The sequence below is a fragment of the Passer domesticus genome, chromosome 16, assembly GCF_036417665.1.
Source record: "Passer domesticus isolate bPasDom1 chromosome 16, bPasDom1.hap1, whole genome shotgun sequence".
Taxonomy (NCBI): Eukaryota; Metazoa; Chordata; class Aves; order Passeriformes; family Passeridae; genus Passer; species Passer domesticus.
This window is the reverse complement of record NC_087489.1, coordinates 6,492,504-6,602,574: the sequence shown is the minus strand read 5'-3', so window position 1 is coordinate 6,602,574 and position 110,071 is coordinate 6,492,504. Positions and strand designations below refer to the sequence as shown.

General features: G+C 50.4%; 4 protein-coding genes across 4 annotated transcripts; 3 read left to right on the top strand and 1 right to left on the bottom strand.

Moving 5' to 3' along the window:
- Positions 1-19,290: 19,290 nt before the first annotated feature.
- CCN5 (cellular communication network factor 5) lies at positions 19,291-24,229 on the top strand. The gene is made up of 5 exons (XM_064391697.1): positions 19,291-19,468; positions 21,761-21,977; positions 22,578-22,829; positions 23,402-23,568; positions 24,054-24,229. The coding sequence occupies exons 1-5, from the start codon at positions 19,409-19,411 to the stop codon at positions 24,075-24,077; spliced, it is 720 nt and encodes a 239-aa protein (XP_064247767.1). The 5' UTR covers positions 19,291-19,408; the 3' UTR covers positions 24,078-24,229.
- A 4,202-nt stretch (positions 24,230-28,431) lies between these two features.
- LOC135282147 (P2Y purinoceptor 1-like) lies at positions 28,432-31,129 on the top strand. The gene has a single exon (XM_064391671.1). It carries the CDS (start codon positions 29,085-29,087, stop codon positions 30,141-30,143), a length of 1,059 nt encoding a protein of 352 aa, XP_064247741.1. The 5' UTR covers positions 28,432-29,084; the 3' UTR covers positions 30,144-31,129.
- Positions 31,130-42,735: 11,606 nt separating this feature from the next.
- KCNK15 (potassium two pore domain channel subfamily K member 15) lies at positions 42,736-48,737 on the top strand. Its single transcript, XM_064391986.1, has 2 exons — positions 42,736-43,104; positions 46,432-48,737. Exons 1-2 carry the CDS (start codon positions 42,822-42,824, stop codon positions 47,343-47,345), a joined length of 1,197 nt encoding a protein of 398 aa, XP_064248056.1. The 5' UTR covers positions 42,736-42,821; the 3' UTR covers positions 47,346-48,737.
- A 1,806-nt stretch (positions 48,738-50,543) lies between these two features.
- On the bottom strand, positions 50,544-106,139 carry RIMS4 (regulating synaptic membrane exocytosis 4). Its single transcript, XM_064391987.1, has 6 exons — positions 105,797-106,139; positions 74,943-75,084; positions 61,169-61,281; positions 60,441-60,542; positions 60,058-60,197; positions 50,544-58,175 (listed from the first exon to the last, which is right to left on the bottom strand). Exons 1-6 carry the CDS (start codon positions 105,891-105,893, stop codon positions 57,957-57,959), a joined length of 813 nt encoding a protein of 270 aa, XP_064248057.1. The 5' UTR covers positions 105,894-106,139; the 3' UTR covers positions 50,544-57,956.
- Between the last annotated feature and the right edge of the window lie 3,932 nt (positions 106,140-110,071).

Sequence of the window (110,071 nt, the reverse complement as noted above, 5' to 3'; positions counted from 1 at the left end):
AGGCAGCAGTGGTATTTTGGTATTTCCAAAATCACTGCAGAGACAAGGACCACAGTTTAGTTCTTCATGGCAGGAGCTCACCTGCCCAGGTGAGGCCATCCCCAGACCACAGGCCGGGTGTGCAGGGAGCCTTGGAGACAAAAGCCACTACATCAATGAAAAATACTATTGTTACTTGCTCTGCTGCGTAAGCACAGAAAGCACTTGGGGCTGTGGTTGTGAACACTACCACAAATGGTTGCAAAATAAAGTTTCCTCATGTCCTTCCCCAGCTGTGTTTACTCCAGATGGACACTGTTTGTGGGAGCTGGCAGCAGGGGATTAGCGACGCAGAGCTCTGCTTGTGGGGATGGGGAAGGCTGGGTGCTCCTCCAGCCCTGTGCTGTCACAGCCAGGTGACAACGGGCAGCCCTGAAAGCTGCAGGCTGGTGCTGGCACTGCTCAGTGAGTGCAGGACAAGCCACAGGCCCGCTGCTCCACAGGGAAGTGTCACCAGCCTCCCTTGTCACTCCTCCCCAGCTTTGCCATGAGAGCAGTGATGGAATTTCTGCCCCAAAGGCAAGCAGGCATTGAGAAAACAGTATTTTCAGCTCAAATCCCAAGGTTATTTGGGTTGGTGCACTGCACTGGAGCCTGTGGGAGCAGCCCAGGGCTTGGCTGATGTGGAAGGTTCATCACCATGTTCCCTTTTATTAAATACAACCTTTCAGGGATGCCCTGACTGCATCCATGCTGTAAGACAAAGCACATTACTCACAGCTAACAGGCAAAAATGTTCTTTGCAAAACAGTGACTGGCAGGGGAAAGTAATCATTGGCTGCTGCCAAGTGTGGGGCCAGCACCACTCAGGAGCTGTGGGGTGGAGCAGCACTGAACGGGCTTATGGAAAACAAGGAATAAACAGCATATATTTTAAAATTGTTTCAAGCTCCCAAAGCTTTGAACGTGCTGAATTTGGAAAGCACACTCCTCCCCTCTCTGGGTGTGCACAGATGGTTTGGGCACAAACAAAAGGGTCCAGGCAGGGTACAAATTAGGCACTGTGTGTGAACCTGCCTCTGGGCAAGGAGAGCTCTGGCTCACATGGACCATTTCACCTGCATATCATGGGCTTTTTTTATCAGCCACCTGAAAAACATCTATTTTGCCTAGATAATAACTTACAGCATCACATATTTGACGTCTGATTCTGGTTCAAAGCAATTACAGCAATAAATAAATACAATAAATGGCCCTGGTGAGAATAGACAGTGCTTTACAAGGATCTTTTGGGGCACAGCCCTGCTCGCTGTGCCATGTACACTGGGAGGACAGAGGTCAATTAAAGCATTTATTTGAGATTAGAGGAAATTACAAGGTAATAAAAAAATAGCCTGTGGGTAATTTTCTGCTGGGAGGAGAGGTGATAGCAAAGGTCAGAAAGAGGCAAATGGAGCTGAACTGGCCCCATCAACTGGGAATGGTGCAGTAAGGGGTTTTTGATGGGTTTTTTCCTGGGTTTTTTCCTGCTTAGCAAATACACGTGTGCTGCAGACTCAGCTCTTTCCAGGAGTGTCAGCACAGTGCATTCATTGGACACAAGTGTGTTGCAGAGCCTTAGAAACACGGCTTGGGCTGATTTTAATTGACCTGACCCTGATCCACTTTATCCATCTTTACCTCTGGCTTAATTGGGTGGTTGCAGTAGCTGCTGGGCTGTTGGTATTAAATCTGTGTTTCCCTATGAGAGCACACATCTCTCTGCAGACAGAAGGCTCAAGAAGAACAAATCTGTCTTTTAATGGTGAATTCCCACTTTGGAAACCAGAGAGGCACAAAGAGGGCCCTGTCTGGACAAGCACAAGGATGCTCTGGGGCCATCCTGGAGGAAAGCAACTGCTCCTCTGCACATGTGTCTGATCTCTGAGGTTAAATGTTTATATTTTGTATTTTTAGGGAAAAATTCCATGCAGCAAAGTAGGGGCAAAACTGATCTTGGAAGTTATTCCAATGCTTATTTCCCAGGAGCTATATTTAAACCTGCTCCCTTTCTCTTGCCCCCAGAAGTTAATACCAGCTGTGTGTCAGGGCTGCTGACACCTGCAAGCAGCTTTCCAAAAATAATAAGAAGTGTGTTTATGCTGGGCTTGGATCTTAAAAAAGGCACTTTCCTATTTTGGTTTGGGATTTTTTGTTGGTTTGTTGGGTTGGTTTTTGTTTTGGATTTTTGTTGGTTTGGTTTTTTTTTTACCAGATACCAGTATCTCACTAAAGCCCATTCTAAGGGGCTAATGGAAGAAAATGTGTTTAGATTTATTAATTCTATCAGTATAAATGCCAGTGCCATGTATAAATAAGACATAATGTTGTATTGGTCAACTTTTCCAGATAAGGCATTCTCAGCCCAAACATCCATTGCTTCTGCAGAATTTTTATTTTTGAAAACAAAGCCTTAAGTTATCCCAGCAATTCCCATTTAATTTCTGCAGCTTCCCTGCAGGGCAGGGAGAACCTCTGCCCCAGGGTGATCCGTCACTGGAGTCACTGGTGGGAACTCAGCTGTGTCCCATTTGGCTCCTGCTGGGGATCATGGGACTCTGTGGTCAATGGGAAGGGCAAAAACCCCGCTGAGATCCACCCTGCTCCCCAATGGGACTTAATCTCCCCTCTGCTCTCAAAGGAGCTGGAAGCAGACACAACACTGGCCTCCAGAAGCAGAAGCAGGTCCTGCACTACCCCTGGCCTCAGGCAGACGTTCTCCCATCAGCAGGGAGTGGCTGCTGGCCTTTTCCTAAGGATATTGCAACTGCAGGGCCAAGAGTGTCAGAGAAAACAGGGAGGATCACCAAGCAGCTCCTCGGGGGGCTGATGACTCCTCAGAGGCACCATGGGGCAGATCCCTCTGGGGGGCTCCTGTCTGGCACTGCTCACAGGGAAACCACAGCCCTCACACTCCCAAAACAACACCAACCTGAGAACAGAAAGAACCTCTGCAGCAGAGACCCCCTGAGACACACCCAGGGAACAGATGAGGGTTAAACAGGTTGCATTTTCCCATCTTGGGGCATTTTTGAGCAGCACAGAAATTCACACCCAGCTGATGACATGCCCAGCATGGGCACAGCCCAGGATGCAGCCACTGGCAGGGCCACGTGGGCTGCTGCAAGCCTGCTGCCCTGATCCCATAACCAGATTAGGGCTGTCACACAGAGGGTCAGTTTGCACCCAGCATTGTGTATTTCAATGTATTTTGAGCATCTCCTGGACAATAAGGCCTGAAATGAGCTATGGGGGAGCTGGGCTTCTCCAGATCCCACTGGACAAGAATGCACGCCCCAGGGCTGGTATATAGACAGCTTTGAAAGTGAGAAAGCAGAGAGAAGGCAGAGAAACACAGCCAGTGCTTTGGGCTGCGGGAAAGAGCAGTGGTCTAAGTCTGTGTTTCAGATTTGGAAATGCCTCCCAGGCCTAGCCTGGAAGCTGTGGGATGTCTAAAGACAGCCCCACTCTCACACACAGTCCCTGCAGTGCAGAGCTGGGGCACCCTGCCCTCTGCTCTACCTGCTTTGCCAGCCTTTGTCACTGCTCAAATCCAGGGTTCAACTTCGAGAACAAGGCCATTATCACCACAAATGGAAGCAGGGTTCACCTTGCCAGATAGCTCAGCTCCTCCTGGGCTCTTGGGCTCTGGCTGCCCTTGGATTTCTCTTGTGGGTAAAGACAAGGAATCTCAACCCTGTGGGTAAAGACAAGGAGCCACCTCCACCCTGTGGAAAGATGTGGCCCCGTTCCTCCTGTGCCACTGCTGTCAAGAGGAGCTGAGGGAAAGCTGGACCAGCCACAGCAGCTAAGACAGAAACCTCACCAGGATGTGATCTCTGCCAAGGACAGACCAACATAATTTTATGCCAAGATCATCCTGAGGAGACAGGAGATAAGGGGGTGGGTGGGTACAAGGCAGCCCTGGCCAAGTGCACCCATCACCTTCACCACGATGGATGATCCCTCAGGTACTGGGGAAAGGCTTTGCTGCTGGGAATTACTGAACCTGCCTGGTTCCCCCCTGCCTGGGTCAGTGCCCAGAGACCCCACCATGCAGGATGGGGGACCTAGTGGTGCCTGCACACCGTGGGGCTCCAGCCCAGGGGCACAGCAGTCCCTCCCTGTCCTGAGCCCAGGTTTCACAAAGAGAAGCCCAGAGACCAGAGCAGCACGTGAGCCAGGCGTGTTCCAGCATGTCCCAGTGGCTTTCCCCACCACGCTGGGCAGGTCTCAGTGCAGCTCAGTCTGATTTCCAGCAATCAGGACGTGGGGACACCTTCCTCTTTTGTGTTCCTTAAAAGAACAAACACATCCTGATCACAGCTGGGTGTAGCAGAGCCGTGACTCAGCAACGCAGCTCTGCCACCCTGTTTGCTGAGATTGCTGCCCTCCCTGTAAGCACCACACACCGACAGAGACAAGGTTTGCACCCAGATTCACCCCAGTCTGGCACAACAAGCTCCTCCTGAGGGTTTTTAGCACCATCTCTAAAGGTTGAGCTCACCTGCAGATCAAAACCTCCACAGGAGCAGCACTGCTGTGTCCAAGCTGTGGTTGGAACATGACCCCAGTGCCCCACTCTGACCTTCCTGCCCTCTTCCACAGAGCTGGAAGAGCCCTTCTGTGCCCGTCCCTGAGCTCACAGCACAGCCTATTGCTCTGGGACCTGTTGGGGAGGGGTGGAGGGAAGCGTTCCAGGCCCCATCCAGAACACATTCTCCCCACACCCCTTCCTGCAGCACTTCTCCCCAGGGAATTCCAGCGGGAGCAGGACACCCTGCTCCTGCAGAGGGTCACTGAACAGTACAGATGCAGCTCCCAGGCTGAGCACAAGCCCAGCTGTGGCCAGGGAACACACGTCTCTATTCAAGTCCACTTTTTGAATGAGGACCAAGAGACACAGGGGCTGACACCTCTGATTTTATCTCTGCAGGGCAGGCCCAGGGGAGCCAAGGCTCTTGCAGTTTTTCACATATGCAAAGCTCCACAGCCCCAAACCCACAGTTCCCCTGAGCTCTTCCCCACATTGTCCAGAGCTGAACGAGGAGCAGGTCTCCATCCTCACAGGCAACTCACAGCTACATCCAGCGAAGGAGCTAGATCAGATGTCACACCATGTGCCATGCCTAGAAATCGCAGAGTCACTGGGCAGAGTGACAGGGATCCCAAAGGAAACCTCTGGCCAGGGTGCTGTGTGCACTCCCAGCAGCTGTGACCAGCAGGAGAAGCTGCTCTGTCCCCAGAGGAGACTCTGATGCCCGGGTTGAACAGCACGTGTCACACTTGGAGGGCTGAGCTGCTCTCCAGCCCTCAGGGTAAGCAGGTAATTAGATTATCAGCACACGGCCAGACGCTGCCACCCGGGCCACTGAAGGACAGAGAGGAGCTGAGGACAGCGTTGCTCAGGACTGTGGTGCCACGGGTCAGCACCATCCTCTCTGGAACGGCACACGGAAAAAGAAAGGGAAAATGCTTTTTCCAAATGTGACCTTCTTAGAGACAGCTCGGATGGGATGGAGCACCAGGAAACAGAAATGATCAGCATAACATTGCCCCCCTCAGACTCTCTCTAATATCACAGCCTCAGCCCAGGCTGCTGCCGCAGCAGGGAACCCCACCTCTCCCCAGCTAAAAGCACAGCACATCCCCTGCCCAGGGGAATTCGGGAGCTTCCAGCTGAGCCAAATGGCACCTCTCACCTCCCCACAGGGTGCCCAGACAGCACCTTCTGGAGCCTGGTTTGTTGGCTTGTGGATTCCCACACACGCAGGGATCCACAGGATGGGCTTTGTGCTTCCTCATGGATTTCAGCTGAGCTCTCAGCCCTTCACACACTCATTTTGGGTGGGGCTAGGGGAGAGGGCTGGGAGCAGGGCTGCTCAGCTGCTGCCAGGATGCAGGAGATGCAGCTCATACGTGGGGAGGTGCTCTCTGTGGAGTCCCTCAGAGCTGGGGAAAGGAGGGCATTCCATCCCCTCAAAGCCCCAGCACAGCAGGGATTTAACACTGGGTTATTCCACGGACACAGGCTCTGCCAAGGAGCCCTGCTCAGGCTGTACCACAGCAGTGCCAGAGCTGAAGGGAGCCCCTGATCTTCTCAGCAGCACTCACACACCAGGGCTAAAGAGTCCAGCATTGTCCCAGAGCTTCATCTCCAGCCCAGGCTGGTCAGATCTTCGTGGCTGTGCCCAAACCCAGATGTTGGGCCAGAAAAGGGAGCAGCACAGACCCAGAGGTGGCAGCCAGGTCCCACCAAGAGCACAGATAATGAAGCAACATCACAGTGATGGGGCAGGTCCTAGGCCTAGCCAGGAAGTCAGTCTGACCCTCAGGGCTGGGATCAGGTCCAGGAGCACCAGCAGGTGCAGAGCAGTGTGCAGGGAGGACACTGAGCCAGGAAAACAACCAACAGGTGGAAGTCAGGACAAAAGGACCCAAGGTCAGGCACCATGGTGGCTGTACTGGAGCCCAGCATTGCCCCAGCACAGCCAGGAAGAGTCTGAAGCTCTCTAAGCTGAGCTTAAATGCAGCTCCTGGGCCCATGGGCATGGGGCAGGTGAGGCTGGCCAGGGCTACAAGGCCCATGAGTGTTTTCAGAGCTCTAAAATTTACAGGTCACGTCCTGCAAAGCAAAGCAAAGCTGGGGGGTTGTCCCCACTCTTCTATCACCCTGACCCTGCAGAGCCCTTAAACCTGGCAGAGAGCAGGGTTTGGCCCTGGCATTGATCCATCCCTGCTACTGCTCCACCCTGCCTGTGGTGGCTTTGGTACAGGAGCTGTTCTCTTTAGGATTTAGGATATGAAGAGCAGAAATGTAACTTAAATTGTCCTCCCTGATCCCAAGTCAAAGATGCCATCCCAGGATGTCCAGATCACTCATCCTGGAATGCCAGTGAGGGTCTGGCTGATCCCAAACTGAGGATCCCAAACTGAGCACTCATATGAGTTGTTGATTCCTCAGACAGGGCTTGCTGAGCACCACCAGAAACATCAACACCAGGAGCTGCTGCAGGCAGAGAAGGGCAGGGGAAGGGGAGAAGAAGCAGAGGGAGAAGGGGAATAACCAGGTGTTCCCACATATCTGCCCAGAGCTGGCTCCTGGCAGGACTGGTGCTGCTGGGCTGTACTGGAGCTCTGCCTGGCACCTTTCACAGCCTCTGCTTCAGCAAAACATGCTTGAAAAGGAATGAGTCTTCTCTGTTTTGAGCTGGAATTGTCATGATCATGGGGTGTTTTAATTCATCTAATCCAGGGCCCTGACCCAATTAATATTCTATAGGATCCCCTGGACCTCTTGTTTTGTTCAGTTCTTGACTTCAGGGGCAGGAGAACTGAAAACAGATTATTGGGAATAAAATAGCTTCAACTTTTAGGCCGCTGACTCTGGTGAGGTTGGCTTCGTTTCCAACCAGGTGTGATGCAAGACTGCCTAGGAAGAGTTTTTCCCCCACCGGCAGCAGAAAGGATTTGCTTAAAAGCAAGAGGTGAATATCCAGGGGCGGTTCTGGCCCCGCTCACACCTCCAGCACCGCCGGCTCCGGCTGGGATGAGCCCGGCTGGGATGAGCCCGGCTGGGATGAGCCCGGCTGGGATGAGCCCGTGGGATGAGCCCGGCTGGGATGAGCCCGGCTGGGATGAGCCCGGCTGGGATGAGCCCGTGGGATGAGCCCGGCTGGGATGAGCCCGGCTGGGATGAGCCCGGCTGGGATGAGCCCGTGGGATGAGCCCGGCTGGGATGAGCCCGGCTGGGATGAGCCCGTGGGATGAGCCCGGCTGGGACGAGCCCGTGGGATGAGCCCGGCTGGGATGAGTCCGGCTGGGATGAGCCCGGCTGGGATGAGCCCGTGGGATGAGCCCGGCTGGGATGAGCCCAGCGAGGGGCGCGGGGAGCCCGGGGCAAGGCGTGAATTCCCGCAGCTCCCGGAGAGCCGAGCACTGCGGCCGCGAGAGGGAGGCAGAGCCCGTGCGCTGCGGGGACCGGGGACAGGGACCGGGAGAGGGGGATCGGGGATAGGGACCGGGATAAGGGATCGGGATAAGGGACTGGGATAAGGGATCGGGATAAGGGACTGGAATAAGGGGACCGGGGTAAGGGATTGGGGATAAGGAACTGGGATAAGGGACTGGGATAAGGGATCGGGATAAGGGATCGGGATAAGGGATCGGGATAAGGGATCGGGTTAAGGGACTGGGGTAAGGGGACCGGGGTAAGGGATTGGGGATAAGGAACCGGGATAAGGGGTTGGGGTAAGGGACAGGGGGTAAGGGACTGGGGTAAAGGACTGGGATAAGGGACTGGGGATAAAGGATCAGGGTAAAGGACTGGGATAAGGGATCAGGGTAAGGGATTGGGATAAAGGATTGGGATAAGGGATTGGGGATCGGTGCTGCTGGACCAGGGCTGAGGGGTTGGGGCTGAGACACCAGGGATAAGGGATTTGGGATAAGGGATTGGGGCTGCAGGACTGTGAATAAGGCATTGGGGCTGTGGGATCAGGGCTGAGGGATTGGGGCTGAGGGACTGGGGCTGTGGGATCGGGAGTGGGAGATGGGGCTGTGGAACCAGGGCTGTGGTACCACCATCACCTACCTCACCACAGGCAGACCACGGGCCCTGTCCCCTGCCCTCCACGCTGGGAACCCTCAGTTTGTCTGCTCAGCCTGGCCAGGTGAAGAAGCCAAGCACCTGAACACTCAGGTTATGGCTAAATCCTTCCCAAGGGCTGCTTTCTCCTCCTCGGATGCCGAGGCTCTGTGTCATTCCCAGCTCACACCAAAGGTGGGAGGGGGTGGATGGGACATCTTGCAAGCCAGCAGCAGGACCAGAGGAACACCTGGGCAATCCCTGTGGCAGAGATCCCATCTGAAAATCCAGGCAATCACCCCACTGTGCATTACACAGGGACTGCCAGACAGATGCATCAAGCAGGGCAGGAGCTCATGGGGTGGGCTCTCAGTCCCCAGTGTCCACCCTGTGTCCAGCCCCAGTTAACACCACGACAGATTGCACCAGTGGGGTCAGAATCCCAGTCCTACCACAGGTTTGGTGCTCAAGTGGGCCCCAAAAGCACAGTCAGGAAGCCCCCAGTGAAGCCCATCACTGTCACGCTCTGTGAATGAATGGTCCCTTTGGATAGTGCTGACACAACACTGCTGGAAAACCTGAACACTCACTGCCAGCAGAGAGTGGGCACTGGCAGCTTCAGACATGCCTGGTCGGGGAGAGGCAGCTGAAAAACTGCAAACTGTGTGGACTACCAGGGGCCAGAAATGTGCCAGGGGCAGGAAAGCAGCTAGGGGAGGGGAGGGAAACATGGGGAAGCTTCTGGTTGTTTTTAAAATCACAACATGCCAGGTCCAAGCATAGACTTTACAGTGACATGCAAGAGAACTGGCTCCTTGACACAAAAGTGGCCCAGACAGTGACTCACAATAGCCCAGTGACATTTTAAACACCTGATTTCCAGCTAAGAAAGAACAACCTGAGCTCAACCCTGCAAGCTGCCACGTGGTGAATAAAACATTCCTTGCAAAAGTCAGCCTTTGGCTGCACAAGGGGTGGCACCTGGACTTGGTGGAGCCAGTCCTCTGGCACTGTCAGCGTGCTCATGTGGCCAGGACAGTGCCAGCAGCACTCCGAGCCAGTGCTTGGCTGCCTCGTGGATTTCCAAGGCAGACCAAAAGCCCAGTGCTGCCCACCCTCCCCATTCACCAGCTCGAGAAAGAAGCTGGGGATGGCAGAGGAACGTAAACCAGGCCAGAGCACTCATTCATCCTCCCGCTCCCGGCTCTCCGGAGCATTCCAGGCAGCCGTACTACAAGGCAGCATTGTGTGTGCTGCAATCCAGCCCTGCACACGCCTGCCTCTCATCCTCTGCCAGGGCTCACTCTCCTGAGGCACCTCGAGCCGAGTCTGTAATAAATCAGGCAGCAGCCTCCATCCAAGACACGCATTCCCTGCGTTGCTCTGCTGAAAAATGAGTGCTGAGCTTTCCATCTGAACACCTGCAGCCACCAGGCAGCCGTGCTGACCCGGGGTGTGGTATCACCTCCCAGATTAAAGGCACGTTGCTCTTCAGACACTGTGAAATTCTGGCCAGTTTGCTGTGCTCAGGACTGGGATTTGGCTCCCACACCTGATCCTGCAGGTTCTGGGAATCCTGGTCTGGCTCAAAGCTGAATTTGAATCCATCAGCCTCTGAATTCAGTGATGACCATTGCTCTGTAATGAGCTGGTGAGAGACTGGCAGGGAAATCCTCCCAGTTGAAGGAAGCTGGGAGGGAGACCTGGGAATGGGTACATGCAGTGCATGCTGCAGGGATGTGCCACAGGCATGTGGAGAAACATCTCCAGCAGAAGGGGTGGGAACAGGGAGATTTTGCCCAGTTGTGGTAGGAGCACAGCTCTGTCAGCCGTGGGAGGAAGAGCAGCAGTGCCGCTCAGAGCCCACTGGTGCACTTGGGAAAGCCAGGAGAGTGACAGAGCCAGGACACAGGCTGCAGGAGGTGGCCACACTCCAGTGAGAGTGGCCAGTTCCACAGCAGTGGGGTCAGTGCTGGTCCCACCACAGCCAGGCAGAGCCTGCAGGGCCAGTGCCTGGAGGTGGGGAGTGCACAGCCTGAGGCTCCCCACGCTCCACAGAGGAGCATGGCCCCAACTGGGGAAACTGGAGCCAAGGCCAAACTCGTCTGGCTTTGCTTTGCACATTTCTGAGATCTTTCTTGGGTTTATTTTCATGCAGATCCCCAGAATGCAGAGACAGGCAGGAAAGTGAGAGCTGAAAGCAAACAGGAAAAAGGCAGGTTCTCTTCATTTCTATTTTTAGCACTGCAAACAACATTAGTGTCATTATATTTAGGAAAAAAAATATTCCGAGCGTTTCCTGCCTCCCCTTTCAACACCTTCAGCTATTTCCTTGCAGATGTTTCCAGGGGCCAGGGTTCAGAGGCAGGAGGAGCAAGGCTGGGCTGCTCACCCTGCAGACGAGTCCTGGGAGATGACATCTGGCTGAAAGCAGGTGCCTGTGGTCCTGCATGGGGACAAGGAGGACAATCAGGCCGTGGAGGATGTGTCCAGCTCCAAGCAGGAGCTGTGTGACCATGCAGGACCTTCGAGCTGCCTCTCTGGGGGTTGGTGTAAGGCAGGGGAAGGCACAGCAGCACTGCAAGGTCGGGCTTACAGAGGGAGGCTGCAGCAGCCAAGGCTGGAGGCACAGCTCTGTTTCACTGCAGGGACCCTGGGCTGAGCAGAGCACCCCTGCACCCAGCTGCTGGAGAAGGGACTTCCCTGCAGAAGCTGCACCACGAGTCTGGGGTGAGCTGTGGCAGCAGCAAAGCGAGATCTCCGCGCTGGGGCTGCACACAGAGAGTGGCTGGTGTCCCCTGGAGTCAGAACCTGTGGCCACATTTCTCTTCACAGAGAAAGGCAAGGCACACCTTCCCAAGGACATTCTCTGGGAATGGCAGCAAGGAACCTCAGAGAAAGAAAAAACAATTTATAGCTCAATTGCTGCTCCTCTTGTTGTGCACAAGTGAAATGCATTGTGGAAGATTGTTTACCTGAAGGGAATTGGTAATTGGATTCTGGTGTGAGAGTTTTGTTTTCTTGACCAACCTCTGCAAGCTGTGTCCTGTCAGTCAGGAGGCAGTCACGAGATTTGGTTGAGTGCTTGTGCAGTTTTGGTTTAGATGTAGTGTAATATATATAGAATGATATAGCATAATAAAGTAATTAATTAGTCTTCTGGTATCAATGGAGTCAGGTGCATCATTTCTCCCAGATTTGGGGTCACATTGCTTTTCCAATAAGAGCCCCTGCACTTGTCCCTTGTCCACGTCTCTCTTGCACAGCTCGCAGGATTTTCCTTTGCTCTGACAGCCCTGGGCCCTGCCTCGCAGTCAGGACTGTAGCTGCCAAATGTTTGTGTTTGATCCTCCCACGGGTGATCCAGAGCAGCATTTCTGGGTGGCAGGCCAGCAGGGTGCACAGGTGGCAGACCACAGCTCAGCAGGACCACGGAATGCGAGGAAAACCGGGATTTGAATGCGGTCAGCTCCTGACAGTGGGGAGAGAGGGCAGCCAAATGCTGGGGAAAGGGCTCTCCTAACCCCAGCCACGCTGTGCTAATGTGGTTTGCAGCAAAACCACAGACCAGTGTTTCTCCATGTGGCCAAGGGAGCTCTCTGCCCCTGGAACAACATGGAGATAATGCTGGAAAAGTATCATGGACAGCATACACAGCAGCAAAATCCCCTCAAAACATTCTGTGACAGCAGTTCCAGGCTACATTTTCCTTCCTGGAGCTTGGCTCATGAGAGGAGCTGCCTTGTAAGATGCTCCTCTGGGGCTCTGGCTGACTCCAAAGTGGCTGGGAGCAGCTCCTGGGACAAGCCCAGCCACAGCCAGGCTGCCATCACCTGCCTTGGATAGCCAGGTACAGACAGCCACAGAAGTCAAACACTCCCTTTCTCTATTTCTCTCCCCAAGACCCTGCAGCAGGTGGAAACCCACCCCAAAGGGTCTTGATTTGAAAGTACAGGAGGAGTGCCTTGCAATTCCCAGTCCAGCCCAGCCCATCTTCCTGGGGAGCAGCAGGACAAAAATGAAATTGTTACAGCCATTCTTCCCTTTCCCCCCCATGTCAGAGAAGCCACCAGTTCATGGGAGACCCCCTGCCCCAGGGCCCCTTTCCCCCAGCCTCAGCTTGCTTTCAGGGGGGATGTTCCTTCCACCCTATACGGCCACAGCCCATCTATGGAGACCTGCTGTGGGGCACTCTGAGTCACAGGATGGCTTCAGATGAAAGGGATCTCAGAGACCATCCAGTTCCCAGTGTCCTGCCACAGCCAGGGACATCTTTGACCAGGCAAAGTTTCTCAAAGCCCGGTCTAACCCGGCCTTGGTCTCTGGGGATGTCCCAGGCTGCTCCTCCTGCGGGTGCAGCTCCCTCAGGCACAGCCCTCTCCCGTGCAGACTGACACTAAACCTGGCACAGCTCAGGCTCAGGTAGGAGGTCTGAGGACACTGTCCTGTCCAGCTCTGTCCCCACACTCCTGCAGCTCTCCTCAGTGCCCACACAGAGCCCCTGCCTGGGCTGTGCTGGGTGCCAGCCCACCAGAGCCTCCCCACACTGTGGGGGCACCAAAAGCCTCTAAAAGGCCAATCCTGGCTGTTGCTTTGTGGTCAGAGCACAGGAGAAGGCCAGCCAGGCAGGCTGGTTGCTTTTATTTGGGCTCAGGGCCTGGATGGGGCAGTCCCCTCCCCGTTCCTTTGGGGGGATTCTCATTTGGGGGGATTCTCATTTGAGGGGATTCTCATTTGGGGGCCACCAGCTTGCAATTAGCTCCCACCCCTCACAGAACCAGGTCACCCTGCCCTGGGCAGCCCAACAGGCAGGGAGAGAACACCCAGCCAAACACCTTTTCCAAATCATTCTGCATACTTCACATTCTCGGCCGGTTTATGAGCATTTTAGCTCCTCATATTGATCAGGGCTGGAGCCGGAGTAATTACATTAATCAGAAATAATTTCCCATGATTTTGAGTCATATTTGAGCTGCTGCCCGGCCCCTCTGCTCTCCCCTCTGCTCCTTGCTCCCTGGTACATTCTTTCCAGGCGACATCGCTGCTTCCATGACCACAGTGAGACCCGGGGTTTGTTTGTCTCAGCTGGATCCCACACACAGCCTAAAGGTTTCCGTCGTGTCTTTGTTGATTTGGCTGGGGAAGGGGACAGGAGGAGGTGGTTTACGTGAAGCTCATGTTTGGGAAATGTCTCCAGATGTCTCTGGCATCAGGAGGGGGCATGGGGAAGGGCTGGGGGCCTGGGATTCCTTGGCACATGGAGGCATCCCTTGCTTCAGCTTTTCCAGTCTTGCTCAGAAGATGGAGAGCAAGCCCAGCCATTGCTTTGTTCCCTGGGGTGGAATTTGGAAGTGAGATTCACCTGCAAATCCTTTGGCATGAGTCCTGGGAGAAGCAGCAGGTCTCCCTGCCAGCTGGCTTGCGTGGTGACCACTCGTGTGGGGTTTTCAGGTGCTGGGTGTGAAGGGTGAGCTGGCAGCTCCTCATTCCCCCAGCCCAGCTTCCCAATGTGCCCAAGGTCTGTGCTGAAAGCCCCTGCAGGAGCCAGGCTCCTTCCAGTCCTCAAGGACACTGAGGAATGCCCCCTTCCCTGCCTTTGGGAAGGTCCCAGCCACGACCAGGGGTTTGCAGAGCACCCACTGGGGATGTGCCAGATGAAGAGGGCTGTCTTTGCCCCAGGTCACTGCTCCCTCCCCAGCACTGGCCTGTCCCAGCAGCCTGGGTTCACCAGCACCCTGAGCTGCTCTTGCTGCAGCCCTGGGGATGTGAAGGGCTGGGACATTTGGGAACAGACACAGCCTGTGTCACCCAAAGCTGCTCCAGCACCACACACCTCCCAGGCACAGCACCAGCTGCCTCATGCATGCAGTGCTTGCATCCTGAGGCACAGCAAGCAGGGCTGGGAGGGCACACAGCCATCCCCAAACCCCTCCTAAAGCAAGCTGGCACAATTACAAGGTGAGTTTGGGGACACCTGCAAGCATCACTGCCTGCCCATGCCTGGGTGCCTCCATTTGCAGCCCCTCTGATGCTGCAGGGGACATGGCAGCTGCGTGAGAACATGCAGCACCCTCGAACAAGACAAGAACTGAAGAAAAAACAACATCTATTTTAGCCTGAAACCACAAGAAAAATCGAGATAGCCAAAAAGAATGAGCAATTTGATCAGGAAACACGAGCGAGCCATCCAGCTCCATGGAAAACACAGAGGGTCTGTCAGTAACCACACAAGGTCAGGATCTGGGGATTATATCTTGTCTGAAAGATAAAACTTCCAGTGATATTTTTGAAATAAGTTTATGTTTGATTATGTTTGATACTCAATAAAAAAAGTTAAGTCCCAGAGGATCACAATATTGAATATGTGATGATTTCTGACACTGTTTTCCAGATAACAATAGAAAACCTCATCTGGCTGAAGTTTCCAAGCTTTGTTTTACAAAAGTCTTATTCTTTGAGTTATCTGAATGTTTAACTTAGTGGGACAATTATGAATTGTTCTTGTCTGGACTGCAGGAAAAAGAAATCTTACAGAAGTATTGCCCAGGGTTTGATCTTTCTCTGTTGTCCCTCCACAACAGTTGATGCAAGGCTGTGCTGTGCTAATGAGAAGCCCCTCGGTCTGAAGGATGAGCTCTCACTATAGTTTTGGATAAGCCAAGCTTTTCTTGGTTGTGATAGTCCATTTGCTCCTCATGTCATCACTCAGCTCCTTCCTCTTGGCAATGTCAGACTTCGAGAGAAGAACCAGCCCCAAGCCTCATTTATCAGTGCTTCTTTTTACTGAAACCTACCTAAAAACGCCTGGGAAATGGTGAAGGATCCAGTGCTCCCACCACCAGCCAGTTCCTGTCTGTCCCTTGGCAGGGGCAGTGCCCTGCTGGCCTTGCCACCGTGGCTGGGAGCTTGGAGGGCTCAGCTGTCCCAGATGTAGCCAAGGCTCCTGATGCAGTTGCCTGACCATCAGAACCTGGACTGCAGCCCTGAATTCTTTTCTCACAAGTCACTTGGCCAGGCACCAGCTGGTAAATACTTTCAGTCCCTGCATCCCGGGCCCGGGGTGGAAGCAGTGACCTCAAGGTAAAAGACTGCCTGGCCCATCCCTGGTCCTCTCAGCCTGGCTCTGCTGTGCAGTTAAGGTGTGAGAACCAGAGGGAATAAAAATGCCCAGACAGGGGTGGAAATAGCCATCACCACCTCTCTCTCTGCTCTTGCTGTTTGAAACTGGAGCCAGATTCATCCTGGGTAGGAAACAATTCTCCCATCTTGCCAAAAGCAGAGATATTTCAAAATTTCCCAAAGCCATGGTGCTTTCCAGAAGTCTCATGAAAAACATCCAGCAGCCACCCCAAAGTGTCCAACAGCCGAAGGAGTCCTGAGGCATCTCCATTTCAGCTCAGGGCTCTTGGTTTTTCCAAGCTGGATGTCTGTCCAGCTTTCCCCTCCACGGGCAGCCCTGCTCCTCTGCAGAGGGGATTTGGGCCAGGAGTGCCCAGGAGCAAAGGGAATGTTCTCCCCACTAAGCCATGGAGCTGGGCTCACCCACATTTTCACAGCCAGGACCCAGGGCAGCCTCACTGCTCCCTGCCACAGATGGACATGCAGACCCTGCTCTGGCTCCCCAGCTCTAGGGAGGGTGCTTGGCACATGATGTAGAGGAAAGAAAGGGAGTCTCCAGCTAAGGAATGGCATGAAGGGAGAATGTGCTCAATATCCATCCCAGATGGATGCAATTTCAGCTGAGCAGGGTGTGCAAATGAGAGCTTTTCTGTGTTATTCACGATGGCACGTTAGAGCAGCAAACACGTGAAGAGCTCAGCTCTCTAAAATGTAAATTCACTGGGGCAGTTCCTTCATTTCTATAGAAACAGCAAAGCCTGCCAGCGGCTAACTCAAAGGAGATGTAGTCAGATCCCTGTATCAACTATTTTCTTGCACAACCAACCACAAAAAAAAAAAAATTAAAAAATTCTACCCCCCAAAAAACCTGACAATAATACCATGGAAACTGTGGAGTGAGACATATGGACTTAATTACTAGCTCTGAACTCACACGTATGGTACAGAACACTTACAGGTTACGTGCTCCAGAGGGGAAGGGCTATAACAGCATTTATAAAATGAGCTGCTAATGTGCTGTTCTGGTGCAGCTTTGCACATGAAAACATTTGCAGGGGCTGAATTCCTGTGCCAGGCTCTGCCTGCAGCCCCTGCACAGTGACCTGGGTGGGGACGTGGGACCCAGAGCTGGGAGAAGGGAAGGTAAAGCCCAAGTCACCCACGGAGAATCCTCTCTGGGAAGGCAGATCATGGGAGACTTTGTGGGTACCCCTGCAGCCAGCTCCACTGGGCACCTCCAAAACCCAGCCAGGTGCCAGTGAGGATTGCCAATGCCATCAGAAGAGTGGGCAGCTTGCCAGGCACGGGATGCTGGGTTTGGCCCCATCTGACTGCTTGACTTGGGGGTGTTGGTTTGGCTCAGGCTTGGCTCAGGCTCTCTGTCACTGCCTGAGCCCTGACAGCTTCCAGGTGATATCAAACCATCGCAGTGATGTCACCTCACCACATCTAAATCTCAGTGCCATCAGGGGTGGGGGGAAGCAAGGTCCCCTCTTGCTCAGAGCTGAGGAAAGAGAAAGGAGCTGACCCTGTAGCCAGGACACATCAGGTGACAGGGGTTTAATGTCCAGCTGGCTCCCCTGGGCAGCCCTGAGCCTCAGTCTCCCCCAGGGGTGCCCTGCTGCCCCCTGAGACCTCACACACGGCTCTGTTAGCTGCTCCAAGGGTGCCTCATTGTGGAAATGAGAGGTTTTTATTTCTGTTACCAGCACTGTCACTTGATTTCTAACTGGGAAATGAACTCAAGGCCATTCATCAGGAATCCCTAATAAACACAAGGCTGGAATAATGAATTGGGCTGTCCCCATGTGGCAGGGCTGGGTCAGTACTTTGGCTCTCCCAAGCCACTCCCAGGATGTTTGGCTGAGCTGTAGCCAGCGGGAGGGCACCGGCTGTGGAGGAGAAAGTGGAACACGAGAGGTGTCTGCAGCCTCAGGTACCAAACCCTCGGGCTTGTGAGCGCCTGTCAGTGGGTGCTGAGCCACCCCCTGCCAGTGAGCTCAGAGCAATGTGCCCTCCTCGTGCCTCCCCTGCCACGGGCAGGGCTGCCAGAGCAGACCCCTGACCTCCAGGCTGGGCCTGGGTGGTGCTGGGGCTGCGCCATGCAGAGCAGAGGCTGCAGCACTGCATAGGTGACAGCAGCCTTTGGAAAGTGTCCTGGTGTTCCCTCGTTAACAGCCCGGCTGCAGCTAATGAAGCACAGCCACAGCAGAGATTTGGGGTGGCAATGTGGGAGCTCAGCCTGCCCTCCTCCCTGCTGGCCTGTGCCCACCCTGCTCCGTGCCCTGGCTTCCAGGCTCTGGAAAGCATGGAGCTGAGCTCAGGATTGCTGCTCAGGTGACTGAGAACCTGCTTCACGAAAGCAAAACAGTGGGGAAAAGGCCAGAGATGGGGCAGCACCCTTAGCTGTGTGGTTCTGGTGTCTGCTTGCAGCAGCCAGCAGCTCCTGTGTGTTGGCCATCACACACCTGACATCTGGCAGCAGTTCTCGTGCCTGGGTGCTGCAGGCAGTCTGTGCACAGCCACCAGGACCATCCCTTGGACAGCACAGCAGCAGCAGCCCTGGCCCCAGAGCACGTCCTGCAGGAAGGGACAGGGGTGCAGGAGAGGAGCCAGGAGAGCTGCAGGACATCCTGCATCCTTCTGCTCAGGCCTCTCCTCTGAGCTCTGGGCTCACAAATTGTCCTCTCAAATTTTGTGATAAGATCTGGGGAATGGGAATATAGGGAAGTGGCTCTGTCTAGTGCAGGTCTTGAGGAGTTTGGGTTTGTCTTTTCTAAGAGCCAACCTCAGACCCTCAGTCACAGGGGACAAGAGTAAAGCTTGCACAGGGCAGACTGAGGAAGCATTGGGAGGCAATGGCTGAGCACCTGCTTTTCATGCCCAAACTCGGATTTTTAATTCTCACTATTGATTAAGATGATCATAATACTTCAGGGGCTGAATTTGCGTTTTCAGGGCTTGAAATCAGTGGGGTCAGAGTGCAGCCCTCTCTGCATCAGCTACCCAAGACAATGCAACACGATGTGCATCCAACCACCCCACAGCCTCTCCAGTCCCTCTCAGGATGGGGATGATGTGGCAGCAGCACCACCACAGCAAATCCATTTCCAGCTCCTTTGGGTGACCCCTCTTGCACAGCCTGCCCTGCACTGGGTGCAGCATTAAATACAGGGGGGGATGCCCTGTTGCTGCCTGGTCACAGCATTGTCCCACAGCAGCAGCAGGGACACTCCTGCCAATCCCTTCAAATCCCAGGAGGAAGGTACCAGCTCTGCCTGGGCAGACTTTGATCACAGGATAGGGCATGAAGCTTCCCTCCCAGGCTAGGGGAAGGGAGCTGGATCACCTCACAGCCTTGTTCCCCAGCCTCTCTGCCCTGCTCCCCAGGGACAGCACAGCATCCCTTCCCTTCACTCCTTGTCCTGGTGGACAGCACATTCTCACCTTGAGAAGAGTGGAAATGGCAGCTGGAATGTGGGCTGGAAAAAAAAAAGAAAGGAAAAAAAAGAAAATCTTGAGGCTTGTCCAAACCTACTCATGTTTATATTGGAGCCTGTGAGTGACATCAGAGCAGGGAGAGTATAAACACCAGCAGGACCTGCTCTGGGCTTTAAAACCTGCGAACACTGCCTCCAAACTGCCTGGGGGGTGATGTGCTGAAGTGGCACAGGGCAGAGCAGCATGAGGCTCCAGCTGGAGAAGCAGCTCCTCTTCCTCTCCCTGCTCTGCATCCTCTCCAAGGTAAGGCAGACGGGGCACTGGGGCAGCTTCAGCCGTGCAGCAGCCGGGTCTGGCAAAGCGGGGAGCAGGAGGGACTGGCGTGTCACCACGAGCCTGGTGTGATGCAGGAGGCAGAGCTGTGCTCGGAGAGGTGTTGGGGATGAAGGAGCAGGGTCCGAGGAGCGCGCAGCAATGCCGGCAATGCCCGCAATGCCAGCAATGCCCGCAATGCCAGCAATGCCCGCAATGCCAGCAGTGCGCTGCGCGCTCCCGGCGCTGCGCGCTCCGCGCCGGGCTGCGCTCGGCCCCGCCGGCCAGCGAGCGCAGCTGGGCGGCAGCGGCTCCTCCGGGCTCCTCCGGGCTCCTCCGGGCTCCTCCATCCCCGCCCAGGCTCCCGAGGCAGGGGCCAAGCCACGAGCACCAGCCCTGGCGTTACTCAGCTCTCCCCACTCCTTGGAATGCTCATGCCAAGCCACTGCCTCCAGTGGGATTTGGGTTGTTGCAGAGGTTTTATTATTTTTTTTTTCTCTTGGACTCTGTGTGAAAATATTTGCCTGTGCACAGAATAGGAATGTTGAAGAATTTGGGGCATCTCAGCTCCAAGTTCTAATTGCTGCTTGAATCCCCAATGTCGTGGCCACGTTGTGCCTACTTGACTCTCTTCCCAGAGTTCAGATCTCTGACAGAAGCCACATTGTCATCTAAAGACAAGTAAATTACAAGGAGCAGGGAGAAATGGATTTATGGCTCAGCTAATCTTTCTAAAACATCGATTTGTAATAACAACCTCCTGAAAGATGAAAAATGCCCTTGGCTGCCTGGGTGAGCTGTAACAGAGCAATGATTCTTGCCCCAGGTGCTCACGAGTGCCTGGAGAATCACCAAGGACCATCGTGCTGCCAGCCCAAACCTGGCCACCACAGCCAGTCCCTCGGTCCTGCCACATTAATAACGCTGCTCACTGGCAGAACTAGAGCAAGACCCAGATTACCCAATCCATTTTGGATATATTTAACTCCAATTATTGGCACTGACACTCCCATAGCCCCATGAAAAGCATCTGAACTGCTGCAAATGGGGAGCAGATAGAGCACCAGGAGCTACCCTGACTCATGTCAGACCTTATACCACTGGGAGAAACTGAAAGAAAAAGAAAAATGGTATCTAAAACCTACATGGTCTGGCTGAGCCCAGTGCTCTCCTGGCAGACTCAGCAGTCACACGAGGACTGGACCAGGGCAGGGATGAAGGGTTTGGTTGCAGGTTTGCTGTGCTGCACACATTGGCCCTGCATCCAGCAGTGTGTGCATGGTGCTGAGCAGCAGGGCTGCCGGGGGCTCACATCACTCTCAGGCCAGCACTGGCAAAGGATTCTCTTCCAAACTGCAGAGCCAGCTCTCGTGGCTCTGTATGCAACAGCTCTGTCACCTGTGACATGATGGGAGCTCAAGAGCTGCCTGAAAGAGCTGTTGGGGCAAGCAGGGTGAGCCAAGGGTACAAACATCCTCCTGCCCAGGTGAACTCCCATGGGCACCTCCCTGGCAGACAATTGGCTGAGCAGGCAAAGCACTGCAGTGCACAGCCCTGCCAAAGTGATTATTCAGTCTAGCCACGAGGGAAAACAGCTCCCAGTCCTTGAAAACATGCCTGTCTCTGGGCTCCTTGCCCAGTGGGCCAGGCCAGGTGAGGATGCTGCAGCCAGGGACAAGCAGAGGATGCAGCTGGACCAGTGAGGAATGCAGTGAGCTCTGCCTGGCCTCAGAACCCCCTCTGCTGATGCAATGTCCTGTTTCTTGGCATGAATGAGAGCTCTTAAGACTCTAAGGAGTGAGGTGCTGTGCACTCATCATGTGAATTCTGTCCCTGCAAAGCCACCTCTCCTGGGCTGGGCACAGCCTTGGGGGCAGGCATGGGATGGGCTGCTTTGCCTCCCTCCCTTCCTCTCTCCCACTGTGCTGTTTGGGGCTGCTGACCTCATTAAATAACCACCACTGCCTAGGATATTCACCTTGTAGCCCCATCCTGTGTGTTCAGAGTAGTGGCACATTAAAGTCCCTATCTTTCATAGTTCTGAGCCTCTGAGCATCCTTGATTCTCCATGGTTTTCCATAGGTGCCCTCCAAAGGGGACAGTAGCTTTCCAGGATGATTGAGATATTCCCATGGATTTGGAGCCTCCTTCCACCAAAAATCTGCCCCCATGGTTGAGACAAAGTCACCAGGCCGTCCCAGTGACAAAGTCACCTGGCTGTCCCAGTGACAAAGCAGCTGCTAGCCAAAAACCACCTGCATGGATTCAGCTCTGCCTCCACAGGTTTGTGCCCAGCTGTGCCGGAGACCATGCTACTGCCCCTGGGTGCCACCCCGCTGCCCCCGCGGGTCCCCGCTGGTCCTGGATGGGTGTGGCTGCTGCAAGATCTGTGCCCGGCGCCTGGGAGAGCCCTGCGACTTCCTGCACGTCTGTGACCAGAGCCAGGGCCTCGTCTGTGACTACAGCTCAGCGTCTGCAGGGATGGGAGGCACCTGCAACTGTGAGCACAGGGGCTCCCACTTTCCCCGGGGATGCCCCCACACTCCAGCCCAGCTCAGCCATGACCTCGCATGGCTTCAGGCATCCCGCAGCGCCACCAGGGGAGAGGTTGAGGCCAGGAGAGCAGCTTTCCTGAGGATGGTGCACACAGCTTGGCCATGGGGCTGTGCCCCATCTCCTGCCAGCTCTTGTGCTGCCTTCTGACTGAGAATTCAGGGTGGTTTCAGTGAGAATGGATGGGGGGTCCCAGGGGTGCTGCAGTCACCCAGCCAAGGCTGGAGCCTGGGGGTCCTGCAGAGAAATCTCACAGAAAATTTTCCTAGCCTGGAAATCCTGAAGGCAGGGTCAGAGCCAAAGGGCAAGGGGGTTCTCACAGCTTGTGAGCTTTGAAAAAACAGAGAGCTGAGGAGAGAATACAGGGAAGGGGAGGAGACTGAGTGATGAACATGCTGCTGCACACCCATGTCTGCCCTGCACACCACTCGGTCAATTCTGTGGTCCCCTCACCTCAATCCCTTTGTCCAGCCTCACAGTTACCCCCAGCACTGCCCCTGCCATCCCCATCTCTGTCCCTCTGTCCCTAACGGGCTGTCCCTTGCAGTTGAAGACGATGAGGAGGGCTGCGAGGTGAACGGCCGGGTCTACCGAGACGGGGAGGTTTTCCAGCCCAGCTGCAAAATCCAGTGCCATTGCTTGGACGGGGGCTTCACCTGCATCCCGCTGTGCCAGGAGGATGTGCGGCTGCCCACCCCGGACTGCCCCTTCCCCCGGCGCGTGGAGATGCCCGGGAAGTGCTGCCCGGAGTGGATCTGTGACGCCCAGGACCAGCACCTCCCCCGGGATGCCAGGGCAGGTAAGATGCGGAGCAGCTCCAGGGAGAGGGCTCACACAAGTCTGGGATGGCTGTGAAACATCAGCAGGAGACACCTCACACGTTTCTCTGCACGCAGGGCGATGCCTGCAGCACCACAGGGTGCACAGCACCTGCCTCCTGTGGTGTCGCATTTTAGTTAAATGGTTTGCTCTGTCTGACCCCTCGAAAATGTACGGTTTATTCCAAGCTGTGATCCTCCCCTGAAGTCTCATGTGTCTGTAATCCCATTGGCCCAAATCTCATTCCGCGCCCGCTTTGAATGTCCCTCTTAAGCTGTGTGAGGGAGACAAGACTCTCTCTTGGTCTTTTTCTTCCTAGCTCTCCCTCTCTCCCCCTCCCTCCCCCTTTCCCCTTCCCCCTCATTAACCATGCTGCTCCCGGGGGTGGGACCCCCAATAAACCCTCATCTAACCAGCACCCTCAGAGCGGTGTGGAGTCTCCTTGTGTTCCTGCTGCTCCCGGTGAACTCACAGCCTAGAGGACTCCCCGGGGTGCCCCCCATACGAACCGCAACACCTCCAACCATCCTTTCCCCCCGTCCTTTCTTGCAGCCGCCGGGGCAGTGCCGCTGCGCCCGCCCTGCCCGCCGTGGGGCACGGAGTGGAGCCCCTGCTCGGCCACCTGCGGGCTGGGCTTCGCCAGCCGCGTGTCCAACCAGAACCGCCTGTGCCGCCTGGAGACCCAGAGGCGGCTGTGCGCGGCCAGACCCTGCCCGGCGGTGAGTGGGGCCGGGGCGGCCGCTGCCTCCGGGCGCACGGGGGGCTGACAGGGGAAGTAAAGTGCCAGCAACACCTGCCTGTGGTGTTGCCATGAGCTGACCGTGTCTCAGGGACACACGAACCATCTGCCGAAACGTTGCTTGGCAAACAAAGTGCAGACCATCATTTTGGGGTGTCTGGATGTCTGAATCCAAGAGCACTGTGGATCCCACGCAGGTGAGCCCGGCCTGCCCCTATGGCCAGAGATGGATTTGCAGCTCCTGCCTGGCTCCCTGGGCACAGCCGGGAGGAGCTTCTGCCACCCCTTTACTAGCCTGGCACGGCCCCAGTGTGGACACAGTGCTAATCTGCCCTTCTGGCGTGCAGGTGGCACTTTCTGCCCACTTCTTTCCCCCTGCACTGCCATGCTACGTGCTCCCCAGCTGCGGGGGACACACCACCACCCCTCTCCATCTCCCCACTGAGCTGCATTCTGCCTTTCCAGATGGGAAGAGGAGGTCGTTTGTAGCTGTGCCCACCCCGGATTCACCCTGGAGCCAACGCCTCATCCCGGCAAAGAGTCTGGCACAAACCCATGGCACTGTGGTTACGCTGAAGATGGAGGGTGTTTCCACTGGGACAGCAGAGAGGAAATGATGGACTTTGGCTGCAAAGGAGGCTGGAAGCAGAGAACAAGATCCTCGTGTCACCCATCACCTGCCTCCTCTGTACTGCCCCAGGCAGGGTTACTGGGCAGCATTCCGAGTTCCTTAGGCTGAATGAAATGGGAAATGGGGAAATCCTGCTCCAAGCATAAACCCACCCAAGAAACCAGGAATTGGTCCTTTTCTGGACCAGTGGGGCTTCTGAAGAGATGATGCTGCTTCTTTACCACATCATGCAGTTCTGCTTTGCAGGGACTTCAAGAGAGGGCATCTCCAGCACCTGGAAACCAAAATTCTTGGAGGAAACCCTCATGCCCTGGTTCCCCAGGGAGGGAGCAGCTCATCAAGCTGCACCCCACAAGTCACTGCCACGCCAGGCTGAGCTGCTCAACCATGCAGGAGCTCAGCCAGCCCATGGTACCCACCCTGCCTTCCCGGGCACGGGCAGGGTGCTCCTGATGGCAGCTCTAACTCACCTTCCCCTCGTCCCTCCAGAATAAACACGAGCCTTCCCGCTCTGCCGGGCCTCCTCCCCTCCAAAGCGCTGGTGGTTTGGCAGGGCGCCGGCAAGCGAGGAGCTCAGACAGCGGATCCTCCGCCCCGCAGCACCAGACATTCCCCGCCTGCCATCCAAGCACATTCCGGGGCCGAGGGAAAAGCAGGGAAAAGGGAAAACAAATCGCAAAGATGCGTCGGGGCCGTCTCCCGACGGGCTGGAGCTGCTCCAGCCGTGCAGGAGCCGGCGCAGGAGAGCTGCTCGGCTGCTCTGGCTGTGCTTTCTCCCAGTAAAAAGTCCTTGTGGGTGATGGAAAATGAAACCCAAATGCCCTCTAACGGCCTCGCACAAATGTGCAGAGGGAACGCGCGATCCGCCGCGGGAAGGGCAGTGGAAGGAGCAGCGGTTGGGGTGGCGTGTCCAGGTGAGAGATGGACTTCTTAGATGGGTATTTCTGGAACCAAAAATAAAGATGTGCTCATCCAGGTGTGGAGCTTGTCTGTGCAGGGCGAGCCCAGCCCTGCTGCTCAGGGCCAGCTCGGTGGGTGCAGGAAAGTCCTGGCACAGGGTGGGGCAGCTTGGAGGCACCTCAGTTCAGGATGCTTAGAGTAAGAGGAGGAAAAAGTAAAAAAGTGTGAATCAAAGCACTGGACACATTATTACAATTTATCATATCCTGGGTTAAACCTTTCACTCTCACCCAGCCACAAGCTCTGCTGATGGCACCAGCCCTGGCCATAGCAGTGCCCAGGTCTCCAGTGCTGGGCTGCAGGAGAGCAGGGCAGGGCATGGCACTGCTGCTGCATCTGCAGCCACAGGCACAGCCTCTTCTCAGCTCCCAAAAACCAATACCCAAACTCCCCTGTAGCTCATCCCTCCTACTGCCAGGCCCACGCTTCCTCCAGTTCCCCTGGGCTGGGATTTCCCCAGCATGGTGCAGCCACCATCAGCTGCCTGTGCTCCTGACCGGGGCAGGTCTGGGGTGAAGGGGCAAAAGGATGAATGGCACGGGAGCTCCTCTCTCCAGCCCAAGGAAAAGCCTCCCTGCAGCAGCAGAAAGGCAGCAGGGCCAAGGCAACTCACTCACTCCCTCAGGCCCTGCAAGAGCTGAAAAGAAAATGAAAGTCAAGGATGCAGTTCAGCCACCTCTTGGGGGTAAAAAAAAAAAAAAAAAAAAAGAGAGAGAGAAAGAAAAAAAGAAACCTCACTGCTCTTGCAGTAAAACATTGCCTACAAAGAGAATTATTTACTGCACTCATCTGGTGCTCAGCCTGAATACAAATCATTAATTCTGTTTGATATGGGGCACATGGTGAACCTCCAGCAGGCAGCAAATCTCAGAACAAACAGCTTTGGTTGGCTTTTTCAGTTCTCTGGTGGCCATGCCGAACAAGTGGTGGCCTAAAGCTCATGTAGACTTCAAAACTACCACATTCCTCGACTGACATGGATAAAACACATTGTGGGTACTGAAAATCCTGGTTGTAAGCCAGTTCTTGTTCAAGCATGTTTGGACTCGGCCACCAAGGCTGGGTGAGCTGCCAGGGCTGTCACACACTCCCAGATCCTGCCTAGCCACCTCTGGGTGATGGTAAAAATCAGAAGGTCACTTTTTAGGCAGCAACCTGCAATTCTCATCTCAAACAAATGACTCAACACACCTCTGCTATAATTATCTTTTTTTTTTTTTCCACTGCAGAATGTCTCCCTGATTCACTAAGCATCTAAATAATGAATTAATGATTCCAAATAAATCAGAGTCATTTTTCCCTATGAATACAGGGAAATCAACCCTTGCAGTTTGATTGCTAGTCTCACAATATTTCCCTCTGAAGCCCTGCTACCCTGGAAACGTGGTTATTTGAGGCTCTGACGCAGGGTCCTGGCTTTGCCTGCTCATGTGGGGCAACAGAGGAATGTTCCACCCCATCCACAGGTAACGTGGAAAGATAAAAATCCCCAAATTGAAAGAAAATTTACTCCTGTCCTCAAGGCACAAGGCAACATCTGCACACAGCCTGGGATGTGCCAGCCACACTCCCGAGCCAGTGATGAGCAGCAGATCACAGCTCATTTCTGTGCAAGCACACGCAGCAGCTGAAGGAAGACTGTCCTGCTGGATGAGTAAACAACATGCATCAGAATTGCTTTTCCAAGCCATTCTCATGATTGATGATTTTGAAATGCATAGAGCTGGGTGAGAGAGGGCTGGATGAGCCCCTTGTTAAAGTGAAACATTTTCAGAAACTGAGCACAGGAATGCAGTGCTCAATTGGAAAAAAAACATCATCAAGTAGATCAAATGGGTTTTTTACTTTTCCTGGAAATACGTTATTCAGGTTATGTGTTTGCAGGAGCTGTCTTGGCCCTGTGTTCTCATCCTGAGATCAGCACTGCTGTTGCCTGCCAGAGGCAGGGGCAGAGGGGAGCGTCCTCCTGCAGGATGTTTGGGCAGAGCTGGCAGCAGCACCTGTACTGTGAGTGAAACCACGGGTCAAGTGAACACCTAAAACACACAGGAGGCACAAGAGAAAAGCTCTGTGATTGTGCTTCCAAAGGGTCCAGGGAACAGGAGATGTGGAGGGCATGGGGCTCCAGCCATTCATGGGCAGTGCCCTGCCCTGCTCCTCTCTTCCCACTGCAGCAGGCACCAGCTCCAAGCTTTCGTTCTCGGGACAGGGAAAGCTTTGCCTTCATTGCTGAGAGCAGCTCATGACCCTTCCCATGATCACAGAAGTCCTCCCAGCCAGCTGCTTTCTCTGCCTCAGTTTCCCCAAAAGCTGATGCTCTGGGGCAAAGGGAACTGCTCCTCTCCTGTCGCTGCCCTTCCACACCTCCATAAAGTTGCTGTGCAAGTGCCACCCCAAGCCCAGGCTGCAGGAGCAGCTGAAGTGCACAGAGGCAAAGGGGGCAGGAGGAGGGCAGGATGACCCGAGGGGTGAACCCCCATGGCCCCCCCTGTTGCGGTAACTCCAGCGGCACAGACCCACCAGAGCCTCTGCAAACCGCAGAAAAACCATTTCTTCACCGCACGGAAACACCTTCCACACTTCACCTTTTCGGGGGCACACCCATGGTGGTGAGATTTTATTGTACAGGCAGGAAATAACACAATATTTTCCATCGCTTATCTGCTCCAGCGAGCACTTTCTGAAGTCAACAGACACACAGTACCCTCAGCAGGCCGCTGGCCCCCACCCCATCTTGCGCTTGCCCACCGTGTCCCCGAGCTGCCCTGGTGCGGCGGAGATGCTCGGCCGCTCCTGGGAGGGATGGGCGCGCACTCGGGATGGCTGGGCAGGACTCACCCTCCCTCCTCCTCCTCCTCCTCCCCTCTGGCTGATGAGATACCAGCCTCCTCCCACCCCTGCCCGGCTCAATTGCCGGAAAGCAAGCGGACGCGGTCTTTCCAGAGCCTAGCCTTGCGCCTCAAGCCGTTCCCCCAAGGTCGTTTACCTACGGGAAATGGCTTATCAGGGTAAACCCTCTCCCTGCTGATTGTTTCCCCGTTAACTTCCGCGCCTGCAGATCCCAGGGATGACTTCTGGCCCCGTTTATTGCTCAGCATTGCGATCGGGGCTGCCCTTCCTCGGGGTCTGCTTTGGGGTCGCCTCTTTCAGCTCTTGCCCCGGTCTCACGGGATCTGGGTGTCTCCTGCCTCACAGCCCATCTCATCTCCTCCCTGCACGGTCTGCAGCGCTCGAAGGAGGAACCGGGAAAGGGTTTTGTGCTTGCGGAGGGAGATAGAACTAGCAGCAGGAGCAGCTGTAGGGAGGGGGCAGCTCCTGAGCCCGCTCACTCTGCCCGTGCTGGGGGCAGACAGCCTGGTACATCTCTGCCTGTGGCACCGGCCGTGGCAGCATGAGCCCCACGGAGCACTGCCAGTGTCCTCCTTACCTCTGCTCCCGGTATTCCCGAGCGCTGCAGCCAGGAAAAGGGCTGTCAGGAATGGCAGGGAGGGCGGCTCATGGGGGGCAGGCTCCCAGCCCCCGGTGTGGAAAACCGGGAGGTTTCTCCTGACGGCGAGTGGGACAGAACACAAACAGGCTGCAAGCCTTGGCTCCCCTCCTCAGGCATCCCTCTGCCTCCCCTCCGCCTCCTGCCCCCTCCAGGCACTCCCAGCACCCAAACCAGCCGGGGGGCTCCGTGACCCCGCGCCCGGCTCCCAGCGGGCCGGGGGGAGGCGCCGGGGGAGGGACGGAAGCCGCTCCGCTGAGGCTCTGTCGGCACATCCTCCCCGTGTCCCGGGGACAGTCCGGCACCCTCAAGTGCCAGGCCGGGCTCAGCAGGAGCGGGGGAGCCGCAGCCCGTGCCGGAGGACGCGGAGCTGCCGAGCGGGGCTGCCTGGGAGCGGGGCTGCCGCCCCGAGCGCCCGATGGCTGCGGACGCTCTCTCCGCCTGGCCCGGCAATGGCACCTTGCCTCGGGCTCCCTGCCCCGTGGATTCCGCCTTCGCCCAGCGCTTCCTGCCCGCCGTGTACCTGACCGTGATCCCCCTGGGGCTGCTGGGGAACGGGCTGGGGCTCTGGCACCTCTGCACGGGGCCCCGTGAGGGTGCCCGCCAGCCCCTCAGCCTGCTGGTGGGCAACCTGGGGCTGGCTGACCTGCTCTATGTCAGCACACTGCCCTTCCTCGTCAGCTACTACCGCCAAGGCAGAGTGTGGATCTTCGGGCAGCCCTGGTGCCGCCTCACCCGCAGCCTCTTCCACCTCAACCTCTACGCCAGCATCGGCTTCCTCACCTGCATCAGCATCCACCGCTACCTGGGCATCGTGCACCCGCTGAAGGCGCGGGGCAGGTGCCAGGGTGCAGCCTCCTCCGTGTGGCTCAGCGTGGCAGTCTGGGTCTGGGTCGTCGCACAGATAGCTCCCGACCTTGCCTTCAGCAAGGCAGATGGCAACAGGACGCAGTGCCACGACACGACAGGACAGGAGCAGGTGCACGTTTACCTGCCCTACACCTTTGCTGTCACCGTGACTGGGTTTGTCATCCCGTTCCTCATCATCATCGGGTGCTACTGCCACGTGGTGTTCGTGCTGTGCAGGAATGACAGCGTGGACCCCAGCCTCAGGAGGAGAAGCATCGGGCTGGTGATTCTCGTCATGGTTCTCTTTTCTATCTGCTTCCTCCCCTACCACATCTTCAGAAACCTCAACTTGTTTTTTCGCTGGCGGCCACAAAGGTCCTGCACACAGGCTTCAAAGGACATCTATGTTTCCTACCAGGTGACTCGGGGCCTGGCCAGCCTCAACAGTGCCCTCAACCCCCTGCTCTATGTGGTCACCAGCAAAGACTGGAGGGCACGAGTGAGGACCATCCGCCAAAGTGCCAGACAGTGTCTGAGGCCACCCTTCCGGAGCAAAACCTCTTGCCAGGCAGCTGAGAAGAAGAGGAACGACATTATTTGTAAGGGGGAGGCTTCTAATGAGCTCTGAAGTACCTGACACCCCTGCTTCTGCCACATCAGCTTGTGCTTGGCCCCTCCCCGGGGGCAGCCCCCACCTTGACACCCGCTTTGCAGAGATGGTGACAGCAGCTTCACAGGCTTTGTGCACACAAGGGACAGGCAGGACCGTCAGCATCGGAGAGAAAACTGGGACCAGATTCCAAAAGCAAAACTACTGACCCCAACCATTTTGCTGATGGAAAGAGATGATCACGTTTGCTGCAGTCCAAAGCATTTCCCTGCAGCCTCTCCTGCAGCAGGCTGAGCTGGTTAACACCCTTGTGCTTCCCAGCTCCTCTGTGGCTGAGGGATGGCAGGCAGGACACCTTGTCCCTCCACTGCATCCTCTACTCTACTGTACTTGGTTTGAAACAGCATTCCCTCTTTCACCTAAGGAGAGATCCTGCATTGCAGAACAGCTGAGAGGGCAAATTTTTGCAGTGGAGGAAGAGCTTTGGAAATGGAAATATTCATTTAAAAATCAGGTTTTAAGTACATTACTAAGCTGTGCCAGTTCCTTGGTGATTGAGCTGTTTCAGGATCTGTGGGATCCTCTACTACCCACCTCCTTTCCAGAAGAAAAGACATTTTTGGCATTACTCCCTCTCTTTTGGAAAAGCACATAGCAAAACTAAGAAATGGCATTTTAAAGTTTTTGGGGGCTATTGGTTGGGGTTTTCTTTTGGAAGGTGAATGACTGCAGTAGCCTGAACTGCTTTCAGCAGAAAAATACCAAGAGAGTTTGTAAATCTTCAGGTGGGTGCTTGCATCTTGCATCCGGCCTTGCAAGGGCATTAGATATGACTTGTAAAAATCAGATTGCAAATATAAAGAGAAGCAGCACTGATATGAAGGCTTGTGAAGGCAGGATGTGATGGTGAGATCTGTCATCACCAGGGGTGACAGATCTCTGCTTTTAAGCAGAGGCTGCCAAGCAGTATTTTCATTTTTCATCTTGCTGTTACCCACCACAAACAGCTCAAACACTTCAATTCAATAATGTGATTTGCAGCAACAGCAGCTTTGGGAGCCCAGCTGAAGGAAGCAGACTGTGAGTTAAAATCAGCCCTTTCTGGGAAATTACTGGCCCAGGGACGGATGTTGTGCTCCTTTCCTGACATTTATCTCTGTCAGCTGTTCCTCACACAGACCCACCTTAGCTGGGCAGTGGAGGGAGCACAGCTGGCTTTCAGTGCAGTTATATGTCTGCAGTGCAAATAAACACCTCATGCTTTCACTGGTGAGTCGTCTGGCTTCTTTTAAAGCTTTATGGGAGCCTGGGAGCCAGCTGGCCTGTGGGTTGAGCAGGGGCCTGCCTGCTCAGGGAGTGCTGCTGATCTTCCCAGTGCTCTGCAGACAGAAAACTGCTGGGAGACTGCAGGCAGCCAGCAGAGAGTGATCTGTGACAGGCACACACTGAGGAGTCTGCTCAGCACCAGTCAGGGGTGCAGCAGAGCCTCAAGTGTCTAGCTCCCACCTCTTCCAGAGGAAAACCAAAGATAAAGCATAAATTCACCAATGAGATCTTCTCTCTCTGTAGGAGGAAGATTGAGACATTAGGATCAGACCTGGTCCCTGCTCCTTGCATGTGTGCTCCAGATCTGGGCTTCTCCAGAGCTCTGAACTCTTCTCCTTTCCTCAACAAACACCCACGCCTCTGAAAGCTGTCCAGCTCTTCCATCTTCACACATGGATCCTGTCTAAGGTGCTACAGCTCCCCACAGAACCAGCCTTGGCTCCCACAGCCCACAGGAGCTGTGACACCCTGGCACTGCCCCCTTTGGGCAGGATTGGCTGAAGTAAAGCATCACCACATCTGGGGAGGGAGTGCTGCAAACTCTGCAACTCTGCTCTCACCCCTGCATCCTTGTGCCCAGATGTATCTTCTTGTCTTCTCCAGTGCTCTCTCCCTTCCCTTTTAATAATGATTTAAAGATCTCTGTCCTAAGAAGCATCTCTGAGCACCAGGGAGAGTTGCAGGCATAAATCTGCACATTTTTCTGTGTTCTGTATCTGTCAAAGCAGGAAAAGCCAGTAAGGATCTGTGTGTTGGGCCGATGTCTGTGATATGTGGGGTGAGATTTTAATTTTTTAATCTATAACTTCACAGTCCCCTTGAATTTCAGACAGTGCTGCTTCCCAAGTGAACTGGGGAGAATGAGCTCTTTCCCTTTATTAGGTGTGTGTGTAATTAAGGCTTAACCCCTGGCACATGAGCCTCTTCACAGCTGGTGATGGAGCAACAAAACTGCCATCCCTCCAGTGTGTGGTCACTGCAGGGATCCTGCTCAAAACCTGTGGGCACAGCTCCCCACTCCAAACCTCCCAGGGCTCCTTATCCCCTGGAACCAGAGGGTGGGATTGTGCCTGGAGCAACCAGGGCAGCAGCCAGCCTGTCCCAGGTCCCACCTGCGGCATGGGGAGAGTTTTGGGAGTGAGTAAACAGGCAGGGAGCTATCATAATCCTCCTTTCCCTTCTCCCAGCTCTCTGCCAGACATTGGCAAGGCCACGCACAAGCATTTGCTGCTGCAGGAAGGGGCTGGAGTCACTGGAGAAGCTGTGCCATGGTTATCTCCTGAATCATCACCTGCCTTATGGCCAGCTGAACATTCCCCTTTCCCTCCCTTGGCTGTCTGTTGCCAGACTCTGAAGATGTCTAAACGCAAGTGAAAGGAATCCCACCTGCACGCTCTGCTTTTCCACAGCCTCTCTGGTGCAGCAGCATGGCGCAATGGTTTTGTCTGCAAAATCAAGCTGAAAGCAGATTTTTAGCTCCTTTATCAAGATTAGACTCAACCAATAAATCAAACATGGTGGGAATTCCGCTCCTGACACTAATGGGATCAGGATCAAGCTTAGAAATTTGGCAGCATTTCTTGCTTCATTAAATAAACTGTTCTTGGTTGAGGATATGTTGCAAATGCAGTCAAGGTTTGTTATGTTATAGAGAACTTTTGAGCTGACAGCCCAGGGAAGCCAGTCAGGCAGAAATAACAGGCACACGTACAGATGCACAGATGTACAACCACTTTTTTCCTCCAAAATGCAGAACTGGGGTTTTTTTGGCATGCAAAACACTCTACAAGAAGAAAATATTGCTATCAGCAACATCTAAATGCATAGAACTCAGCTCTGATTAATTCTTCATTTCCTTTTGCACACATTAGCTAAAATCTGGCTCTGACTCAGTTCAGGGGTGTTGGTGTGGCCAGTGGAGCCCTGATTGCTGAACAAGTGTGGGTTGGCTGCCCTGTGCTGAGAACGTGGCTCATGCCTTTGTGTCAGAGATTTCCACAGCCCAGGGGAGCAGGAGCTGCTGCACACAGGGCTGGGGGTGCTGGGGGCATCACTGTGGCACTGGGATGGTGCACGGGGCAAACAGGCCATGGCCACAACGTGAGAGCCCTCAGGTCAGGTGAGGTGTGGAGCTGGACGAGAAGCAGCCAGAGCAGGAGGCTCCCACAGGATTTGGCTCCTCATTGCTCCAGGCACCCAGCAGTAGGACTTTGGTGGAGCACCTTTTACAGTGTGGTGGGAGGCTGCAGTGTGCACACAAAAAGGGATGAGTCACTCAGGTCACTAATGAAAGGTCACAGCATCCTCAGATTCTGTGAGAGCCATTTATTTCTCCAGCAAAACAATTTCATTGCTAAAGTACCTTTGGCTGCAGTGACAACAGACCTGACAGGTTATCTTATTTACCAAGGGTATCGATCAGACTGGGATGGAATAGTAGATGCAATTATCCAGGTGAGCTGGGGAAAATGGTAAATATACCTGCCACTGGGGTGCTGTTGGTGAGTATTTTAATAAAAGAGAAAAAGCTGAGTCTTTGTCTATACTACATGGAGTGCTTTGGCATCCGAGGGACCAACAGCTTGTGCAGGAGAGAGCAAATCACAGAAATAGAACAACACTTAGCGTGCCTGTGTGAAGCCATCAGTCCAGCAGCTCTCCTGCAGTGCACGCAGTTATAAATAGGTGATGCCGGTGTGGGACCGGGGCAGCGGGAGGCGAGCAGCGCCCGGCAGCTCCCAGCCCGCAGCATCTGCATGTGCGCTGCACAGCGACTGCGGCTGCACCCTGCGGGCTCCCGTTTGTCCTGGAGGACTCGCCGAGACCACGTTTAAAACAGTTGTGCCATCTTTTACACCGTTCCTTTAAATATCCCCCTGCAGGAAGAGCTGCTTGGCCCGGATCGCTGCTCGAGGCAGGCGCCAGCACAGGAGCGGGGCAGTGAGAAAGCCCCGGGAGATGCTCAGTGCACCACGACCTGTGCTGCCTCCTCAGCATCCCGGGAGGAAGCTATCATTTGAATTTTGCCCAACACCTCCGCTCTGTCATGAGCAGGAAACACTCAGATCCGATCTGGCTCCCTGAAGAGCCCTTCGTGCCAACGCACAGCCCAGCCAGCGTGAAATTCTTCTGCTTGTTTGGGCTTATGGGCAAAAAGTTTACCCTAAGGAGCATCAGAGAGCTCCCAGGCTTTCCAAAGGCACCACAGCTCCTCCTTGGAGAGGCTGCTTCCATGCTGTGCTCAGGACATCCAAGGACAGGAGACAGATTAACTCTGTCCTGGCTGCCTTTGCTCACTGTGGAGGTGCAGAGGTGGGGAGAGCCACCCACCACAGCTCCCAGTGTGCTCTGACCAGCACAGCCCACCCTGAAGAAGCTCTGTGTCTCCAGTGCAGACAGTCCCACGGCAATGGGGAGCTGCTGGCAGTGAGGAGAGCTCAGGGGCAGGTTCACTGGTGGGGGTGCCAAGAGACAGGAATTGTCACTGAATTAACTGTTACTTGGTTTGGAGGCACAAACTCCACTTTGAAAGTGTGTAGTGCTGGCCACGCAGTGCCATGCTGAGAGCCCAGAGGAGATGGGGATGCAGTTCCTTTGGATGCAGCTCATCCATGAGCCTGGGGCTGTCCAAGACCCCAGCAGGTCTGCACTACCCACCATGAGATGCTGCAGCTTCCTCAGGGCTCTTGGAGGAAAGAAACTTTCTGTGTGCAAAGCTGAAACAACAGATCCATCCCTGGAGCCACTATCCCACTGCACTGAGCTGGGATGTGGGAAAAGCTCTGGCAGGGTGCCCCAGGACAGCAGCACAAGGGCCACAGTGAGGCAGTTGTGCTGCACAAGCTGAAACTTTATTTTCCTTTCCAGCAGGACATGTAGAAGCAGAGGGTGGCTCATGGGCAAAGCAGCAGACTCATCCTCTCCCAAAGGTGCAGCACAGGGATGAGTGCTGGATTGCAGCCACACCTGCCAATCCCAGCGTGGGGAAGGTTCTCATTGCCTCCACAAAGGGGGCTGTTCACACGTGGCTCTCAAGCCAGAAACCCCCAAATGGCCTTGCCCTGAGCCTGTGTGGAGATGCCCAAGGGATAGCCAGAGCATCACCTCCTGTCACTGCTCAGCGCCTCAGCTCCTGCCTCAAGAGACACTTACACAAAGGACCTAAAAGTCAGTTAAATGTTTCAGATCACAGAGAAATTTCTGGTTTATTTCTCCATTTATCTCTGGTGGTTTGCCTGCCTCCAAAAAAGCTTATTGTTAATTTAATTCCCTCTAACAGATTCATGGCAGATCTGTGTCCCAGTGCCTGGAACAGCTGTGATTCCTGTGCTGTGTCCCAGGGACACCACACAGCCCCTGAGCATGGCTGGAAAGAAAGGGCCTGCAGGGCCAGGGCTGGAGCAGGGGACAAGCAGCTGGACCAAGCAAATACAGGGACATTTTTGCATTTGTAGTTCACAGAGGATCTGTCTTTTCTCCTCAATTAGTCCTTCCAGAGAAAAGCCTGGAGAGAAACAGCTGGAAACTCTTTGTATATAAACAAGACTTCGTAAAATCTGCAGTTTTAAGGTGGAGGAAAAAACAAGTCCCTAAAACGGTGCTTATGCAGCAAGGGAAAACAGATATTTCATTTTGTTCTGTTCATTCCCCACTGGGAACCTGCTGTGCTCTCAGGCATGGGCAGCAGGAACACTTTCAAAGGGCATTTACAGCTCCCTTGGCTGGCAAATCACTTGTGGCCCCAAACCCAGAGCTGTTCTGGCCAGTGGAGTGTGGGACCAGCCATGGAGCATTGCTAGCAGGGGAAGAAAAATGAGTCTTGGAGGAATCAAACCCTGCACTGAAATAAGCCGGTGCCTGGCTGGGAAACTCAATCAACCTCTCAGCACCGGTTCTTCAGAGAAAAACAGGAAAGGACATCTTGAGTTTTACTAATAAATGCACTTTTCTCTGGTTGAAGCCATGGGGCAGATTTGTTTTCCAGCGGGTTATTTTTAGTATCGAAAGGAGCCATTTGCTGTAAACTGTCGGCCCGGGAAGCGGAGCTCCGGGGGCCGCAGCCGGGACTGCGGCAGTGCCCCGGATCCGGCCCAGGCCCCGGCCCCGACTCAGAGCCCCGGCCCCGGCCCAGGCCCAGCGACCCAGGCCCCGGCTCAGTGCTCCGGCCCCAGACCCTGGCCCTGGTCCTGGGTCAGCACCCTGGCCCCAGACCCTGGCCCCGGCTCAGCGCTCCGGCCCAGCGACCCAGGCCCCAGCTCAGAGCCCCGGCCCCGGCTCAGTGCTCCGGCCCCAGACCCTGGCCCCGGTCCTGGCTCAGCACCCCGGCCCCAGACCCTGGCCCCGGCCTCGGCCCTGGCTCAGTGCTCCAGCCCCGGCCCAGGCCCCGGCCCCGGCCTGGAGCAGACTCAGCCCCGCGGCACCGACCCACCTCCGGCCCTGCCTGAAGCACATCCAGGCGGGCTCAGGCGCTGCCTCCTGCCCCACCAGGGCGCTGCCATGGGGTGATGGGGTCCCACTGAGCACACCCACCCTGCGGGCAGACACCTCTGCTCTGAGGCACCCAGTGCTCACTGCATGGCACCCAGCATGGCAGAGCCCAGCCTTCCCTGCGGTGTCCCACAGGATCCCTGCAGCTGCCCAGGACCTTTCCAATCCCTGCACTGCCGTGCTGCCATGCCTCCCAGGACAGGGCCAAAGCTGTCACCGGGAAGCCTCCAAAAGAGCCCCGCATATTTGTAATTCCTTCCCTGACCCTTTGTCCCCCACCACCCCTGACCTCCCTGGCAGTCCCACGGGCTGGGATGCAGGGCAGTCATTTATAGAACGGCGGTGGGAGCAGAGGCAGGCCTGGGCTCAGGCCCTGCTCTCCCTGGGGCCATGTTGCCATGTTGATGCTGTGCTGGAGGCCACGGCAGCTCAGTGCCACACTCACCTCGCCAGAAGCAGGACCCTTCTCCAGACACACTCCCAAAGCCTCTCTCCTTCATTCCAGCCTCTCCTGGCCAGCCCACTCTGGCACCAGCAGCAGCAGCACCACAGAGCCTCCCAGCCCCAAAACCCAATCCAGAGAGCTTTGATTTAACAGGCTCTCAGCAAATATTTCCACAGATTTTTAAGTAGAGGCATTATGATTTTATCTTATTATTTTATAATTAAAGCCAAGATCCTCAAACATAATAAATGAACCAACTAAAGCATCCAAGATGAAGAACTTGCTAAAGCAGAGCAGCACCTTTCCCATTTGGTTGTGGTCCAGACGCTTTATGGCAGGTACTTTGTGCCTGGCTGATGTTCAACTGACAGCTTTCCAAGCATATAAAAAACTTATTAGGCTGAAAATAGAGTTTGTGACCATAAACTCTCAGGAGTACTGTCAGCATTTCCAGCCCAGGTCTGCTTTGTGTACAACCACTGGCAGATGAGGCTGCTGGGGGGAGTTGGGTGGGAAGATGGGGCTGTGTGTCCCCTCAAAAAACCCTTTTTGGGCAGGAAGGGTAGTTGGAAAAGGCTTCCCAATGAGTTCTGGGCTATTAGGAGGTGGCATGATGAACTTTAGCATGGCTGGTACTGGGTAAGGTGGTTGAAGACAGTCACAGGTGGAACTGTGTCCAGCTGCTCTGGGGTTGGAAACCTGGAATCACATCCATGGGAGACCACGTGGAGGCAATCTGCATTTACAACCAGTTTACATCCAATGCTTCTTTAGTTCCCTTGCTGAGCTTCCACATCACGATGCAGACCAAAGTGCCTGCAGCCATCCAAGCTACAAAGGGCCCAGGAAGGAGGCAGCAGGAATTCTCAGAGCCCAGGGAAAGCCGTGAGGTTCCTGAGCCTGCAGTAACTCTGAGCGTGGCCAAAGGACAGCTCTGAGGCAGCTCCAGCGTGCAGGAGGATGTTTTACAGGATGATTTGTGGAGTCATGGGACGGAAGCAAACACTGGATCCAGCCTGGATCCAATCAGGGGTGCTGTGTGTGCAGAGGAAGGCACTGCCATGGCCCTGCATGCAGAGAGGAAGGATCTCTCCCTGTGCCCAGCTCACGGTGCTGCCAGTCCCTCTGTGGCTTAAGGACATCATCTGGGCAGCTGCAGCTGGTTGTTATTCATACCCTGATACCTCACACTTTTCGGAAATTAACTAATCCGTTGCTTTAGAAATATCCTGTGGCTTTGCCAGGCTATCTATAATCTAAGTATTAATGGCATTAAAGCTAGAATAGCTGATGCTTTCACTAAAGCAAACAAAAACATCAATTTGGTGTTTAAAAATAACCAAAAGAAGCAGAGTACATCAGGATGCTCCCCAAGCCCTCAGAGAGCTGGAGCACCTTGCAGCTGCAGCCAGGGAAGGGGCTGGCACCTGGTGGGATTTGGGATTGACTCAAGCAGACCCACACAACTGGTCCCTGTATAGTGCTTTTCGTCTGAGACTGCTAAGCAGCTTTGCTTATTTCAATCCATTAGAACTAGAAAAGCTTTTTAATAAACTCCCTGCCAGCGTGGAATTAGTAGATGTGGGCCAATTAGACACACTAATTAGGCACTGGTTTAAACACAGATGAGGTTTGACTTTGTTTACCAGCCTCAGAGGAAGCAGCTTCTCAAAGTTCACCTCCAAAGGATTGGAAAAAGGCACGTTCACTCCCAGTCACAAGCACCTCCCCACAAAAACACAGCACTCGGACTTAGGCTTTATTTTCAGAGCTCCTGCTTTTTCTTTGCCTCCCCATGCAATAAAAACAAGACATTTAATCTCATAATGCAACTTCTCACTGAAAATCAATGATAAAGTACATTATCTTGCCTGCCCTGAACTCACGGCTCCAGCTTGACCTTCCTCAAGCAGAGCGAAGTCCAGGGAAGAACAAAGGCTGAAATTATGGTTTCCCAGCAGGAAAGTGTGAAACTTTCCTGAGTCTCAGGAGAACAGGACAGGATGGCCCTCCACAGCAGCCATCTGACACAGTTTGGTGTCACTCATCCCTGTGATCCCTGCAGGCAGGAGAAAGCAGTGTGTGAGCAGTGAGAGGCAGAGCAGGCTGAATCCAGCCTGAATTTTGAAGCCTCCAGTCCCACTCCAGACACTGTCCTGGCTTGTTATTGTGGGGTTTTAGTTAGGAGATGGATCCTGCTACCCTTTCTCCTACTGAGCAGCATTTATTCTACAGGGGCCTCTGACCTGCAAGATGTCAAAGCAAGCCCCAAAAAAAGAAATCATTGACATCCCAATCTCTGTGACTCCCAGGGCAGCAGGGAAATGCCATGCTGAGGGAAGACCCATCTCCCAAGACAATGCAAGGTAAAGATTTCTTCTTGGGTCAGGAGACCTTGAAGCTAGCCAAGGTCAGCCCACCACCAGCCACAAAGAGAGCTGGCCTAGCAGAAGGGAGCACTGAGAGCTGCTCCTTACTGTGGCAGCAGAGATGCTCCTCCTGTCCCCAGTGTTCCCAGCCCCACAGAGGGGGAAATGCCACCACAGACCCCTCCCTGTGTAGGCAGCACCTTGGGAAAGCCATGCTGTACCACCTCTGCCCAAGCACTGCTGGCTCTCAAACGCAGGTTTGGAAACAAACTGCAGGATTGGAAACACAGGTTTGGAATCACAAACACAGGTTTGGAAACACAGGTTTGGAATCACAAACACAGGTTTGGAAACAAACTGCAGGATTTAGTTGATGATCCGCTGAGATTGATGCTGCTCCTAAAGGAACTGGGCAAGCACCTTGTGCCTGTTGTCACCCACCCAGTGGAGAGCATCTCCCAGGGGTTTCCATGCTGCAACCTACAATGGCATGTTGGCCCAACATCTTCACAGAGGAGCTGCCTTTCAATAACAGGCTACAGCATCAGCTTCAAATCCAAATTTTGTCCAAATATCACCCAGGGACCCCAGAATTTGACCTGCAAGGCACTGCAGACCCCAGAACCCCTCCTAAAAGATGTGTGACAGGCACCCAGAGATGCAATCATTATAAGATCTTCCTCTGTAATGGAAGCAACAGAAGCTCAGTGAGCAGCTCTGGCTCCTGGCTACAAGGTGGGAAGTCTTTGCTGACCAGTGGAAAAAATTACCAGCACCAGGTGAAGTGCATCTTCATGAGCAGGAGGCCCCCACACGTGTCTGGGGCTGGAGGTTTGACAGCAACCCTGTGAGCAGGGCTGCAGGCACACCACAGAGAACACAAAGCAGACACGTTCCTGCAGCAGAGGCTCTGCCCCATGATTTAGGAGGCTGCAAGCCCTGCGATGTCGAGCAGCACGCTGACAGCTTGTGCTGATCCTGATGGATGCCGGAGTCTATTTTTTCTCCAATAACAACTTTCACTAATGGTGCTGGCACGGAGGCTCAGCAAGGAGGAGGGAAGTGGCAAATGGCCAGGGTGAAAAAGAGTTCACAATTACAGTAGGAAAGGCCACCATGTCCCTTTGCTGGCCATGGGAATGCTGAGGACAGGGATGGAAGGCACTCTAGGAGAGCACTGAGTCACCCCCTCCTTCAGGAGAGCACCCACTGCACCCAGAGCAGTTTCGGCAGACACCCAGACATCTGCTTATCTTATTTTTAAACTCCTCAAGTGACAGGGTGCCACAATCTCCCCCAACAGTCTGTTCCAGTGTTTCACTGTCTTCATGGTTAAAAAGTTTTTCTTATGTCCAGTTCAAACCTTCATTGGTGCAACTAAATCCCAAAGCATCTCCTCTCCAGAGAGAGAAGCAAGATGGATGAAGAGGGATGTAAGCCCCGTTGTTTTTTCACTTGTGTGTTTTATTCCCAGCCAAAGAAGAGTTTATTTTCCTGAAAGAGATACTATCGCCTGCAACACACAACTCAGAAGTATCTTTCTATTTTTAAAAGTGGAGTATAGGAGTTACATAAAAGCTATGGTAACCAGGAATGAGAAACAGGGTCTTCAATTTGTGGGCTCTGCCTGCTACCACAGCTAATTTCCCTGCTCCTTGGGGCTGACCTGGGCTGTCCACAGCACATCAGTGCAGAGAGGCTGAGCTCACTGCCCCCCACACCAGCACAGGGTGGGCAGGCCCCACATCCCCTGTGCCTGCAGCCTCTCACCAGTGTGCCAAAGAAAGCAGCAGAAACACTGAATCTGTTTTTCTTCCTTTCTGCTCTCTTAAAACAGCGCTGGACACAACAGGCCAGACTCTGCTCTGGTAACCAGCTGAGAAAAGGATGACACAGATAAAGCAGACAGATAACACAGACAAAACAGATAACACAGATAGATAACACAGGTAACACAGACAGATAACACAGATAGATAACACTGGGAACATAGATAACACAGATAGACTGCACAGGTAACACAAATGGGTTACAAAGGTAACACCTCAGTGTTCCTCAGTGCCATGGGTGTGAAGGGCCCAGAGCAGGGCAGAGCAGCAGGAGCCAGGGCTGCCCGTGCAGGGCTGGTACCACAGGGATGATACCACAGGGTACTTCGGGACAGCCACCCAGCCCCAAAGAACCTTGCTTTTGGGAGGGCAGGCAAAGAGGGTGTAGGCACAAGAAACTCCTCCAGCCTGGGAGCACCCAGGGGCAGCTTCGGGGAGCGGGCATGTTACTGCTGTCACTGACACGAGAATGAACCGCGGCCTCGCTAGGGCTCACCTGGAGCCGGGCGCTGCCCGGGGCTGCCAGGCTGGGAGGGCTCGGGGCACACCGGAGCCAGCCTAGGTGTGCTGCGAGCTGGAGCCCGCAGCTGCCGCTGCCCGGGGCAGCAGGAGCCGGTGCCTGGAGCCCGCAAGAGCTAGTGCCGGGGGCAGGCAGGAACCTGTGCCCGGGGCAGCAGGAATCTGTGCCCGGGGCAGCAGCAGCCGGTGCCCGGGGCATCAGGAACCCCTGACCGGGGCAAGCAGGAGGCCCTGAGCGGAACCCGGGCTCGGTGCGCGGTGCCGGCTGAGCCGTGCGGGCTGAGCCGTGCGCGGTGCGCGGTGCGCGGAGCACGGGCGGTGCGCGGTGCGCGGTGCGCGGGGGGCGGTGCGCGGGGCCCGGGCTCGGTGCGCGGTGCCCGGTGCGGGGTGCGCGGTGCCGGCTGAGTCGTGCGCGGTGCGCGGTGCGCGGTGCCGGCTGAGCCGTGCGCGGGCGGTGCGCGGTGTGCGGTGCGCGGTGCCCAGGCGCGGTGCGCGGTGCCGGCTGAGCCGTGCGCGGTGCGCGGGCGGTGCGCGGTGTGCGGTGCGCGGTGCCCAGGCGCGGTGCGCGGTGCGGGCTGAGCCGTGCGCGGTGCGCGGAGCGCGGTGCGCGGGCGGTGCGCGGGGGGCGGTGCGCGGCCCGGGGGTGCGCGGGGGGCGGGCGGGGGGCGGCGGCGGCGGGGCCATGCGGAGCCCGGGCTGAGCGCGGCGGCCGCCCCTCGCCATGAAGCGGCAGAACCTGCGCACGGCCGCGCTCATCCTCTGCATCTTCTCCTACCTGCTGGTGGGCGCCGCGGTCTTCGATGCGCTGGAGTCGGAGGCGGAGAGCGGCCGCAAGCGGCTGCTGGAGCAGAAGCGCGGGGAGCTGCGGAGGAAGTACCGCTTCTCCGCCGACGATTACCGGGAGCTGGAGCGCCTGGTGCTGCAGGCCGAGCCGCACCGCGCCGGTCGCCAGTGGAAGTTCGCCGGCTCCTTCTACTTCGCCATCACGGTCATCACCACCATCGGTGAGTGCGGGCAGCCCGGCCGGCGCGCCCTCATCCCTCCATCCCCGAACCTCTGCACCCCGTGTCCCTCCATCCAACCTCCCTGCACCCCGTGTCCCTCCATCGCTGCCTCACACGTCCCTCCATCCCCACGCCCCTGCACCACATGTCCCTGCGCCCCATCCTTCTCCAGCCCCACACCTCCAGTACCCCCGGGAGCTCCAGGGCGGTCTGGGGGCTGCCCACAGGGCAGAGGCAGGTGTCACCCTTGCAAGGCTGGGACATCTCTTCAGGCCACCCGCCAGCTGACCCTGTGGGACTCCAGTGCCTGGAGGGGGCGAGGTGACCCACGGGCAGGCTGGGGCCACCCTGTGCTGGGGGTGTTGCTGTGGCTGGGGCCACAAGGCACGGACATTGTCCCAGAGAGGCAGCAGCTTGCGGGGCTCCTGCGGGAACCTTTGGAGCAGGCAGCTGCCAAAGTTGGCAGCGGTGTGGGAGGGCAGAGGTAGGGCCCGTGTCTGTCCCCTGTGCTGGCTCCAGCCAGTGAGCTGGGGGAAGAGCTGGGCAACAATTGTTGGCTTCTTTGATGGCTCAAAACTCTGGGTGTTTGGCTGTGTGAGATCTGCTTCACGGAGCCAAGAGAGCCATGAGCCACTGCCTGCTGCCTGCCTGCACAGAAAGCTGCAGAGACATGGGTGTCAGCTTGGAGGGGAGTGATTGAATCACTTATCCATACTAGAGCCCAGTGCAGTGGTTTGTCCGCTTCAATTTTGCAAGAGAATGAAACTAAATTGAATGAGGGTTGTCTTAATTTAGGTGAGATTAGCCACATGGGAGTTGAGCATTGTTTAATGAATCCACTTAGATTAATTCATGCACCCTTGGCATCCTGTGGGGGTAGACAGGGATCCTGTGCTTGTGCCACTGCTTGTGCTGGAATTTCAGTCAGCAGGTGTGTTTGGGAGGCAGGAATCCTGAGGCTAAATCCTGCCCTGGCACAGCCAGCAGCCACCTCCTGTTCTTCAGGGCAGGAGTTCAGCCTTCCCAAAGGGCTTGGGATGGTGGAAATACCTCTGGTAGCATCATCCCTCAGGACAAGGGTCGGTGGGATCAGCTGCACTGTGTTACCAGAGACCAAGAGGTGGAAGAGGGCCGGGTATCTTGCAGGCCTTGCCTGGGCTCTCCATGTGCTCCCATGGGATGCAGTGTGGGGTTTGTGCTGGGAACACACATGGTCAGCAAACCACGGTGGGCTCAGGGCATGGTTCAGGTCAGACCACAGCAGGAGGGAAAGATGAACAGCTTCAGCAAAAATCCCCATCATCACCTGACAGGTTATAGCTTCATTTACATGATTTTCCTGTTGGCTGTGACAAACAATGGCTGTGCTTATCACACACCCTGTGTGATAAATAATTTCAGCCCAGGTGCCGTATTTCTCAAACACTGACATGTTAGATCTCTTTATATTGGGCTGTGCTCCAAATACCAGTTTTAATGTTATTGTAGCTGTGTTTACTCTTTCTAATTCCCTTTGTCATTTCAAAACCATCAGTCAAACACTCCTTCAACAGTCTCTCAGGGTATAACAATTGTTTTTCCACTTACTGCTCTTGTGGATCATTATCTTTACATCCTCATTGCTGTCATTGTATTATCTCGTAGCCTGGGACCTGGTGATTGCACTCAGTTATTAAGCTTGGATCTGACTGGGAGGTTTTGCCACTGCAGTCTCCTGTCTGCTCTCTATTTCATGAAATGTGGCATGCAGGCATTAAATTCATCATTTTTTGTTGTGTGAATTTGTGAACAGAGCAATTAGAAGCTGGTCCCTTGCTGCCTGCTGGCAGTTCTGAGCACAGCATGGTGAAGGACAATGCTGCCCTCAGCCCTGTCCCACGCAGGAGTTTCCTGCAGCAGGAGGTGTGCTCAGGAGCCCAGGATAACATGGTTATCCTCCTCTGGTCCTTCCATCAGTGGGTGCAGCACCTTCCCAAGGTATCCTGGAAATCCATGGGCAGCAAGGACTGAGGTGAAGCCAAGTCACCACTTCAAACAAGACTGTGGGGTAACAAGAGGGTGTTTTCCCCCATGTTCTCCATGCAAAAGTCACACAAAATCATGCAGAAAGTGAAAGTACAAATAGCTGTTTGTGAAAGGCCTGGCAGCAGCGCAGGAAGGAGCTGGCACTGTTCTGCAGGCACTTTCAGAAGGGAAGTTTCAGGCCCTGGTAGTTTCTTGTAGAAGCAACTCAAAAGAAAGGCTCAGATGCCTTTGGATGCCTTTGGATGCTGTTACTCCCCACGCCACGTGACTCCCTTGCACTGATTTTGTCACTCATCCTCTGAGGTCAGGGGCCACCAATTTCTGCTGAGCTGCTGTAATTGAGGTGGGCACGGAATCGCGGGAGCCCGGAAGGTTGCAGTGAATACCTCACTGTGCCTCACAGTGTAATGGTGTGTGTCCTTGAGTCACAGCTCTGAAACTTGGGCCAAGGTGGAGAAATTAAATCTCAGAAGGCTTTCAAGGAGAGCCTTGTTGTCCTGGAGCTCCTTGTCCCCAGGAAAAGGGCTGACAGAGCTGTGGTGGCACAAATGCTCCCTACCCTGCATCTAAACCAGCACAGCCCCTCCTCCCCAGCAGGCCAGTGGTGCTTTAGTCTGAGTGTTAGTGACACTGAAGTCTGGAGTGGGTCTGCAGAAGTCCTTCCAGACTTAGCTGCTCCTGTGGGGACTGTCCCTATAGCACAGGGCTGCAGGGTCGCTCTGGCTCCTGTCCAACAGGCCACACAGCAAGTGTTCATAGAGATGAGACTCAAATGTGCATGTGACACTGGATGGCTTGGGACGAGGAGCAGGTGACAGGGGAGGTGGCACTGCCCCTGCAAGAGCAGTTGTGGATGGGTGTGTTCCTCCCCACAGGGTGATCTGATGCTGCTGGTCTCAGTATCATGCAGAACCTCTGTTCCCCCTCGCCGTGGGGTTCAGGTTACCCTGCACACCTGGCACTGGCACAGCAGCCTGGCCTCTGGATTATTCGTGAGCTGCAGGAGACTTGCAGACCCCAGCCCAGCTCTAGGCTTTCTCATGGCCTCTGTGACACTGGGGGCTATCAGGAGGGTAGCTTCTCTCTTTAGTGTTCAAATGAGGTTCTGCCTACATGAATGTGCCATCATACCAAAGGATGGGCATCCCATGGCCCTGTTAGCATTGCCTACAGATCTGTTACTGAGTCATTTTCCATTCTTCTCTCCATTTTTCTACTGCTCCTCTTGGTCACAAGGGCAGCCTTACTGGAAACCCAGTGAGGGCCTGACACCACCTTTCCTCTTCCCCGTGTCCTTCACAGGTTATGGTCACGCTGCTCCTGGCACAGACGCTGGCAAAGTCTTCTGCATGTTCTACGCCATCCTGGGCATCCCCCTGACGCTGGTCATGTTCCAGAGCCTGGGGGAGCGCATGAACACCGTCGTGAGGCTCCTGCTCAAGAAGATCAAGAAGTGTCTGGGCATGAGGACAACCCATGTCTCCATGGAGAACATGGTCCTGGTGGGCTTTCTGTCCTGCATGGGCACCCTGTGCATCGGCGCCGCAGCCTTCTCTTATTTTGAGGGCTGGACTTTCTTCCATGCCTATTACTACTGCTTCATAACCTTGACCACTATTGGCTTTGGAGACTTTGTGGCTCTGCAGAAGAACGAGGCTTTGCAGAAGAAGCCCCCGTACGTGGCTTTCAGCTTCATGTACATCCTGGTGGGCCTGACCGTCATCGGCGCCTTCCTCAACCTGGTGGTGCTGCGGTTCCTGACCATGAACTCGGAGGACGAGCGGCGCGACGCCGAAGAGCGAGCCTCGCTGAGGAGAGCCCGCAACAACATCCACCTCAAGCCCAAAGAGGACAGCCGCAGCAGCAATGCCATTTTTCTCCCTGTGGAGGACAGGACGAGCCAGATGAACCTGATCCCGCTGGTGCAGGAGGACGCGGAGAGGCAGCGGCGCCAGTCGGCCGTCTCGGCGGCCGAGGTGCCCTCCTTCTGCACGTGCCTGTGCTACAGACCCCAGGTGTGTGGCAGCCCGGCGCCCTCCCACCCCGAGACCCTGAGCTGCCACACCAACCCCGTGTATTACAACTCCATTTCCTACAAAATCGACGAGGTGTCCCTGAGCACGCGGGGTCAGACCGGCTCTTCCCCGGGGAGCACTTTGTCTTCCAGCAGCCCTCGCTGCCGGCAGCACCCCCGGCTGCGGAGGAAATCCATCTAGGAGCGCGTGCCGAGCCGTACTCGGAGCTCGAGCCTTACTATGGTGATAAATTAAGAACAGACATGTCAGGTTCTTCTTACTCACTTCTTCTGTTCCCCTCCCTGCCCCCAGCAGGAGCCTCTAAACCCTGTTGGGAAATAATGATTCCTTTTTTGCAGGCACCGAGTGACATCATTAGTTTTTCTTTGCTTTTTCCTCCCAAGTAGGTTCAAACATTTGGGACTGGCAAGAGCCCCCCCCTCCCACCCTGATGTGAAGCCCAGTGAGCTGCAGGTTTGCTCTCCCACCTCCCTGCTCCCCAAAGGCTGCATTGCTGCCCTCCCACCCTGCTGAGCCTTGGCTGTGGCTGCTGCCGGCACATGACTCTTGCTCCATGGGCTGGGCTGCATTTGCTGAGTGTCAAAAGCAAAGTGTGTGTGAGCAAGCCTTGCAAGGCTGGGGACTACTAAGTTGTCCCCTGGCACCAGGTGCAGGTAAGTCAGTGCCACACAGTAGGTTTTAGCTGGTGGGTGGGCAGGAGGGAATAGGCTGCAGTCCTGGAGCTCAGCACAAGGGGACAGCTTCATGGAGGAACTTCATCTCCTGTGAGCAGCCCTCTGGGTCTGAGCTCAGGCCTGTGGCTGCTCAGTGCTTTTGGAAGTTGGAGGCCCATGCACTCCCCACTTGCCCACCAGCACACCTTGTCTCTTTTACCTGCCCACCACGGGTAGGTTCTCCTGGCTGAAATGGCTGGAGGGACACTGTGCCCCATTCCCAGGGGAAGCTGAACTCCTCCAGCCCAGCCCAGCTCCAGCTCTCCTCTGTGCTGAGCCCAGACTGTACTAAGGGGAGCCCCAGGGAGAGCCTCCTGAACTATTGACACCTGCAAACAGCTTGGTCCTAAGCAGATTTTTTTTTTTCTTAGCTAACATCACCCCTTCCTTCCCCACCTTTCCTCCAGCTGGCAGCCCAGCAGCTGTGCTGGCTCCTCACCTCCTCCCAGTCCCTGTGAGCCCAAGGGTTTGTGCTTGTTGCTGCTGGGGTTATCTGAGGTGGGGGTGGTCCCATCTCCACGTTCATCCCCCTGTGGGATGTGGTACCTGCACAGCCACGCCTGGGCAGCTCTTTCCAGCTGGTGACCCCAGCGTGGCCTTTGTCCATCCTGTCTCATCTGCATGAAAGCAGGGCTCTGACAGCGGCAGGAGCTCTACTGATTTTTTTTTTTCTCCAATAATGGACATTTTAACTCTCAGTTCTATTTAAAATACCCTCTGAGGGGGTTTTTGTGGAGAAATAGCCCCTTTTCCTGGAGGGGAAGGCATGCAGAGTTGCCAGCATTGTGAAGGTCTCAGGGCAGGCTTTGCTCTCTCCTCCTTTTGTTCTGGGTGGCAGCTTAATAAAAGGTGAATCCATCAGGTGGTGATTGATTATTTGTCACAGGGACGAGCAAAGGGATGTGTCCAAACCCCAAACCCCAGGCTGGCTCCCTGTGGGTGCTCAGGCAGAGAGGAGGATGCAGGTGCTCCTGGGCTGCCACAGGGGCTGGTTTGTGACACCTTCACCTGGGTGCTCCCAGGCCCTTTGGGGTGGGTGGCATTCCAGGGGCTGGGAGATCCAGCAGCTGCCTCACACCCAGAGTCTGAGCCCAGACCTGCACCAGCTGGGTGAGCCTTGGTTTACAGGGGAAGGGGGAGGAGGGGGGAACAAAGCAAGCTGTGAGTGTGGAAAACAGGCTTAAAAATGAGGCTTTCATTGGCTTCTCAGCTCCTCAGCGTGTCACTTCACGCTGATCCCACCAGCTCAGCCCCTTTGTTGCCATGTCCCATCTCCCCCACCCTCCCCACGGATTTCAGCCCAGGGTTTGGCTCTTGTGCTGCCCTCTGCCATCAGGGCTGAGCAGATGGAAACCTCTCCCTCTTTCCACGTTGAACCTTGGACATCCTCCCAGTGGCCAGGATGGAGCTGCACCTCTCACCTTCATCCATCGTTGTGGAGAGAAGCAGGAAGGTCCTTAATTCCTGCTCAAGTCACGTCATGGTATTGCTCTGGTGAGATCCACCCCTGGTGGAGCTGGAAGCAGGAGAAAACCTGAGCCCAGAGGCTGAGCCAGCCTTGCACTCTCCTCTGGATTCAGCAGGGCACTGCCCAAGCTCAGTGGCTCCGTGGCCATGTCCCAGAGCCCACCATGCAGCCATGCAAAGGCACAGCCCAGCAGAGGCAGCAGGGCTGGCGGTGTGACCTCCAGACCCTGGAGGGCAGTGCTGGTGGTGAGGTGACAGCAGCTGCCTGTAGTGCTGCTTCCATGTGGCCTGAGCTTCCAGGCAGCACTGCTTGGCTGCTCACTGACAGCCTGAGCCCCCTCCTGCTTGGGAAACTGGTGGTGGTCTGAGGGTGGGAGATGCTGGGCTGCCCCCTGACACTCTAGAGAAACCCTCCTCCTCCTCCTCCTCCTCCTCATCCATCACTGCTCCCCAGGGGCTGCAGCTGGGGCAGGTGGGAAGCTGCCCCCTGGTCTCACCCTGATGACCTGCAGAGGGATTTGGAGGCATGACAAACACCTTTTAAGAAATTCTTAGTGAACTATGACTTTGTGATCCCTCATTCCCACGGGAAAAGGCCTTGCAGTAGCTCCCCAGAGAATGGTGCCCATTCTCAGCACCAGCACCTCCTCCCACAGACCCCTCCAGCAGGATCCCCCACACGTTTCCCACCCAAGGGCTCACAGCTCCAGATCAGCCAGGCAGCAGCTGCACACCCAGTAACATCTGAGGGTCTCCTTCTCTGGGGTACCCCGGCCCCCCTGCACCCACACTGGATGTTCCCAACAGCCTGGGCCAGGGGTGGTTTTTTTTCTGCCAGTAGTCTTCACCTCCAGGGTTTCAAAATCACCCTTGAATGGCCAGGGCTGACCGTGAAGGGTCTTGGAAAGAAAACAGCAGACTGGGGTGGTGAGCAGAGCACAAGTGGGGGCTAAGCTGTGCCTGGAGATGCCCACAGCCAAATTACATCCAGAAGTGGCTCAGGGAAATGCAGGTTTGAAGCTGGGAATGATAGAGGAAGCTGGAGTGACAGCCCTTCCATGGAACACTGAGACACACCAGGCTGAGCTGCTCTCATTCCCCCCAGGCACAAAGAGAAGGAAGGGTGCAGCTGAAATCCTGAGTTGAAGATAACGGTGGTGACAACAGAGACACTCCACAGAAAACCTCCAACACACCATAGGAAAAAAAAAAGGTTTTATTATCACCATTATCAACGTTTTCATTAGCTTAACACTGAATTGTAAATCACTTATTCATTACATATTGTCTGAATAAAACCTACAGACAGGAAAAAAGTATAGCAGAATCCTCTCCTGACTACAGACGAGTGGCCGGTGTCCCACCTTCCACCCAAGGCAGCCCAGGCACCTCGCCAGCCACTCGCCACCTGGGCAAGCAGGCTGTCCAGCTCCATTGCCTGTGTTCCCTCTGGCTCCACAGAGATCACATCTCACCAAATGATGTTAAAAACCTCCAGAAAGTTTTGGAGAGGGTTACAGAGGCCAAAAAGAGCAGATCTCAGCTGCCCCCACTCCTAGGGAAAAACAAGAGGAGTGTTGTAGTGCGCCTGCAAAGTTACTGGGTTTTGTGGAGCAATTGATGAAGTAAAAAGGTTTAACCTGTGAAAGCAGATTTCCCTAGAGTGGCCAGGCCCTGGCAGTGGGGAGCAGGGAGGGGGCAGGGATGGGCTGGGTGCCCCATCCCCAGCAGAGGCCAGCTCTGCGCAGCGCCCGGGGCTCCCGGCGGGCAGCGGGGATGGATGCTCAGTGCACAGAGATGCCGTGGGCAGCCTCAGTCCCCTCGGGCTGGAATAAGGCCTCGTGTCCACAGGGAAGTGGGGACCCATGGAGGGAGCAGAGGGTGCTGGGGAAAGCAAAGGGAAGGCAGTGGAAAGCTCTCTGGGAGCTCCCCTGCTTTCCCCTGGCTGTCAGTGATGGCACATCCCGCCTGCCCGGGCTGCCCAGCCCCTGCAGAAGACCCTGGCTCCTTCCAAGGATGGCAAAGGAAGCAGTTTGAACATGGGACTGCTACAAAACGTTGGCAGGACACGGGCATCCCTGGTGGGTGGCAGGCCATGGCAGTGCTGCGTGAGGGGGACTCAGGGGAGGCACTGCATCCCCAGGATGCCCTTTCACCGTGCAGGGAGCAGGAGGAAAACAATCCCAGTGTGGTGAGGCTAGGGGAACACGCCTTAAGATTCACACTCCAAACCTCACTTTCCATGGTTCCAAAGCCAAAACCAGCTCCAGGTCAAGAAGACAGAATCACCAAAGAGGCCAGTGCTCAGCACTGGGTCAGAAGCAACTGCCCCGAAGAAAAAACTGCTGAAGGATTTGAAGCTCCAGGCTGGCATTAGTGGGACCTGGAGTCCCCATGGGCAGATATCCTGGTGCCCAAGCAACTACAAAAACCAGCTCCTGCAAAGCTTGTGGGATGGCTTCAGCAAGGTGCGCCTCAGTCATTCTCTTGGTTGGTCCTGCTCCCACCATGGCTCAGTGAGTGGAGCTCAGAGCTGCCTGGGCACAGTGTGTGCCCACATGGCCTCTCTGCCAGACACAGCCCTTCCCTGCCCTACACAGGGGGCTCAGCCCACCTAACGTGCCCAGAGTAAATGCCAAGGCTGTCCATGGACCTGGCCAGGCTGGACTGCTTTGGCTGCCATTTTAGATACTGCAAAGTCACAAAGGGAAAGTCCTTGGTCGTCACCTCTGTTTGCTGGTGCTCTGGGAAGGGCTGGTGCAAGGTCCTTCTGTTTCAGCCACTGAAGTGCAAAGAACCAAACGCTACAAAGAAACTCTTCCCAGTTCCTCTCCTCCACCAGGATCAAAGCAGCTACCGGGGCAAGGGAGGGCAGAGGGGGCCTGTTCTGTGGGAAGAGCTGGAGTGTGGTGCTGCTGTCGTGGGTGAGCAGCTGGGGATGGACGTGAGGCTGCCTGGGACGTGGCCACTGAGCAGAGGAGTCTGGCAGTGAGAGCTGAAGCCACATTCTGAGAACACCTAATCACTTGCAAACTCCCTGTGGAACAACTGTGCTCACAGACACACACCTGGGCAGGTGTGCACTGGGGTAAACACAAAATCCTTTCACTGATCATTCTCTTTTCACCGATCATCCTCTTTCCCAAATGCTTGGCTCAAATCTGGCAGCTGCAATTTCATTTTAGATGCTCCCTCCAGGTCACAATAAGCCCTGGACTCCTCTACTGATGGCACTTTGCATTCACACCTCTCTCTCTCTCCTCGAAGCATTTCACAAAAACCAGGAATTCTTCCAGCATTCTTTGGGGCTCCCAGCACCACTGGGACCTGCTGCCTGCACAGCCAGCAACCTGGCAATCTTGAGAACAACATGGGCACTTGTCCAGTGGGAAATTGTGGGAGGAATCCACAGGCAATGGACTGGGATGCTGTTTTGAAGCTCTTTTATTCTATCACTGCATCACTGATGGAGCTGACTTAAAATCCAGTATCCTGATCCTGCCACTTTGGAAAAATCAGAGAGCCCAGCACTAGCAAATTTCTGAAGCAAGGCACAGAACAGCCTGTGCCTGTTTTACACCTTGGTCCCCTGTGATCCCCTGCAAAGGTGCAACCTCTCTGCCTTGGGTGGAATTTTGTAACAAAATGGACAAATACCACCTATGAAATGGACAAAATAACCCACACAGCCTTTAAAGAAGAGCAGCCCAATCTGCTGCTCTGAAAAAACCCCTCCCTTTAGCCTGCCCCAGTATCTCCAGGAAAATAGGCAGCTGTCAGGCAGAACTCAAGCGGCCCCAGAGTGCAAAGGCTTTTTTTGCTTTATCAGGGCTACAATGGCAGTGGGAACCATTCTCGTCAAGTTACAAATACTAGATAGCCTAAGAAAAACAGGAGATTGAAACAGTCATGAAGTTTATACTGAAACTATTTTTTACCTCTGTAGTATGAAGTCACCTACAGCTGTTTCTTTCTTCACCTAAGAGAGATGTCATGTTGATGGGCACAGACACTCACAGAGAAGTCTATAGAATGAATATATCTCACAAGGCAACAGCCCAGTCTCTGTTTTTTACAATCAAAGTTAATATGGACCTTTTTCAAAAGTGATGTTGTTCAGATTGAAGACAATTAGAAACTGTATCAACAATATGTACTACAGCCTGCAAGTCACAATCTGTGCACACCCAATGGAATATATTATTGCTTGGTAGCCTATTAGACTTTGTTTATAAAAAGATTTTTATACAGAGTACAGGATTATGACAAAACTAGCTAAGTAGTTCTCATCTTGAAAATACAACATCTATTCTTTCAACAAAGTAGCTGAGAGTTAATGAACAATAACAAATATTTACTAATATTTTTATGGCCAGTTTGAACAGAATTTCTTATAGGACTCTTTTCTGGTGTTTATTTACATATGCCTCTTTTCTTTTGGAAAAAAGTTGATAAAATATAACAAGGAACATAGAAATCAAAAGAATGAGTAAACTTCATACCAAGAACATCAAACATTTTTGAAAACACTAAATTATGTTACCTGTTAAAAAACATACATATCATTTTGTCTTTAAAGAAAAATATTTTCCCTGTTTTAAAATATTACCAACAGCATGTAATAAACTAACTTAAAATGAGTTTCATAAAAAAGTTGTCTTGCTGTCTAAACATTACTAAACATGCTTAGGTTGAGATTCTGTTAACTGCCTCAACATCTTAAAAACAGCTCCTTTATAGGAACTTGTGATATTCATACTCCAGAAGACCTGCAAATTTAGAACAGTACAATGATAAAGGATCCGGTAGCTAGGAACAATAAATACATATTTTCACTCAGAGAAAATAATTCTGCAATGTCCTTTGAAACAATCCATGGCCAAGAAATGCTGGCCCTTACCCTGCCCACAGTGCCTGCAGTGCAAAGGGAGGCTCCAGCTGCAGGATGAGGACCCATGGATTGAATTGCAGAGGGCCTTGGCCATCCCAGCTGTGTTGGGGCAAAGGGAAAGAAACACCAGGAGACTGGGAAAATATCACTTTTTTTTTTTCCTGAACAAACCAGGATCATGGTCATGGCTGCCTTTTGCTTAGAGCACAAAGAGGACAAAGCCACGTGCGAGGCTGCTCTCCCTGTGTGCAGGGGACTCCCACTGGGGAGAGATCATTCTGCTCTCAGCATCAAGATTTCTTTGTTTTCCATAATGCAGGTATCATTTGGGGATTGGCTCTCCATGGGTTTTTTGGCCAGCAATGCTCCCTTTACCTTTACAATGTAGCAGTTCATGCACAAGGAACAGAGAATCAACCCTGAGTTGGGCAGGTATTTATCTCTCCTCAGTCTCATCCCTCATAATCATTCACCAATCAAAAATACCATGACACCTTCTTTTTCTTTTATTTAAGTCTCCTGCTCTTCCTCCCTCCCTGACTGTAACCAACAGCAAGACTCAGGCACTGGAAAAGACTCAGCCAGGAATTGCAAAGGGGACAAAAGTTCAGTTTTCAGCTGCTCATCACATAAATGCTGCTTTATACACGACCACACTGGTAATCCCAACTCTCACATCACATCACCTTAGACAGAAACTGGCCAGCCAAATTTTTTGGGGCAAAGTGGGTTAGGCTTTATAAAAATAGGCTATTCCAAGCCTGAGACTTGTCTTGGATGCTACACTGGGAGTCTGAAATCGATGGGCAACTAGCAGAGCTCTTTTCTGACTGCAGTACACCACGGCCAGTGCAGGAATCATGCGTATGAGTGAGGCAAGAATTTGAACTGTAGAGTGCCATGCAACTCCCCCAGCCTCGCTCTGTGTCCCGTGGGCACTTGCAGAAGGGTCTGTGAGTCTGCTTTGTGAAGGAAAGTCACCTGCACTTGCCAGTCCATGTGACTGTGCTGTGCTTGGCAGCCAGGGATTGCAGTGTTCACTTACTGGGGAGAAACAGGACTTGGAGTGAGTAAAACAAAAGCGAGAAGCACAGGACCACGATCAACCACGCAAAAATGCAGAAGAAAATCGGACAGAGCAGACTGTGAAACTGCCTCCAAACTACAGAACTGGAGATGTTAACAAAAATAACACAACTAGAACCGTAACTTCTTTATTTCACCCTGACAGTGACCCTTCAGCATGATTAAAACCAGACAGAAGATAGTTCTCGGTGTTAAGGAGTCCTGTGGTAACTGAACTGATCATCACTGAGCCTGCAGAGCTCTAAAAGGGCAGGAAACAGAGACAAGCTGCATCTGCCAGGCACACAGGAACTGAGCTTTTCAACAGACAGTCGTTAAACAAAGTTTTCTGGGGAAATATTTTTGGCATATATAGTTTCCTACTCGCCATTAAAACTGCAAAAAATGCTGCATTTGTCTTACTGGGCACAGGAAACTCAGGATTAACTTAGCTCTTACTGGTAGGTGATGTCCAAACCAAGTACCAATACAAAGCTTTCAGCATTACTTAAGACAGAAGCCTTGTTGCCAGGTCTGGCATGTACCTGGAGCTCCCCACAGTCCTTTAAAGTCATAGTTATTAAAAGATCCAGTGCTACAAACCACTAAATCTACCTAATCTATTCTAGTTCATACACATATTGTACAATATTGCCTAGTACTCACTACATACCAAGAGGAAAAGATGCTGACTTGAATTACAGTAAATGTGCTTCTTTTTTAAAAATAAAAATAAAAGAGAGAGCGCCACAACATAGTTTGACCAGCATGCAACAAACTTTCTTCAGCTAATACATAGAAATTGACTAATACAATAGAAAAAATAATTAGTGAGAGGCCAGAGACATATTTGATCAAGGAAATTAAGAGATTTATCTGAAATGTTGAGGCTTTTGCCACTGAAGACTCAAAAAATTAGTCATTCTATGTCCCTTGTCCTCCTTCCCTCTCCTTTATATTATATAATTTTTTTACAGATTATTGTAAGGCCTATATAATTTTTGCATCTATCCTGTAATTTATCTCAAAATAATTTAAAATGCCATAGACAAGCTAGGACCAAAAGTAACTGCTTTTACCATCCACTCAACACTCATGCTTTTACTCTAAAAAAGCTGAGGTCCACATGCAGAAATAAATGCTCAGTATTTCTCTATGACAGGCCAAGAATCTGCTCATTCCTACATGGGACATGGGACCTTCACTTTTAAACCACAAAGTAAAACATCTCCAAAAGTTTATTCTGGGACAGCAGTCATCAAATCCTCATTTAGGAACTAAGACAAAACCTAGCCAAAACAGAGCTATCAACAGAAAATCTTTGGAGATTCTCCGTGATTCTGGATAATTTAACTGTCTGAAGGATGCAGAGCACTTCCTCCAGCACATGGCTCTGCTGGCAGCAGCTGCCACAGCTCAGCAGATGTGCTTTACTCATTTAATGAGCAGAACACACGTGCTGTGGCCACTGTGTCATCACATGCCTCACTCACTGCCTCTCTGTACTTTGGGGACCACATCTCCTCTTGCAGGACACTTGACAATGCCAAGACTGCCTAAAGCTCCCCTCTCTCCACAGGGAAGGTTATGGGCTCTCCAGCACCTTCTTCTCAGATGGCAAACTGAGATTTCTTTCTTCTGCACCCCCAGAACCCCCCATTTCCTCTCCCATGGCAGAATACAAGAGCCCTGTTTCAGGTCTGGGAAGGAAGGGCAGCATCTCCAGCAGATATGTACCAGTACCAAGGAGATGAAGGGAAAAAGCAGGAGATAGAAGACATCATGACTGAAGGATGCACAATAACAAGTGAGGGAGTCAGCAAATTGCAGAATGTCTTATCTGACAATACAAAACACCTCAAGCTGCAAGTGTGATGTTCAGCTCCCACTTGTAGTGTTTTGGGGTTTTTTTCTGAGCAAAATTGTGGTTAATTAGCCTGCTAAACTCGAACTCTGTTTAAACTGTCTGCTCTAAGTAGGCGCTACTTGCTCTCCCACCAAGTATGCTTCATCAGCAGTGTTAGACACGTAATGCAGTAAAGACACTTGCTGGTAATTTGGCACAGTTTGAAAACACAGCAACGACAGTGTTACAGCTAACATGACTCAGTGACAGGGAACTGATTCTAAAGAAAGAGTTGCAGGTTTTTTTCTTCTTCTTCCTCTCAGAAAGAAAGACATTATAAAAAGACCTAATGCTTCCTCTTAAACTTTCCGTTCCTGCTCTTTTTAGGCCAGATGATGACCTCTAAATTTTTCAGGTACTTTCTTGTGAAAGAATCCATATTAGAAATTTCTAACACGCACAGCTAAGAGAAATTAATTCCTTGCTCCCCCAAATTCTTTCGAATGCTGCAACTTTCCAGGGTTAATATTGATCTGAAACAAGGGTCCAAGAATGACAGCGAGAGAAGTGAAACAAGAGGTGTATGTCTAATTTGACAACTAGGACTCATGCCCCATGGCACCTCCTCCTCGGACGGAGAGGGCACAGTGCCCTCCCCCTCGTCTTCTGTCTAAGGTCACTGGGTTATCCTCCTCTTCCAGCTCCACAAGAACTGATTGAACATGCATTGCGCTTGAGGTCAGAGTTCCAGCAAACAAAACCTTGACAGCATGTTTAAAAAACAAAAGCAGTTCCCCCTTCCTTACTCACTAAGACCTGTCACAGCAGGGTCCCACTGTGCTCTCCAGGGAAAGCTGTGAGGACTGACGCAGGAGCGGGCCTGTGGTGGGATCTACCATGGAGGAAGTTGGGAAGAGCTTGTACCAGCCGATTGCTAAAGTTGACAAATCCAGTTCTTCCAGGAGAACCCTGGCGACTCCCATGAAGTGCTTGCGCTCCATGCGTCCATAGTTTCCCCAGACTATCACCTTAGGGACAAGAAGGGGGAGCACAGTTAATCCTCCAACTTCCACACTTCCTTGGGAAGCACAAGGCTGACCAACCCTTCAACTCCAGCTTTCTGGAGCTTTGCTACACTCTGAGAAGACCAGAAATATTTACTGTACTAACAGGTGATGTGAAGCTCTGCTTGATGATATTACTTTTTTATTTTAAGCACATGTTTACAAACCCTAATGTTATCAGATTTTTTTTTTCCCCCCATGGAACAGAGGTGAATGTGCCTGTGGATAAGACACCATTCTGCTGGGCAGGGGCAGCATCTCCACCAAGTATCCTCAGAGCTGCAGTCCAACACCTGCAGGTAAAATCTGGTCCTGGCATATAACAACAGGCCTTGGGCACCAAAAGGTGGCCTGGGAGGGAAGGGCAGGAGCAGCTCCTGATCTGGAAAAATAAACCAACCAAAAAAAGGTGGGCAACAACTTGGGCCAAAAGCCAACAGTTTGAGGAGAAGAGCATGTTTTAACTTCTGCACACAGATCTCATGCCATGGGGCAGATGGAGATGAGGCATGGCCACTCACCTGGAGGAAGGGCAGGAGCCAGGGACACGACATGAGGGGCACGCGTGAGTGACAATGCAGGGCAAGCAGCACAGAGGGCTGAGAATGGCTCACAGACACAGAGGAAGGGCAATGAAAGAGCTGGCAGAGGAGCAGGGAAAGCTGAGTCACACTTACAACATGATGGAGACCAGTGGGTGGAAGAACAAATGCAGTGAGGGTCATGGGCTTAGGCATGCTGGAGGTCTGCACGTGGCCAGGTGGCCCTGGGTGGCTCAAGACAAAGGTGACGACTGACTGCAGAGTGAGTCCGTGCTCTGGAGGGGAGAGGATGAGCAGGATGGGTTATGATGACAATTAGTGATCTCTGGCTAATCCTGACAGCTTCTTTCCCTAGGCTCCTAACAACCACAACACTACAGTTTTCTGTAAAATGAGGCAGGAGAGACAATGAATGTCAATCAAAACCCAAAAATTTACACTCTGGGCCAGCAGGAGATGGAGCAAGCCACTGCACAAAGTGGGTTTGGTGACATGTCCATTAGCAAAAAAGCCAAGCTCCTCAATTTATTCTTGGAATAAGTGCCTTTCCTGGCAGCAGGGCAGCAGGTAAGGAAAGCCACGCAAGGCAAGAGCAGACCAAGCCAGGTCCCACTCCATTTCAGTCATAAATGCGCAGTTTTGTTGCATCAGGGGAAAATGCTGCTAATCAAGGTAAATTAGGTAGAAGTCACTGAAGAAAAGGGTCCAGCAGGTTAGCTGGCAATTTAGACACCAGTGGAGGTAAAGAACAGAAATTAATGGATTGATTACATTAGTACTACAAATAGATTTTAGCCATGCTTTATTGGATGGAAATTATTTTTGTATGATTTAACAATGCAAGTCACTCTTTGCTCTGGAAACATAGGTACAGAGTTGAAAATATGAGTATGGCAGAAAACACATGGCAGTAACAGAAAAGAGGTAGAAAAAGGTGAGATAGGTAATTGGGTGATGGCAAAGCAGAGTGCCCTGAATGTGTATAAACATGGAAGGCAACCCATGCTGCTAGATCATTTTAGCACCTATAGGTACCACCTATCTCCTAACTGGGTGGAGAAAAAATAATTAAAAAATTTAAAAATCAACCCTCTCCTGGTAGGCACTCATGGTACCTGGCAAGGTGTCAAACAACCATCAGCCTGAGTATGAAGAAAGAGGAATTCCTTTCCCTTTGTTAAGTCCAGATTGAGTGCATTGGCTTTTTCTTGTCTATGTTAATTAACCAGCATGACAGGATTTAGTATCTTCCATGAGAGGTGGAAGAGAAAGAGAGGGGCAGACCTGAGACTTGCTCATCTTACCTGTAATACTTTGCCCTGGGGACTCTCAGCAAACAGCAACACCTGATTGTACAAAGGGTCTAACGACTTGCGAGCCACTTTTGTCTTCTTTTTCGCAATGCACACGCCATTCTCTAGCAGGTAAGCTTTGATGTAAGCAGCTGGAACAAAGAACATGGTCAAATATGAAGAAATCTTCATGGTCACTTTAGAAAAGACAGTGTGCCATGTCTCAGGTGTTTCTAAAGAAGGCAGTTACAGAAGGGAAAAGATTTGTCCAGGCAGCCTTGTTTTCAGTACAGGCTGCTTGGTCCTGCCAAGCAAAAATTCAAATTTTCCCTGTTCACAAGCATTGTGGGAGGCTGGGGCTCAGGGAAGTGCTTCAGGAGATCAAAGCATCCTACCTGGCAGTGTTTTGGAGCCGGGTTTTGGTGTCAGTCCTCGAGCCTGAATGATATCCACTTCAAGCTGCCCATTTCGCTCTTGCAAGCCAATTTCCACATCCCCTAAATCAAAACATCAAAATATATAGAATACTTTCAAAATAATACATCCTTGGGTTATAAAAATTTTTTAAAAACAATCTTTATATCCCTCCTGCACAAGCTGCAACAAACTGGATGTGCCTGATTTCCTCCTGCATTACTCTGGAGCAGCTCCACAGTGATTCCAGGCCACATTTTCAAAAGCAAATTTTACTGGGAGCCCTCTAAAATGGCTTTGGTGGCTCAGTCTCCTACTCGTTGTGGCAGCAAGCTTCTCATCTCTCCCAAATGGAAGCACCTAGGACTGCAGGCTGCTTTGGAAAATGCAGTTATGGTGGACCTAACAAAGAGCCTGATGGGCCTTAGAGAAAGAAAAACCCCACAAGATGCATTTTCAGGACTTTAGCTGCATTTTACTTAGTCTGTGCCTTTCAGAGCTGAGAGAGAAAAGGATAAAGCTGCTGCTCCCCTCCTAATGCCACACTTGCTGCAGTCAGCAAAACCTTTCAGCCAAGCTCACTTGATTTAACAGAGAAATGGAGCAGGACAGTGTTAGATCAGCAGATGCTGGACACATTATTAGGTGGCTCGTAGGAGCTGTCTGTTCAAGACTCATTAAAGCCACCCAACTCCTTTGTGCTCCTTACCCATCGAGGTGGTGGCCAAGGTCTGGCGGCCAACAAACTGTGCAGGGCCCATGCTCCCCAGGAAGTCACTAAACTGCCCAGCAGATGCCAGATGGACTCCACTGAAATTCAAGCTGCAAAAGATAATTATTTTGGCTAGTGGTTAATCTGCATTTTAAAGCAACTCAGTAACTAAAGAACCAGATATATCTTCGAAATGAATGACATCTACAGAAGCCTTTTTTTGAGCAAAACTCAATGGTTTCTACACAGTTTAGTTACATGGAACCCATTTAAAATCTCTTTCCTCCTCCAAACAACCCCAATAATGGCAGCAGTTACCAGCTGGTCAATATTTGTTTAGCTGTAACTGTCTCTAAAGAAAATCTCTGCTATCTCAGGCTCATATGTGGCTGTCACCTCTTCAGGTAACAGATTCCTAGAATAGTTTATAGGATGTCTCTTGATAGCCATCCCTTCCCAATCCTCTTTTCTAAAGGGAAAATAATCCATCTAGAGCAGTAGTTAAAAGTGAAATGAGCAGGGCAAGCATCAATCCCCTTGGGACTCAATTCCCTATCCATTTATCACACACACTGAGCAATACATCTCCTGTTTGATAAGAGGTCCCATTTCCTCCTGCTCAACACCAGAAGCCTCCACCCTGCCCACACTGTGGTTTTCATATCTGCTTCCATGACTGTAGCCACAAAGAGGATCTGAATGTGGGTGGCAAGGCTAATAGGACAACATCCTCAGACAGCAGCAGCGTCTCTGCCGCAGCCACCACAGCAAAACAAAAGCTGTTGGGAGGACAGAGCCTCCAAATCTCATCACCAGGCACTGAGGCTGGCCCGTGGCAAGCTACAGGTGCTGGTCACTGCACTGGGACATGTGTGTAGCAACACAAGAGTCAAACTCTGTGGTACATTGATACAAACGAAGATTTACCCAGTTGTACCCTGATTTACGCAGCTGTTTTGGAGGTTGTAGAAGAACTTGCTGCAAATGGTAAGGAGGAGGCTTGAGGCCAGCATTTGACACCTACATTTGTCCTACAGGCATCTGCCAAGCCATGACACAGCTGCTGAGACACGTCAGGAGCTCTGTGCTGGGATACCCACGCTGCCGTGCCGGGCGCTGCTCTCTGCCTGCTGCGTGCCAAAGTCAGGCACAATTACAAACCTCCTCCACTTCTCCTAACTTCCTTCAAGGGGGGCAATTAACCACGAAATGATGCAGCCCCCGTTCCCCAAAGCCCTTTCTCACAAAGGATGCTGTGAGGAGGCTGCACGTTGGGTACAAGTGACGGCAGAGAGGAGCCCTGCCTGCGGGGTGGGCTGGGCACCGCAGGCTCTCACACAGCTGAGTCAGCCACAAAGACCTTGCCATGCCCTCCTGCTAGCCAGTTACATTTAAAAGACATTAAAAAGAAAAGAAATTCTTTTCCAACCCCATTCAACCAGCAGTGTGTTAATTTCAGGTTGGGATTTCAGCTCTCAATAGCTATTTGCAGACCTGCTCTCAGCCCCATGGGAATATTTATTTATTCTGACAGGGAAGGAGGATGCCAGCACACACACACCTCAGCAGCTCACCACATGTGGGGACTGAAGAGGACATGTCACTAGCATGGGTTCATGGGGTGGCTTAGCTCCCTGTGACGGGCACTGCATTAAATGGCCCAACTTTTCCACAGAACTCTGCACCTCCCTTCTATGCTGACCTGGCTCTTGGAGAAACCTGGTTATTGCTGCTACACAGGGAGAGCTGCTGAGCCATCAGCACGGAAAAACCTGCCCTTGAGCTCTTTATGAATGTCACCTTTGTGCAAAGGGATGAGGAGTCTCAGCATCCTGTGTGCCAGGCTTGTTTGGGTGTATTTTCCTCGGTTCAGTGTTTTTTCACCCTGCATCCACTGTTTGCACCAACACTCTGGGTGATATTTTGAGGTACAACAAAAAAAAGAAACAGCAGCATTTATTTGGCATTCATGGCAGAGAAGGCTTAACATTTTTCTCAGTTTCCTGTGTCACCAACTCCTTACCAGCACAAGGTGCATCCCCAATGTCCAGGGCCACACTCTGCTCCCTGTGGGCACACAATCCCTGCCCCACCACCCTGACATCTGTCAGCCCCAGCGTGGCAGCTGTCCCTGGGACCAGGGCAGAGTTGCTGGATTTGTGGCCTGGCTCCCCAGGATAAACTGTGCACACAGAGAGAGAGCCCCAGGGCTGGAAAATCTGCAGGGACGTGGGATGGGGGAAGCAGAGGAAGAGGGAGCCCAGAGCCAGACAGGCTTTATCAGGCTCGTGATTTGCCCATACAAGGAGGGAAGAAGTGAGTCCTGGTGCACATGAGGACCAGAGAGACTCCGTGACCCTGCTGCCTCAGGCATTTTGGGCTGCATACAGAGAGTCAAAAAAGGATGAAAACTAGTGCCTAGAGAACTCAAAATAGTGCAGGAAAAAGGAGATCTGACAGACAAAGACGTAAGATTCAGCAGGAGATGAATGGACCATCAGCCAGAAGGTAAATGTTTTCTTTATTCTCTTCAACTCATGGAAGACAAATGGGCCAAACTCGGGTCTCACTCCTGCCCTGGGGAGTGTGTGACCTGAACCAGCACGTAAATAACAATCTGGCAAGACAACTCATAGCTGTTCAGGGAAATGTTCACTGCTGTGCTCGGAACAGATGCTTGGGCTAATTAGCAAGATGCTGAGGACCGGGACAGAGGAGGGGAAGCCCAGGACTGAGTGAAGCTGAGGGCTATGAGAGTTCACAGCACACCCAGAACCAGGTCTTGGAGCAATTCCTCTCTAGGGGGAAGTCCAGCCATGTTACTGCAGGACACACAAAGATGGGAGAAGACCACCCACAGAAACCCCACAGGACAGCAAAGGAGAGAAACCCCTGAAGACTCAAAACAACTCAATAAACCGCTTCTTTTACCTGCCAGGGAGAGAATCACACCAAAGGCTGATGCCAAGTACAGCTCTGCACTACACCAGTGTGGAGAGAAGGCAGCTGTGCTCTCACCCAGCCCACCCCTCCCCTGGTCTAGCAGGAGGTGTCCCTGCCCATGGCAGCAGGGCTGGAACCAGATGGTATTTAAAGTCCCTTCCAAGCTGTTATGTGATGCTAACTATGAATGCTGCTAGCAAAGGCTCTGCCCAGCAGCTGGGGCAGCTCAGGAGAAAGCAAAAGCACCTGCTAACAGAGCAGCTGATGCTGCAGCCTGCATCGATGATATAGAGGAAAAAAGCAGGAGAGTATGAAGGACAGTGTTAAAAAGCACAAGAACAAGGACTGTTGGGGTAAAGGGGAACCAATGGCAACTGGAAATGCATACAGCAAAGCAAAGGCTGCTTGCTGCTATCCCCCATAAATTCAGAAGTCAGAGAGCTCTGGATGACCTTGAAATGATGAATGCTCTGCAGTGCAAACTACAGCGAGAGGGCAGGACACTGCTGCAGGGACACCCAGGCTGGGCCACCAGCACAGAGCCTTGCAAGGAGGGCAGGGGAGCTGCTGCTTGAATGGAGCTGCTGATCCCAAGGGGAACGGCAAAGCTCACTTAAAAACACAGGCCAAGGTCAAGACTCCATCAGTCTGGATAACAGCCCTAGTTAATGGGTTTACTAGCACTATAAGAAACTCAGTATTAAATTAGACAGTTAATGTTCCCCACTGTTATATTTGACTGGGAAGGGAAGACATAGGAATTGCTTCTATAATAGATTATGCCATTAGCTGGTAGAACTGGCTGCTACGTTGCACAGAGGCCTGACCTTTTGCAGTCCTGCTTTATTAGACACTAGAAGCAGCAGCTCTAAATCTTGGCTTTGACCAATTCCTGGACATATATTTGGGTATTGCCAATAACCCTGGAATGGAAACAATTTCTGTCTGGAAAAATCATAAGCTATCTCCAAGAAAGCTACTGCTTCTCCCTTGAGGGAAGAGGGAAAATAAAACGGCAGAAATTTAGTACAAATGTGGATTAAAAACAGCAGGAACCATTTAGCAGAATAGACTAAATTTCAGAAGCTCAAACTCAGCTTGGTGAGCTGTCTGTCAAACACTCAGAGAGGAGCTGGGATGGTGAGGTGAGGGGGACATGCACAGTGAGATTGTTGGGACAGGCTCTCCCCATTCACTCGTTCTTCCTGCAGTTAAAGCAGCTCCAGGGAGCACTGTGACTTCTTTTGACTCTTTAATGCAGCCTTGATGCTCCCAAGAGCCCTTTCCTGCCACTCTGGAACATGCTGCAGGCTCAGCATACTTTTCCTACCCACCCTTTGCATATATCAAGCTGTTCTGACCTGCCCTTGATCCAGAAAGCAGCTCTCCAGCTGAACCAGCACGCACTGCATGTGCTGGAGACAGGCTCCTGAAGGGCTCTGCCCAGGTGACAGTGGTGTCTCCATCCTGGGTGACAGCCAGCAGATGTTTCACACACACTGCAGCCATCCTGGAAAGCCCTTCCCCTCCCATTGCCCAACACGTCTGTCCCTGAAGGGGAACAATCACTACAACCTGGTTATCACCGATAGGAGATGTCTTTTTTTATTGCATCTAAAGAGAAATGCTAAAAATAGCCAGAGGAATAAAGGGGGAGCGCTTTGCAGCTGACTTGCAAATAGCAGCTGCCAGAGCCAGCAGGGCCCTGTGACAGGACCATCTCACGCTGCAAAGAGCTGCACACAGAGAAGATTAACAGGTGACACTTGTCAGCCTTTTGTCTAAAGGGCACAAATCCTCCACTGAGTGCGGGCAGCGCAGCCTTTGAACAGCAAAGCGAAATTAATTATCTCTTCTCTGGCCCTTTGCTTTCACTAATCATGATTTACAGGCTCTGCTTTGCCACAGCCAAATGGGACTGATTTTAACGGAGTTAGAGATTATGGGTTTGCTGTGGAATTGGTTGTAAGTTGAATGCAATGCTGCTATTGGCCAGAAGGCAGAGGGAGAGCACAGGGAGGTCAGCGATGCCTCCAGTGTGTCAAGGACAAATGAAGGACATTTTGCTGGAAGATGCTCAGACCATGCTCTTTAGCTGCAGGCAAGGAGGCAGAGCAGGGACAGAGAAAGATGACACTGGATGCCATTGATCCTGGGATCTGTGAGCCCACCAACGCAGCAGAAACCTGCACGAACGTTAACCCTGGCTGCACAGGCACCAGCTCCCACCAAGGCTCAGCATAGGCTGCAAACCCCATTTCAGCATCAGACAGCCACTGCTGTGCCCGGACTGTCCCCGGCACACGAACCAGCAGGCACGGCAATGGGGACACGCCTAGTGACAGCGGGGACACGCTCAGTGACAGCGGGGACACACCCAGGGACAGCGGGGACACACCCAGGGACAGCAGGGAGGCAGGGACAGCAGGGACACACCCAGTGACAGCGGGGACACGCCTAGTGACAGCAGGGACACACCCAGTGACAGCGGGGACACACCCAGCGACAGCGGGGACACACCTAGTGACAACGGGGACACACCCAGGGACAACGGGGACACACCCAGGGACAGCGGGGAGGCAGGGACAGCAGGGGCACACCCAGGGACAGCAGGGACACACCCAGGGACAGCAGGGAGGCAGGGACAGCAGGGACACACCCAGGGACAGCGGGGACACACACCCAGGGACAGCGGGGACACACACCCAGGGACAGCAGGGACACACCCAGGGACAGCACGGACACACACCCAGGGACAGCGGGGACACACCCAGGGACAGCACGGACACACACCCAGGGACAGCACGGACACACACCCAGGGACAGCGGGGACACACCCAGGGACAGCACGGACACACACCCAGGGACAGCACGGACACACACCCAGGGACAGCAGGGACACACCCAGGGACAGCGGGGACACACCCAGGGACAGCAGAGACACACCCAGGGACAGCAGGGACACACCCAGAGACACACGGAGGCAGCGGCAGCCGCGAGAGGGAGACACGAGCCCGCGGCAGCGCCGCAGCTCCCGCGGTGCCGCGCACAGCAGGTACCAACCTCCAGCCCGGCTCTATGGCACAGCCCAGGAACCCTTCCTGCCTTTTCGTGACATGTTTACATGCAGAATGAGACCGGTGGTGGGTACAGACTGGGGCACGAGAGGCTGGAGAGCAGCACTGTGGAAAGGGACCCGGGGTCCTGGTTGGTGGCAAGTTGAACATGATCAGCAGTGCCCTGGCAGCCAGGAGGGCCAGTCCTGTCCTGGGTATCAGACACAGCATTGCCAGCAAGGGAGGGGATTGTCCTGCCCTGCTCTGCACTGGTGCAACCTCACCTCAAGTCCTGGGGGAAGTTTTGGCACCACAATATAAAAAAGACATTGAGCTATTGGGGAACATTCAAGAGATGCAACGAGGATGGTGATGGCACTGGAAGGAAAGCTTTTGAGAAACATTAGAGGTAACTTGGTCTGTTCAGCCTGGAGAAGAGGAAACTGGGGTAAGACCTCATTGTGGTCTTCAGCATCCTCATGAGAGGAAGCAGAGGGGCAGGTACTGATCTCTTCACTGTCATGACCAGGGACACATCCTGAGGAAATGAGGTATAAAGCTGAGCCAGGGGAGGTTATGCTGGATATTAAAAACAGGATTTTCACCCAGAGGGTGGTCGGGCACTGGAACAGGCTCCCCAGGGCAGTGCTCACAGCCTGAGTTCTAGAAGCGTTTGGACACTGCTCTCAGGCACAGGGTGGGATTGTTGGGGTGTCTGTGCAGGGTCAGGAGCTGGACTTGAGGATCCTTGTGGGTGCCTTCCAACTCAGCATATTATACATTCTATGGATATTAGAACCTGTGTTCTCAAACTGGGGCTGAAACTGCCCAGACCTTGTTCTTTTAAACACAACATTCCTAATCCTGATTATTTACGAAATCTCTGCAGCCTCTGAAGACTGTGTTCTTGTGCTGCATGCTGTAGGTCAGGCTGTATGAAATCTGTCCTCTATAGAGTAATTTAAGAGTGGCTTAAAGGCTCCTTGCCAGCTGCTTGCTTCTCTGCTCTTTCAGGGGAACAGCATTTCCTGACCTACACCTTGCAAAGATCCGTGTCCTTCCCCTCTGTGGGCAAATCATGCTCGTGGCAAGCAGCTGCTCCTTATATATGACTGGATGGAGAACCAGCTTTTCAGAGTTTGCTTGTAAACTGATCGGGATTTGAATGCCTAGATGGACAGCAGTGATTTCAATGCAAAATGCTGTGAAGAAAATGCAGAGCAGCTGTGCTGATCCCTCTCACACAGCATATGTGGCTCTGCTCAGTCCCCTCCGCACTCCCGCCCGCTGGTGGCTACAGATTAGCATGCAGGGTGTGCAAAGGCAGACACATTTAGGGAAAATGTATCATTAATTTCTTTTCCTGTCCGTGCAGAGTTTGTCCGACCTCTTTTCTGAATCTATTTTTAAATTGCTTCTGGGACTCTGTATGCCAGGTATCCCATTATGCTGCTGAGAGCGTTTGCAGAATCAGCTTGTCAAAATCTTGTAATACTCACAGGAAATATGGTCAGAATGCATCTCCACAGGTCAGCTAGTCTGTCCCAAGGCCAGAGCAGCCTTATTTACACTATCCAGGACAGCTGCTTTTCTAACCTGTTCTTAAATCTTTCGCAGAGAGTTTATTCCTGTGCATTATTTTACTTTTTCCTTTGAAATATTTTCCCAGGTTTTCCTCTTTACACATCAGTCCTGAACATCCTTTGTGAATTATTAGTTTGAAAAACAGACCACATATTCCTTTCTTTTCCTCTAGATATCACACTTTTTTAGAAGTCTTAAAAGACTTTGAGACTGGTCTTGATTGTACTGACGTGCAATGGCCACACACGTGCTGATGTGTCTGTGCAGAAGAAATACAGAGCGAGGCATTCATCTCCCCTCACAGGCTGGGTGTAACACTCTTTTGTCCAGGAGCTCTCTCAGGAGAAGAGAATTTTGTGTCCTCTCCCTGGACCAAATCCCCATTCCTGTCTCTCTGTTTCACAAGCTGCACACCTTGACTCCCACGGAACTCCCTGCCGTGGGCTCAGCGAGGTGGTGAGGCCAGACAGCTTCAACACAGCCACCCCCTGGCACACCCAGACAACAGCTATTTTCAGAAGGTGACATTTTGCCTTGTTCTTTTCATGGATTCATTTACACTATCCACACTAACACCTATTTGCCATCATCTCAAGCCTCCAGAGGTGATACATTCTTAAAAAGCTGCTCCACTGTGTCTGGTATGTGCATGGGATGTGCCTGGGTCCAGGGTTCAGAAATTATTGTTCTGTTCTTGTAAATAAAAAAGCCTCCTTTTTTAAATCCTCTCATGGCACAGACTTGCAATTACAAGCAAGTTGCCTAAACACAGCCATGTATCTCAGTGGTTTGACTTGCACAGCTGAACTAACAGATACACCACACATTACATCTAACATGGAGCCAAACTCTGCAGCTCTATCTTTAAAAAACGGGGACTGCAACAGATTCCTTCAGCCAGAAGAAATGGGAAGAGGGAAGTCTCCTCTGAGACTGATAACATATTTGACACTTATTTTATTTGAGCATTAAAAAAACCCCATCAGAACTCCAATTTCAGGGAGCAGTAATGTTCTGTGTAACAATCACACTCATCCATATTGCATGCTAACGTCTTTTAAATCGCATCTCCCGGGCAGGAGCCAAGCAGAATCTATCAGCTAAGGAGGAAAGCAGAACTTGCCAACGGCCATTACCCCATCTTTCAAATATTTATGGTGTGCACAAGGAATATGCATCCAGCCACCGTGTCCAGGGACTGGGCACACAGCCCCTTAACCTGTCAAAGTCGATGTGGATGCTGCAGGAGCCTTCACGTTGGCTGGGAAGGTTTTCCATGAGAATCTATCCCTGCAGGACCCAAACCCACCCTAACCCCACCAACTGCACACCTCTCCTCTGCCAGGCAGGATCTCCAATCTGCCTCTCAACAAGCCCCGTTTCTCTCTGGGCCACTCCACTTTCTGCAGCATTTTTAGCACTGTGACGTGCTGTCTTATGTGCTGTAACACATTGTACTCCGCTCGCGTATCCCGCTCCTTCTGCTCTATGAATTCTGCCACTGAAACAGAGCTATAAAAACTAGGCACTGAATTCTGTACAAAGATCTCCCCCACTCCCTTCCCCACCTTGCCAGGCTAGCTCCATTTTTAGCAATCACTAGTCATCTCAGATGCACTGAATAAAAGACAGCTACCTGTCTTCAGTGAGCAATTCTGTCTGTTCCCAAGAGGTTGCTGAAGGTGGGATTCACTGTATTTCCTGCTGTAACTGCAGCTCTCAAGGTCACATCCTTTCCAAGCTGTGCTGGTCAAGCTTTGCCTGCACAAAAGGACGTGCTGTTGCTGAACAGGCTGAGAAATTTCTTGATATATTTCAGAAATAATCTCCATGCCTTTCCTGGTTTCTGTCTCAAAAGACGCCAATTTCTTACAGCCTGAACTGATATTAACATGTTTCATTACATTTTTTTAAAGGACTCGGATAAAAAGAGTCCTGAAGACAATCTGTTATAAAAGAGTCTAGAAGTCTCTTGGTTTTGGAAGTCAAACAAGAAACATTCAGGGAATAGCTGCAACATGAATCTCCTGAATGGGGCATTCAGGAATCAAGTCTTTTGGTCATTCTTGAAAGTTGATGGATAATTTCTGGTGAAGGGAAGGGAATTTTCATGTGGCCGTGTGGTCACAACCCAGGCCAGTATTTTCTCCTGCTTCCTGTTAATTACTGTTCTGCAGTGAAGCAGAGAAGGGCAGGCAGCTCCCCCAGCCTCAGTCCCAGTGCTGGCTCACACCAGCCCAGCAGGAGAGCTGGTACCAGAGCCAGAAGGAAGCCAAGAGGTGCCAGATGCCCTTGCAGGTGGCACTTGTGCCAGGCTGTGTCCTGCAACAGGACAGAGTCAGGCAGCACTGCCCTCACCAAGGAGAAGAGAGGTGAGATGGCAAACAACAAGATCTTCCTTGTTGGACCTGCACACTCATCTCAGATAATACGAGAACAATCCTCCAAGTCTTTGTTAGTCACCACCTGCTGTGCTTTTCTAAGGTAAAAATCACCTGATCTCTCCAGAACTTAATCATCTCAGCAGTAGCCAGCAAGAACAAAAACTCTATGAGTACCACTCACTAGGCACTATGGCAGCTAGCAGGCTTTTGTTCCAGGTCCATTTTTATCTTTCTGCTCCATTTTCAGGAAGAAAAGTGCTTGGCAGGAACAAGTTACATGCAAGTCCAGAATCTACTGCTTTTTGAATGCTGTACATGGTCTCGTGCAGCTGCAGCAAAACCCAGCCAAAACAAGATGTAGATGGTGCAAGAGCCAGGATGGAGCTGAGATTCTGCTGAATCCCACAGGGCTGTTTGTGAGTTATTCCTATATTCGGAATTGTATCCTTGCAGCAATCCTGGTGTCCTGAGACTACCCCACAGGCACTTACTACAGTGGGCAACTGTTTTCTCAAGTGAATCTTTAAGAATAGACATAGAAGAAAATATTCACTGCTGTAGGATTTGTAACCAGTGCTAGGATTGTTCCGGATGAATTATGAATGGAAACATCTGTGTATGTGAAAGCACAACCAACCTGGCTGCAGCAGATCTGTTCTCCAGTGACAGGAGAAGAATAGACAACAAGGTTAGAGAACACAGCACTTCACACCCTGTTTGATGGCAGACTGTAGCCATAAAGATCTCCCAAAAAGGGGAACAAAAAGGTGGCAGTGCTGCTTGAGATCTACAGAGATGAAAAAGAGTAAAACCCAGAGGTGAAAGATCACTCCAGAATAGCAGGTAAGTCCTAGAAAGTGTAAGAAAAACACAGTCTAAGAGGCAGACTGTTGTGAAGAACAACTCAGCAGACACAGTGAGGGCCTGACAGATGGTGTCCCATGTCCTCCCTGCAGCACACAACCCAGCCTGGCTCCAGCACCTGGATTGATGAGGCTTGGTGCCCACATGGGGTGGTGAGAGCGTGAGGGAATGAAACCTGGACATGGGAACCACTGAAAACAGCTTCGTTCAGTGCAAATATCTACTTCTCCTTCTACAAAGTCTCACATTGAGTTTTATTACATTAATTTCCTATACTAGTGCACAACCACGGTGCAATAGAAAATCTGGGTAAGAAGGTTGGAAGACTTCTCGTCTGGCAAAAATTTACATGAAGCAGTGTGGTGACAGTGTCAGCTTTTCCTGGCATGCTGTATGAGCTTTAATTCCAGGAGATGCAGCATCTAGCCCAGGCAGTCTCCAGTATACTTCATCTTCAGGTAAAGGGAGCATTCTAAAGAAGGCCTAACATACCTCAGAGGTATACCCCTACATAAAAAGCCTCTCCATGAAAAAAAATCTGGATTTTATGCACTCTGGTGCTCACGTGAAAGCAGCATTGATCAAAACCATGCCCTTCAGAATACTCTTTAACTGTGATACCTTGCACTGAGCAGCTCCCTGCAACAACCATGAAAAAGCAGTCAGTGAGCAACACTTTCTATAAGCAGTTTGTATGGCTGAGGGCAGGTATTTAGGCCTGCTGCAGCAAAAATTCACCAAATATTTGATCACTTCAGCATGCCACCTATGGAAGTTGTCCTCTTAGTCCTTAAATTGATAAGGATTATAAGAACACATGGGAGTTGAGATGTGAATCCATCTTTTTCCAGGCGTGGACACCCCAAAGGGATGCACGGGTGGAAAGAACTAGAACAGCATTGCCTTGCTGAAAACCAGGGGTTTGACAGTCACTGCTGAAAACTCTCTGACCTGGGAGAATCTGCACCAGACACAAGCCCAGCTTTTATTAGAAAGAAAATCAACTTGCCACAGCTAACAGAGACATATGAATCTTCATTCTGCTCCCTGGGAAGACAGCTACAGCAAACGAGAGAGGTCAAGAGAAATCTGATTTAGGAGAACACATTTCTGTTCCTCAAAGCTATTCCCCAAACAATTCCATTCTTTGCTGCAGGAAAAGAAAGCAGAGAAGTTCCCCTCCCACCATGTTTCAAGAGAATTGAGCCCTCTTAGCTCTTTGTACTCTCAGTCCTGTTTGCTTATCACTTGTGGCTCAGACAGATAGCTGCAATTCCCACTGGGCTCCCAGAAGAGATTAATTATCCCACCCAGGAACAAAGCATCCAGGAACCACTTAATCACACTTTTCAGAGAAGAGAAGAAAGCACCCCATCCCTGGCCGAGGCGCTGGCAAGGATGGTCTGGCAGCGTTCAAGGCTGCAATACCAAACGTTAGGCTTGTTCTAATAAAGACAATTGCATTGCAAGCCAGCTTTTCCTTTTTCTGTCCAGCTGATAGCTACATGTCACCTGCCTTCAGGGTGAGACAGCACTTGTAGAGGTGCAGGATTTTGTTGGCAGAAATTCTCCCCCTCCATGAAAGCCCAACAAAGCAGCTGAGGTAAGCAGTGGGAGGACACAGACCATTCAGGGAGCTACACCCCTTCCCAGGAGGAGAAGCTATGTAAATATGAACAAGAAAGAATTTTTCTCTGCATGAAAGCAGTTTCTTGCTCCTCATTGCCCAGGGAATGAACTTAATCACTAATCCTCTGCATCTAGTAGCGGAGGCAGAACTCCAAGCCACAGGACTGTGCTGGTGTAGCAGGAATATTTCCCTGGAGACAGCAGCTCACAGAAGAGATAAGATACATCACAGCTTTGGAGTGACAAGATTGCTATCGCAGTCTGTGCCTCATTACTATTTTGAACCTTCAGCACAGATCTATGATGCCTTTCCAGGATTAGCCTACTTCTAAAGCTAAAGAAAGTCTCTCTTAATTTACAGCTTGTTACTTATTTAACACCAGAATCACATTAATTGAGAGTGCCTTTGGACTATCTCAGCATTTCAGCTGTACAGTGTACTTGGAATACCACACAGGACTCGAGAGAGCATACAGAGTGATGCCAAGTGTAGTCCTTGGCTTGAACACGACGCCTTTTAGGTATGGAAACATTTTAGCCACACACCTAGAAAGCACAAAATTGGATGGTATGTACTGCCTTCTTCTTGGGTTTTTTGCTTCCAAAGATTCCCATGAACAGTCATCTTAGTAAAATAATTAAATTTCCATATATGGCTTCAAGTAATGGAAATACAAAAACCAGAATTGAAGACAAGTCAGGTCCCAAAGTTCTGGCCTAAATATCCTCTGCTTTGCGCTCTGGTATAAAGTCTAAATGCAAGTGTGTTATAACTTCTCTTGGGGTCAAAAATCTCTAAAACACATTTTTAGGACACTGTAACTCAGATGAAACAAAATTAAGTTTTTTACAAGGTACACACAGGCTCCAAAATATATATTTTGTTTTGCTATGCTATCATGTATTTTATTACTTTCACCCTTTTCAGCACCTTGAAACTTCTTCCTGCCCCAAACCAAAGGGCTGTTCTGAAACAGGGGAAATGGACAACTATTGTGCAACATTAAAAACTCCTGGCTTATCATTTACGAGCAGTAATGAGCCTCTGCTATTGACCCTGAATTAGTCATCCAAAGGCAAAGTGGTTAAAAGTAATGGGTATCTGGTTCAGCTCAGAGTAATGAGGACACTAAAATAAGTATATAAACAGTGGAATATGTGCCAGGTATGCAGACAGAGAGATCTGCTCTAATTGGATGGGCAGTACACCTGCAGCACAGGCAACTCAGAAAAACACATCGTCCATCATGCCAGAGGAAAATTAATAGGTACAGGGACAGTGCATCCCTGAGTGATTACCCAGTGACTTACTTTCCCTCTGATCCGTAGCTGTTCATGCTGTCCTCGATGGACTCGTGGCTGGCTTGGCGCACGGTCCTGCTGGGCATTTCCACAGCCAGGCCAGTCTCTGTGCTCCTCTGGATGGCCCCTTTCAGTCTCCGACCGTCACCATCTAGGAACACAGGGGGAGAAAAGGCAGTCAGCCTCTATTCCCTGAGCCTTCTGCACTGACAGAGCCAAGCAGAAGCAGAGGAGGTCTTTTGGAAGACAAGCCTGGCATCTGTCATACACATTTCCCTTACCCAGCCCTGCTCCATCAGCAGCTCCCGAGTCACCTCTGGAACACACTCACTGCTCCACCGTGCCTGGCAGATACCCACAGCAGGCACACCCTCCCTACCTGCTCCAACCAATTAATTATCCAGTGAGAGGGCAGCCACAGCAGCTGGCTACACCCAGAGCTACCCAGGCAGGGAACACAGCAGCAGCAACCATGGGCACAGCTGATGCCTCCAAGCCTTTCCCAAATGCCATGCTGCTGCCTCAGGTTGTGTGGAACAGCACCAGGAGTGGCAGGTGCTGGTGGGCACTGAGTGAGCAGAGGGGAGGAAAAGGCCAGGTAGCACCTGAGGTGCTGCCAAAGCAGGAGCCCTCCCAGACCTGCCACAGGGGAATAGTTGGGCACAACCAAAACGTTCCCTGGTGGCAGCAGAAAGGCACCAGCAGTGGAAAACCCTGGAGAGGACTATTCCCCTTGACAGACGCCCTCAGCCACAGCACAGAGGGAATTAAGTAGGTTCTGGTTCCTCCTGGGTGCAGTCTTCAGAGGCTCAGCCCTCTGAAATTAACAGCTGCTATTTTCATCCTCCATCTCAAGCAGTCTGTTTCTCAGAACAAACCATGTTATGTAATGAATATGTAATGAATACCATTACTATTAATTGCTGTAGCTGGTGTTAGGAAGCTCCAGATTTCATCCCACATAGAGCACTCATCCTGAAACACATCTGCTACAAGTTTTCTGAACAAAGCAAAATTATCTAAATCCTCTAAAGATGCCCAGTCATTACCCTGGATTCAGGCAGCAAAGCTCCAACCCACAGTGCTCTCAGAAACCTTCCAACTTTTTTGAGCACCACCTCCAGAAGAGAAATGACCCAGCTATTGAGTCTGAAGAACTCAGGATTGCCAAATATCAAAGAAAGCAAATCTTTCAAAGAATCACAGGATGGGTAAGGTTGGAAAGGACCACAGTGGGTCATCTGATGCACCCTCCCTGCTGGAACAGGGTCATCCTCGAGCACACTGCACAGGATTGCACCAAGATGGTTCTTGAATATCTCCAGTGAGGGAGACTCCACAACTTTCTGGGCAACCTGTTCCAGTGCACCCACACAGTGAGGAAGTTCGTCTTCATATTCAGGTGGAACTTCTGGTGAATCACTTTCTGAACTACTTCAGAAATAAGAGGGTATCTGTAATAACCTGCCTAAAATACACTGTTATTTGTAGCAGGCTGCTTGACCTAAAATACTTTTCTTCAGATCTTGGTGGGAAGAGGGACTGTGGAAAAAAAAATCCCATAAGATATCAGAAATGTTTCCTATCTCACTTCTCTAGTTATAGCTACATGGAAATGCAAAGACAAAAATTCTCCTATCAATACAGCTGTAAAGTACCTTTTCCTCTACTATCATGAGGTTTCCAGCTGGGTAAACGTGCTGGCCCCAGGGCTCTGTACCAGCTGCTGTCCCCACATATGGTGCAGCCTGTGTACACATGTCCCTGTGAGCTAAGGGGATCGAATTTGCACATTCTGGGTTAACATTAACTACAATTTGTACTGTTTGTGTGCCTAGAGCAATGCATGAAGCATATTGTATAAATCAGGAAGTCACACAAATGTAAAACATATTTCTCACGTGCTTTCAAAACCCAAACCTTCAGGCAGGAATATCAATATGGGCATCAACAAAAGCGAAGCTTTGTGCAATGGCCATGCTTGTTCTCCCAGCCAGTGCAGAGCAGCTCCCTTTGATGCACCCTCCTTAGCCTGGTGCAGCTCACTGGAGCCTCTGATGGGGTTTGCAGGTTCCTCTGAGGGCACATCCCACAGCCATGTGGGCAGACCTGATGGTCCATTTCATTTGTCTTGCATCCACCTCCACAAACAATCTCTGAGTCACCCACATGCACCAGTGCCCATCCTTCCTTCACGGGTGCACTCAGAGCACTCATCCTCCTGCCCTTTGAGGTTACTCCTCACAAGAGCTCTGCTGGCAGCCAGAGTCAAAGCACCAAATGACATAAATGCAGGAAGCAAATTAAAAATGCCCCATTGCCCAGCCATGCAATACCTGCTTAAAAAAATCTCTTGTTTCCCCAGTCTAATGAGATGTGCCTAGAGACACCCAAAATTAAAAGACTATTCATCCACAGCTGGCAACAAACGAGAGGTTTGGGACAGAGCAAGGGCTTGGAGCAACACAAGGTGCTTGCTCTATTCTATCAACCATCTCCTGATTGAAAGCCAGGGAAATAAAGCAGAAGGGCCCAAAGGCAAGGAAAGGCAGCGCTGTGGGAGCACCAGGACACTCTACCAGAAATTTAGCTGGCACAGGGCAAGTTCAGCTGTAGAGCTCCACATGCACAGCTCTCTACTGCTGGGTGGGTCATTTTCTAGTAGCACTGATTGCTTTAGCAGATTAAAAAAAATTAAAAAGGAAAAATTACAAAGACAAAAAAGGAAAGGAAAAAATGGCAAAAGTTTAATAAAGAATCTGTAAAACAAGACAATGGGAATAAAGGACAAAGTCCTTTGTTCCTCCCTCTTCTTCCAGACAGAGACGTACAGCAACTCCTGCATCTTACACATGGTCTCTCATTATTCTGAAGAAAGGTTTCTCCAACCTTTCTCCCCCTACAGTCTCTTTTTGCTGGATGTTTCCTTTGAACTGAAGGGGAATAATTTGTTTTGTCAAAAAGGCAAGCTCCCAAACCATAGCAGCCAGAGGGATGACTGAAACCGGGTAAAGATCACCATATGCACCAGAGATGCCATCAGGAAGGAGGTACAGGTTCCTAAACTATCCATCCCCATCAGCTGGGAGAGGAGGACAGATCAGGGATAGCACATCTGGAAAGGAAATAAATACGGATGACACTGCACTTTTCATCTGTGTGCCAAAAATATCTCACAAGCAACAGTCAGCTACCATCAACCTTCTCTGGTCAGCGTGGAGCATGGCACAGGGGCTGTGCCTCCTCTCCTTTCTGAAATCTTTGTGTTTCAACACCTTTGCCCATCAGAAGGTAAATGATATGCATCGATGTGGGTGTTGCCCGGCAAAACCATTTGTCTTAATTTGTCAGTGGTATCTGAAACAAGTAAGAGCAATATCGACATTTTCTGCAGTGTCACCAGATTTATTCCCTGCACTTCTTCCAATTAAGCAGCAAACAACAGAGGTTAAGCAGTCAGTCAGTCAAGCCTGCAGTGCAACACCTCACTAAGAAAGGATTTAATTCAGGATGACCTTGAGAAGAAGAAAATTTTTGGTCAAATATTCAGGATGAAGATACACAGCACCTCACTGATGCCAACAACCAGAAAGGCCCAGGAGTCACTCTGCCAAGTTCTCAGTGTTGACAGGTGCTTGGATTTTGCTCTTTCAGCCAAACAATTTATGTTTGGCTAAAGAATATCTTCTAAAGCACTATCCACTCTGGGTTTGAAGAATATCGAGAGATGAAGAATCTGCTGTTTGCCTGCACAGTTTATTTTACTACCTGACATTTAGAGATGTGGCTTAAGCTTGCCTGGTTTCAGCTTTCACACATCAGGTTTTTTTAGTGTCCTTCTCCACCCCAAGAGCTGCTTTGTGTTCTCACTATACAGACTTTTCTGCAGTGCAGATGAGTTATCTCTCAATCTTATTTTGACAAGTTAAACAGACTGAGAACTCTATGTCTCTCATGCTCTGGCTTTTTTTTTTTTCTCCTGGCCTTGAGTCTTTATAACAACCTCCCCAGGTTTTAAACACCCTTTTGAGAACAGAACTGAAGTCTTCATTTTAGTGCAGAAACGCATACAGAGGTAAAAGTCAGCTTGTACTCTGATCTTCTCTACTTCTGCTGGCACCTCCCAAGACCACAGTAAGCTCCAGGTCACATCACACCTCACCTGGAGGCTGTGCAGTCCCTTCCTGTCCTACTGGTACAACCTTGCAGAACATTATAATAGATTTGTAAGAAAACCAATTTTATTTGAAGAGAAAGCAAGCAAAACTCCAGACAGCTTTACAGAACTCTCCCACCCTCAATACAATTTATTCTCTTTCTAATGTCCACATCCCCTGTGAATTCAGTGAGGTTTAAACTCACGCTTGCTCCAAATCAAACGAAAACACTGAGCATCACCAGGCCTTCAAGAGAGCCCCCTACCTTTGAGGCTTTTCCTTGACAACTGCTTTTTGATATGTGAAGCAAGGTTTTAATCCATTTATCACGATCACATTTCTAGAGCCATGTTGTTCTAGGACAAAACCCTAACATAGTTAATGCATTTACCCAGTAGCTATGTCTTCTAAAACTTGGCAGAAAAAAAATTTCTCACAAGACCCATTTTCCCTACATTCTTCTTGATTGATATTAATTATATCCCATCATTTTATTCATTATTAATTAGATCTCATTATCATGTTTCCCCTCATCTTTGAGTGATGTCGACCAGCCAACCAGAAGTTCCTTCCAGGCAGCCCAGTAACAAATGAGGAGAAGCAAGGTGACCGTGAGGTGCCCTGTGCAGAGCAGAGCACCCTCTGGAGAGCTCCTTTAACTAAACTTTCAGCTGCCAACCAACAGGCATCCTCTTCTCAAGGATGGTGCCACTCCTGTGGAAGAGCTGCCACCAAGAACTGGATTTGCCTGAAATTATGGGGTGGGAAAGATAAGAGAGGTGCTGCTCCCTTCTCTCCCCCAAGGAAAGAGTAACCACTTCTCATGTCCTCTTCTACATCACTCCCACACACAACTCTTTGAAGCTCTTCCTCTCTGCTGCTGACAGAGCTCTTCATGCTCAGAGATCAGCAAGTCTTGAAAAATCTATGTAAGTCCTGAAATAATCATCACAAGGTCATGATTATATAATTATTACTCCTATACAGAATTACTCTACAATTGATGTTTATTGATGGCACTTTTGAGAGACAGAAGTCTTTCTCACTGTTATCCCTACAATGTCTACTCTCTTGTCACTTCCTTTTCCTCCACCCAGGTACTTGTTACAATCTTTCTGTTTTCCACTTTGTTTTCAATTTTCTCCTCCATCGAAGCTTGCTACCATCACAAAAAGAACCCAGCGTGATGCATGTGCTACAGACCCTCCTGTACTTTAGAATTAATTGGTATTGATTTAGCCCTGAGATTAGGCATTGACTGGCTTTCAACTCGGCCTGGCTCCTAAATTACCCAACCACTTCCAAGCACAGAGGCACCCAAAGCACACGGACACACAGCACCAACACGGGCCACCCAAGACACCAGGGTCTGGCAAAACAGTGTGAGTAGCTACTATCCCTTCCCAAACTTCAGCTTGAGGTGCCAGGGGAAAATCAGGAAGAAAAATCACTTGGATGCTTACTTTCATTTGTTCCTATTGCAAAGTTCTGGAAAATAAAACAATTTGTATTTTCCAAGAAAGTTAGTCCAAGCTTGAGCAAACAGACTGCACCGCCACTGCTTTTCTTACCCAAGTGCAGCAGTATGGAACAATTCCCATCCAAACATGCTGCGGGGCATCAGCCTGGGCAGACTCTGCTCCCTGGATTCACACCTGGGTTCCTCAGCACATGAACTGCCTGCTTTGCTCCAAAACACAAACCTGCGCTGATGAAGCATGAAGGACTGACAGCTCCAGCAAGGGACCACAGAAAAACCCATCTGGCAGAGTCAAGGAAGCCTTCAGAGCACGCTGCAGATCAGGTAGAAAGCAGAGCCAGGACAGGACCCCACTGCCTGCAGAGGAGATTTCCCTGGAGCTATCTCCTTTCAGTTGATGCTGAATCTGCCTGCTCTACCCTTGGCTCAAACACAGGCTCACAAGCCCTTTCATTTTATGCAGCCACTAACTTCACTCTTTGGTTTTGACCCTAAGAGGTTTTTTTCTGGCTTTCTTTCCCATGAAGATCTGTCCCTGAGAAAAGAACAAGCAGTTTGGGGTTGAAAATGAAGGGAAAACATCAAGCACCCATCTGGATAATATCACCTGCTGAGGTGAGGAACGTCTCCAAGTCCAGCAACTGGTCTTTGGGATGTCTGTGGGCAAAATGCAGCAGTGGGAGTCTCAGCTCCACTGCCCATGAGACTGCTAAAGCACTGACCATTTCACCTCCTACCTATTTTCAGCTACTCTGAGAAAGCACATTAACTTCTCCACTTGAAACTTTGTCACTGCATTGTTGCTCCTGAATTGTTAAAAAAAAATAAAACTCTTCTGTTTAGTCAGATGCTGACTCCCTGTGACACATACTAAGGCTTGTGTGCCATGAATCAGTTCTGAGATGAATAAAAATTCCATTGTTCAGCTTCAAAGGAGAGAAAGAGAAGCCTTCCCACCACCTTGCATGAATAGCCAACACCTGTGACAGCCTGGCACACACTGAGCTGCTGGCTGCCAGGGTGGGCAGCACAGGGGTATCTGTTCAGAGCAAGCCCTGATGCTCTCCTAAGGGGCTGCTTCTGCTGAGGGAAAAAAAAATAAATATATATATATATATATAAATGCTGGATTGTCAGTTCAGAATGCAGTTTAACAAGATGAACTCAATCTCATCATGCCTGGCAAGCCCTGACATCTTGCCAAGCATTCCCTACATCAACATCCTAATGGAGTGTGAATTATGAGCACCTAAAGAGAGGCAGTTTGTACTGTGCTCCAGAACATGCCAGGCTATCATCACAGCCTGAGTAATCCACCAGAATGACAGAAAATGGCTGGGGATAAGCAGGGGCACTAATCAGGCTGTACGCTTCGTTCCCCTTGTCCTAGTTTCAGACACCAACAAAATCACACCTTTTCTTTCCCAATTAAGCACAGAATCATTATGGGATGGAAAAAAGAATTCAGCATGTTAATTCTAATCTGTTAGGTATATTCACAAGGTTAGGAAAGTTCAATCAACTCTTCTTGTGAGAGCCAGGAAAACAGTAAAATTAACAACTATTTGCTTGCTGTTACAGCTACGGACTCCAGCTGAATGCAGAGAAACCTCTGGAGATGCCAATAAGACACCTCCAAATTCCCACTGCAGCACAGTCCCAATGCATCCCACTGCTGCTGATCCACGAGGATATTTCAGCACAAAAAAGCTTTCTCTCTTCCTAGAGCTCAGAGTGGCCTGTCCTCACCCACACCAAGAGGCAGCGCTGCCAACCACACTCGAGGTGGGGATGTCAAACCAACTCCCCCTGAACCAGAGGCTCCTGTTCTTCCCCCATTAGGAGATGACAAAAATCCTTCAAAAGGGTGTTCCACACAGCAGTGGAAGGCTTGCTTTGCTGACACCCAGTGTAAATATGATCAAAGACCATAAGCACCATTAGAAGACAACCGAAAATCCTTCACAGGGTTATTTTCAAGACCAGCCTGAGGCTGCCTTCCCTAGTTCCCCCACAACCCAGCCCAAACCCCAACTCCTCAGACACTTAAAGCAGCATTTTTTCCTCCATGCTGGTGAGCTGCAGTTTGGTTTAAATCCAACTGTGCCTGTAGTTAGGTCTCCACCCCAGCAGATGTTATCATCTCTTGTAGCTTGTCTGGGGCATGGGTAGAGCATGAATTTTTCTTTCTTTCTTCAAGAGCTCCATTTTCATATATTAAACATATTTTTTCTCCTCCTTTTGAGGTTAAAACCAAATAGTTCCCATGATGCTATTTTAAATTTTGACCTTTTTGATAATTCATCTATATAGAAAAATTTAATGGCCAAAATTTTCATTTAAAAGTGTCTAAAGAAAAAGTTCTGCAACAAACACGTAGCCAGGAAAATCCTTTGGATATTTTTTCCTTCCCTGTCAAAAGTGAGAAAGCCAACAGCCAAAAAGGTAAACACATATGTTCCACTGTCAATGACTTTCAAATGGAGTTTTTGACTACCATAAAAATTGTTTCACTTTTCACTATAAAAAAGCTGCAGTACCATAACACTAACAAAAATGTTTGGTTCTTTCAGAGTATTTCATGGGAACCACTTTGCAGCTAGACCCAGCTCTTCAGAATTCTTTCCATGTCTCTGTTTTGTTTGCAGCAGCAGAATCCAAATAGCTTCATCTGATGGATGCTTTTGCATTTTTATTTTTATAAGAAAATGGAACACACTGCCCCCTTCTCTTCCCCCAATCTGCCAGGCTTTGCAGTAGAGTCTGATTAAATGAAATATCCATAGCCACCCAGAAAATTCACTGCTCTAATATTTCTGCAGCAACCTAGCAATGAAACCTGAACACTGCCCTGCCCAGGTCTCCAGGGAAAGACAAGCACAGAACTACTGATGCTGCACCAGTGGTCTGGGACAGACATCCCACAGCCCAGGCCCTTCTTCATTTGCTGCTTTTGTGCTTGGGCAAGGGGAGATGACTTCAAAACGTAATCTTACTTAGAGTCCAATAAACCACAGCTACACACACACAACACTCTCACTGCATGACAACTGGTGGATTCAATCCTTCCACTTCTTGCATTTTGGGTTTTAAGCCTCACCAAGAGTTAAACTCCCCTCTGACATCAGCCCATATGGGAACCCCAGGGGATCTGCAGTTCAAGTATGTACCAAGTCAAGGAAAATTCAGCTGATGGGCTCAGAGAACATGTACATTTGGCACAGGCAATTAATTTAATTGATTTATTTCAACTACTACATTGTAATATTTACTCCCTAGAAAGCTGAGGGAAGTGTCCTACATAGAAACATCAACCAGCAGTGCTCCCCATGTTCTCAGCTCCAAACTCTTGGAACTTTGCCAGCTATCAAGATGTGGGTATCAGGAAAACATCAAAGCAGAAACATGAGTGGCTGGTTAGTGTGCTGGCACCATCTCAGGGCTTTCTTCTTGTTAATTCACAAGGAGAATTAGAGGTTGAGCCAATTTATGTCCCCGTGGCTGGAAGTCCTCCAGCTGACCAACATAAGTTGTGAAGGCCAGGTGAGGTTCTCTGCTTAATTACAAGAGAGTTGAAGCAGAGCACCCTGATGTCCTAATTCTGTCATCTATCTCACACTATTAATAACTGAGGATGTTGCTTAAGTCCAGGTTCTGAAATATGAATGAACCTTAGCTGTAGAAAACCTCTTGATTTAGAAAAGGATCACAAAAATGAGGTGAATTCACAAAAATAAAGCTACTAGAAAGAGCCATTGTAGAGAAAGATGGCACGAGATGAAAGAGCTGCCCTGCCTACACTTCACTGAGCCAGGAAATTTTGCATGAGGCTGCTGTGCCCTTCCCCAGCCTGCTGATCAACTCGGTCCCCTCCTGGCAGAGCCCAGCATCTACCTCTCCACTTTTGGGAAGCAAGCAGAGTAACTTCAGCAGCCTGTTTGCAAGCTGTGCTTTCCTGCTGCAGAAGAGGACTCAGGTCATGAGCCTCCTGAAGGCACCAAAACCTCCCAGAGGTGCTGACACCTTTCTGTCCCACCAGATGCTCAGCTCCAGCAGTCTGCTTCCATCCACAAGGTGAATTTTAAACTGAGATTAGGTATCAGGCCTTTTCTCCCAGGGGCACTAGCTTATGTCTCTCTCTCTCTCTACCCAGAGCCATCTTTTCCAGCATTTTTAGAGTCTGCACATCTTGGGCATCTCCCCCAAATTAAGCTGAAACTAGAAAGTGTCTGCTACACAGTAATGATGGGAAGAGAGTCAAGACAGCAGCTTAAGCATTGAAGAAATACCTGCCTCCTTCAAAATCACAGCTACTACACAGCAGGTAAAGTTTAGTTTTGACAGACAAAATTCAGAGGAAGCGGTTGACAAGGCCATATTTATTAATGAGATTTCTTCCCTTTTCTTCTGTCCCACTGATGCTCTTTTAGGAGCGAGCAGCTTTGTCAAGACCACGTGTGCGTGAGCGCAGAGAGCAACAGTCTTGGCACAATGCATGAGTCATGCAACCTTTTGTTCACTCGTTATAAATACAATTAAAAACACAGCCCCATTTCCTTAACAGGCACAACGCCACACAGAACCCTGGAGTCATTCATAAACTAGAATCCTCGTGCAGAATTGCGTTTAGAACAGCATTTGATTTGTGTTTAGCTTGGGTTATAATTACTTCATCATATTTTCCTTAAGGAAATGAATGCTCAAATTCACAAGGAGTGAAACTTTAATTATACACACTGCTTAATAACTTGTGTCCATTTGGAAGCAATTATTTGATCCACTATGGAAGCAAGAGGAGAGCCAATGGTCTGGTTTCCAGAGAAGTTAAACAATTTCAGGCATTGAGTTCCTAACTCCAGACATGCTACAACTACCTGTGTCAGGCTTCACCAAAGGTACCTTCATGGAATACCTGTAGCAAATGCTGGAGGAGCAAGCCAGTATGTTCTTCCCCTTTAATTCTGCATATTGCTTTGACTCACATGGGGACATCCTGTGACAGGTCCATGGCTATGGAGTGTCTGTTGTGCCAGACAAGTACCACAGCCCACCACATGTGTACTAAAGGGAAGCCTTTTCTTCCCTAATGGTACCAAGAACTGTACAAACCCTCTGTTTACAGCACACCTGTGGTGCTGAAGGGAGAGCTCAGAGAGTGATGCATTTCCCAAAAGCCTGCAAATGGATCCTCTGCATTCAGGGCTTCTCTCACACAGATCCCTTTCAGGATCAAGGTTCTGGATCAAGTGCTGGGTTCTGCTTGGGTGGAGTGAAAGAAGAGCACCCAGCCCTTCATGACTGCAGTAATTTCACTGCAGATATCTCATGACAGCTGGAAGGGAAGGTCAGGCTTCAATGCCCAGAAGCAGGACAGGAGCCACGGTTCCTTACGCTGCTAAGTCATTCATGGTGACCAAGAAATCAAAGTGAGTTTGTATCACTGCAAACAGCCCTGCCAATCACACATCACAGATATCTTCAAATGGGGACAAGTCAGGCCGTCACACATGGAAAACACCATCCAGTACCAAAAACAGAGGCGCTGGAATTTAACTAGCAGACACTTAAGAAAAAACATTCCAGCAAAATTTTCACAGCCCAAACCCAGAAGAGACACATGCAAGCTCTCATCCGAGTGACACACTCTCCCACAGACGAACATGGCAGACACATAACTGCCTCCTACATCTGCTTGCTGCATGCACAAAAGCAGCACTCAGATAGAAAAACATCCCAGATTATTTGAAGTCCTTTGGGAAATTCAGTTCACTGTTTGTCTATGCAGAGTACTGAGCTTTCAACAGAGGAGAAAAAGCCTTTTGGCCAGAGCTGGAAAATAAACATGATGTGTTCATCTCTGCTGAAAGATACTGCAGAATGTGGGAAACCAACCAAAATATCATGCCTGGATGTAGATTACGGAGGATGGAAGCAAAAAATCATCAGATTAATACAGATTAATTAATACAGGAGATTAATACACTTTAGGAACAATACCAAAATCTCGTTTTCTCAATTATCAGCAACTAGATGTAGTAAGAATCAGTCCCTAGTGAAGAAGAGGCACAGCAGTGTTCAATATCATATTGAATGGAATTTGCATTAATCACACACAGTGAACAACAGCCACACACCAGCACAGCATCCTGAGAAGCAATGCCTGTTTGCAGCATGGCTACCCCACGACATGTACCTGGCAGAAAGTTCACCAAAATCCCATGATTTGTGCCAAATATTTCTGAACAAATTTTGTAGAAGGAGCAAGGATGAACAAAATGCTTTAGAGTGCCTGCTAATCTCTCTCTACTAGGAGAGCAGAAAGGAGAACAGATGAAGAAGCAATTGTGATACAGCCAGCATCAGCCTTGCAGGCAACACTGGCAGTTCAGCGAGATCAAATACGGATTAAAGGGCAGTGTGTGAGTGAAAAAACAGTTTTAATGTAACCACAAAAAAAAAGTTTGATGGGAATCTCTTTATAAAATGTGCAGGCAACGATGGCTCAACAGTAATGGAAAAGGTCAGGAGAGGACACCGTGCTTACGAAGCACCTGCATCACTGTCCCTTCCTCCCTTCTGATACCTGCAGGTAGCTTTCATGCTTCTGTTCTCAGATTTAACAACTGGGCGGACATAAGGAAGCCTTGGGATTTCTCAAGACGTTACTGGCAAGGTCAGAGAAGTACAATCCCCTTCCATCACCACCTGGGCTCCGAGCACTCTGTCTCACTCCGCTGTGCAGTAACTGTGCCAGCGACCTGTGCCAGCCACCCACCCCACCAGGCCCCACCCTTCACACTCATTTCAACAGGGAAACACACAGAAGGAGGTAGGACACACAATTTTGAAAATGAGCCTGAAGGTGAGACCCTCAGTCCCAACCCATTCACAGCCTCTGATCACAAGTCACAATTACAAATCGAGCTCAGGAGTGAAATAACATCCTTTCCTCCTCCTCCTGCAGAGACAGGAGTTCAGGGCTCTGTTTCCCTGGCAACAAAAAAGAGCATCATAACAGCCTCCTTGCTAGCAAATGACATATGAAAACGTGTCATTTTTTTTTCTCTCCAGTGTCTTTCATCACCAGGGAATAAGCCTGAATTCAGAACTTTCCACTCAGCAAGAATGAAAATAGATATCCATTACTGCTATTTAAAATGCAGTGTCTTTGGAGCCTTTAAGCTTGTCCAGAGGTAGGCAGCAAGTAAGGGATTTTCATTTATTAAGTTAAGCAAAGAAAGAAAAAAAACCCCTAACCTTGCTGAAGCTCACCTTTTAAGACAAATTATAGAACTTTAAGAGTTTGGGGAAAAATTGCAGCTCATAAATTTATGAGCTGCATTTTAGATTCTGTTAATATTCATTTTTGAAAAGCATTAGAAATTAAGATTACAAATTTAATAATGCAACACATGGGAGGAATTATCCTCCTCCCCATATAAAAAGGCAATTTGCTCTTGCCTATAAATTGACTTTCTATTACTGTCATTAAACCAGCATAATGTGCTATAATTAGGGTCTGCCCTGCCACAGCTCTGTGGCAACCCACAGCCAAGAGCTCACCATGCCAACTTCAGCAGACATCCTCATGAGGCAACAGGGGCAGTGGCACTGCTGGGTATCTCCTCACTGTAGGACTTTGGGGTGCTCATGGATATTTATGAGGGGTCAAAAAGAAATTGGATTAAATCAATGAGGAAAAAATTCAAGAGCAGAGAAAGTCCCTAAGCCATGAATCAGTGGAAGGTGGGCCAGCATCCTGAAGGAGCATCCTAAGAAGCCTTGCCACGTCCCTGACTTTCTCCAGATACCTTGACAGACAAAGATCTTACTCCTTTCCTTCTGCCACAGCAGAGAAGTGAGATCACATCCTCAGACTGCAGCAGCTTCCCATCCATTTCCTAAGCTGCTTCCAGGTTCTCCTCCTCTATAGTTCCTGCAAACTGAGTGCCCTGCATGGTCTGTGCATGCCCTGTCCCACCTGTAGAGTGTCTGTCACTCCCCTCCCATGCTCATGTCTCACTCCACATGTGTCTGGTCCATCAGGGATGATTTTGCAATGCCCACATGAGAACCTACCGAGCAGCAAAAGCATTAAAATCTACATTCAGTGGTTTCCTCAAACAGGCAACTACATTTAAACAGCTCAACTGAAAGAGCATTAAAATTGTGCTGGCAGGTATTTACTGTCCCATTTCCCACAGCTGTTTCTCCATCTTTCAGTTACTGATGGGTTGTGACATATTGAAATAACAGAAATCTCAATAACAGAAACCTCTCTGCCACTTCTCAGCACTAGCACCATTCTTCCCTTTTACCAGCCACGTACCTAAACAGCTAGATGTTAATTCTGTCATCTGCCTTTTTTTTTTAACCATTTTCACTCATATGCACGCTTCCAGCAGGCAGCTGGAAGACTTGCTCACATCTCAGTTACTTCTGGAACAAATCTGAGTAACTAGCATGGAGAGAGTGAGTTTACAGCATCTGCGGATGGTTTTTGCCCTTCCTTTGCTCATGAATTGTGCTGAGTTTTAAAAGAAAAGCAGCTGGTACCTGTTCAAGATTACCAAAGTATCAGTGGTCAGTGCAGCCCCAGCAGGTGCTCTGTGCCTGAGGAAGCAGCTTGGCAGGCCAGGCCAGCACTGGACCTTCAAGCACCAGTGGTCAGCTTTGACAAGACATGCCCTTTGCTCCGTGACAAGTCAGTTCTTAAGATTGCTGGATGACAGTCAGTCCACTTAAAAACTTCTCATTCACCCAAATATTCATTCAAAGAAGCTTAATGGCTCAGAACGAACACGAAGGGGACTTGTGATAATCAAAGTGAACCCATTTGCGAGTCTGACACATGCACAGAAAGCACTTTGCAGTCTCCACCAAAGCCTGGTTTAGTCTCCCTGCTGAAGCAATTTTTAGGTCAGAACACTTGCAGATGTTTGGAGATCTGTGCTTTGTCCTTGGCCTGTTTTGGAGAAGGATGTAACATTTTGCTTCTGCTCCAACTGCATATTTTCATCAGAGAAACCACAAGGCCACACTTGATTTGAAGTCACTAGTGACTTCTATTCCTCTGGATCCATGAATGACTATACATCCTCCTTCTATAACACAATCCAGATTCCTGATTGAATTGTCCTCCTGTTGTATCCATTCTCCTTAGAAATTTCCCTTTATGAAGCATGACTTGGCCCTTCTGAACATTACACAATATTTGTCTTTCCCATGTATTTTCTGCTACAGATACGTGACTTTTCCCCGTATTTTACTGTCATATGGAACAGCTTTCCCTTTCAACAGTCACAGCTGCTTAATGAATTCAAAGTGTGACATTTTGTTTTCCACGGTGAGGTGTGTGAGAAGTGTAAACCATGGCTGAGAGATGAACTAGAAAACACAGAGGGCACTGAGCCCTTCCCACCAGCCAGACACAGCGCTCTCAACAGCACCCACTGCACCTTGAAAGACTCAGCTTTACTCAATTAATTGACAGACTTCACTAAACAAATCAAAATGTCAGCTTCAGGAGGTTTATACAAGCTTCTATACACAATACAGTTTCACAAGCCCCAAAGAGATCCTCGTGTGCTCGGTACTCGATGTGCTATCCCACCTGGACACTTGGAAGCTTTGCTCAAACAGCAGTTCCAGGATCCAAGGGGATTCAGAGCCTCGAAAGACTTTCCAGAGCACTGCACAAAATCCTCTGATGCCGCCCACATGGGAGGCTACAAACTGGCACCAGTAGTTGTCAACATTTTGTTTTGATCTTCTGGCAAACAAATCCACCCTCTGAAATGTTTGCAGGATGCTGAGATAAAAAGCAGCAATGAAAAACCCAAAGAAGTTTGAAGGGTTTATTTTTACCAAGTAATCAATACCTTCTGGCAGTCTTCCTCCAGCTCTAATAATACCAGTGAGGACAGTGACCCTTGGCAGGTTTTGTACACTGCTCTACAAACATTATCTAATTAACCATCACAATCCACTCCTAGAAAAAAGAAAGCATGATCTGAAGTTCTTCTACAACAAGAGAGAATGAGTGCTGGGAAGGGCTACTGAAAACAAGGTTATAGTGTGAAGTTCCAGCTCTTGCACATCCAGTCTAACCACGCTGCCCCTCAGGGGCCAGCTGCAGGGAAATGCTGTGTTTTTCACACAATCCGTGCTTAGCACAACCCTTGGTTTCACCTAGCTGTGAGAAAGCACTAGGACAGTATCTAAGCTAACTCATTAATAAATCAAGTGACAATAAAGCCGTTGGAGGGAGATGAATTATTGAAATCAAAGCTACTTAGTGCTTAGAGACAGCACTAAACTCTGTAAACTGGGAGCTACTGAACACAGAGCCTGATTTTCCTGAGAACAGCTTTACTGACACACTGCAAAATGCCAGTCCAGCTCAGAAGAGGATTCAGCATTTCAGTGGGGTGGTGATATCTTGGTCCTGATCATCAATATTAAAGATGGAAAAGGAATCTCAGGTCATCAAGTCAACCACAAAAGGCATCTCAGGGGATGCTCACCTAAACCAATCTCAGAAACAGGTCTAAATCCAGAGTCAGCACATGTGTCAATATAAATCCAGGTCTGGGTTCTTTTGAACAGAGTATTTTTCTATTACTTTGGGGCAGCCATTACAGAGTCACAATATTTAGTCAACCTTTTACTTCTACAGTCATTAATCATGCACCATTTAACTACTGGTTTGTCATTAACATTCTTAATCCTTTTCAAATCCTTCTGCTTATTTTCACATCTTTTTTCAATCTATGTGTCTTCTTAATTACACTCCTTAACTGTCATAGGCTGTTTCAACAGACATGTTGAGCCAGACGTGGTTTGATCACTTGCTGTTTTATGTGCCCAATGAATCCTTTGCTACTGAGATATTTAAAATATAAACAGTGTTACTGGAAGATGATCAATTGTACTTAATTATCTGGACAGCCGCCTGTAACTCCAGGGAGGAAGGGCAAATGACCATTTAACAATGTACTCAAAACCAAGATTTTCAATCTTGTAAAAATGAACAATGAAACAGGAAAAAAAGGGCTTAGGGTTTCAATCTTCTCAAAATATGGAGCTTTGCTTCCTTGGCAGACAGTACTGCTTTCAAAGTACTGTTATTTCCAATTTTGCTGTGTCCTGAGCCAACCTTTCCTACCAGTTTCAGAAGAATCCATCTCCAGAAGTCAGCACACAACAGCCTAAGAGTCACAGGCCACCAAAAATAAGGTCACATCCAAATGAGAGAAGCCAAAACCTGATGACAGATGAATAAGACAGAGCAGACATCACCTGAAAACTTAAATGAAAGGGAATTATTCATGGCCAAAAGGAAGGGAAGTACTGTGATATATGGGAAAGAAGGAACTGAGGGAAGTAGGTGGCCCATCATGATAGAACAACTCTCAGAAACACCCAGAGCACTGGAAATGTCAGCCCAGCTTTACACGTCCACACATTCACTTCCAGTGACAAGCTTGACTACACAACTTGACACAGAGCAAATGTCACCCTGAACACTTCCTCTCTTGAATCTCAGTCTTCATTTCACTTCTACATCCGTGTCCCAACCTGTCATGCAGGGGATGCAAAGCTTAAAACCACATGTGTGTAACAAAGAGATGAGTTTATGAAGAGCCTGGAAGAGCAGCCAACTCATACAGCCCAGAGGAGAGCTAACAGAGGCTGGAGAGGACCATTATGTGCCATCATTGTTAGCTACTAATTCAGCCTCTTCAAGGATAGGCAGAACTGAACATTTCCTTCTCTTCCACAGCCATCTCCTCAGACACAGCTATCAGCCCACAGCAAGGAAAGCAGGCAAGGCTCAGAGGGGAGCACAAATCCCTGCACTTGGCACTCCTTGGATGGTTCTGTCCAGGCATGGTTGCCACACCCACTGAAGCCAAAATGTGCAGCTAAAACAGGTGAAGGAACAAATACCTTCCAAGACATCAGCAGGAAGGTTGTGCAGCTTCCACGTGCCAAAAAAAATGCCATGGACACCATAATCCCCAAATACACTCACATCATGCAACCCATTAGATCAGCAGCTCCTAATTAATTTAGAGTGTGGATCAGTCCTCAAACACCTTTTGCTATCACTAAGACCTACCAAAAGTGATGAAGAGGAATCATTATGCACAACACCCCCAAGAACTTGCTGTAAACACATTTGGCAGCACAGGGAGGTTCCTTTATGGCATAATCCATTTTTACATACACCTAATATTTTCAGGTTTTCAACTGATTGTCAAGAGTGTTTGTAGAGGCTGTTAATGAATCTCACTGCTAAAAGCAGCTACAATTCTGTAGCTATTAATACAACGTGACATCAGTTATATCAGCTTCCGAGTGAATCACAGTTTGCAATCTTGTAGGTGTTCGATAGCTGTTGTCACATCGAAATAGAACATTGTTAAATATACTCCAAGTCTGTCCTAGTTCTGCAGCTCTTTCCCCCCTTTCTGCACTGCAGCCTTAGTGGACTGAACAACTACAGGTCTGAAGAACTAAGGAGAGGAATGTCAAGAGGAAAAAACAGGTTGACTCTTAGACCACTCAGATCAGCAGGTTTTAAAATGTTCACTTTGGACTGCAATTTCCTCTCAAATTTGATGACTGTAAGAGGTTAAAACAACAGGTCACCAAACCTTTTATGATGTCTAAACCCTCCAAGATGTACTTGTATCAAGAAGTTAAGCTTTTTTATTCCCTCTTTATAAACTGAAATAACAGGCTGATAATCTTTCCTGACATAGTAGTTTAGCATTAAAGCAGGCAAAATCCAGTTTTCAAACCATTAACTGAGTATTAACTGAGTATCAGATGCCAAATGCTGCTTTAATCTGCATAACTGACATTCACAGACCACTCCTGTCTTGGTCAGCTTGTATATAAAAGCACATTCTTAACAAAACTGGCACAAGCCTGTGAAGTTATTAATATTTTGCTCAGTGAAGCATTTTCAGACCATCATGTTGTCCCTGCTTCAGGATTCAAGTCTCTCACCAACATTTTCATGCAGGTAGTACCCTGTATGGGCAATCTTTGGAAACCCAGCCTTAGAGCTCCAGAGCAATGATGTTTTAGAAAATATACAGCTTTCTAGATTTCAGGAAATTAAACAAAATTACAGCCTGAAATAAGACTTCCTGATTTTTACAGTCACTCTATCCAACAAGCTTGCTGTCTTTCTGCAGCAGACAGCTGCAGTGAACAGGCTGTGAAAACAGTTGAATTCACCAAATAAAATGGACTGTGGATAATTTGCCTGGTATTATTCCTAGAGCAACAAGCCAGATTTCGCCTCAACCAACCATGCAATATTTCATAGAGTGTTTTAGTAGGTAAGCCAGGCAGTACTGAGACAGAAATAGAAAAATATTGAAATAGAGCCCACACGATGCCAGGTTTAGAGGCTTGGCTTGGATTAGGTCTTGGGAAAAACTGAGTTTAGGACATAGCAGTGTCTCCTGTGCAGGAGCAGTAAAAGTGTTTCTGCAGAGACTGAGCAGCCAGGTCACAGAACAGACCTACTCCTGTTACTAGGCAGATGCCAGGAATTCAGTGGAAACAGATGAAAAACAAGTTTACAGAATGATTAACTTGGGACTCTGGCACCACTCAACACAGAGCACTGGGCAAGACAGGAGAGCTGAGAATTATTGTTGTGAAACAGTTCAGAAGTGGGTCTGGACAAACAGAAATGATTGAAAAATCAAGTCCTGCTCCTTCCCCTAGCCTCAACAGGTACTTTCTCACACCTCACATTTACCCTCTCAGACCCTTCAGACCAGATGTGAAGATCACAATCTTTGGGTTTTATCATTTATGATCCCTTTGTGCTGTAGCACCACTGTGTGAAAAACAGCTTTGTTGTGTACCCACATTCCCTGAATTGCACATCCACAGCCTGTACATACTGGGTAGGCAAATCCTTAATTTAACATCTCTTTGCCCTTGCCATTTGCAGAACCTTCACATGCACAATAACTAACCCCAGATCTCTCTCCTGCTCTAATAAAATACCAAGCAGAAGTCAGAAACGTGCACTGGTGGAAGGTCTACAGGCTGCCATACAGGAAACATCTCCACCTTGGTTATTTCTTGCCAAAGCTCTAGCTTATATTGAGAACAGCTTTCTCTATGTCAAGGGAAAAGAGCCAATAAACATGTGTGGAAAAAAAGCATGATGCTAATTTTGGAACACATTACCTGGCAGAAATACAGAAATATAGGAAGACAAGGGGAAAATAAACCTTGGGGAATACTGAAAATCCTGGCGGGACACAGAGGTAGCAACAAAAATCAAAATATGTTTAGGCAAGTCCAAAACATTGATCAAGACATGATGAAACCTCCAGGTAGCCATGGAGGAAACTCCACCCAAAGGTGTGAGGCAGCTGTCCAAAACCAGCCGTGCCCAGGGCAGCTGATGGCTCCTGCTGAGGAAGGGGAGGAAGGAGCAGGACCAGCAGGCTGCAGATGGACATCAGGCTTTCTCTGGGCTGAAAGAACTGTCCCAAAGCAAGACCAGAATGTCTGTTCAAAATGAGGGATCTCAGAGCTGCCTGACAGGAGCGTGGGTGCTCTGATGCCAGGCAGGACACAGCTACTGCTGCGCCCATCTGATGGAGGGAGAGCTGCTTCCTCAGCGCAGCAGAACGTAAATCCAGGTGCTTCCGAGCCCAACCATCATCATGAGAGTGTTGCTGTGCTAAAAGAAGGAACCATTGCCTTACTTAAGACACCCAAAAGCCCAGTGAGAGCATCTCTTCTACCCTCAGCCCCACAACTGAAGAAATCCACATGATCCCGTACCACAGCACTCCCCAAGGGCCCAGATGGAGGAGGAAAGTACACCGACGACAGCCTGCGCTGACACCGCAGCAGGAGAACGGGTGTCATGGGATGCTAAGGTTGCCATGGAAATGTCCTCATACCACGTAACATTTTGACACTGTCTGTTTGGCGAGCAGCAGCAGCGATGTGGCAGCCTGCAAAGGCAGGAGGAAACGGCTGTTCGAGTTTCGCCACGCTCCTTACTGCAGCCGGCAGCCAATTCAAACTGTCTGGGCATTGGAGTTTGACCAATCTGGCAGCTCCGCTTCCTAAAGTGCACGAGGAAGCTTTTAACAGAAACTGCTCCATAAATCAGCCTGATTTAACAGGCGCTGTCTGCCAGGCTGAGCGCTGGCCTGCACGCGCTCTCGCCGCTGCCTGCCCTGCTTCCCACACCAGCGCCTTCAACGCTCCCCACCCACACTCAACCTCTTGAGCTGCAGGGTCCCAGGGAGGCTCTGCTCCCCTGCTCCAGCTGGCTTGGCACAACCAGGGCAGCACCTCAGCCCCACACCCGCAGAGCTGCGGGGTGATCTGAACTGCCAGAAACAGACACGGCCCCAAATCCCATTCACATTCAACAAATATCAGAGACCAAAACTCACAGGCATTTTGAAAAAGCCCAACTTTGCACATTTAATATTTAAAACAAGCACTGACTCTTGTAGAAACTATGCTCACGGCAGAATGCTTGGTTTTATTCAAAGGTACATGGATCTAAGCCTTTCCTCTTTACTTACATTACAACAAAAATCCTGTATCTGGAGGGGATGTACTGTGGGCTATGTGATCCACAAAGGCAGATGTGCGGGGACCAACCCACACAAAAATGCCTGGGTTTTTGGCAAACATACCAAATTCACCATTGAAATGCAACAGTGGGTTGTGACAGCAATTCCTGCAATTCCTTCTGGTTTGGAGGGATCTGGGGAAAGCAGAATACTGACAAGCTTCAGAAGTTAGTCTGGAGCACTGTCTACCCTTCCTGTGAATTTAATTCAAACAGCTATAAAGGTGGAAGGGCTCTGCAGAAGTGGTGCAGAGCAGTTGCTCTAATCCCACAGGCTGCTGGAGAGGTCTCAGGACAGGAGGTAGCAGAGCTTCAGCAGAGGGACAGCAGCACAACCTGAATGTAAGGGACAGGAAAAGTTACTGGGTCTGAGTTGCCATGATACTCTCAGAAATTAATCAACTACAGTAGCTGGAAATCCAACAGGCATTAGAAAGGAAAAGCCTCCTTTTTTTCTGACAATCTGATTAAAACGCAAATCTGGATATAAAGCAGCCACCTTACAATCTTGAGTGAAGGTTTCCTAACTTTCCGCTGGAGCATGCACAAAATACAAGAAAAGAAAGGTAAATAGTAAAAATAAAAGAAAGAAAGAAAAACCCACCCACACAATCCTCCTAGGATGTTGATAAGTGCTAAACAAGGAGCTGGATTTACAACAGAAAAAAAAAATCTTAATCTTCTTAGACATCTTAGCTGCAACACAATTAACATGTTTTCCATCCACGTGGCAGGATACATTCCCTGCTAACTGTAAATATGCATACTGCTGGTGGGCAGCTGGCAAAAGTCCCACACCACTGGGAAACTGTCACCACTGGGAAACTGTCACCACTGGGAAACTGTCACCACTGGGAAACTGTCACCACTGGGAAACTGTCAGCCTCATCCATACTGCCCAGGGAGCTGAGGGAGGGGCAGCCTGTCCCCACACTCCTGTCCCTTGGTGACACTGCTGCTTCCTTGCTAAGGTGGGTCATTCTGCAGCTCTGAGCCCACCAAGATCTGAGCTGCTGCTCCCCAGAGGATGGTCAGCTCCAGAGAGGGACACAAGCAGGTGTTCCTTGGCCAGAGACACTGGAACCTCCTAAATCAGATGTCACCAATGTTTAGCACAGTCTGGACCACTCCTCTCCTCATTCCAGCTGCTAACTGTGAAGGACAGCCTGGCAGTCCCTTGACCTGAGCATCACAGAATGAAGTGATGAGAAGGTGCCTGACAGACAACACAGGCCACTCTGAAAGCAAAGGTTTTCAAAGATGCTGCATTTCACCCATGGATCCCCAGTGACAGAGCATCTCTTCCACTCCCAAATTCATCCACAAACATTGCATTCATGGAGCCCAGGCGATAAAGCATCTTATTACAGACATTTACCCCACCTCCCAATCCCACAAATACCACGGGTCTCACTGAACAACAGATATTGAATTCAGACCAATATCCATGGGATAAAATAGCTCAACCCTTCAAATCAACACAAAGAAAATCACTAAAGGCACATGTAAAAACCAGTAATTTCAGAGCACTGAAAAAATTAACATACAAATGCCAGAAAAGGGAATGAGTAGCCAACAGCACTCATGCTGGGAATGATCTGGAAAATAGCATGGATCATACCCTGAGTGTTAGCCAGGAGCAAGAGTGGGTATTTACAGGAATACTGCATACAAAGTGTGGGAAACAGATACTCCTCACTGCAAGGGGCCAGACAGCAACCAGGGCACTGTCCACACTGCTCCCCTTGCACAATCCCAAGTACAGCAAGGAGACCAACAGGACATTTGGAAAACTGCTTTATACAAAAAACAACCAAAAAAACCCCAAAACCCAACAACAACAACAAAAAAGACCAACAAAAAAACAAAACACCTGACAAAAACAAAACCATCCATCAGGTTTCTTTGGCCCAAGCAGCAAAAGGAGGGAGAGGGGTGCCAGGCAGCACTGGCAATCATTACAGCCATTTCCTGGCTTGGAATTACTGGCACAAGAAGGAACAGTTTTGTGATGTGAAGAGTTGCTTTGAAGAGCAGTGATCAATTGCTTGCCATGTTGCTGGGAGCAATGCAACAGCAATCTGCTATTTCTATTCAGATTTAAGCTACATTTTAGGGTAAACTATCCTTCCGATCAGGAGTAGATTAGTTACTTGGGAAACAGATATAACTGACCCGTCTATCTGTACATTTGCAAGAATAAGGACACAGACAATAGTTTAAGCTCCCCTTAGTCATAAAACAGCTTGGAGAAAAATGTGTCATTTACCTCTGTACATGGTGTACTCTCCAAATTGTTGAGCACTCAGACATTTTAGACTGGTTTCTGCAAGGCTGTATGAGTGCTCTCTGTTTTGGACAAAGCTGACAGAACACCCTGATGGCATGAAGGCAGAACATTATCCATCTCAGTGATTTAACTGTGGCTGGATCTGACTAAAAGGTAGGGCTACAGAGCTTGCTGTACCCCTGTGTGGTGAGGCTGTATCAGGGCTACTCAGCCTTTACAATTGTGCTGTTGTGCAAAAGCAAAGCCAAAGAGAAAACTTAACTGCAGATTTCAAGGCATGGTTTGATGGACAGCAGAGTGCCTAATTTGTGTGTCATCAGCAGATGACTTCAGCAATGGCACAGCTGATGGATCATTGTGCTGCAGAACCCCAGAAGTGACACGTGTTGCCATACAGTATAGCAACCTCCCAGAAAATAAAACCAAGCCCCCAGGGAACATCATTTGGATAGATGGGATAGTCAAAATGTGTTGAACACTTCCGCAGAGGAGCAGAAATCCTTATTCAAATATGCTAATGGTGCTTCTCAACAGATGTCTGTGGGAGAGAGGAGGAGACGGCAGGGCTGAGAGTCTGGAGTGAGTCAGGTCTCACTGCCCCACCAAAACCATCGACGACTTACAGACCATTTCCTAAATTAAATTGTTCACATTTCTAATCTAACTGAAAGCATTCAAATATAAGCAAATAGTGCTTCAGAAAACAATTGCACAGATAAATTATTCCTCAAAACAACTACTCCAATCAAACTTAATTCTTCCCTACACAAAGCAGATCCACACATTCTGTCAAACAGAAATGTTGAAGCAAAGTAGTTACAGCGTTTCACAACTTGTCCTGATGCAAGAATCTGACAGAGCAAAGATAATTTTTTTTTGCCTGGAGAACAGAGTGCTTTTGAATTAATAAATGTTGCATTAGAATTAACTGCACATGAAATAGAAGCAATAAAAAAACAGTGTCTCCTAGACAGAAAGCTTTCCAGGGACAGATTCTTCTATGTGGAAACCAGCTGACAGCAGAATAAGAGAAAGAAATATCCTTTTCCTGCCGCTGGCAGGGGTCACATAGAACCCACCCTCCTGCACACAGGGCTGGAACTCAGCGTCATCCTCTGAATACCTGGAAATACATCAGGCCACCTTCAAGTGAAAGGAGACACAATGCTGTGCTCTCCGTGGCTTCGAGTGTGTGCTGCAAAGCTCAGGGGACAGCAGAGCCACCATCATGGCCCATGACCCCATCCACATCCCTCTCCCCTGTAAACCCACACCCAGATGACCTCCAAGGAAACTTGTATGTAGCACTTTGTGGCACAGTGCTTGAGATCCCTGAGCTGGCAGCCCTTCCTCCCACCTTACATCAGCGTTTCTAACAATTCTGAACGCGGCACAAGCGGATGCTGCCGGCTGGGGCGTGCTGCAGGACTCTGCAGGATGCCCCATGGGAGACAGGAGTGGGGAGCAGCTGGTGGCCCAGGAAGGCAGCCTGGCACGCCGAGCACTGACCGAGGCCACGTCACCCTTCCCCGCGCTCGCCCATCTGTCCCACCGTCCCCATCTGCCGGGTTCTGCCACAGACCACGAGCGCCCCGGGACTGACGCTGACATTCTGCTTTGCCTTTCTACAGGCACAGCAAGAACCTGGCCCAGGACCACGGCTCTCACGTGCAGCCACAGCACCAAGAGCAACACAAACAAGGACAAGGTTTCGGATCGCTTGCTCCTGGTGCTGACTCATTCTCGGTCTCCCATGGCCACCCAAGACCAAACCTGTTGTCTGCACCTGCGGTCCCCCGATCACACGTGCAGCAGCAGCAGGGCCCGAGAGCAGAAAGCTGCTCCAGTGCTCAGGGCAGCTAAGGGACAGCAAGGATTGCTCAGCTCTGCCTGACCAGGTGTAAGAATCACGTAAGAATCATGACATGGTGTAAGAATCAGTCACTGTATTTAGGATCTGGATTAACTCATAACTGGGATCACCAGCCTCTGCAGGTCTTGTCCACAGCCTCTTCTTCCAGGCTGCTGGTCCCTTCCATAAACTTTCCTCTGATGGAAGACTGATTTGACAGCAGCTCTTCCAGAACTGCTGTATTTTTTTATTTCCACTTAATCCATTTATGAAATAAACATGTTTATCTAGAGCTAGAATGTGCCCAGCAGGGAGAGAGGAATTTCCTATAATCACTAGGATAACCTACAGTCAAAGATACACTCCTTACTGTGCAAGAAGAGGGAAAAGTCCTGGGTTTTTCTGCCTCCTGCACCAACCAAGAGAGGTGGCACCCCTGGAGTAATGCATGGCCAGGTGAGCTCTAGGGGCTATCTCTGCAGGGATAAACTATCCACTCATTTATAAAAGATTGATTAAAAAATAGCTAACATTCCAGATGGATGAATAATTTCCCCTGTTCCCTATATGTCTGCCACATGAGCATGGCTACCTATCTTACAAGCAACTAACAAAACTGGTTAGAGGCTTCCAGAGCTCCAAAAATTAACTCTGGATGAAGCAAAACCAAAGTAAGCACAAAAAGGACTTAATGCACTTGGCCTATATTAAAAAAAAAGGTAAAAATGGACTGGTTAAGTCTTGAATCATAATTTTCTTTTAAACCATATGTACCCCAATACAGTGCTGCAACTGAGATATATCCATGGCAACATGAAAACACACATAGGGGCTCTCTCTATTTAATAGCTTTGTAACGTTTAATGTTTGAAATTATAGAGTAGGTCAATGTTTAAAATTATGAGGAAGTTCAATATATAAAACCCAAACAAAAGAATATTCTAAACTAACCTAAATGTCCACAGCCCCTTCTTACATCCCAAATGTTTAAATGTTTTTTATCAATCCATTAAATTAGTATTTCACATAGTTTCTCTTCAAAGCAATTGATCGTAACACAGTGCCTCTGCCAGTACTTTATAATGTGTGAAAGCAGCAGCCTGGCTCAATTTTATCTCTAATTCAACTCTTTTCTGAATGAGCAGCTGACACAAGGAAGGCTTACTGTCAGTATCTAGGAGACATTTTGACTTTGGAAACCATTTTCTCTCTGCCAGACACTTGGTTCCAGCTGGCTGAGACACGATTTGCTTCTCCTGTCTTGCAGCAAGGACAGGGGTCTGCCAAGCTGGACAGTCCCTGTGCTGAGGTCCCGAGCAGGGAGGGGACACTCACCAGTCCCTCGCAGCTGCTCTGCACCTTCCCCTGCTTCCTGACCAGAGCAGCCCTGCTCTTCACACGTGTGTGTCTAAGGAACCCGGTGCAGATGCTCAAGCTGGATCTGGATTCCAGGGTAGCTGCAAGTGCAGTGTGACCCATGGCTACAATTCCACACATCCAAATCTGCATCCCTGTCAGGCCATGCCTCAGATGCCTTCTGCCAGTGCAAGCAGGTCCTTCCCAAGAAAACCAGGGTGTAGGATGAAAGGAGCTGGTGCACTGCAATGTTTCACACACTTGGGCCACAGCACAGCTGGAGCACACACCCAGACACAGAGAGAATTGCTGCTGGGTCCTGAAGTTTAGGCAAAAGAAAGGAAACCCCATCCCTTCCAAATGCAAATGCAAAAAAAAATGGGGTTTTTTTGCATTTACCTACCTGTCTTTCTTTAGGTGTAGTTCTTGTTCTCTGTAGTACACGGGGTCCTGGTCTGGAAGCTGTCATCCCCTCCAGAGCTGAGCACTGCTGCTGACTTCCCAGCTCCCAGTGGGCTCAGCACTGCCATATCAACTGCCCCAGTTCCTCAAACCAGCTCCTCTCTCCTGCTCAAAGCCTGCTTGGTCTGCATGTGCAGCTCTAAGTCGGTTGTTGGTACTCTCTACAAAATCCTTACTTTCTGCTCTGCTTTAGCCACGTTTCCAAACTTCATGTTCCACACAAGGAACAAGATGGTTTCCTCCACACCATTAGCCTTAAGAATGACCTTCAGCCTGAACTGGGGAGGGCTGTGCTAAGGCCACTGTCAGTCAAAGAGGGATTTCATACAACCATTCCCTCAGCTTCCATTATGAGCTGCACCACAACCTGCCTACAAGGCACGTGCCCACAGTCAGCATGGATCCTGTTATTAACCTACATGCCCTTGCCACTCAGCAGCTCAGTCCTCAGCAGTTTGGCTCTCTCTGACATTTCCCACAGGAATATCAGCACTCCAAACAGCTGATTCCAGCCAAGACCAAGCGTATGGCAGATCCTCAGAACAGCTCAGATCTGTGTTCACAAGATTTGTGTTAGATACAGACATTCTAGAAATGTGCCCACAAAGAGTGCATGACTGACTTTTACCTCTTCTTACTCTACTGCTCCATAACTGAAATGTGGGAGAGACATTTGCATAAGTTAAACCAACAATTATTCTGATAATAACTGCAGCTTAAAAATCCTTAAACTTCACTGACAGTGGGGACCTCAGTGGAGCAAAGACAGTGGCACTCAGCCAGCAGGAAGGCCAGCAACATTACCATGCTGAGATCAAAAGAGTTATTAACCCCGAGTCCTCGATCCGCTGAGTGCATTTTGGCTGTTTCAAAGCCCCACTGCAACTTCCTGGCGAAAAAATCTCTGCATCTGCTCAGAGCATCTTCTTTTGTAGACGCAGCTGAGGAATGAAAAGGGTATTGGAACCCTGAAGTCTACATCCACCTCTTCAGAGAGACACATGGACATGACATATCCAAAACTCCATCACCCTCATGCTCTGAAGCACTCAAATGTGATCCTGTCTCTTGCTCCAAGCCCTGTTGCTTTCCTGCCTCCCCTGGCTGCCTGCTTCTGCACATGAAGAGATCATCTGCACCCAGTTCACTGCTCAGAACCCATCCAGACACTCTGCAGGTCTGCCAGGCAAAGGAATTGTGGAAGATGAGGAGAGTCTTCTCATCTTATGTCCACAAGGTAGACAGCAAAGAAGAACAAAAGAGCCATGGCAGAAAAGGAAATATTGTATAAGTTAAAGTATATTCTGTATTTTGCAAAAGCAGAGTCATTTTCCAGACTAAAAGGGTGAAATACTGGAAGCCAGAGGTATTGTTACCACTGCCCACGGCTCTCAGCACATCTGTAAATTTCCTTTTAGGCTCCTTTGATATAACCCACCCATAGCAACTTAAATGAAACACCTCAAGAATTTTTCTTGTTTGTAGATTTAAGAGATTAGGCTGTTTTCCCCTTTCAGAGGAAAATGTCACATTTCCCTTAAGCCTGGCCATTTATCAGCTCTTCTTCTTCCCTAGGATGGCTATTCTCTTAAAGATGTGGTTCTCAGCTTCAGACAAAATGGATGATGTGTCTGTTTGAAATAGGATTGTTTACTTTGTCAATGCCCCTGGGATCAATTTCATTTTTTTTCTGCCTCCTCCTATAGAGAACATCTTGCCAAGTGCAGTATTCATCTCCCTGAATGAGCTATCAAGATCTGTTTTTTTGACAGAAATCATGCTGCAACCCAAACTGGTCAGAATCTCTCACAATTTCAGAAGCATGCATGGTGATGAATAATATAGAATCTTATCTGGCAGAATTTCAGCATTTCTCTTAAAATTTCTCTTTCATGTAATCTATTTGCTTGAGAAAATTATACACTCGTAGTTTTAACACCAAAAATAAAAAGCAGCACACGTTCCTCCTGGCTGGTTGCTCATACATGTCTGAACACACACTCACAGGCACGAAATACAGGAGCAACACTGCAACATCCCCATCACACTGAATCCACCCTGAGCAGCTTCACTAACGAGACAACTCACACAGGCAGGATCTGCTCATAAGCTGCTGCAGAATGAGGTCTTAATTGGGGATTTATTTAATTCAGAGACAAGTACTTGTGTTGTATTAAGAGCAGCTTATTAACATTCATGCATGAACATTCACTAAGTGTGAACAAATACAATTCAGTGCAAAAGCGTATTTTTTTAAGCGCTGGAAGAGGAAGCATTCACCTAAACCATCACCTTGCTCAGGGCAGGAGGGGTTGGACACCAGGGAAGGAAATGCTGTCCCAGGCATTGTGTTGGGTTCTCATACTTGAGCATGTCTCACTATCAATCATTCCTGAAGCAACAGCGCTGAGACTTCCCAAAGCTCCCGTTATTGCCTTGTACGCTCCTCGGCATTTGAGCCAAATCTGAAGTGCAAATAAATCATCAGCAAGATTTTTAGACAAAAATTTTCAAAACTACACCTCTTGGAGGAGACAATCCTCTGCCTGCCACCCCTGCATGATGCTGATGACAAGTCTAGGTTAATCACACAGATGATGAATTGATTCTTACGTCAGCTCCTTTAAAAACAACATCCTTACAGGTGTAGCAGCTGGCGGGCTGATGTATTCCTGCTGGCATCTGCACATCTTGGGATGAGCCACTAGACAAAGGAGCACGCCGGCATTTTGAGGGATGCAACCATGACAGTCGGTGTTGAAATACGCTTTAGTTACCAACTTTTATTATTTGCCACTCACAAGACTCAGTCTCTGGTACAGTGTGCTCTGGGAAAAACACCCCTCAATTACCAGGGAGCCACCGGGAATGGACAGAGGGCTCTCTGACCGCTCTCCATCCAGCCCGGCGCACGCCCTCCCTCCCTACCCAGGCAGCGGCTGTGCTGCCCTCTACTCCCAGCACCTTCCCCAGCACCCACCGCCCTTCCTCGCCCCTTCAACCCAATGCCCTTCCTACCTTTTCTTACCACTGCCTCTCTTGTTTAAGCTTGGTCTCATTTTATGACTACCATCAACTGTCTGAGGCCAGAAAGGTCTTTCTGATGCCGGCAAAAAAATCCCTGCATCCATTCTGAAAGGCTTTTGTTTTGGGATTTACTCTGCCCTCATTTAAACGGAATCCCATTATTCTTCTCTCCAAAAGCAGCATGATGTACGGCGCTAACAACCCCTGGGAGCGATCAGCCCGAGAGTTGACGGTGTATAAATCAGAGTGGACACACCACCCGGCAGGATGGACGCCTTCTCCCTGAGCTCTGCCCTTCATCCTCACCGAGGAGGATGGAGCGTGAGCCGCTCCATTTGCAAATAACCCGTGCTCCCCATCGATCAGCAGCCGCAGCGTGCTTCACCGCTGGAACACGATCCCGGTTTTAACCTCCACAGGCACACGAGTGGCTCCGCCAGCAGTCCCCAGCCCCTCGCACCCCCGCCGGGACGAACCGCGGGCCCCAAACCCCGGCGGGGTCGGGGATGGCGCGGGCACCTCACCCCCACCCCCGCCTGCGGCGGACGGACGGACGGACACACAGCCCGGGAACCACCGCCCCCGGGTCCCCGTACCCGCGTCCTCCTCGTCGAAGCTGTTCATGCAGGGGAAGTAGATGGCCAGGGCCTCGAAGGAGGCGGAGAGGCTGAGGCGGCTCTGCGAGCGCTCCATGAAGAGCCCGGGTCCGGGGGCGCCGCCGGGGGTCTCGCCCGCGGCCGCGGGCGGCTTGGCGAGCTTGGCCGCCCCATTCTTCACTCGGAGCACGGCCCGCGGCGTCTTGGCGGCGGCGGGGCCGCGCTGAGGCGGCGGGGAGAGGAGAGGAGAGGCGAAGCGAGGCGGGCGAGGCAGGCGGGAGCGCGGAGCGGAGCGCAGCCACCTGCTGCCGCCCGGCCCTGCCTGCGCGCCGCCCGCCCCGCCCCGCCCCGCCGCGGCGCCGCCAATCGCGGCCCGGGGCCGGCCCCGGCTGCGCTGCGCCTGCCCCGCCCTGCCCCGAGCTCGGCCCGGGGACACGGCGGTGTTCTGCCCTTCGTGCCCTGGCCCGGGGGGACACGGCGGTGTTCTGCCCTGCCCCGAGCCCTGCCGGGGGACACGGCGGTGTTGTCGCCTGCCCCGGGCCGGAAAAGAGCCCTCCCTCGCATCCCTAGCACAGGGATAGCGCAGGTGTGGGTTTGCTCGTGGGTTGATCTGAGAAAGTGAAATAGACAGAAATTTATTTATTTTTTTTTAAATAGACAGAAATTTATTTATTTCTGAAATAGGCAGAAATTTATTTATTTATTTATTTATTTACTTCTGAAATAGGCAGAAATTTATTTATTTCTGAAATAGGCAGAGATTTATTTATTTATTTATTTACTTCTGAAATAGGCAGAAATTTAATTTATTTATTTATTTACTTCTGAAATAGACCATAAATTTATTTATTTTTGAAACAGAAATTTATTTATTTCTGAAATGGACAGACAAATTTATTTATTTATTTCTGAAATAGAAGTTTCTCATTTATTCACTGAGAAAGTGAAATAGAGCAGGAGATGAAGGACGAAGAGCATGGTCCTGGCTTTGATCTCACTGAGAGAACGGCAGAAAACAACCTTGAAGCTTTCGGGAGTAGAAGCATGAAGGTTTCTTCCGAAAGAGAGGGGATATAAGTGACCCTGGTGTGAATGGAGGAGCAGCCCGGCTCCCAGCCTTCTCCCACGTACCTCTCTTTAGACACGCAAAAAAAACCCCTTCCCAAAATATAAAAGCCACTATTTGGACGTATACAAGCTCCCAGGCAGAAAGCACATAAACCAGGAGGTTTTCCTTCATGTGTTACATTAATAGGAAGGCTGGTGCCTCTTGTGGCTCAGCATTGAGCCCATTCTGCAGCACCCCGTGGGATAGAAGCTGCTGTGCTCTGTGAAATGAGCAAATTTTAGATCCTTCCCTGAGTCTCATTTTCTTTCCAAGAAGCTTTATGGAGAATTAGTGGCTCAAGACTGCCAGGTGTCCACAGGTGCTGCCTTTGGCAGAGACATCACAGCATCTCCCAGTCCTGCTTTGGGGAGGAAACGCAGTCTAGCCTTATTTATTCAGTGCAACAAAACCCTGGGATGGTGTTAGATAGAGTGTTTTGCACTAGTGATGTGGTCTGCACAGAAAGGTTCCTGTTCCCTCAGGGAGCAAAGGAAGAGGTTCCTTGTACTTGGTCTGTCCCCCCATCCTGATAACTAAATGCCATCCCACTGAAATGACAGGCCTGCTTGTTCTAATCCAAAAATGCACATTGAATGCAATACCTCCCTTGGGAAAAGTGTGGCTAAACAGCCTGTATTCTCCATTCTCAAACAGCTTATAAACCAATCCATTAAAAGTTTTCTATCTACAGAAAGTCCTGCCAGATCTGTATTGTATTTGTGGCTGCCAGTGCCAAGAAGCAGCAGGAGCTGCTCCCAGGGAAGGGGTGCCAGGAGCAGCCTCTGCAGAGGGCAGGGACAAAACTATGGGCAGTCCCCTGCCATGGCAGGTGGTGGCAGTGGCTCCTATCAACACACCAGCTCCAAAGTCACCCATGGAAAGCCATGGAAAGCTCAGGAACAGGTCTGAGACAGTCTCACCTACAGCCCAGGCAAGAGCTAGAAGCCCCCCAGCTTGGAGGTCAAATGGAGCTCCTGACAGAGAGGGTAAATGTGAGGCCCAAATGAAGGTTTTTGGGGCAATTACGGCCAATTAGTGCACTCAGCCCTGACATCCAGGTTCTTCATTACTGGTGATGCATCCAGAATGGCAGAGGTCATATGAATATCAGATGCCAAGATGAGTTTGCAGGACTTCCTAAAGGAAAATATGTTATTTAATTCAAAAACTAATCAAAACTTGCTCTGAAGTTAGTGAGTTATATGAATTACTTCATCAAAGCTAGGCTAGGCAGGCAGTAAAGCAGAAGGAACAGAATGAACTTATTACAGACAATGATATCTCCAGGTCTGAGTTTTGAAAGGCAAAGGAATCAGTGAGGAATGTATTACCATATGTTTAAGAAGAGATTTCAATAGCACCAATCAAGGCATTAACAGCAGCTACAGGCACAAATTTAGGTGCATTAAAACTGTTAAGACAGCTCCTGTCTACCAGTCCTGCCAGCACATTTGATCAGAGGAGCAAGAGGCATCTGTGAATCAAAATTTGTTTCCAGGTTGCCAGGCATAGAAGTTACCTAAAGTGCTGACAACTGCTTTATTTTCATCGAAAGACTGCAATAAAAAATTTAAATGGGGAATAGAAGCTTAATCTCAGCTTTATGCTGTGTCCATCTAAATTGCTCATTTCACTGCATCTTGAAAGCACAGTGATGGCAGACCCAGGCCTGTGGTTTGGAGAGCAAATCTCTGTCTCCAACACTCTGTTTTCTTCACCAGCATATTAGGACTGAAGACCCTTCTGTTTTTAGTGCTTTGAGACCTTCTTTTGATGTGCTGAGGAGGACCATCATCATCCCCAGCCACCTCTGTGCACCTTTCTCCATGCTCATCCATCTGCCAGCTTCCTCCAGAGACACAGTCTGAACCCCTTGCACCTGCACAACTCAGCACCACTTGGTCACACTCTCTAAATGCTCCTTTTGTGCATTTTTCCAGGCTGTCTTCTACCTGCCTCTTTACTATATTTGTGGAACCAGCCATGCCCAAGTCCTTCCCTCTCCCGTCTGCCACAGAGCAGCTTGGGCTGAGTGCTCTAAACATCATCCCTTAGCTTTGGTGTCATCTGCTTCTCATTTGACTGCTACATTTTGCTCCTCAGGGCCAGGGCAAATATGTGTCCTGCAGGGCTCTTTGATTATTGGCTGGGCCAAAACTTCCTAAACCAAAACCATCTGCCTTAAAGTGAGACAAAATGCACTGACAGCTGGAAATCGGATGGACAGTTAAAGGCGTAATGCCCTCGGATGCCTGGAGGAAACTGTTTGTTTTGGCTGCCTGTTTAAGGGAAATAGGGATTTGCAATGAAGCTGGAAATTGTTAATCTCTAAGAGTTCTTCTTCATTGATTGACATGGACAGAAAGATCCTTGGGAGGGACTTGCAGAAGTGAGGATAAACAAGGAGGAAGATTCCTGTGATGTTGTAAATAAGCTGAGAGTGCAGGCGAGAACAAATAAACTCAAAGATTTACTACCTCCAGAACAGCAGGTCTGTGGCTGCCCCAGTGGAAGTGGTTAATTGATTGTTTCCCCAGTGAAGCAGGCTCTGACTGATTGAACCATGGAAAGCTCTGATAGATTTTTCCTGCTGCCTCTTTCTCTTCCCACTAGTCACGTAGCTTATATTTTTGCCTTTACTCTTAGGTGTCTAGGTCAGCCTAGGAAGTTCATTTTTATACTGGAGAAAGAGGATATGCTGCCCTCTCCCTCTTGTACTCCCTATGGTTCTGTTTGGAAATAAAACCAAACTCTTTGATTTGTGTATGTTTGCTCTTTCTGCTCTCTCTGCCCACTGCTTGCTCAAAAAATAGTCCACATGCTGGGAGCTCAAATGCAGCACAGAAACAAGCCCTGCTAGTGAAAACACATCTCGTGCATAAATCTGCTCAGAGTAAATACAACATTCCTAAGGGTGAGGAGGGTTGGGCTCCTCCCTGTCTCATGCTGCCCTTTCCCTGGCGGAGCAAAGCTGCTGCTGGAGCCAGGCAGCTCATGGCTGGCAGCACACGATGATCTCCAGCACCCAAAAACAAACTCAGACTTGACCATCCCTGCTCTTCAGGGCTCCAATTGATTCCACTTAGAAGTTCCTCTTGGTCCTCTGGGCAGGCTGGGGGGCAGGAGGTGAGATGTGCTGAACATGGATACCCAGAACCAGGGACTAA

What these genes read in the sequence shown, in the direction of transcription:
- CCN5 (XM_064391697.1), top strand. Translation starts at nt 19,409, where the DNA reads ATGAGGCTCCAGCTGGAGAAGCAGCTCCTCTTCCTCTCCCTGCTCTGC. An exon ending in GATGGGAGGCACCTGCAACT is followed by an intron (nt 21,978 to 22,577) that starts GTGAGCACAGGG and finishes TGTCCCTTGCAG; the next exon opens with TTGAAGACGATGAGGAGGGC. An exon ending in CGGCCAGACCCTGCCCGGCG is followed by an intron (nt 23,569 to 24,053) that starts GTGAGTGGGGCC and finishes CTGCCTTTCCAG; the next exon opens with ATGGGAAGAGGAGGTCGTTT.
- LOC135282147 (XM_064391671.1), top strand. Translation starts at nt 29,085, where the DNA reads ATGGCTGCGGACGCTCTCTCCGCCTGGCCCGGCAATGGCACCTTGCCT.
- KCNK15 (XM_064391986.1), top strand. Translation starts at nt 42,822, where the DNA reads ATGAAGCGGCAGAACCTGCGCACGGCCGCGCTCATCCTCTGCATCTTC. An exon ending in CACGGTCATCACCACCATCG is followed by an intron (nt 43,105 to 46,431) that starts GTGAGTGCGGGC and finishes TGTCCTTCACAG; the next exon opens with GTTATGGTCACGCTGCTCCT.
- RIMS4 (XM_064391987.1), bottom strand. Translation starts at nt 105,893, where the DNA reads ATGGAGCGCTCGCAGAGCCGCCTCAGCCTCTCCGCCTCCTTCGAGGCC. An exon ending in AGCTACGGATCAGAGGGAAA is followed by an intron (nt 61,282 to 74,942) that starts GTAAGTCACTGG and finishes TATCTTTTGCAG; the next exon opens with CTTGAATTTCAGTGGAGTCC. An exon ending in CGGCTCCAAAACACTGCCAG is followed by an intron (nt 60,198 to 60,440) that starts GTAGGATGCTTT and finishes TCTTTGTTCCAG; the next exon opens with CTGCTTACATCAAAGCTTAC.